A 144,179-nucleotide genomic window follows, 5' to 3' on the forward strand; every position below is an offset into this window, starting at 1 on the left:
CATTATGTAATCACGGGTCCAGAGAGCTTTGTGGAAAGGGAGTGGAGGAGCACTTAACTCATTTTATATGTGTTAATGAAATATGTATTCTTTTCATAGATGCTGGAACTAGAGTGCACTTGTTAGATGCTAAAGGTTTGAGCTTTACACATATTAATGTTTTCATCTGTATTTGTTATTGTCTACACTATATTTGAATTTGGGGACAGCATATTAAGATATAATGGCCTGTTATGTCTTGAAAATACTTGGTTTTGCCTCTTTCAGGAATACCACATTCTGTGGGTCAGATTGAACAGCCTCTGTGTAGATAGTGATAAATTGAACCAAGAGTGTTGTAGATTTACAACTATAACCTTCAAAAGAGAAAGAAAATATTTTGAGTCTATAGAGAATAAACAATCGCACCAAAATAGATTATACTTTTGTTAAGCAAGGTCTTATGTTTTAATATTTTCTGTGTCCTGAATAATGTCCAGTAATCTATACTTACTAAAATGCAATAAAACTAGTCTGTTTTCACAGTGTAGATTATTTTTCAGAAATTCTGTCAGGAACATACTTAATGTTTTGCCATAATGTAATTTCAGTGTTCCTGTAGGATAAATCCAAATTAGGAATGTTTTACAGAAAATATGGGGCGTGTTTTCTGTTTTAAAGATGAGAAATTTGGAGGCACTCAATTCCTTGTTGTAAATCTCTTGAAGTACAGTTTACCATATTTGTGGTGATTATTTATGCTTTGAGAATTTAAAATAATGTTCATCAAGATTAATTTATGGTGTAATTTAAACTACAGTTATAGAAATAAATTGATTGCAATTTTAATAGTCCCAGAAGATAAGCAAAGAACATCTCCAAGAAATGTGTTTTTGTTTGTATTTTTATTTGATTTGGTAACAACCAGTAAAACATTTTTAGGGTTAGCACTTTTGAAACCTAAGGACATCATTAAATTTGGTAAAATGCACTTCTCAATATTGAAATTGTAATTTCAAAGCTCTTCTAAGATTCAGATTTTCAAAAATAACATTCAAATTTTAGAGTTCCACATTTTTACTATTTAAACTTACGGAATTAATTTCCATCATGATAAGAGGGTTGGGGGCCATGTCATATAAGGACAAAAGCCAATCTAGGCAAAGTAGTCTTTAATGATTCATTCAGAATATTCAGTACATACATTGCAGATAATTCATAGAACACCTTAAGCAAGTTTTTCTCCCCCAATCAAAAGCAGTATTTTAAGATGTTTGCTTTGCTCTTCTTTTTGGTTACATAAATTTTAAAAACTGGTATGTTGATGTGGTGTCTAAAATAGAGTATCTAGTCATTTTACTCACAGTACATTATATTGTGTAATGCACTGGACTATCTCTTGTTTACCATTCATATATCAAAACCCAGCACATTATCTGCACTAAGCTCTAAGAATGTCACATTTGCCTAGGCAGCTCTTTGATAAGGGTAATGGGAAACTGAATTTATACCATATGGACTGGTGGTAACAAGGGCTTTTACTGTTCTTTTCAGTGGAACCTATTTGGTCAAATTGTAACTAGCTAGTATTATATTTATATACAGGGTCTCTTTTCTTTACCGATGTATTTTCCTACTCATAGCCAACCAATAAATTCAATATCTGTTTCAAATATTTTAAAAGTGTAATTTGTATAGTTGTAGTACTTAGGTTTGAGAAAAATAACTGTTAATCAGCAGATCACATATTTAAAATTTTCAGTCATCTGGGACAGGGTTATAACTCACCCTTTCAAAGGGACGAGTAAATGGGGACAGGGCCACGATATGGGGGAATGGTGTAAACATATGTATTTCCTTATTGGCTGTCTTATTCTGTGTAACACTCATATATTTGCCAAAGTTCAATGTTATATTTAGGCACCTGATGATCTTTTTGAATTTAGGATTTTTGTTGTTGCCATATACCTCATAATATAAGAAATGGACTGATGTGTCTTACGTCTTTTGGAAGGAGGTTGACATATTTTAAATAAATGCGTTTAAATACAGTAGCAAACATTGTGTTGGGATTATACTAATTTATTAACTGTTTACATGGTACATGTTTATTTTGTTGTATGTGTAACCTTTAAAAATGTGTGACTTTCTAAGTCTTCAGATGTGGGGATAATTATAATTGAGAAAACATTGATTTGCTTTTTAGGAACTAGTTCTCTAACAGTAAATGTAAATTTCATGTAGGTGCTGGATAAAAAAAAAAATCATTTAGAATCGGGAGACAGTTTAGAGAAAATAAATGTTTGCTAAGATGTCCCATTCTTACTACTAGTTTTGCCATATAATTGTGCAAAAACAAGTATAAAAAAGATAATGAAAGTATGGGTGCCATGTTATTTTATAAATTCTAATCAGTGTTCTTTTTAGAGGAATAAGTACCTAAAGAAGCATGAATTGAAATATATTCAGAATAACATCAGGTTTTGGGTAACGGTGTGACATTGTATATACAAAGATTTCTTTTTGGCTAATATTTACTTATTTTAAATTTCGGTCAATTTTAAAATAAGTTTGCACAAATATTGCAAAGATAATTTTATCATAACAGGATACTTTGCAAATGACTTTTGGTAGAATTCAGGATGATTTGAAGAATATTTTATAAGTAAATTTGCCCTGAATAATAGCCATAAGTCAGAATATTATTAAGTTCTTTAAGTTTAGAGTCTAGCCAGTCTATAGCTAAGAATTCAGAAAAGTGCTGGATTATAGGGTAGATTAAAAACCAGTTTCTGTGGTTTCCTTAACATATGTAACATTTCCACATAAATAAGATATTTTGTTTTGTTTTGTTTTAGCTGCAAACTTCCAATCTCTCTAGTCCAAATTATTTTGGATCTAGCTCAAGAAACTTTTGCTTACTCTATGACCTGATATGGGCTTCAAGAATTCTTATTGTCTGGTACTTTCCAGCTTCATTAGCAAAGTGAATCTAAGCTGCTGGGTACAGATTCAGTGAGTGAAAGGACTACATATCATTGGTCCATTGGTGAATCATGATGGTTAATGTCAAACCACTTTTGTTGTTCATATACTCATGCAAGACTCAATTGTAATTGAGAATTACATAACATTTGGAATTGTAGATGTTATGCTTAGTTTGGAAGTAGATATTTACAGGTACAATCTTTGTGCCTCATTGATCATTATAATCTAATGCAATAAGTGCTACAGATACACCATTTATGTAGGGAGCAACAATCTACATAAGCCTGAAAAATCTCTCAGAGGTAATCTCTGAGCTGTATTTTGAAGGACCAAGAACTTCTTTCCAGGATGAATAATGGAAACTCCTAATAAAGGCCTTTTGGAATATCTTTAACTATAAATGGAATGGATTTTGAGCATAATGTGTGCCAATGAGTACAGAGTACACCAGTGAAGTGACTGGACTGGAACATGATGAGTAAAGTCGGAGGTGCCTTTAGAACATGACCAACATGTCAAAAGTTTGAACTTCATTCAGTAGGTGATGTAAAGAGCCACACAGGTTTTAAATGGGAGTAGCATTGCTAGATTTTTGTTTTAGGAAGATACCACCAAGCAATACTGTGTTGAATGGATGAAAAAAATAAGACTGATTGGTGTCAGACTAAGCTGGCTTCTGGTGTGGTTCAGTTGACATATTTTAAACTGATGAGGGCTTGCAGAGAAGAATAAAAAGAAGGGGAATTTGAAATAGAATTAATGAGAACCTCAATTTCTACCTTGCAGGTGAGTGAAGAGACAGTGAGTGAGTTTATCTAAGACTCATTGCTTTCATTAGAGTAAACCCTGATTCAGTGTGTGCTGTGTCTTGGCCCTCCACTTTCGTTTATTGATTTGACAAAGGTATTTAGTCAAAAGATTTTTTTCATTTGTTACACCATTTCATGTTACTTTTAATTCAGATTTTAGTCTGAATTAAATTCATATTTAGCCCTTACTAAATAACTAATTACAGAAAGTAAATTGTTTTTAAAAGCTTGTTTTTTAAGGCTTTTTATATTACTGAAAATGGTTTTAGGTATAAACTGCCTTCCAGGGAGGTTACTGGTAAGACTAAGCATTAGAAGGTATATAAATAGAGTAATACTTAACAGATCAAAGGGATCCAAGAATTCTAAACACATTTTTTTTCTTGTGTGAAGGATTAACTCTGTTCATTAGCAGACCTGAACCATGAGAGACTTTTGAACACTTGAACTATGAGTAGTGTGACTGGCACAGTAAAATATTTCTTTGTTAAATAAAACTTGATTATAGGACCATTTTTACCTGTTATATCGTATAAGATAATCGTTTCATTACTTGTTCATATTATACATAAACTAATAGCCAGTTGATGTCAAAGAATGGATTTGATTGTAACCAACATTTACTAATGATCAGTAACATTATATGGTATTTATTTATCTGAGTATTTTATGGAGACAGCTGGGTTTGCTATACTATATATATCCTAATTCAGACCTAAATTGAAGATTGAAATTATACAGAGTATATTCTCCAGTCATTGAGACAAAGTTAGATACAAAGTTGGGAACTTCAGAATTATAGGGAAGGTAAAGCATTCCTAAATAAACAGTGGGTCAAAGAAAAAGGAAATTGGAGCATTCTCTGAAATAAGTGAAAAGATAACATACTAAAACATGGTATGCATCAAAATGATGTTTAAAGGGAAAATTATAGTTGTAAAGACTTATGTTAAAGACAGAATTCAAAGAACATTTTATCATAAGACAAACAGCCAACCAAATCTAAACCAAGCAAGTGTTAAGAAGGAAATAACAAGGATTAAGGATTAGAGCAGAGATTCATAGAATAAAAAAGAATAACATGGAAAAATCAAAATCTAAAAATTAGGTTTTTTTGGAAAGATCAGCAAAATTTGTGAGCCTTTAAGCTGAACAGGAAAAATACCACAACTGCACACATGAAGGGGAGGACATTACTATTAACATTAGATATCAATTTTAAATTCTTAAAAATAGAGAAGGAAAACTTAACCCATCCTGAGTCCAGTATCACTACACTGATATCAAAACCAGACAGATCTAAGACTAACTGCTTCAAAGGTGTTATATACTTTTATTAGGTGTATGTTGTGTGTATTATCTTTCTGTGGTATTAGCAACCTTATCAATGTCCTTATCCATTGATTTACTACAGGTTGAAAAGTGGCTGCCTTTTTTTTATCATTCCTTTGTTTACATTTTGTGAAACAAAAAAAAAAATCAAATGTTGGTGACCTGTGGCACAGATTATCAGTTTTCAAAGGTTCTCCCCTCTATCAAATATGTGTGCATTTATAACACTGGATGAATTTTGTCTGGTGCAGCCATTACCATTACTAGTGTTCTAAATTAACTCATCTTCAGCTGATGGGAGCTTTATTCAGATTGGCTTCTTGTGTCTTTTGGGTAAATCCTGATAATCTTGGTAGCAGCCTCCTCTTATGAGAAATTCTTTTTTGTTTCCTGCTCCAGACCTGGAATCAGCCATTGATCCAACGATTCCTGGTTCCTAAAGTGGGAAGTAATATCTAGAGACCAAAATCTAGATGCAAGAATTCTGTCTTCTACTAATGAGTCAATTTCTAGTCTAGAGTCTTTTAGGGAATAGAGATGAGAACCTATCCCCCAAGATAAAATGGGTCAGTTCTGATCTTGAGCCCTACTTTTTTTTTTTAACACTAAATGTTTGTTGTATGTTGCTGCCAGTACATATAAAATAATTACCCTGTGAAGTAGAAATGCATGAAATTCAGAGGTAGATGTTAAGGGCTGACAAAAATAGAAGTTTATACCATGGTACATGTATCATAGGGAGCTTTTGTACAGGTTTCAGATTTAGCTCTCTTGATTGGCTGATAAACAGTGGTTTGGGAAACCTCTAAAAGATTCATTTGACTACAGAAAGAACAGACTCCCCCCCCCCCCCCCCGGGAATCTGAACGCATTTGTCCTTGAAGATACTCTAGTCTATGTGGGATCATATTGAGCTTTCTCCAGATAGCATTGTTTAAAAGTCTGCTGCTTTCTTGGAAACCATGCTGTTGAGCCTAGCCTCTTTTCTTCATATCTGTAACATCTCCAGACATGGAGCACTCGTCTCTTAACGTTTTTACTTAACCTTAATGATATTAAATTAGTATCTCCTTTTAGCTGTTCCAGAAATCTCAGGTATCAATGGCATTCACATAGTATATGATTCATAACAACACGTAAAGAATGGGGCTGGGATAGCATCCCCCATGATGTATAGTATTGTATTTTCACATTACTTGAAATAGATGCTCTATAGTGCTTCTGCCACTAAAAGAAACTTAAGTTTCTTGCTTTTATTTCAACTTTATAGAGGTTGCCTTTTAAAAGATTTTGGTCTTTTGTAGCAATGTAGAATATTAACATGGTTATAATGTCAATTTTGCAGAATGTTTAAAGAAAATTTCCCAGTTTCCACACCCAATTTAACTGAATTCCAGTCACCTTTAATTTCTGGCTGGCTTTCTTCCCCTTTCTTTCTCTCTCCCTCATCTTCTCCCCAGCTTCTCTTTCCCTCCCTCCTTCCTTCTCACAAACACCCTACCTACCTACCTAATCTGGAGTATTAGGTGTTCTTGGTCCCCTATGGGGATTGACTTTCAGAAGGAAAAAAAAAAACAACTGCGAAACTGCTCTTAGCCGGGTTTATTAAGGAAGATAAAGGATGTGGCTGTTTTCAGGACCAGCGGCTGGATTTCTAGCCCTTGCCAGTGGGCAGCTTCTTGTCCTCAGGTAGAGTTACTCCTGCCTTGGCTCAACCAAAGAATGTCAGTGCCCCCTGGAAAAGAGAAAACAAGTTTGAGTGTGCCCCTTCCACTTCACTGCTACCAGGGAAAGCTGACATGAGGCCCTGGGCACCTGAGGCTACTCAAGTCATGAAGGCATGCACAGCTGCTGGCCCCAGGGAGGGTTCTTAGATGGTAAATGGGGAATGAGCACCAGGACAAAGTGCCACAGCCCACTGGCAGCCTCCTTGTGAGATGTGTCCTTAGTGTGCCCCACTTGGGCCCTTTGCAGCCCCCATAGCTCACATATGGTCAACCTGGTTCACACCCAAGGTCACAGCACTCCAGGAGTATGGCTTGTTGGAGCAGGACAAGAAGCACGGTCTCCCTAACAGAACTGGATGCCTCTTAAACAATTTTGAGAAACCAGGGAGGGACAGCAACACAGGAAGGGGTTCCTAGGTTGCCTCTGTTACCAGCAGTGTCTTCACAGCCCCCACGGCCTCGGGGCCCAGCTCAGTGACACACTTCCTGGAACCCTCAATGAGGTGCTCCACTGGGATGCCCAGGCTGGCCAGCATGATCTTCAGGGGGTTGAAGTAGGTGAATGGGAGTTTGGGCACAGCCCCAGCCACAGTTTCCACAGCAGGAGCTACAGCAGCTACGGGTTGAGCTACAGGCTTAACCACAGAGTCCACGAAGAAACTGTCACCTGTCAACACATAGGAAGAACTCACACCTGTACACAGTGGATTCCGAGGAGCCTAGCTGAGGACCTTTCTTTTGAGAGGACACTTTCAAAGGGAAGTTTCAAAGTTTGCCCAGACCATCTCCCTATTTCCTCACAGATGATTGCCTTGTGCCAAGTCTGAGAGACAGGCGGAAATAGGGAGAAGTGGCCACGTAAATGGGAGATGGCTGCAAAGAGATCTATGGGAAGTGGTCTGGAGGTGGAGAAAGAAGTGATCTCTGCATAGGCTAGAGGGCAGGCTTTCCAGGGGGAGAGTACATTCATACTGTGCCTTGGAGGTTGAGGGGACATTCACCAGACAGAACAGATGGTTGTTCCTAAATCAGGGCTGACACTTGGACTAGTCCAAGACTGGAGAAAACCTGATGTTGGTGGGTGAAATGAGTAACCTAGGCAGGCAGTGTGGTGAGAGAAAGCCTAAGGTCTCTCTCAGGCATGGCTGACCCTGGAAGGCTTCTAAGGCCACAGGAAGGAAAAAGACAGGAAACCCTGGAAGGAACAGCCAGAGCACCAGAGGCAAAGCAGAAAGGACCAATATGAGTAGCCTTGTGCACTACAGAGGCAGCAGCGTCAGGACTGTCTGGTGAAGGGGCCCGGGAAGAGCAGACGTCTGTGGCAGGTCCATCCTATGCCAAGGCCCCAAGGCCACTCACCATAGTTGAGTAGGGACAGGTAGAATACCAGGAAGGTGATGATGAGCTTCATGGCAGAGTAGGACTTAGGGGATGCCTTCGAGACCTTAAACAAGAGCCAGGCCCTGAGGGCTTCATATACCCAGAGCTGGGGCCTCACCCCATCTTCTTGAGATGCGTTGTTTGCTCAGCTAATAGGCAGAGGTGCAGCCAACTTCCTGCTCTGGCTGATGGGTCCTGAGAATATCATGCCCCCTCAATGCCTGACTCCATTTTATGTCTTAGGAATTTCCTCTTGGCATGGTCTCCTAGGCCACAGTGTGTGTTTTATCTCCACAAGGCCCACCCAGGCTGGCACCCTTACTTTGTGGTCTGACCCCACCTTGCCCTCACCACAGTATAAGCACTAGGGAACAGGCCCAGGTGGAGAAGAGACTTCCCACACAGGCAGGAGGCTGGGTGATATGCGTAGGTTGGGAGCTTGCAGAGCACATTGTGAAACAGCTGATCTGTGACCCAAATCTTGCTTCAATTAAGTGACATGGTATGGGTCCCTGATCCCATACCATGGAAATGTTATGCACTGGGGCTCCTCATGTCCTGGGGAAGCCAGAATAGTTGAGTCAGGAAAGAGGAAAGTTCATGTAACCTCCCCAGATGATCAGGCCTTACTCCTGGCCACCTCTTTGGTTGGGCCATAGTCACTGATGCTTTGAAACCTGTAGATTTCTCTGAAATATTCCTTAATCATCTGTCACCTGCAGAAATGACAGATGGAGGGAAAACATTGATACCCCTGAAACAGGTTCATCAGTGGGAGGAGCTAACTTTGGGGGAGTATCTTAGAATACCCCTACCATGACACAGAAGCATGCCTTGACTTTTATGGCAGGGATAGCTTGCCAGCCACCCCTGTGCTGCCATGGCAATAAGTCTCACACTGGTCAAATCTCACCTGCAGACAGCCTGTGGTTTCTTAATAGCTGACTAGTGTGTGCACTCTCTGCTGTTTCTAACAATTTTAATCGACTATTTGGTCTGGGAAACTTTGCATTATAAGCTAGGACTTTGATGTTTATGTTTTGTTGGTCATTGGGGAAATAATTCCAATGGAAAATACATTTTTAAAGGTAGTGATTATTCATCAGCTTGCAAGGGGTTTTCTGGAATGAATATTGCTTATGAGATAAGAGAAAAGCCACCTTTTTTATTTTTTTTTTCTTATGAGAGAGGAGAGAGAGTGAGAGAGAGAGAGAGAGAGAGAATTTTTAATATTTATTTTTTAGTTCTCGGCGGACACAACATCTTTGTTGGTATGTAGTGCTGAGGATCGAACCCGGGCCGCACGCATACCAGGCGAGCGCGCTACCGCTTGAGCCACATCCCCAGCCCCGAAAAGCCACCTTTGTTACTATGAACATAGTGGTCTCTGTGGCCACACCCAGAGGGCCTGAGCCTTGTTTTCTCAAGGGGGCATTTCCTACTCATGGGCCACCTACCCTCCTGAAAAGCCAAGACCTACTGATCTAATTACCATAGTCCCACCTTATCCATGGCTTTGCTCTATGTGGTCAACTTTGATTTAAACAATAATAAATGGAAAATATCAGAAATAAATCATAATTTTTAAATTGCATGCCAGTCTCAGTAATGTGATAAAATGTGGTGCCTTTCCACTCCATCCCACCCAGGTTGTAAATCATCCATTTGTTTAGGGCATCCACATTGTATGAGCTACCCACCTGTCAGTAACCTAGCTGTGTGACTTGCAGTATTGCAGTGCTTGTATTCAAATAACATGTGTTTTACTTAAGATTGGTCCCAAACCACAAGACTGGTAATGAAAAGGAGGCATTGGGGCCTAAAACATGGAAGATAACTCTGGCACTCTGTGGCAACCAGTAGGACATATTGGGGGAAACAGTTTGGCATTATTTGAGGTTTCATGTATTCCCTGGAAATCTTGGAATGTATTCCTCAGATATGGGTAGACTGCTGTACCTCCTTCCACTGGTCAGGGTAAGTGCCTTGCCCACAGCAGAGGGCTCTGGAAAGAGAGCAATACCAAGGATGCTTCTCCATGACGACCATGTGGAAGCCTGTGGGCTTTCCAGAGTGGAGCCTGGTTTCCAAGTGAATGAACAACAAAAGGTGGAGAATAAAAAAAGCAGACATACCTGAGAGAGTTCTCCCAGTTTGAAACCAGTGAGATGTAGTGAAAGACAAATAACAGCCACCTACATCTGCAGGTTCTGTATTCATGGATTCAACCAACTACAAATCAAAAATATGGAGAAAACAGTGCATCTGCAGCAAATGTGTACTGATGTTTCATGGTATAACAATATATTATAACAACTGCTTCCATAGTATTTGCTTTGCATTAGGGATCATGTTGTCTAGAGGTGATTTAAAGTATATGGGAGGAAGTGTGGAGGTTATATGCAAATACTACAGTGTTTTATAGAGGAAACTTGAACATTCACAGATTTTGGTATCTGAAGAGGATCCCCCATGCATACTGAGGGATGACTGTTCTATATGAAGAATCTAAAAAAGGTGAACTCATAGAAATGGAGAGTTGAATAGTGGTTACCAGGGGCAGGTGGTGGGAATTGGAGATGTTGGATGGGGTATAATATTTCAATTACACTGGAAGAATGTAGTTTGTTGTTTGGTGCTAGGGATTGAACCCAGGGGTGCTTAACTACTGAGATACATCCCTATCCCATTTTATATTTTGAGATGGTCTAAGTTGCTTAGGCCTTGTTGAGGTTGGCTTTGAACTCACGATCCTCCTACCTCAGGCTCCCAAACTGCTGGGATTACAGGCATGCACCACCACACCCAGTTTATTTTTATTTTTAAATTGTATTTATTTATTTGGTACTGGGAATTGAACTCAGGGGTATTAATCACAGAGTTATATCCTCAGCCTTTTTATTTTTAGTTGCTTAGGGTCTCACTAAATTGCTGAGGCTGATTTTGAATTTATTATCCTCCTGCCTCAACCTCCCAAGCCACTGGGATTACAGGTGTGCACCACTTTGCCTGGCTTAAGGTTATTTTTTTTAATTAACAAAGAATATATATATATATATATATATATATATATATATATATATACACATACATACATCATGGTTACAGCATGATGTTTTAAAATTGTGTAATAGCCAAATTCAACCAATTAACATATTAAATCCACCATTTCCTTAAGTTTTTTTTTTTTTTTTTGGTGTGTGTGTGTGTTCAGAACACTTTTTTTTTTAAATATTTATTTTTTAGTTATAGGTGAACACAATATCTTTATTTTATTTTATTTTATTTTTAAAGAGAGAGTGAGAGAGGAGAGAGAGAGAGAATTTTTTAATATTTATTTTTTAGTTCTCGGTGGACACAACATCTTTGTTGGTATGTGGTGCTGAGGATCGAACCTGGGCCGCACGCATGCCAGGCGAGCGCGCTACCGCTGAGCCACATCCCCAGCCCCCGTGTTCAGAATACTTAAAATCTGCTCTTCATTTTCAAGTATATAATACATTAAATGTAGCCATCACATTGAACAGTATATCTCCTGAACTTATTTCTAACTTTGTGTCTGTTGATCACACCATCTCTCTGATCCTTTTTTGAAATCTATTGTGAAACTACAGTTAATAATTACATATTGAATATAGTATTTTAAAATTGCTGGTGCCAGGGTTATGGCTCAGTGGTAGAGCGCCTGCCTAGCATGCATGAGGCACTGAGTTTGATTCCCAGCACCACATTAAAAAAATTTAAAAACTGAATAAAATAAAGGTGTTGTGTCCATCTACAACTGGAAAAAAAAAGTTCTCACTACAAAAAAAAATGTGAGGTGATAGGTATGTTAATTAGCCTGATTTGATCGTTGTAAAATATATATATCAAAATATCACATTATGCCCCATAACTATATGTAATAATTATTTTTCAATAAAAAGGTAGATTTTGCTTTTCTTTATTCCCTCCCTCTGTGTACTCTACTTCCCCATGTTTGCAAGGGTGTAAAGTTTCTTTGAACAAGCATTCACCTATTGTTTTTTGTAGTGCTATGGATTAAACCAGAGCCTCACACACACTAGGCAAGCAGTCTACCAACTGAGCTACATCCTCAGTTAGGTTTGAAGTTTCTTCAGGTGAACCCAGTAGGTGGGTCTTGCCTGCACAGTTCCCTTCCTGGAGTATCACCTCTGCTTGAGATGATGGCAGGTGCTTTGGTAAGAAGCTGCTGTGCAACTGAGAATCCTCTAGGAAAGTTTTCTGTTCTTTCCCTCTCATATATGTGTGTGTATGTGTATGTTGGAGCTGGAATGTTCTTATATGCCCTTCTGTTTCTTTGTTGCTTAAAGACATGTGCTGCTATATAGTTTAGGTCTTGCATGTCCCTCAAATTCCCATGTGTTAAAGTCTTAGTCCCCAGCTTACAGTGTTATTTGGAGGTTGTGGAACATTTAGGAGGTGGGGCCCAGTGGGAGAAAATTAGGGATGTGACCTTGAAGAGAATATTTAGACCTCAGAGAGGGCTCCCTCCTTCCCTCCCCACCCACCTGTTCTCTCCCCTCTTTTCTCTTTTCTAGCCATCCTGAGGTGAATGGGCCTCCACCATGTGCTCCCTTCATGACATACCATGCCACCACAGGTCCACGGCAATAGAACCAATTGACCATGAGCTGAAAATTCTGAACCCATGAGCCAAAGTAAACCTTTCCTTCTTATAAGTTGATTCTATCAGGCATTTTTTCACAGTGATGGAAAGCTGACTAAGGTGCATCTCACAAGAGTACGGCTTGGTTCATCAAGGCTTAGCAGAGGGGAGAAGTTAGCCAGTACCAGGGCCAGCTGCTCAGACTTAGTGACAGCTGAAGGACCACAGACTACTCAATGCTTACGGGTACTGGGTAGGGAGGATTCTGTTTTTTTGTTTTGTTTTGTTTTGTTTTGTTTTTTTCTGGCTGAGGTGGAGCCAAATAAGAAGACAGGAGGATTGAAGGTTTAGATTACAATTCTCTGTGGGGACTTATTTTGTTGTTTAAAAATTGCAGAGATTTTTGATGAGACTGCATTTTTCATCCTACATTTCCATTGCTCAAATATGGTGTGTTGGATTCATCACAACCCAACTTGCAGAGCGTGGACAATATTACTAAGCCTATTTCCCAGTCAAAACTGGAACAGGGCAAGATTCCTGATGAGTGTTTCCTTAGAGTCAACTTTATCACTGACCTGTTTAATGGTTCTTAGAAGCATTCCTCAGGGGACTATATCTGGGTATGAAAGAAACATAGCCCTGCCATAACAACAGAGATCCGGAGCAGTGACATGGCCTGTACCTAGTTGACTACACCCTTAACAGTGCAATTATAGAAGGAAGGAAAAGATGGAAGCAAGTTACCCTATAGGGAAGGAATTCTGGGTCTTTGCTTGCTTCCCACCAACACACTGCTTCTCCCAGCTGGATAACTCTTGCCCACCAGTTTCAAGCCTTGGGCTGTTAAAGGGAGGGCCTTGCTCACTGACAGATCTACCTCATCTTCCTCTTTTGTCCAACTGTTGTGACCTGTTCAACTTGATCCAGTACGGGCCTTCTCTGTCCCTTTTATGTTTTTCTTTGTTTGTACCAAGGATTGAACCCAGGGGTGCTTGCTAACTGGGCTACTTCCCCATCTGTTTTAATTTTTTATTTTGAGACAGGATTCACTAAGTTGACCAGGCTGGCCTTGGACTTGCAATCCTCCTGCCTCAGCCTCCCAAGTTGATGGATTAAGATTGTACCACTAGTAGGACCACCTCTGCGGATCTGCATGGGAGCCCAGGCCCAGATTAGGCCGACCTACAGACCCATGCTGGAGATCAGGACCCAGCTCAGGACTGCCTCCCCCGACCTGCCTACCTGTGGGTCCAGGCCCAGGCCTAGGACCTACCCTGCCACCCATGTGGTAGCCCAGGCCCTGGCACAGGACCACCTCCACTGACCAGCAGGTCCACTCCAGAGCCCAGGCCTAGGTCTGCCCCCACCACCCATAGGGGAACTCAGACCCAATTTAGGTCCAGGACTGCCCCCACCAACTGGCTGATCCATGCAGGAGCTTAGGTCCAGGTCAGGCCCAGCACCACCCTCTGGGCCCACCTGGGAGCCCAGGCCTAGCCCACCTCCATCTTGGGACACAGCAACCATGGCCCTCCCCACACAGTACCCTTCACCTTACAACTGTCAGGGCCTAGAAGCAGCTGTATCTTGGAACAGGCAGCCCAAAGCCATTGTAAGGCCCACCCTTTCAACCCCATCTCTGAAAGTGGTTGCATCTATCTTGGGACACCCCCACTGCTATCTTGAGTTAACTCCGCTATTGCAACCACCGCCTTTAGTTGCAGTAGCATGCAGTACGGGACACTGGCAGGGTCTGGAAGGCCAACATCAAGGTGAGGTACAGATAATCTGCATGGACACTACAAGATTATAGGGTAGAAACTGTAGTACCTCAGATCCATAATATAAGAAAGGAAGACATATAGACAACATGAAAAAACAAGGGAGGAAACCCCCCCAAACAAACCAGGATACTATAATAACAGAATCCATGAACAGCACAGTTGATTAACTGTCAGAGAAGGAGTTCAGAATGTACATAATTAAGATGATCTGTGAATTAAAGAATGACCTAAATGAGCAAATACAGGTAACCATTGATGACACCAACCAAGAGCTAAGGGAGCAAATATAGGTAGCAAAAGAGTACTTCAAGAAAGAGATGGAGATTTGGGGGGCGGGGGTGAGGACTAGAAATACTTGAAATAAAGGAAACAATAAACCAAATAGAAAACATCACCAACAGACTAGATCACTTGGAAGACAAAATGTTACATAATGAAGACAAAGTATACAATCTTGAAAATAAAGTTGACCACACAGTGAAGATGGTAAGAAACCATGAGCAGAACATCCAAGAATTATGGGATAGCATCAAAAGACCAAATCTAAGAGCTATTGGGATAGAGGAAGGCACAGAAATTCCAAAGGAATGCACAATCTCTTCAATGAAATAGTATCAGACAATTTCTCCAAAATGAAGAATGAATTGGAAAATCAAATACAAGAGGCTTACAGGACACCAAATGTCAAAATTACAACAGATCTATACCAAGGCACATTACAATGAAAATGCCTAGCATGCAGAATAAGGATAGAATCTTAAAGGCTGCAAGAAAGAGGAATTAGATCACATATAAGGGAGACCAATTTGGATATCAGCAGATTTTTCAACCCAGACCTTCAAAGCCTGGAACAAAATATGTCAAGCTTTGAAAGAAAATGGATGCCAAATCCAAATCCAGCAAAATTAAGCTTCAGATTTGATGACAAAATAAACACATCATGGTAAAAAAAAATTACAGCAAGAAAGCCTGCACTATAGTGCATCCTCAGCAAAATATTCTAAGAGGAGAAAATGAAAAACAGCAATGAAAACCAGTAAAGGAAAGAACTACATTAAAGGAAAGGCTAGTTAAAGGAGAAACCAAATCAAGTTAAAAACCAAAAATAAACCAAAATGTCCAGGAATACAAATCATATTTCAATAATAATCCTGAATGTGCATGACCTAAACTCATCAATTAAAAGACATAGACTGACTAACAGATTGTACAAAAAAAAAAAGGCCCAACAATATGTAGCCTTAAAGAGACTCTTCTCACAGGAAAAGACATCCAGGTGAAAGGGTGGGAAAAAAGTACCACTCACATAGACCATGTAAATGAGAAGGGGCTTCCATCCTCATATCAAATAAAGTGGACTTCAAACCAAACCTCATGGAAAGGGATAAAGAAGGACATTTCATACTGCTTAAGGGATTCATACATCAACAAGACATAAATATCTAGGCCCTAAACAATGGGGCATCTACGTTGTCAAACAAACTCTTCTCAAACACAAGAACCAAAGAGACCACAACATAATAATACTGGGTGACTTTAATACACTTCTCTCATCACTAGATAGATTTTCCAAACAAAAACTAAACAAACTATGGAACTCAATAATACAATCAATAATTGGACTTAACAGACATATATAGAATATTCCATCCATCAATGAGGAATACACTCCTTTGCAGCACATGGATCCTTCTCCAAAATAGGCCATATGTCATGCTACAATGCAAGTCTTAGCAAATATTTTTTTTAAAAATAGAGATATTACCCTGCATTCTATCAGACCATAATGGAATGAAATTAGAAATCAATGATAAAATTAAAAAGAGAAGCTACTACAACACCTGGAGATAAACAATACACTATTGAATGACACACGAGTAACAGAAGACATAAAGGAGGTGGTAAAAAATAAAAATCTTAGAGGTAAATGAGAACTCCAACACAACTTATCAAAATCTCTGGGACACAATGAAAACAGTGCTAAGAGGAAAGTTAACTGCATTAAGCTCATTCATTAAAAGAAGAAAAAGGCAACAAATAAATGACCTGACATTATAACTCAAAGTCCTAGAAAAAGAAAAACCAACACCAAAAGTAGTAGAAAACAGGAAATAATTAAAATCAGGGCAGAGATCAATGAAATTGAGACAAAAGAAATAATTCCAAAAAAATTGACAAAAGCTGGTTCTTTAAAACAATAAATAAAATTGACAAGGAGGGAGAAAACTCAAATTTTTGATGAAGAGGAAATATCATGACAGATACTATTGAAATACAGAAGAAAATTAGAAACTATTTTGAAAACTTATGCTCCAGTAAAACAAAACCTCAAAGACATCAACAAATTTCTAGAGGCATATGATCAACCCAAACTGAGTCAAGAGGACATACACAATTTAAAAAGATCAATTTCAAACAGAGAAATAGAAGATGCCATCAAAAGCCTATACCAACCAAAAAAAGCCTGGGAACAGACTGATTCAGAGCTGACTGCTACAAGACCTACAAAGAAGAATTAATACCCATACCCCTCAAATTATTCCATGAAATAGAAAAGGAAGGAACCCTTCCAAACTCATTATATGAAGCTAGTATCATCCTGATACCAAAACCAGGCATAGACACATCAAGCAAAGAAAATTTCAGACCAATATCCCTGATGAACATTGATGCAAAAATTCTCAATAAAATTTTGGCAAAATGCATACAAAAATATATTTAAAAAATAGTGCACCATGATCAAGCAGGGTTCATTCCAGGGATGCAAAGTTGGTTCAACATATAGGAATCAATAAATATAATTTATCACCTCAATTGACTTAAGATGAGAATCATGATTACATCAATTGATGCAGAGAGAGCATTTGACAAAATACAGCAAACTTTCATGTTCAAAAACCAGAAAAATTAGGGATAGGAAGAACATATCTCAACATTGTAAAAATTATCTATGCTAAACCAAGGCCAACATCATTCTAAATGGAGAAAAATTGGAGGCATTCTCTCTAAAAACTGGAACAAGACAGGGATGCCCTCTTTCACTTCTTCTATTCAACATAGTCCTTGAAACTCTAGCTAGATCAATTAGACAAAAGAAATTAAAGGGATACAAATAGGAAAAGAAGAACTCAAACTATCATTATTTGCTGATGACATGATTCTATACTTAGAGGATCCAAGAAACTACCAGAAAACTTCTAGAATTAATTAATGAATTCAGCAAAGCAGCAGGATATAAAATCAATACCCATAAGTCAAATGCATTTCTATACATCAGTGATGAATACTCTGAAGGAGAAATTAGGAATACTACTGCATTCACAACAGCCTCAAAAACAAAAACAAAAACTTGAGAATCAACAAAAGAGGTGAAATAACTTTAAAATGAAAACTAAAGAAAAAAATTGAAGAAGACCTTAGAAGATAGGAAGATCCCTATGCTCTTGGATAGGCAAAATTAATACTGTCAAAATGACCATACTACCCAAAGCGCTAACAGATTCAATGTGATTCCAATTAAAATCCCATCATCATTCTTTATAGAAATAAAAAGCAATCATGAAATTCATTTGGAAAAATAAGAAACCCAGAATAACCAAAGCAATCCTTAATAAGAAGAGTGAAGCAGGAATACCAGACCTTAAACTATACTACAGAGCTATAGTAACAAAAATGGCATGGTATTGGCACCAAGATAAACATGTAGACCAATAGTACAGAATAGAAGACACAAAGAAAAAACCACATAAATACAGTTATCTCATACTAGACAAAGGTGCCAAAAACATACATTGGAGAAAAGATAGCCTCTTCAACAAATGATGCTGGGAGAATTGGAAATCCATATGCAGCAAAATGAAAATAAACCCCTATCTCTCACCATGCACAAAACTCAAAAGTGGATCAAGGACCTAGGAATTAGACCATTTTCCTAATAGAGGAAAAATTAGGCCCAAATCACATCAGATTAAGCCCAGAATTCCTTAAGAAGTCTCCTAAAGTGCAAGAAAAAAAGTCAAGAATTAAGGAATGGGGTGGACTCAAACTGAAAAGGTTCTTCTCAACAAAAGAAATAATTAATGAGGTGAAGAGAGAGCCTATGTTTTGGGAGCAAATTTTTACTTTGCAAACATTAGATAGAGTACTAGTCACTAATCTCTAGGATATAAATAACGCAAAAAACTTATCACAGAAAAACACCAATCAATAAATGGGCTAAGGTGCTGAACAGACACTTCTCAGAAGAAGATATACAACAAATATATGAAAAAATGTTCAACATCTCTAGTAATTAGAGAAATGCAAATCAAAACTAAGATTTCATCTCACACCAGTCAGAATGGCAGTTATCAAGAATAGAGACAACAATAAATGTTGGTGAGGATGTAGGTAAAAAGGCATCATTGCTGGGGGGACTGCAAATTGATGCCATTCAATCTAGAAAGCAGTATGGAGATTCCTTAGAAAACCTGGAATGGAAACACCATTTGGCCCAGCTATCCCACTCCTCAGTCTATACCCAAAGGACTCAAAATCAGCATACTACAGGGACACAGCCACATCAATGTTTATAGCAGTTAAATTCACAATCGCTAAACCGTGGAAGCAATGTAGATGCCCTTCAATGGATGAATGGATAAAGAAATTGTGGTATACATACACAATGGAATATTACTCAGCATTAAAAGAGAATAAAATTATGGCACTTACAGGTAAATAGATGGAGTTGGGGAATATCATCCTAAGTGAAGTAAGCCAGTCCCCCAAAATCAAAGGTTGAATGTTCTCTCTGATAAGTGGTTGCTGATTCTTAATGTGGGGCGGGGAGAGTGGGCTTGGGGAAAAGGAAGGAACTTCTATTGGGCAAAGGGGAGCGACATGGGAGCAGGAAATATGGTGGAATGAGATGGACATCATTACTCTAGGTATATGTATGAATGCATATATGGTGCAATGCTCCATTGTGTACAACTAGAGAAATAAAAAGTTGTGCTGCAATTGTGTACAATGAATCAAAATGCATTCTGCTATTATATATACCAATTAAAATAATTAATTACAAAAATAAATATAAAAAAAGATTGTACCACTGCACCTAGCCCTTTGACTCTTTTCTCTCTCCCTCAAGTACTGGGTCAGCAAAGTAGCCCCTCAGGGTAATAATCAAGGCTCTGAGCTTGGGTCCACTGTATTAACCCTCAGTGGGTTCAAGGCACAAAATACTCTCATAAGTTTGCTTTTTTGTCATTGCACCTTTGAAGGTCCCAAAGGGATGCCTGAAGTTAGGCAGGATTCCTTGGGTATCTCTGGACAAAATCTAAAGACAGGCATCTGAAACTCAACATCAACTTTAATGTGAAAAGATTGCTTTTCCTAGTTTATCTGACTTTCTTAGGACTCTTGTATTCATAAAATAAGGGTCAAAGACCAGCCAGAGGAGATGGTCAAAGAGTTGATCAGGAATTCCAGAGCCAGGCAGAACACATAGAGATTTGACTTCCTCACCGAAACAGCCAAACTACCATCACTGTGTCACCAGTTGACTTTCTCCTTGCCTCTGATGCTCAGGCCAGACACCCCTATACATATTGCATCCATTTGAGAAAAAAGAAGGACAAAAAGAAATATTTAATTAGGTTAAAGTTTCAAAATTATTTTCTTATTTGTAAACCAGTATTTTTTTCTGATGTTAAACATAAGTGCTTTGTCCTTGCATTTGCTAAGTTGTATCTGCAGCTTTTTGCTGATTCTTCCTGAACTGGACCAAAATGCTTCCCTAGGGCCCTCTACCAAGTATAGAATTTTAAGGAGACACCTCTATCAAGTCCCTGGTGAGGGGATCCTGGGCACTTCCCCCACCCAGGAATTCCCTTTGCTTCCTCCTGAGTTGTGTTTGTCCCCATTTTCTCAGGGTGTCAACCTCAGACTCCAGGCAAGCTGGGGGAGGTGACCACTTGTCTGTATAGGATGAGGAGGGGACCTGGGCCTTCAACTGCTCCTCCCTGTGGAACTGACAATGGATCAGATGTTTTCCTGCTCTCACCTTGCAAATGGCCTGCAATATATTTTTTTGGTTTTGCCTCTCAGCATTACCAAGCCTCCTATTCTTTCTCCCACCTCCCCAAAGTGATTGGGCTTTCTTGGTTGTTGCTCTTTGTTTATATAATGAAGTTTTAAAATTTATTGTTGATGCCAGGAACAGTGGTACACTCCTATAATCTTAGCTACTTGGGAGTCCCAGTCAGGAGGATGGCAAGGTTGAGGCTAGCCTTAGCAACTTAGTGAGAACCTGTCTCAAAATAAAAAATAAAAAGAGCTGAGGATGTGACTCAGGAATAAAATGACTTTAGGTTCAATCCTAAGTACTGCCTGTATGTGTGTATACACACACACACACACACACACACATACACAGACACACACACATATATATTATATATTTATTCATTTATGTATTTTTATATGCATGCTTTATATAAAGTATATATTATATAATATATATTTCACTTGGGGGCTGGGGTTTTAGCTCAGTGGTAGAGTGCTTGCCTACCATGTGCCAGGTACTGGGTTCGATCCTTGGCACCACATAAAAGTAAATAAATAAAATGAAGGTATTGAATCCATCTACAACTAAAATTATTTTTAAAAATGTATTTAGATAATATATATAAAATTTGAAATTAATACAACAGAAAATTAGCCATTTCAAAGTAAATACCCCAAAAGGAAACCTCATATATATTAGCCTCCCAATTCCTGCCTCCCCCTGCAGATCCTGGCAACCATTAATCTATGTTCTGTCTCATGTATTTGTCAATTCTGGATACTTCAGATAAATTGGATTACATGTTACTTTTGTGTCTGTTTTTTTTTTTTCACTTTATGAAATGTTGTAGCCAGCATCAGTATTTTCTTCTTATAGCTGAGTAATATTCAATTGCAAGTATATACCACGTTTTGTTTATCCATTCATCCACTGATGGACATTTACTCACTTCACTTTTTGGCTATTGTAACATGTGACTATATGTATGAACACCTGTTTTCACCTCTTTTTGAGTATAACCTGGAGTGTAATTGCTAGTTCATATGGTAATTCTGTGTTTTACTTACTGAGGAACCACAAAACTGTTTTCCACAGTATCTACACCATTTTTATATTCACACTAGCAATGTATAAGAGTTGAAGCTGGTTGGATGCAGTGGCGCATGCCTGAAATCCCAGTGGCTTTGGAGGCCAAGGCCGGAAAATCATGAGTTCAAAGCCAGCCTCAGCAAAGGCGAGGAGCTGTGCAACTCAGTGAGACCCTGTCTCTAAATAAAATAAAAATAGGACTGGAGATGTGGCTCAGTGATTGAGTTCCCCTGAGTTCAATCCCCAGTATCACTCCCCCACCAAAAAAAAAAAAAAGAGTTCCAACCAGGCACGGTGGTATACACCTGTGATCCCAGTAGTTCCAGAGTCTGAGGGAGGAGAATCACAAGTTCAAAGCCAACCTCAGCAACTTAGTAAGACCCTAAGCAACGTAGAGAGACTCTGTCTCTAAATTTAAAAAGAATAAAAAGGGCTGGTGATGTGGCTCAGTGGTTGAGTGCCACTGGGTTTTAATCACTGGTACCAAAACAAACAAACAAACAAACAAAAAAAAAAAACCTAATCAGCTTTTGTTATTTTGTTTTATTATTTTTCTTATTACTGCCATCCTAGAAGGTGTGAGGTAGTAATTATTGTGGTTTTTATTTGCACTTTTCTAATTACTAATGATATTCATCATCTTTTCATATGCTTTTTGCTTTTATTCTTTGGAGAAATATCTATGCAGTCCTTTTACCAATTTTTTTTAGCAGTCCTTTTACCAATTTTTTTTAGTCTTTTTTATTCTGTGTTGTAAGAGTTCTTGTTATATTCTGAATACAACATCCTTATAAAATATGCACCTCCTTTTTGGCAGTCTTTGTCTTTAAAACTTCCTTGGCTTGGAGTATAGCTCAGTGGGGAAGCATTTGCTTCTCATGACCTAGGAGGCTCTATGTTTGATCTTCAGCACTGCAACAAAAACCTCAACCCTTTACATTTCTGGCTCATAGTGGTTTGAGTGGATCTGTTCCTGGATTCCCATGAGCCTGTGGTGTGACCACAGACCTCTTTCTCATGCCTCCAAGATTTCCAGTTCCCCCAGCCACTCATCAAAGTATGCCATCTTGTCCCTGTTTCACCACTGAGGAAGCTGCTCCCATCTCCCAAGTTGTAAAGGTCAAGACCAAGACTTGTCCCAGGCTGGTACAACCCTTTACCCCACACTGGCTCCCTTGTGAAACCATCCATGGCAGTGGGCAGTGGGAACTGCTGGGGTCTGCCTCTATGGTGGGGCCAGGAGAGGCCTCCAAATTCATTTCCTAATTAACTGCTATAACCAATTGCTGCCTACCTGGTGTCTAAAAACAACACCACTTTTATTTGCTCACAGTTCTGGATACTAGAAATCCCATCTCACTGGGGCACAGCAAGGTATTGGCAGGGCTGCATTCTCTCCAGAATCTGTGGGCGAATGCATTTCTGGCCTCTTTCAGCTTCTTGTGGCTGCCAGCATTTTTTGACTTGTGGCCACATCACTTGAGTCTCTGACTCAGGGTCACACCACCTCTTTCTTGTATGAAAATGTGTGTGTGTGTGTGTGTGTGTGTGTGTGTGTGTGTGAGAGAGAGAGAGAGAGAGAGAGAGAGAGAGAGAGAATCTCTCTGCCTCCCCTCTAATAGGGTTACATGTGATTGCATTTGGCTGGCTTGGATAATCCAGAAGAATTTCCTTATCTCAGAATAATTAATCACAATTCCAAGACTCTTTTTCCCATATAAAGTAATATCAAAAGGCTCCATAAATTGAAGCCTGGATGGATTTTCGGGCATGACCCACCCTCTAATTTCTGCATTGTTTCCTTGGAGGCCAGGCCAGTTGAGGGTCTCCAGTATGGGTTCCAGAGTCTGCCTGAGAGGGTGCAGAGAGAGAGAGAGAGAAGGTGCAGGGATGGGCTATGGTTGTCAGCATCCAGGCTGGGCCTTCCCCACTGTTCCTGAATGCCTGTCTCCTGCTGGCAGAGGGCTGACTGGGACACAGAAAATACTTGGCACCTTCTCTTGATGACATGGTCAGCCTGTCCCAGGAAATGTTTGCAGGACATCCTTTGGGCCAAAATAAACATTTGCACCTCACCTTATCCTCTGGGAATCAGGAAGTGCTGGAGGTAAATGACTTCAGCAGCCCTGGATATGGGCCAAACATCAAATTTGGGACTATGGAAGGACCATGAAGGCCTCCAAGCCTGGTGCTCAACTAATGGGATGCTGTACCCTGGGGAGACACAAGTGTTGTAACTCAGGCAACAAAGCAAGCAAGTTCTCAGGACATATCCTTGGCCAACTGTAGTGGATTTGTTTGATCCCTTTCCTTGTGTCCAAAGACACCCCCATCCCTGCATGCCCAAGTACTCCATGCTTGGATTCCTATCCCAGCCTGGTCTAGGGCCAGCATGGCCCAGCCCAAGGTCCCTCCATCCCATGTATAACCACTTTGGGCCTAAAATGTGGCTGCCATGGGTGTGTGGAGATGAAGCTCAGACATGCAGAGTGGGCCATCTTGCAGAAGCTCCCTAACACCATAAGAGTCCCTGGAGGCTCTAGGCCTCTTACTCTTCTCTTTCCCTTTTTGTCAAACCAGCACCTCAATTTCTGAGACTTGCCACCTGGGAGCCTTCTCTGATACCTGGTCTACAGAAATGGTTAAGCAAACTGGAGCAGACTGTGGACTCCAATTCTATCTCTCAGTGAGGAATGCAGCAGTTCTGGGCAGCCTTCTGGCCCTTCAAACCATGTTTTTTTTTTTTTTTTGCACCAGGGATTGAATTCAGGGGCACTCAACCATGGAGCCACATCCCTGCCCTATTTTGTATTTACTTGGAGACAGGGTCTCACTGAGTTGCTTAGCACCTCACTGTTGCTGAGGCTGGCTTTGAATCCCTGATCCTCCTGCCTCAGCCACTGGGATTACAGGTGTGTGCCACTGTGCCCGGCTTAAACCATGCATCTTGGTTAATGTGCATGAGAGCTGTCTCAGGGCGTCCTTGATGCCGGTCTTCTGTCATAACTCACTGTTCTGTAGCCTTGCTGTGGCCAGTTAGCTTGAGGACTAGTTAGGTCAGCCCTTCATGGTGCAATAATTTCGTACTGTTGGAAGTATTTGCAATGCTGTTCATGTATGAAATGTGTGTTTTTTTTCCCCTCTCTCTCTAAATCCAATGCACACACAAGCACGGAAGGGGGCCTTCCTTTTTCTTTCTGAGTTCCTTTCTCAGTGGGAGGTTGAATGGATGGACAGCCCTGGGAGGGTTCTGCTAGTACCCTGCTCCCTCCCAAGATTCCAGGCCCTCCTCAGGGGACAATAGAGGCTCATGGCTATAGCCTGCTCTTGAAGGTGCCTGGCCAATATAGCCATCTTATCCTTTCCTAGGGAAATCCTCCAGAGCCAGGGCCATAGCACTGGCCAAGGAACAGATCCCTCTCTCTTTCCTGCCCTGAATAGTCACCACAAGGACAGGTGGGCACATATGGGGCTCTGCTGGAAGCTGAGATGAGCCATCCCCTCAGGCACTCAGTGGCTTGAAGAAGACAAGTTAGATCGGGTGAAACCATGATTCCCTAGGTCACCTACTAGGCTCACAAAGGTGTGGTGTCCTGCTCAGGGGTCACCCCATTAATTCCTAAGGGCCAGTACTCCCTTCTCAGCCTCCTTCCTTCTTCCTCATAGCATAGCCATCTGGGCTGTGGGACTCTGGGCAGTGTCACCAGTGCATACTGTTCTTACTTCTGTGGATGGCTCCATCTTGGTCAATATTGATTTGGTTCTCTCAAGTACTTCCTTTTGTCCCTTCCTTTTCCAGAGCTCTCCTCCCTGCAGGAAGGACCCTGTAGTAGAGAGGGTGAAAAGATAAGGTCAACATGGTTCTTGCTGTGCAGGCGCAGCATCAGTGAAAGTGGCAGAAAAACTGATGCACATGGCTAAAGCAAAGACTGAAATTCCAAGGACTGTCTTCAGGCAAAGCTTGATGGAGGCTCAAATGATATCAGCAGGACCTTGCTTTTCTCAGCTGCCTCTCGGCTCTTGTTTTTTAGTTAGCTGTCCTCTTGGGTGAAAAGCTGGAAGCTGGCAATGACAAACTTTAGATGCTGATTCAGGCTTAGGGAAATGAGCCATGCTGCTGTCCCAGGGCCTTCCCATAAGGTTTCAGTGGGTTCCCACGGCTCTAAAAGTCTATGCTGACCCCATATATGGTGGTGGCCAAAGAAACATTGTATATAATCAGGTCCAGCTTACCTGCTTCTGTCTGGGTTAGGGTGGAGCCCTATCAAGTTCATGACCAAAGGGACCCAGTAATGTTTCCCTAAATGGAAAGATACTTAGGGTGGGGAGGGGTGGATCATAGTAATCTATAAGCCATCTCAGAGGACATACAAGTTACATATGTTATGTATTGCCTCCTGAACAGGTCCTGAATAGGTGTTCAGCTCATTTCATGCCCACTTCCCTCATGGGACTGGCAGCTCCCCCACTGACCAGTGCTCTGTGATGCCTCTGTTCACCAGACCTGCAGGCCTGCCAGGTGAGGGGTGGGAATCAGTGGATTAGACCTGTAAGGTCCCATCCCAGCCTCTGGACCAGAGTCCCACTCAACTTGCTGCTCCCCAGAAGCACCCTGTTCATTCTGCTGTGAATGGATGGAAAAGAGGAAGGTGATTTATTTGGATTTGCTATTAACAAATGACTCTAGATTTGGTTTGAACAACACATTTATTTTTCACAGTTCTGGAAGCTGAGAAATACAAAATTAAGGCACCAGTAGATCGATCCAGTTTCTGATGTGGGCTCATTTCCTGATTTGTGGAAAGCTGACTTCTCACTCTTTAAGGTGGAACAGGGTGAAGGGGTTTACTGGCTTTTTCTGATAAGGGCACTAATTCCATTCATGAGGTCTCTATCATTATGACTTTATTATCTCCCCGATGCCCCACCTCCTAATACATCATCTGACATTAGGGGCTCAACAAATGAATGTTGGAGGTACACAAATATTCAGCCCTTTGCAGATGAGTGGGACATGGTGATATGATGACAGGGGGAGGTCAGGATATCACTATGGTTTTGACTTGGTGGGGGCAGGAGCTTCCTCTGTGGTGTAGTCACTCCCAGTGTCCCTGGGGGCTTTATAACTATTATCACCAAAACTCTGTTGTGAGATGCGTACCAGAGGAGAAACAGGTTCTGAGGGACAGTGCCATGCCCAGGATCACTGGCCTCGAGGTGCCTATCTGATCACCCATTCTTCATACTCAGCCCTGAGCTCTGTCCGGTGGCTGAGGAGACCAAGGACCCCTCTCAGTGAAGATGTGATCTGTTCTTCTTGTTCTTTGAATCTGTATATGAAGATTTGTAGGGGTGGTCCCAGTGACATGGGCATGGGCCATCACTTGGGGACACTTTGTGGTCAATTATCTGGGTTGAATGTCCAGTTTTACGAATGATGTGGGGATGCTGGGGAGTGGCCTGGGAGAGCAGGCACCAGAGGGAAGAGGATTGAGCCAGTGTTTATGTCAGAAGCTGCTTCCTGGGTTTGCTACCTCCTCCATACAATGAGCACTGAGGGCTAGAAACCTGTCTGAGGGTGCTAAGGGCCTTTATATCTTACTTTCTGCTTTTTGGGTGGAGGGCATTGCTCACAGTCTGGAGTCTGAGAGATGAAAGGGGCCAAGAGATCTTTGTGGTATGAAGGAGCACACTTTTGTCTAATGTGACTTCTTTCATGTTACCCCCACTCCTTGCTGGTTAAGTTCCTATACATGAATCTTAGAGTTGTGGTATTCCAGGGAGTGAAAGCAGGGGTGGGACTTGGGGGACACCAAAGTTTAGCACTAAGGGCCCAGTCCAGACAGGACCACAGGAGCCCAGAAATATGAGAGCAGCCCCACCTGGGAAAGCTGTAACAGCAGAGGGTGCCACTTCCTATGTGGGTGGACTTTGGGCTTGGTGACCTGGGGAGGAACGGTTGTCTCATCCTGTCCAAGTTCTATCAATTACAGTACAAAATCAAGCATTCCAAACACACACAAACGTTCAGTGTGGAATCTTTTCTACTTTCAGATTTATTCTATACAAGTGAAAGCAAATAACAAAGACAACAACAACAAAAAACCAACTCATCACTAATAGTTGCCTTTATGGGGAGGGCCTCTTCCCACCATGAAAACAAGGCTGGGGACATCAGGTATCACTGCTATGGACAGGAAGCAGACCACAGAGAGGAGGGAGAGACCAGGATTTCTACCTTTTGCCTGGGTCCTTTCTGCTCTCCTGAGTGAGGGGCCCCATTAGGGCCGTGCTGATAGTCCTGCTACGCTCATCTGCTGGGGACCAGCTAACAGGGCTGCTGCCGCCCAGTGGACATCACTGGTTTTTCCTCTAGAGCCTCTGGCCCAGTTGCCTGGCCATCTTCTCCTAGAAAACTTGCTGAGATTGTGTCCTGTGGCCTGTGTCATTCCCCAATCTCCTGCTGCCTCCTAAGATAGCCGCTTACTGCTGACAAAGTTCCACAGACATAGCACACAGGTTCCTGAAGGACCCAACGGCGCCGCAGCCTAAGCGCTCTGCGTTCTCCTGGCTGGGATCATCTACCTGAGCCAGTGCTCAGCCTCGGGTCCCAGCTCACATTTCCCTGACTTCAGAGTACAGGCAAGATTAAACCAGAGAGGTGATCTCAGGCTCGTACTGCAGCCTTCTGGAAATGTTTCTTTGAGTGTGTTGGGTAGTCCCTTGCGCAGGGGCGGCCATTCCGGATGCGGACGCTAAGAGCTGACGCAGAGGATTCACCCTAGGCTGAGCTCCCCAAGTCCACGGGTCACCGATGCTCAGGGGGAAGCATATGGCTGTAGCAGGAGGCGACAAACTGCTGTGTTAGTTTACAAATAAAGTAGGTTTTCGGGGAGCGCATTTGTAGCGGGCTGGGAGCTCACATCTCCTCTCTGCTGATGGGAGCCAGCATCCTGCTGCCTCCCTGCGCCATCTGCTGGCACATTGAGGGGATGGAAGTCGACTTGGGGACAGATGGAGACTGAGTTCAGCAGCTCATTCCTGGGAAACCACACCTCCTTGCTGTGTTTCCCAAGTGCCCTAAGAGGACCCGTTGGTCTGGAGGGAGAGTTAAGATCAAAATTTCAGACGGCTGGAATTTCACTTAGAATCCATTCATTGTAATTCAAAGACTGGCATCAACTTTATTATTATCATTTGTTAAATATTTTAGATCTTTTCAGAGAATCTACAAGGGCATAGCAGGTGTTCTTCCCCAGTACATTTTGTGTGGGCAGTTACATGACAGGAGAGGAGGTGACACAAACAGGTGGGACACACGGGGGGAGGGCTGCATCTACATTGCAGGCTTTGGTCCCCTGAGAAAGAACAGTATCTGAACTTCCACTGGGTAAGCTAGAGGGACCCAAGACCCACAGTCAGGTAACATGAAGAGGAAGGAGGTCCATGGGGGAACAATGAGGACTACAGTCATACATGCATTCAACAAACCTATCATAAAGTAAAAATACACTCTGTAGGGAGGGTCTGCTGAGCAAGCCCCTGCTCGCTGCATGGCCGCCTGTCCTGCAAGCGTCGTGTTGGGATGGTGCTCGGGGAGTAGCTGGGAGGGTTGATTTCCATGGTATTAACCAAGATGAGGGTCTTTCTCTTGGTGGGGGTGGAGTGGGCACTGTAAGCTGGAACAGGGGTCTGGGAAGAGTGGCTCCAGCCTTCAAGGGTCTCTCAGCTGCTCCCTTAGGGGCAAAGGTTTGACCTGCCCAGGTGTCAAAGGAAAGGCAGATGGCAGGGTCCTCCCAGGGCCACAACAACATCCACTGATTGTTGAGGGGCACAGGACAATGCTGTTCTCTGTGCCAGCCTCAAAGCTTTCCTTAGTGGAACCCATGGTGTTCATCTTTCATGAGGAGGTTCACATCTTGGGAGCACCTGGGGTAGGAATATCCAGGACACAGAGGGAAGAACCAAACAGCAGTTGAGTTTTCAGATTCTGAGCCAGATGGTAAGGGGCTGGGGCCTTCTCAAGAGAGACAGGTGGTGACTGCAGCATCTGCTATGATAGCCCCTGACTTGGTTGGAGTTCAAGCAAGAATTGGCTAGATTCAGTAAGACAATCCCTGGGCTCCCTGTGACTGAAGTTTTGCAAAGAAAATGCTTCACAGCAGTTATAATAGTCTCCAAAGTTCTAATGAAAAAAAAATATGTTTGGTTGAATGTTTCTTCTCAACACTCAGGGCTGGGCATCCTGCTTTTTACTCTTTATAATCGGGTCATCGTGTACAGATGGCTGTCCCATAATTAGTTAGTTGTTGGTCCATCTCAGGATAAAACCCACCCCCCATTCCTCCTTTGTCACTTTGTGATGAAAACATGGCGCTCTCTCCTCAATCTTTGAGAGACAGGTGAAGAAAGTTTTTCTTGATGGGAATGGAAGGCTGCACATGGATGTGACAGTGTTTGTGGGGGCTGGGAGATGCTGGCTCAAGGCTAACTCTACCTCTGTGTGACCCTCAGATATATTCATTCTTTATCAGAAAACGGTGTTACACTCCAACTTTAACAAAAGGAGGTAATCAAAAGCCCGTCTCCATGGGAGTGCCTAGCTTAAGCACCAGCACCTGTGGACATTGAGCTAAACTGTATTTGAATCTGAGGGAGACAAGGGTGCCTGACAGATGACCTGGGACAAATATTGGTGACAGAGTTCAGGGGAACCTTTGAGCCTGGAGTCTTGCTCTTCTGAGCTAGGTAGAGAAGGAAGAGGAGACTCGTCCAGGACTGGAACTACAGAAGATGGATCCTCAGTCTGGGTCTCCAGCCCTCTGCTTGCCCAGCCAGGGAAGCTCCCTGCCCCAGTTGTTGGAGCCCAGGGTCAGAGAGCCTTGCCCTGTGTTGCCTTAGTAGCCATCATCTGTGAAGAAGGGCCCACTGGCAGAAGGGGAGCAGTCACCCTCCTCGCATGGCTGCGAAAGCTCCCCGTACTCGCTGTTGTAAAACACCCGACTTCCTTGTGGCCCCCGGTTGGGCCGGCGCCGCCTCCCCTGGGGGTCAGAGTGTGCTCTGGACACATCCACATCCTGGCCTGGTCCTTTACAGCTGCCAAGACAGGGAGGATGTCGTTAGCAAAAAGACAGAAGAGATAGGATGTGGGTCAGGTTCTGATTGGAATCATCAAAGACGCAGTCTGAACACAGCACGTTCAGAGACTCTGGGAAACACACACCTTTGGCTTAAACAGCAAATAGGACTCATCTGATCTGACAAACACTCCTGGGAACTTTTTCTGTCCCAAACTTGGACACAGTTCCACCTGGAATGTCTGATTGCATTCCCCCAAACCTGCTTCTCTATGATACACCTGCCCAGTGCAGATGCCTCTGGTGCATCTGTCTTTTCAGGGTTCATCAGATGTATTTCCAGCCATGCAAAGAATAGCGCCCCCTGTTGCCACTTGTAGTGAGCAGCAATTGTCTCTAATGAACAAACCCCTTGCTTACCTGTCCTCTGAATTCTGGATTCTATCCTACTTCATTAGGACCCTATTTTCTAGGACTTTCTTTTCCCCTTACCACCTGCCATTTGAGGTCCAGCAGCCCCTCCTGCTCACTGCCCATTTGGAAATAGTGTCCTTCCAAGATGGCTGCCCCTGTGCTGCCCATCTCAGTAAATGGCAACAAGGTTCACTCAATGGCTCAAGCCAAGCATCTGGCTGCGGTCTTTGCTTTCCTTCAGCTGTCACACCCAATGCATCCAGGTGTCCTGTCCACTCTAACTCCATAATTCACCTATGCATAACTCTCTACCCCTCCATCCCTACACAAGAGTGGGTTTGCAGGCTCTGTAATACTCTCCTGGAAGATCTCTGTGCTTTCACTCCTGCCTCCCTGTACTCCAATCTTTAGAGAGACCCTTAAAGTTAGTCATGACATCAGAACACACCCTTCAGTGGCTTACCATTGCTCTTGGGATGAAATTCAAGTTTCTCATCACAGCCTAAGAAGCTCTGCAGGTTCCAGCCCATGAAGGCTTCTCTGACCACTCCCCTAAGCTTCATTCTTAGGTGTCACTTCCTTTGAGTTTTTGGAAAATGCTGATTTATTATTATTTTGCTCTGCATGGTGCTACTGAGAAAACCCTGATATACCAATTGTTTCCTTTAAAAGTCATTAGGGTTTCTTTTTTCCCCTAAATTCCCTAAACGTTTCTCTTTAAAGTCAAATCATTCTACTAGAATTTACTATTCATGTGTCAGTTTTTCCAGGTATCCTTCTAATACGTAAATTTATGACTTCATTTGTTTATTTAAGAGCATTATCTTTAAACTATAAGTTAAAAATATTAGTTTTACTCCTCTGTATTTTCTTCCTCAGGGACTCTGATTTTTATGTATATTGTATGTCTTCTATTCATCTTCTATATCTTTCTTTCTGATCCTTTTACTTCAGTTTCTTTTCTTGACCATTCTCTATATAACCTCCACTATAACTCTGTTCATATATATTGTCCCTCTGGCACCCTGATCTTCATTTTTGATGAGATTTATCTCAAATTGCTTTCAATTTCCTTCTTAAATTTAGTCATTTTTTAAATCTTCATTTTATTTGTGAAATAAGTTCCCATTTTACATCTTCATTCTCTCCATTTATATTCTGAATTTTTAAATGCCTGACTTATGGTGCAGCTTCTTGTTTCATTATATATTTAATTCATCTTGGAGTCTTGTGTTACAGTTTTCATCTTTTTAAGAAAACTCCACTATGAATTTTAATTCTAATTTCCTGTTTTAGTCTTACAATAGCTCTGAATGAATAGTGCTTAATTTTTCATTCATGATTATTCATGTTGGAATTTCCTACACCAAAAATAATAGATCATCTTGTGAAAGGGGCGGAGGATACACACGGTGCTATGGTCTGACTGTGTCCTCCAAAGTTTATCTGTTAGAAGCTCAGTCCCCAGTGCAAATGTAGAGAGGCAGGGCTTTTAAGAGTTGGTTATGTCACCAAGTGGATTAATGTTGTTATCACAAGAGTGGGTTTGTTATAAAAGCAGTTGGGTCCTCTCAATGTTTCTCTCACTTTCTGCCATGGGATAATCCGACAAGAAGGACCTTGCCGGATGGTGGTACCATACTCTTGGATTTCCCAAGTTTGGTAACCAGGAGCCAAATCAATTTCTGCTCATTTTAAGTTACCCATTCTCAAGTATTGTTATGGAAGCATAAGATGAACTACAATAGAGGGCTTCTTAGGTTTCTTCACTCAAAAGTGCCATATCAGACCCACATCTTTGGTATCACCTCAAATCCCTTTGACTAATTCTTTCTTGCCAAAGGCAGCTCTTCATGTCAGGTGTCATACTTCCACCAAGGGCCAACCAGTCCTTGCTGGCCAACCAGAAGCCCAGGTTTTTCTAGATCTTTCACCTACAGACTTGGACGAAACATTACACTGCAGGGGAAGGAATCTGGCATCCTGAAGGGTCACTGAAAAGATGATGGAACCTGGGAGTGAAGAAGAGTTGATTCCCCAGGGGTGAGTGTGGACCAAGGATTAAGAGAAGACAGGAAGGGGCTGGGCAGGTAAACCACTTCCTTCTTCTCCCCATAGATGTCTCCAAGATATTCTGTCTTTGCACCTGTTTGGAGAATGTTCTTTATTCCAAGTGAACACACCTGCCCAGTGATCTGTTGCACCTTTTCTTGGCTTATCATAATGTTTCCAAGGGAACCTGTGCAAAGAATGGTGCCCTCTGTTGCTGCCATAGTGAGGCGCAGTTTCTGTAATGAACAAATCGTTGTGTGTGTCTTCTTCTGAATTCTGGATTCTACCTTGCTTCTGTAGGACTATTATTTTCTGGAACTTTCTTTTTTTTGTCGTCACCAAGCAGTATTCCCTTCCAGCTTACTACCCTTTCAGAAGCAGTGCTTACCAAGACCACCAGCCCTGGGGCCACCTACTTGCACCAGGGGATCTGCTATCTCCTACCAGGCCCAGCCTCCTCCATTCTCAGCCTCCTCCATTCTTTCCCCAGTGGGATTGGTCACTGTTCCAAGGACATGTTTTTTTTTTTTGTACTGAGGATTGGATCCAGAGGCATTCTACCACTTGGCTACAACCCTAGGCTTTTTTATGTTTTATTTTGAGATAGAGTCTCTCTAAGTTACTAAGGCTGGGTTCAAAACTTGTGATCTTCCCTGCCTCAGCCTCCTGAATCCCTGGGATTACAGGTGCATGCCATTGCACCTGGCTTGTCCTAAGGACTTTGCCACATGCTTCTCTCATGGGATAGTCTTCTGCTATTATGCCATGGCTTAGGATTGGCTCTACTGGTTCTGGGTGTGGATGGACACACACACACACACATACACACACACACACACACACACACACACACACATACACACAGTTTCCTGGGTACATCATAGACATGGGCTTAGTGGCCTTACTTCTTCTCCTTGAAAAGCTGTGTTGTTTTTAGCAAGATGTGTGCAGACTTGAATTTAAATCGAAATTATACTCTGGTCTATTGTCTGCCTCCTCCCCTCCTTTTTTCTTTGGGTGGGGATCAAACCCAAGGCCCCATGAATGCTAGGCAAGCACTCTACCATTGATCTACATCCCCAGCCTACCCTTTTATTTAATTATGTTTTAAGTGATAAAATGCTGTTTAGTAAGGAAACATAAGCCAAAATCTACTCCAGGAAATATTACTATCATTAATTTTCTAAAACCAAGTTACTAGTTTAGGATTTTAATAATAAACAAGTGGCAAAATATCTGATTTCCTGACTAACTGTATGAAAAATTAAAGTATACTTGCAAAGTCCCTCTTATGCTTACAAAATACAAATTTCTCTGAAAACTGAAATTTTGAAGCATTTTCAAATTTTTGATTTTTGAATGCTCAACTGGTAAAGTCTATGCAAAATATTCTAAAATCCAAAACATTTTGAAATCTGAAATTCAAAAACTTCTGGTCCCAAGTATTTTGGATAGTGGATCCTCAACCTGTAACTGACAAGTTGTAAATCATTAACATACCTGCAACAAATGTGAAAATAAGATCAACTGTCTTCTTGTTATATAAATAAATAGGTGAGGTTTAGAGTAAAATATTTAGTGATAACGTCATATATTGATTCCAAACAGCATAGGCAGAAGCCAAGGATTTGTTCTGCAAAGTTATGACAGGTGACCCAAAAAGGGGCTCTTGACAAAGACACTAAGGTCAAGGGAGTGGTCTGGATAAATGACCATGGGCTATTTGGAGTTTGGAGATGAAAGTAGTCTCCCCTTGGCTGGTGTGTGTGTGTGTGTGTGTGTGTGTGTGTGTGTGTGTGCATGCGCATGCCCATGCACTGGGCACAGTGGATCACACATGGTTTCACAAAATTTGACATCTGGTCATCCATCAAATGAAAAGGAGGTATTTGGACCAGCACCCACGTACAGCCAGAAGGGGGACTCCTTTGGTGATGGGGGACAAAAGTCCTGCAGTATTAGAGCAGCTTCCCTTGAACATACAAAAAGGCAACAGGGAGCCACCGAGGGTTCTAGATAAGAGTGGCAGTGCACACCAAGCCCCAACCTCCCTCACCAGGCCTCTGCTCAGAGTCTCCTAGGGAGGGCAATGCCCACCTTTGCAGAGGAGGAGGCCTCCCAAGCCCTTACCTGAATCCACTGTCTTGTCTATGCCTGCTCTCTATCCGCTCAAATTCCTCTGAGGCCAGCACCATCCCACTGTCTGTCTGGTTATCCTGTGTGGAGAGAACCAGCAAGGCTGTGGGCCAGGCTGTGAGCACCAGCCAAGAAGGGACTTGTGTGCACCTTCATTCTGCTCATCTAACACCTGTCCCTGTGGGAACTGAGCCAGGCTGGGGGTGTCCATTCTATCACCTCCGAAGCATGCAGGTGAGTCACATGTCCCCACCATAGAGGGAGAAACAGGTCTGGGGGGAGCCATGGGGACACCATGCTGGAGAGCCTATAAGGTAGCCAAGCATGTCCTCAAAGTACGGGTAGAACAGGAGCAATAGGAGAAATGGGGAGAGTATGTGAAATAATTTTCTGGCAACTCATAGTTATCTGGAACTCAGGTCCTGCTGGAGACACACATCCTGGGTTTAGTGGGCCTTTGTTCCCTCTCAGTGTGGCTTGGTATGGTTTTCACTTTGAATTCCACTGGAGAGGACTGCAGTCTTCTCTAGGTCTTTGTTTGGCCCTAGAGATATGAGCCTGAGTCTGTGTGGACTGGTGGAGGGCTCCCTCTGTTGATCTGGCTGTCCAACCTCCTTGGGCCTGTGCTCATTGGCCAGGCTCAGAACTCACTGGTCCCATTTGGGTGAGGGCTGGCACTGAAAGTCCTGGCATGACTCCTGTCTGTGCATCACCAGAGCTTAGGTCTGAGGGTTCAGTCTCCTTTTCTACAAGTGGATATACTTGTCCACCTTCACAGAGCTGTTTAAGCTCAACTATGCTTGACTCACATCGGAGGACACAGGTGTCACTATATAAGTGGACACTAGAAGTTTTTTCTATTCCTCATATCTCATCTTCCTCTTGTAGTGCCACTGTCCTCTACTTGCCTGGTGGCACTAATTGCCAGTCAAGGAGGGAGGGAGTCTGTGACTTAAGCTGATGCAAGAAGAACTATCTGAGGGGCAGCTGTCCCCCCCCCCGCCCCGGGGAAGAAGAGGGCCTGGGGCTGCCAGGGAGGGGAGCCTTGTGTGGGAGTGACAAGAACACAGGGGAAAGCAATTGAAGGTGGTGGCTTTGTATGAGACCCAAAAGTACCTGAGGTGCTCCCTGGCCTTGACATTTCAAGTGACTTTGCCAAGGAGATACCTGTACCTCCATGCTATTTTGGCAGCATTGACAATAGGTGGGATATGTAATCATGCTAGGTACCAGATGGATAAAGAAAATGTGATGAATAGAGTATTATTCCATTTCTAAAAAAGGATGAAATATTGTCAATGCAGCAGAATCAATGGAAGTGGAAGATATTATGTCAAGTGAAACTACCCAGACATTGAAAGACAAAAACAATATAGTCTCTTTCATAGGTGGAAGCTAAAAAAAAAAACAAAGTAGAAAGTAGAATAGTGATTAATAGATGTTGAGAAGGTGGGGAAGGGTGGATAAAGGAGGCTGGATTTTATTAGTGCATGTTGTATGTATGTACCAAAATATCACACTGAACCCCATTAATATATATAATTTATACATATTAATTGATAATAAAATAGCATTTTAAAAAGCAATTGACTTCTGTCACTTGCTTCAGAAATCTCTGATGCTTACCTCCCATTGAGGTACCCCTGGCCCTGATCTGAGGTACACAGATCTCTCCCCCCACCCTTCCCTTACCACAGAGGCTTTGTACGTTGTTGGGGTCATAGGGAATTCTTCAAAGGTCTTCATCTTGGGGGCACCCTGGGTCTGAGTCCCTCTGGCCAGGTACCCAGGAAAGGACACACAATTATAATACCTGTGGGGAGAAAACAGAGGGTATTGGAGAGTCACAAGCCAACTACCCTACTAAAATCTCCCCCTCACCTCTCAATTTGCCTTCTTCTCCCTGATGAAGGACCTCCAGTGTGGGGTATGAGCATGGGTGGGGCCTGGGCCTGAGGTCTGGACATGTCCCTGGTCCTGCCTTGGATGTCCATCATGCAGCCCCATCTGAGGGATCCTGGGCACATCCCTTCCCTTCCCTGAGCTGCATTTCCTCACCTGCACAAGAAGGATAAAATCTCCAAAGTCCCCTAGTGGGGTGCACAGTAGTAGGAAAGTGGGGGACATCAAGCTGGTCCTGCTGCTATAGCCACTGGATGGCCTGGCCCTGCCCTAGGCTGAAGCAGACCTGGCAAGATTCTCAGTTCCATGTCTCTTAGCCAGGCTGGTGGGAATGTAGATGGTGCAACTTCCTAAGGCTAAAATTCTGGGAACTTAGGCTAAGTTCTCACTCCTGAATACCACTAGTGAGTGGCTGACTCTGCTTCCAAGGTCTCTGGCAGTGAGTGGCCACACCCTGGGAAGAGTCTGGGCCCCAAATCCAACCTACTGGACAGTCTTCCTGCAAGAAAATGTCACTGGGATGGGTACTGCTTGAACTGTGGTGAGGGGGCCTTTTCAGGGAGGGGGTTGGAAGTGCAGAGAATTAGAGAAGGCCAATTGCTTTATTGTTTGAATAAGGGCTTGAATGTGTCCTCAAAGGTACATGTGATGGAAGCTTGGTCCCTAGTGTGGCAGTGTTGAGGTGGTGGAACTTTTAATAGGTGGGGCCAAATACAAGGTCATTAGTGTGGGGGGACTACCCCTGGAAGGTATTAATGTAGTTCTCTCCAGACTGGCTAATTCCTAAGAAAACGAGTTGTTACAAAAAGAGCTGTGCTGACCCCAGAATCCCTCTAACCTCCTGTTCCACCATATGCTCTCTTCTGTATATGCTCCTTCTATCATAATGGGCTCTGTCATGTGACTCCCAGGGGTAAGGAGATACCAGTACCATGCTCTTGAACCTCCAGAGCTGTGAGCTAAATAAACCGCTTTTCTTTATAAAGTATCCAGTACTCAGTATTTTGTTATAACAATGGAAATGTCTTAATACTGATGGGCAGAAAACAGGACTGAGGAGGCTCAGAGGAAAGCACAGCTGTAAGGCCATAAGGCTTTGGAGGGGGGCCCTACAGCTGATGACCAAGCTCGCAAGGGCATTGATGACCCTACTGCTATTATTTAAATGATTCTAACATCCAAGTCATCTCTCAAGTCACTGTAAGTTGCTTTTCCTTGATGAGGTGTGAGGATAAAATATACTGTCTCCAAACGGCTTCTCCCACCTCCCCAGCATCATTCCCAGACCCAGGGAAGCAAGGACCTCGCAGCCAGGCTGTGGCGGTGCATGCTGGGCGGGCTGTCCTCCATGTCTTCAGTGGCCACATGCAGGGCTGTGGTGGATGCCTGCAGGAAGCTGCTGTCCTCTGAACTCTGAGAGCTGCATGGGGCTATGCAGTCCTCCTCTTCCTCCTGGCAAGAATGTGGAAGCTGATCAGGGTCAGAGACTGTACCTCAGGCCCTGCCCCTGCACTCAGGACTGCTGGGGTCCTGACCTCTCAGGTGGGGTCACAACGGGCTGTGTGTGTGAGCATGTGCTCTGAGGATTAAATAAGCTCCTGCCAGAACCCCAGCAGACTTAAGCAGTGCTCAAGGCAGTGCAGGGGTCAAGGTTGCTGAAGCCTTGCTGGGCCAGCCTCATTCAGTTCTCCCAACAGTCCTCCCAGGTCTCCCTTTGCAGAGGAAGCAGGCAGGGTGGGCTGGGCCTCAGCAGAGCATCCTCACTTCAGTCTCTTGAATGCTCTTGCAGCCTCCAGAACCAGTGTAAGCATTTTACCTTTTCTTGTTGGCAGAACCAGACCCAAACTACCCTTTTCCAGTCCCTGAGTCTCAGGCAGAAGCCTGCTGCCTGGTCACTCCTCCAGGTCCCAAAGCATGAGGTACTAGCCATGAGTACCACCAGGGAGGGAGGGATGCAAGACACACAAGTCCAGGACCTGGGTGCTCAGTGGGTACAAGGAGGTGAAAGAACGCATCACCATTATGTTGGGGAGTCAGAGGCTACCTTCAGGTCTGGGAAGGACTAGCCTGGAGCTCCTCATGGGCAAGAAGGATCTCTGACCATCTGCATGGCAGCTGGAGCAGGCATCAGGGGTTGTGTGCACAAAAGGAAGATGCCCGTGTCTTCCCTTTGAGTGACTGGGTGTGAGACAGAGATGTGGGTGGTGGGCACTGAAAGGGTAAGCTCAGGGTCCTAGGGCCTGGACATGCATGACCCTTGTCTGGTAGCTGAGAGGTGAGCAGAGCTTAGGGGGCAGTAAGAGCAAGTCCAAAGTCAGGGTCAGAGATTGTAGTAGGTCAGAGCACAGATGGGGCTCACCTTCCGGCCCCCACTCTGAAGCAAGTCCCCCAGGATTTCCACCAGCTCTGAGAAAGCAGGCCTTGCTTTGGGGTCTCCTGACCAACAGCTCAGCATGATGCGGCGTCTGCAAGGAAAAGCTGGTTGCTGGCCTGTGATCTGAGCATGCCCTGACCCTTCCACTAGCCCATCCTAGCCCTCCTTTCTCCCTTGGATCCCTGACATCGTTTGGATGAGGTTTGAATGTATTCCCCAAAGGTTCATGTGCTGGAAGCTTGGTCCCCAGTGTGTTAGTGCTGGAACTTTTAAGGTGGTGGAACCTTTGAGAGGTGGGGCCTAGTGGAAGGAGATTTCATGGGGGTGGTGGTGGGGGTTGGTGGGGTGAGGACATCCACCCTCAAGAATGGATTAAAGTTGGTTGTATGGAGTGGGTTGGGTCTCACAAGAGTAACTCATTTGGAAGAAAGGAGGTTGTTATAAAAGGAGCCTAACCCCTGCCTGGTCTCTTGCCAGGCCATCTCTCTCTCACATCCTTGCACCATAACATGATACAGCCAGAAGATGCCAAACAGACGCTGGTGCCAAACAGATGCTGGTGCCCTGCTCTTGAACTCCCCAAATCATGAGCTAAATACATCTCTTTTCCAGATAAAATACCCACTATTTTTTTTTTGTTGTTGTTATAGGAACAAAAACCAGACTAAACTTGTCTCTTGCACCCCCTCTGTCTCCCTACTCTAGGCACTGTTCCCCTTGTCTGGGGTACCCCTCCTCACCATTCTCCAGCTGCTTTTTCACTCCTTCTTCAAGTGTCACTTCAGTATCCCCACCCGGGGAAGCTTTCCATGATCACCCTGTCTCCTTCTGATTCCCACTGGCTGTTCTCAGAGCACCCAAACCTCTCCTGTCCATCATAGTTATGGTTACTTGACTACCTTTTTGCCTGCCAGGGCCAGGGCCAGTCCAGCTTTATTGGCTCTAGTCTCCTTGGAAATGGCACAGAGCAGGAGGGAGTTGTTGACTGGTCAGTGGTGGAGTGAGGGCCTGTTTATACAGGCCCCAGGCCCATCCTGGCCTGCCTATTTCCTGCTGCTGCCAGCCTGCTGTACTTCCTATGCCCATCCCCCCTGTCCCCAGCACCTGCACATCCAGCCAGAGACTCACATGGCAGGAGAGGCCAGCTCTGGAGCCCTCATCCGGGTGCCATCTTTCAGTCGCTGGCAGAACTCCTCGTTGATCTGCACCCCAGGGTATGGGGAGGCCCCTGAGAGCAGTAAAGGACTGAGGTGAGTGGGGAGCAGGCTGCCCACTGCTCAGCCCAGCCTCCCAATTGCCCCTGTCCTATTCCAGCCACCCTTTCTCTTCCTCCCTGTAGCAAGGTGAAGATGGGGTTCACTCTGTTGTGCCCAACCTGGGGCCTAGACTAGTTGTTGCCCTGTCCTCCCCCACTCTAGCTTTTTATCTAGTTAAAGGAGGATGAGGCCACTCATTTGTTAGGGGGCCATGAATGTCTACACATTCAACACGAATTAGTGAATTCACAGTTACCAGGACCTTTATGGGTGGTGGAATTCCACAGAACCAGTTTTGACAAAGCTACTTCTCCCTCTTGCTGCATTTCCCAATGCCCCACTGTGCCCACATCCTGGGATCTCCAACACATTAGAACCAAGCACAATGGGCTGGGCTGTCCTTGATTATTGTCTTTGTAGGCCTACCCATGCTACCCACTTTTAATTTATTATTATTATTATTATTATTATTATTATTGATACTTTGCAGAGGTGGGGTTTGAACTCAGGGCCAGTGCAAGCTAAACCTACCCTCTGCCACTGAACTACATGACTACCCTCTACTCCCCTTCATGTACCCTGGACCCTCCCGAGTGCCTCTTGTTCACACAACAGTACCCAAGCTGCTAGATTCTTCCTGTTCTTTTATTTTAAGTGACAGCATTTATCATCATTGCCATTGGTGATACTTTCTTGTTTGTTGCCTCCCTCTGCCCTAGAAGGGGACTTCATCATGTTCCTATGTGGGACTTGTATAAGTAGGTCTGTTCATTGAATGAGCACCAGCTCTCTCAGGGAGCCATGAGAGGTGGAGGCTGTCATGTGAACCAAGGCTTTATCCTGCAACAGGACCCAGGCGATGCCAGGATGGAGGCAAAGTTCTCTGGGAGCTGGGCCAGGATGGGTAGAGGCAGGAGGCTTTCATGGCACACGACAAACCACCTGCCCCAGAATGATCAGACAGCTTGCTCCAGGTGCACACCTCCATGCTCCGCCCCTGGCACCAGAAATGCTGATTGTACAATCTGGAGCTGGTCCCCTCTCTCCTCCCCAAGTTGGACACCTCACCCTGAACTCACCCAGGGAGAAGATCTCCCACAGCAGCACCCCGAAGGACCAGACATCACTCTGTGTGGTGTACACCTTGTCGAAGATGCTCTCAGGGGCCATCCACTTCAGGGGCAGCCGGGCCTAGGGGACATGCAGGGAAGTGTGTTCCACGGGGTGGCAAGGAAGAGAGGACTGAAGTCAGACACTGAGACATCCTCCTCCCAGAGGTCAGTTCCTAACCCTTCCTCCCGGGGTTCCTGATGTCTCTTCCCCATCATTTGTTTCTTTTCCTCTCATTACTTCTACCTGAGGGTCTCTGCTTCCAGCCCAGCATTCCCATCCCCTCTCTTCACAGCTTACAGAGAGTGCCTTCTGTAAACTACTTCCTTCACCTGCTGTCACCCACCTGTGAGTTGGAATGAAGGACAAAAGCCTTCTGTGGGGGACCATGCTAGACAGGGTAGCTGTCACAACACATTCTGGACTCATCATTCTCATTTCCTTCCTCCAGCCTTCTTCCCACCTCTCCCTTGAGCAAACCCCCAATCAGCCGTGGATGCTCATTCAGGCACCCTCTGAACTTCACCAGTAGGACACATGCTGCCCCCTGAGCATAGATGAACTTTTCTGGGATGGCCCCTGCACCAGGCCTGCCCGTCTCCAGACAGACATCACCTGGCTTCCTCTGCCCACACAGGGAGTTGGTGTCCACCAAATGGACCAAGACACTGGGTAAAACACAAGTTCTGACTGGAGCACTAAAGTCCCTGCTTGTCACTTCATGTCTTTACTTTCCCACCCCAGGCTGCCTTAGTGGACAGGGTCACTAGGGTCCTCTGTAGGCTCAGTGGAGGCATTGGAAGCAGTGAGTCCCCCAGCATCTGGGCAGGTGGCCTGGTAGACTAAGGAGTCCATGTCACCCTAAGCCAGCACGACCCCTCCTGCTCAAACAGGAGGTTTGTAGTCTCTTCCTCCCCATCTCCCAGGCCCCCAACTTTTCTCCTTTTGCACTCACGCTGCCTTTGCGGACATAGTCAGGGTCTTTGTAGATGTCCCGGGCAAGGCCAAAGTCACAGATCTTCACTATGTCACTTTCTGACAGCAAGATGTTTCGTGCAGCCAGGTCTCTGTGGATGCACTAGATTGAAAGGAGGTGGGGATTTACTCAGCTCAGATGGCCTGGGTGATGGCCATGCCTGGAGCTCCAGAGTGCTCCAGGGGTGTCCTTTTTGATTCCTGCTCCTTTGGGGAAAGATTTCTGTGCATCTCCAGGACTCATGGAATTGTGGGGATAGCAGAGAAAGTCAGAGAGTCAGCCAGACTAATTTCACATCCAGTTCTGTCACTGACTAGCCAGGGGACTTGGAAAGTGAATTCCTTATTTTGCTCTCAGTTTTTTCTTCTGTAAAATGGGAGAGACAGTAGCTAATCCTGGGGCCACTTTGGGATGAAGTTTGGACTGAGTACACATATGCATCCTGTTGGTTTTGCACCCTTCTCCTCTCACAGGGCCTGATAGGGATTTGGGAGATTCACCTTGCGGGAGGCCAGGAACTCCATTCCCCGAGCCACTTGGAAGCTGTAGCAGACAAGGTCTTCCATGGTCAGTGGGCTCAGCCACAGGTCTTCCACTGCACAAAGGACGGAGGTGGGCTCAGGAGCAACTCCTCCATAACTTTCATCTTCCAACCAGCCCAAAGGGAACATTTATTCACCCACCCTGACTACATCCCTCCTGGCCAGGTCCCTGAGGCCCTGGGTACTAGCTCTCAGCCCTCTCCTCTGACCTTTACCTCCACTCTCTAGGATCACTGCCAGAGCAGTAAATACTGTTGTACCACTGGGCCTCTGCACTTGCTACTCCACCCTCCACTGCTTCTCCACCTTGTCTTCATGCAAACTGCTATTCATACTGTGATGCTCAACTCAAATGTCAAAAAGCTCTGTGGAAACTATCGCTGGGGAGTCTGTCCTTCCTAAGTCAGAGTCCATTACATGCTTTTTAATGGAAGCCTCTCCACTAGGGCCCCAGGATGTTATTCTGGGCTGCCTGATCACGAGGTGCCAATCAGACTCTGGGCCAGGGGATGCCAGGCTCTTACCTTCTTGAACAGGATGAGCCCGCCCTGCCCCTCCCTTGCCCATCAGGAGCCGTGTGAGCAGGGCCCTATCGCTGCTCCCCGACCTTCTCCGGTCAGCCTTGGCGCCTTCAACCATCGCGTGGAAGCGCCTTCGCTGCTCGGGAGACTTCTCCTACAGATGCATAAAGCTGGTCTGAGGGGGCTCGCCTCCCATTAGGGAGGCGCATTCCAGTTCCACCCTCAGCCCTTGGCTCTCTGTTAGAACTCTGACTGCTGGCTGGGGTGCCTACTTACCGCGTAGGGGTTGAAGGCTTCTCGCTTGGCGCGCAAGAAGTTGGAGAGGTTTCCGTACTTGCAGAACTCTACGATCACCATGAGGGGCCCTGGGGAAAGGTGGGGCAGAGCCAGGCACTGGTGACTGACGGCAAGCTGGAGGGACAGATGTACAGCAACGCTCCGGCCCGACACCACCACTGCCTGATATCCCTCCTGCGCCCCACCCCACCCCACTCCAATCTTGCCAACCCAATCCCAGCGTGCTCCTCCCATCCTTAGCGCGAGTGAGCCCACCCCGCAATTGCCCAGTCCTTCCCCCAGGGCACCCCTGTTCGGTACCGTTGGGTTTGGTACACGCCCCCAGGAGGTTGACCACGTTGAGGTGGTTACCGATGTGGATTAGAATCTTGAGCTCCGACATCAGGGCGCGATGTTCGCTAGCTGTGGCGCCCTCTGGAGGGGATACATGGGATTTAGCATGGTGCGAGACCTGCCCGCCCCTCCTCCCTTGCCACTGACTTGACTAAGACACAGTCAGTACTAGGGAACAATGGGGTGGGGGCGCAGGGTACCCAGTACATCTTTCTGGTCCCATTGAGGCAGGAGGTTCAGGCGGAAGCCTTGCTCTGATTCCCACTGCCTCCCTGTAAATTCTTGGGTGATATTCTATCTTTGAACATCAATTTCCCTTCCTACACCACAGTCCCTCCAAGAGCTGCTGGTGCTCCTCACCCAGCTGGGAAGCCCCTTCGACCCAGTCGACACCACACCTTTCAGCATTTTCACAGCCACGGTGTCACAGCTGCTGCCTTTGTTAATGCCAAAAGCTGAGGCTTCCACCACCTTCCCAAAGGCTCCATGACCAAGGACTCTCCCTGTGGAGGCAAGGAGCAGGTTCCAGGTGAGGAACCTGGGGCTGAGGGAGGAGAAGGGTGGGTAGCAGGGTGACCTGTCCCAAGGCCAGGAAGTAAGGGGCAGAAGCAGGAGGAACATAGGGTACCTCTTCTGCCAAACAGGAAGAGTGTGTGGAGAGGGAGCTGGAGAGAGAAAGGGAGAGGAGAGGCAGACAGGAAGCCCTCAGTATCCTCTCCAGGCAGGTGTGATACATCCATTTTGCTCAGAGCAAGGAAATGACCTAGGGGCCTGGGAACTGGGGGTGCTGGCTAAGGGTTCTGGGGGATGAAGGCCCAGATGGAACAGGTCAGGTCAGGTGGGGACCAGGCAGGCCTTCCTGGCAGGAGTTCTGAGAAGGGAGGGATTTCTGGCACACCAGTGGGGCCCACCCTGGAGCAGCTGAGGCTGCCTCTGTCAGGCAGGGCATGGTGGCTGGGGCAGGCTGGATGTTGGCCTCACCAAGGTGCAGACGCTCCCGGGGAAACTCCCACTGGCTGGCGTCATAGGACAGGTATTCACATTGTTCCTCCAGAGGCACTTCCCCTGGGTCCATGATGATGGACAGGTAGCCAGTCTTGATGTCTGCATGTCCCGGCTGAGGGTAGGGGTGGGAACAGCTTATTGATTTGGTCGCGACCACTGTGGCTTGGGCAAAACTTTGCCTGCTACAGATGGCACTTGTTTGGGGGTTCAATGAGTAAAGGTCTGACCAACAGATAACCTTTTCTCTTATTGGAGCCCAGCATAGAAGGAAGGGCAAGTTTCCCAGGAGACTACCTGTCAAACCAGGCTGGGGAACTTGTTCTTATTCTTAAAGAAGGGCTGGCCGAAAGAAAGACCCCATTAGGAGTTGGGGAGAGGCTCAGCAGGGGAAGCTACCTCACCCTTCGCATGTTACAGAAGATGAGGAGGAGGAGGATCCAGAAAAAGACAGCAATGACCCCGGTGCCAACGAGGATCACGATCTCCATGCTGCCTTTGTCCTCCGAGCCTGAATGGGAAAAGAGGGAGGGAGGAAAGGCTATACCTTACCCCTTCTGATAGGCATGACTTGCATGAGATGGGACAAAAGAAGGCTACAGTTAGGGAAGAAAATGGGTCCACGGGAGCAAAGCAGAGCTCGGACCTTCCACCGCCACGCTGGCGGAAGAGTTGACGCAGCCCTTGGCGTTGCACACGCTGCACAAGTAGCGGCCAGCGTCTTCTTCGCGCACGCGCTGGATGCTCAGTTTCTGGTTCGAGTCCGCCAGGTCGATTCCTGCCGGGTGGCATGGAGATTCCAGCTCAGGCGGGCCTAGGGGCGTTGGATTTGAAGACCTCCCGACCCCCACGATCGCCACAGGCCACCCTCCTTACCAGACTCTTTCTCCAGCACCCTTTCATCTTTGTACCACACAATGCTGGGTATATGCGCTCCAGCCACCGGGCACCTCATTTCCAGGGAATCACTCACGTTCACCAGGAGGTCTGTCAAGTTCTGCGTGAGCCTAGGAGCTTCTAAGGCTGGGGGTGGGGGTGGAGAGGGAGCTAAGAGGAGGCGCAGAAAGTAAGACCCAGCACTCCGGGCAGGACTGGGAGCAGAGGGTGGGAGGTGGGCGTGCAAGGGTGAGATGGGTTGCACAATACTGAAGGAAGGGTCGGGGATTGTGCGTACAAGTGAGAGGCGGGGCTGAGCTGGGTAGTGGAATGCTCCTGCCGACCCAGACTTGCAAATAGACTACCCAAGCGCTTCTGGGCTGGGTGCAAAGGCAGAAGCCTCGGAGGCTAGATGAGAAGCGTGGCTCCGCCCTTGATCACCGGCCTGGCCCTCCTCACCCTGCACTGAGAGGTACTTCTTGTGGCAGTGTTTGTCGTGGCTGCGACGATCCTGCACCTCGCACACGTAGTCGCCCTCATGCTCGGGCGCCACTCGGGGGATGCTCAGGCTGAGAGTGGCGTGGCGCTCCCCTGGTTTCGCTTCCTCCAGATTGGCCTCCAGCGGCGTGGCGAATAGGTGCACGTTCTTGCAATCGAGCAGTAGCGGGTTCCCTTGCGCATCGTGCAGCGTGGACAGGTTGAGGCGGTACCAACGTAGATGCTCGTAAGTGTAGTTGTCGGCTCGGCAGCTGAGGCGCACGGACTGGCCCTCTAAAGGCTCCTCAGTGGGTTCTGATTCTATACTGAAGCCATCGGGGATGGCTGGGAAGTGGGGAGGAACCTCTGTGACTCTGCCCAGATATTCGCTCACCTGTCTGCCCTCTCCCCTTTCCCAGTTGGCCTTCGAATTCACTTAGTTCTCAATGAAGGGTGTGCACATATGTATCCAGGTGATCATACCACTCTAGAGCTCACTTCCTTCTTCTTTCTCCCCTTCATTGACCAATGGACCCAGCTCTCTGATGTCAGCCCTACCCCACTGGGTCTCCTCCTGACTTCCTACCTCTCTTTGTCTTGATCAAGCCCCAACCAGGTTGCTGCTCTCACCTCTCCTAGGAGGCCAGATTCCTTGAGTCTCCTAGACTCAGTGGGGCCCATTCTTCATTCTTTCTTGCAGCTGACCATACCCCACTACTCCTCCTCTTCTTGAAACAATTTCTTCATTAACTTTTGCCCGTACCACACTCTGGGTTTCCATCTCTCGATTCTAATCATTTCTTGTCAGGCTTTTATGGGCTCCTCCCTGCCCCCAAGTGTTCTCCCTGGTTCCATTTCTCTGGGGGTGCCCTCATTGACACCCCTGGGTCCAGTGACTACGCACTCCTAGGCTTCTTAGTTCTCCTGAGGTCATCAATACATTTGAAAATCTGAGTAAGCTGTAGACCTTTCCAGAGCAAAATGTGCACATGAACCACAGGGCTCCAGGGTTTTGGAAGGGTGGCAGGAGGCAAGTGTAGCTGCAGAGAGCCAGAGGACACCCTTGAGGGAGATGGCTCAGGGCTGAGGGAAGACAGTACTACTACCCCAGTGCACCAACACTTAGTCCATATGCTGATAATCTCTAAATATATCCCTCTCATCCAGCCCCAAGGCCGGATGGGCATTATATATCTCTCCTGGGTGCCTCATAATCACCATAATACAATGAGTCAAACCCGGCTCTTGACCTTGCACCCAGGGCTGACCAGGGGAAGAGGCCCTCTCTGAAAGGCAGTCTGGTCACTCACTGGTCACATAGAAGTAGATGAGTCGCTCGTCCTGGCCCACCTTGTTGAAGACCACACACTTGTACATGGCAGACACATTGGCATCCTGTATCACCAGCTTGCTCACAGTCTAGGTAGAGCACAGGTACAAAGATCCATTTCTAGCCTGAATTCCTCAACCCGGACTCTCCCCTTCTGCAAGGAGGCCACTATGCCCACCAGGAATGGGGAAACTGAAGCTTTAGGCTGTCAGTGAACAAAGTTTAGAGACAGGACCAGGAATGGTGAGGCAGGGAAGAGAAGGAACGGCCTTCACACAGCAGAGTTAGGAGGGTCCCTAGAAGAGTCAAGGGACAGTATTTGGACAGTTCCTCTTTCCTGTGGCTGAGGTCAGAGGGCAGTTTTTGGCAGGAACAGAGAGACTTCAATCTGTGACTGGGCTTAGTCTATGGCCATGTTGAAGGGTCAGAAGTCAACGTGACAATTGGTCAGTACAAGATAGATTTAAAATTCAGACTGTGGTCACATCAAGGCATCAGTTACTCCTGAACTGGGGTCAAGCTTGGCCTAAGGTCAATAGTGGTCATTGTGTGAGATCTTTGTGATGTGCCACATTGATTCCAGGGCACCTTTTTCTAGTGTCCAGGAGAGTCTTGGGAGGTAGGTAGCAGGTGTCCCAGGCTTTCAGAAAAAATCCTGGCTTCAGGGAGTAAGAAACTTGAGAAGTAGGGGAGGAGACAGGGCCATAGGCCCTGCCTACCATCCAAAGACCCCCACCCCCACCCCAAGCCGGGCACTTCCTGGCCAGCCCTGGAACAGGAAGAGGCTCTGGAGGTGTGTAGGAAAACAGGAAGTGACTGTAGGAAGTGGGTGCCTTTGTTCATTCCCCCTCCCCCTCCTGGCCTCTTCTTAGCATTGCCCCCAGGCTGGTCCAGCAGCTCAGCAGACTTCGGTGGAGACCTGGTCAGCCTCCAGCCTCATCTTCTCCAAGCCTTGGTGTTTGTGAGCACAGGGGACTGTGGCCTGGCCAGGAGATCTTGGATATCTGCTTCGTTGTCTGGGAAGAAGCAGGAAGCCTGACTCCTATGTGCATGTAGGAAGGGAAGCTGAGGCCCAGAAATTGAGGAAGGGTCACCTGGTTCTCAGCTGCTTTCCCCAAGCTCTTCTGGACAGGTGGAAACAGAGAAGGCAGAAGAGAGCCCTCCTAACCACCCTTCTTTTCCCTTCTCTTCTGGCCCCTTGGTGGCTGGACTGTACCTTATTCTTCCCCTCCACAAACTCGGTCCAGGTGTCCAGGCTCTCGATGGGGTTCACAGGGTCCTGTGTGGTCACCTCCCTCCAGTCGCGGCACTGAGGCATGCGATCCCGCTGCTGCCGACGACGGCTGTTACAAACCAGGAGGCACATCAGAGACACAGCCAGGGAGAGCTCACACTGGGGGATAGGGGTCTTTGTCATCTTCAGAGTCATCTTACACCTTAGTGGGTAGGGCCAGTTCTCAGGCCAAGTGAGTAATAGGGCCGGTGAGTTTGTTTCTGCAGTGTTGCTCAGGGCCTTGCACTCCATCCTGTGCACTATATCCCACTTTTGCTGTGTTGCTTCCTTCAGAGTTTACCTGGGATCTGCTTACCTCGCTTGCCTCCGGGCAGCATGTCATCACTCTGCCTCAGGAGGACCACTCCACTAATCTTTCCTTTACTCCTCCGGGGTTAGATGTGCATCCCCAGCATATTTGGGCCCCTGGCTCTTTCAGTTGGTATGAAGTATAATGGTGGATCATCAGAGGGAAGTAAATTTGAGGTACCAGTGTGAGATGTAGGCTATGTGATCCTGAAGAATCCCTCATGATCCTTGGATACTTCAGGCTGTTTCAGATTCACACCACTTCTACTGAGCCTCCCCCATTGACCGTGCTGGAGCCATAGCCTTTTGGTTGCTGGTGGGGCTTCCCTTATCTCCTGTCTAGGTTCCTGGCATCCATCCCTCCCTAGCTTGTGACACAGGATCTCTGGCTAAATGGCAAATCTGATCTATCACTTCCATGCTTAATGTCCTTTACTGTCCCACCCTAGTGCCTTAAAGACCTCTGCTCACCTCAGCATCCTCCTCTCCTGTCCTCTGCATTGTCTAAGTTGTCTCTGCCATAAATATTCTCCCTGGCCCATCTGTCTTATTGATATCCAGCTTAGTTTAAGGGGGCATTGCTCAGCAGTTGGGTAGGCTGTTTTCTTTGTTGAGAAAGTTGCCCTTCTTCTTTAAACCTGCTGTTGCTTTATCTATATGGGGGTGATTGTGAGCTGCATAGATGAGCAAAGGCACATAAACATGCTTAGTGTGTTCTGAGGCCCAGAACAGAGTTTTATAGCAATATTCCAAGTCTGCCCACTTCGTGGGAGGGGCCATCATTGGTACCCAGATGCACTTCCTTTTGTCCTTCCTAAATGATGCAATTATGCACCCAGGGGCTTGCTCTTGAGAGAACTGGGTGGGGGCTAGCCCCATCCCCATAGTCCAACCTGGCCTGCTGGCATAGGACTGAATCAGTGATTCAATATTGTTAAAATGCTCATACTGTCCGATGTGATCTACAGATTCAATGCAATTGCTTTTATCAAAATGCCAATGACATTATCCACAGAAATAGAAAAACAATCTTAAATTCAGATAGAACCACAAAAGACCCTGGATAGTGAAAGCAATCTTGAATGAAAAGAACAAAGCTGGAGGCATCACATTACTCAATTTCAAAATATACTATAAAGGTACAGTACCAAAGTAGCATGGTACTGGCATAAAAACAGGGACTTGGACCAATGGAACAGACTAGAGAGCCCAGAAATAAATACATGCACTTAGAGATGATTTACAATAAAGGTGCCAAAAACACACACTGGGAAAACAAAAGTCTCTTCAGTGATGAGAAAACTGTCTATCCACATGCAGAAGAATGAAACTAGACTCTTGTCTCTCACCAGTTATAAAAATCAGTTTGAAATTGATTAAAATTATAAAACTTAAAGCTATAATGTTACTAGAAGAAAAAATAGAGAAGCTGTTTCATGACGTTGGTCTGGGAAAGCGTTTTTATGAATAATACCTCAAAAGCATAGGCAACAAAAGCAAAGATAGGGTTTGAGTTCAGAATAGGGATCTCGGAGGGGTACAAGTAAGGTCTGGGTGGCAAGAGGGGCTGAAAACTGAGTTCACCATGGTTGAGGTTGGGGAAATGGAGGTTAAATAGAGGAGAATGGGGTTGGGGCATACTTACAGGCTGCGCTGGGCAAATGTCTTGCAGGGTGTCCAGGGCCGCCAGTGCCACTGGATGCTGAGAGGTGGGGGCACCCCATAGGCTGTGCAGGTGAGGGCCTGGCGACTGTGGCGGGAGTAGATGCTGGGGGAGGAGGCTTCCTTCTCATGGATGTGTGGGGGTACTAGGGGAACAGGCATCAGCCAATCAGGTGACCCCATCACCACACCTACCCAACCACCTGTCCCCTCTCCCATCCTCCCTGCCTGTACCATTCACCACCAGCTCCAGGCTGATGTTGCACCTCAGGCCGGCTGCTGAGTTCCACAGGGCAAGTGTGTAGATGCCTGCACTTGCTTCGGTCACTTCTTTGAGCACCAGAGCATGTGGACTGTGGCGCCCAGTCACTGCCTTTTTGTCCTTGTACCTGGCCCAGGAAGGGAGTTCAGGGGCTGTGTGGACCCTGCCTCATGCTGACACTTCCACCCCATCTAGCCAGAATGGTTCCAGGACCCCCCCCCCCAAACTGTATACCCAACTTCCTGAATGCTCTAGTCTCTTCTATTTGCATATAACCCATGCACATCCCTCCATCTCTACATTACTTACAATGCTTAATACAATATAAATACTATGTAAATGCAATGTAAATGCTGCGTTATACCAAAGCATTTAGGAAATGATGACAAGAACAAAGCCTGCACATGTTTGGTCAGTAGAGACACAATTTTTTTTCCAAATATTTTCAATCCACAGTTGTTTGAATCCACAGATGCAGAACACAGAGATATGGAGGGCCCATGTATACTGCTGGAAATGGGAAGAGAAGACCAAGTGGCTTTTCCTGATGGGCCAGGTCAGGGCAAGCAGTCCCTCCTGGATCAGACCAGAAAGGGCCAGCAGCAGTGTGGGTGGGATGGGTGGGGCAGCAGTCTCTGGTCTGGGGAACAGATGGTCAAAGGCTTTAGGCTTTATCAGCTGGGTCTCATAACTCCATCAGGTGGTCAGCTCAGGAACATCCCTGAGACCTTGCAGCAGCAACTCCTGCCTTTGTTCCTAAAGCCTTTGAGATCTTTCCCCACGTGATGGGGAGACTGTGTTTCTGCTCAGTGCAGTCCCCTTAACTCTGTGGCCTTGGTTTGCCTTCAATTACCAGGCTTATCAAGTTCAGTCTAGGAAGGTTCTGCCCAACTCCCCAGTCTCCTCTGGTTGGCTCTTCCATACTAGTTGGGCTGCAGCATCAGGTACCAACTACAGGGCTCTCAATGGGCTCTGTCCTCTTTCTCACAGTCCAAATCCAGAAGTGAAGCTTTAGTCCCCAAGGAGCACAACTGGACTTCTTACCATGCAAGGAGATCTCTGCTTGGCTTTCTGATCCCCAATTCTGCCCTTTCCTGAGCTCTCCAGACACATGGTCTACCCAGGATCTTGGCATTTACTGCTGCTCTTGCTTGGATTCTCTTTCCTATAGATGACAGTCTGCAGGGCTCTTTACTTTCTGTTTTTGGGTTAGAGTATTCATTAAAGAATACTAGCTCATCCTCTCCTGTCTCATTATGTGGGTGGTACTTGGCTGGACCCTGTCCCTGTCTTACTGATCATTAGCCCATTGGTTTTCTTTCTTTTCGTTTTGTTTCAGTGCTGGGGATTAAACCCAGGGCCTCACGCCCTGGTATTTGCTCTACCACAAGCTACATCTCCAGATAGCCTATTGATTTTTAGATATGTGTCTATTGATTGTCTATACCCTCTGAGCTATGAACCCCATGAGGACTGTCTCCTTCCTGTTGTACATCTTACATGTAGAGCTCTGCCTGACATTTGTAGATGCTCCATAGATACTTGCTGCACATGTGAGGAAATAGATGCCTCCCACCCCACAGTGGCTCCTCCCTAAGTCATGAGCTGGAATTTCTGTAGGCAGTTGCCTCTGCCACCTGAGTTCTGGACTCAGAGAGTCCTTCCTCTTCAGATGCTTCCCCTCTGGGTACCAACTGTGCTAAGTCAGAGAGATGCAGTAGTGTGGCCTGGGAGAGGCACAACTCTTGGGCAGAGAACTATGGTGATGGGGACACAGAGATCTCTCACCTCTGACAGCAGTCTGACTCAGAGAATGACATGACTTGCACAGGGTCACAGAGCAGGACAAGGCAGGAAAGCACAAGCCTGTGCTATCTGTCTGGCACTGGTGCAGAGGACTGTTAGAATCCAACTCTGCCACTTGCTGGGACTGTTGCCCTTGGGCAGATCCCCTTTCCATCACAAGTCTCAGGGTCCTCGTCTGAAAACTGGGGAAATGTACCTTGCAGGGGTTGTGAGGGCCAAGACAACATCAGCACCTTGCTGGGCACACTGGGAACTTCGGGAACTGAGGACCAGCTTGTCTGTTTATGCTCACTATACCTTTCTTCAGTCACTGTCTCAGAGTTATCACAAGATAATGCCAACTGAATAGTGGGCACCTGTGGGGCTCTGGTGACTACCTAGTAGTGCTCTGGGCCAGTTGAGAACTTCTTGGAAGTAGATGCTGGCAAAGCAGGAGAAGGTCCAGATGTGGTGGGAATGTTCCAGTGGAAAAACAGCTGCCTAGGGATCAGGCTGGACCCCAGATGCAGCAGAGTTGGTCACTCACCCTGAGCAGGCTCAGTCCTTCTGGCCTTGGAAGGCAGGGGACAGGCTCTGGGTGTCTCTAGGAACTCCTTTTTTGTAAGTGAAGTTCCTGGCTACACCATTGCCCTCAAGACTCTGCCTCAAAAGCTCTGGTACTGTGCCGGGTGGACTCCCAAGGCTGTGGCCTCACTAAGGCTCAGGGCCAGGACATTCCAGGCTCTTCCAAGAGAAGCCTGCTTTTAGTCTACAGTAGTGTAAGTAGCTCCTGGCTGAGGACATCTGGGGGCATCTGCATGCCCAACACCAGAAAAACTATCCTTCCAGGTGGGAGAGGTACTCAGGCTGGGAGGACAGAATGCTGGAGCCCAGGCGACGAATGGCCTTTCCATCTTCTGACTTGTTTTCTCACCTGTATAATAGCAGCTTGGGTCAGCATGATCTACCGTGGATGAGCCATGTGGATGCTCAGAGGGCTGAGGAAGCATTGGGGAGAGGTTCTGTGCTCCCTTGAGTTCTGTTGGGAGCATCCAGCAAGGGCAGAGCTACTACTGAGGGGTCCCCTCACTGCCCTGAACACACCCCACAGGAAGCCTTGGTTTCTCAGCTCACAGACTGAAGCCTGGGCTCTTGCATTTGGTAAACCTCCTGGAAACTCTCCAGCTTTATTGCCCAGGGCCAGGCTCCATAACATTTTGTTCAATCCCTATGGTATCTCCAGATTTCTGGAGAAGAGGGTCCTGGGAGAGGCAACCTAGTTGAAAGGACTAAGGGACTGAGGTCGTTGATGTGTGACTGGCCTTATATTTACTCAGCATGTAAATGAGTCCAGCTTTCAGGGCTTTAGAGATGCTGAGGAGTTGCAGGAAATAGTTAAAGTCCTCCTCTCTGCCACCACACCATATGTACTAAGCAGGCTGGTACTTAATCTTTTCATGGTTTTATAGTATCCTGGGCCAACCTTCCTTCTAGTTGAACTATTGTATGATATAGTTGCTTTTTAGGGGGTATCCTCATGGAAGGTCCCCACCTGGGTCTCAGAATGCAGGCCCTGATGGGGAAGGACACTGCCCTTCTCATCCCTCAGTCCTTTCTTGTGCTGGGCCTGGTAGGATAGGAAAGGGAAGGGGGCCCAGGGTTGTTACCATTGGAACTCCGGCGGGGGATATGCTGCCAGCTTCACAGGCAGCTTCACCAACTCGTCACCTGCAGTGGCCTCCAGGACAGGTCCTTTGAGCCACTCGACACTGATGAAGGGCTTTTCTGCCAGACAGGAGGCATGGGTGTAAATCTGGGGCTGACCCATCGAGGACCAGGGATTTCCAGCCCCTGCAGCCCCAGTAGCCTGAAGATGGAGGCTTGCCGTGCTATCCAGCATGTGGGAGCCAGGCAGGGTTTCTGCTCATGGCCTTCCCTTTCCTCTGGCTAGACTCCCCGCTGCTTAGGTGCACCATGGCCTTTGACCCCAAGCCTACACTGCACAAGGACCCTTGTTCCTCAGGCTTTATGATGCTGGACCCACCCGGGGGGCCAAGCTGGGCATAATGATCCAACTCCAGGCCATACCGTGCACAATGACTTCAGTGCTCTCCCGGAATTTCTGGATGCCATTGTTGACCTCGCAAACATATGTACCCAGGTCGTGCTGGCTGACGTTGTAGATGGTCAGGATGCTGGAGAGTTCTGTGTGAGTCTGCTGGGAGCGCCGCTCAGGTACCCACTTACCCCGCTCTGCCTGCCCACACCCAGGGGAAGCCCAGGGTCAGCAGGTGGGCTCTGGCAGAGTGGACCTACCAAAGGCACACACCCCTGCCCAGCCAGTGCTGGCTCTGGAAGCCTTGACCCAGTTTTCCTTGGGGTGGAAAACTTTCCTATCAGACTGGATTTCATGGGGCTGGCCGGGCCTGTACCTCCTCCACACAGAGGCCCAGTGTGTGCCAGGTATAGGTGGGCTTGGGCAGTGATGGGAACAGGACAGATGTGGGCAGGAGGAAGGCGCCCTGCAGGGCTGCCAACCTCACCTGCTTCCCTGGATAGTCCCAGTCGAAGGTGACCCCTGAGTTGAACTCAGCCCACACTGTGCAGTTCAGGACCAGCTTCTCCCCGACCAGCAGCTCCAGTGACTTCTTGGGGAACAGCTGGATGTCATAGAGTTCATTGCCTGGTGAAACATGCACAGTGACTCCCATACCCCTCACAGGACATACACAGGACACCCACCACACAGACTGCAGAGCACTGGATGCTCCTCAAGATCAGCTGTGTCACTAATAGCCCTCTTACTGGGAATGGGGGTTCCTGCCATATTCCTCTTGGGGGCACAGGGAGTGGTGAGTGGGTGAGGTGCCAGGAGCAGGCCCTACCTGTGATGTGCACAAGGAAGAGATTGGAAAGGAAGTTCTGGCCGCCCCAGGTGGTCTCACACTGCAGGTACAGAGCATCGCGCAGCAGTGACGTGGGCACCCGCATGCCCCGGCGGTCGTCCCACACCACTTCTTGCCCATCAGGCTGCAGCACGGAGCTTTGCTGGAGGGATACACTGACTGTAAGTGCCTGGCTACTCCTTTCCTCCTGACCAGACCAGCAGCCAGCCACCTTTCCCAGGGACGGGGTAGTAGGGTTGAATCCTGGCATGGGGATTAGGATTGTACCGATCGCAATGTGACGTTGAGGCCAGGGATGGACACCAAGCAGGGCACCCACATGGAGTCCTTCCTGTTGACCAGGAGTGTGTCGGGTTGGTTGATGAACGGCTGCTCAAAGTCTAAGGAGAGGGAGTAGGAGTTGAGGAAGGACGGGGCTCAGGGAGTCTCTGGCCAGGGGCTGGTCAGGGGTGGCAGGGCAGCCCCGTGGGGGCTGGGTGGTGATGATTCAGCTGCCTGCTGCCATCTGGAGTAGGGGGAGATCTCCTTCTCCCCTCTTGCCAGCCTGGGGTCAGCATGGGCACTAACCATCCCTTCCGGGACCCTGCCCACACCTGGTCTGCTCACTTGTCTTAGTGACCTCACCTCTTACGAACACGTAGGTGCTGGCAGCTGTGGTGCCCTCGATGCGGGCCTTGATGTACTTATAGTAGCAGAGGTAGCTGCCTGTGTTGTTGGCGTGGGCCTCGCCCAGCAGCAGCACCTTGCAGTAGGGCTTGGCGTCTGTGCCCTCACAGTCTCGCACAACCCCTGTGTCCTCGCTGTCCTTCTCCCCTGTGGCTGGTGTCTCCTGAGCTCCTGGCCAGGCCCACTCAAGGGGGTGTTGCCCCCTGGCAGAAGATAGGAGAGGTCAGGAAGCCCCCTGCACTCAGTGGCAACCCAGGGGGACAATTCCTGAGGAGCCTCCCTGAAGGGCCAATAGCCTCACCCACAGCTTGTCTCACAGAGATGGGACAGCCTGGGGTTTAGGCACATATCATAAACCCAGCCTGGGACAGGGAACTCTCTGAGACCCCAGAGCTCAGTGGCAGGCTGGCCTGCAGAGAAGCTGGGGCTACAGGGAGGTCCTGAGAGCAGAGTGGGAGAGCTTGGGGCCAGTGAAGGGAGGCTGGGTGTCAGTGCAGGTGATCTAGGGCCCGTATAGGGTGACCTGAGGGGTAGGTATGGGTAAGGTTTGGAAGTACATGGTGCCTTTGTCTGAAGGGCCTCTAGGTACCCAGATCCTGGGAACCCTACTCAGCCTCAAGGCCTCTATGGCCTGAGGAGGAGCTGTCTTCTGTGTCCTCAGCCATCACCTCCCACCTTGGCCTTCTGTAGCCTCTTTGGACTGCCAGGTGGGAAGGGCTCAGTACCTGCAGGAGATGGATAGGCTCTCACTGGTGTCGATGATGTATGCCTCCTCCGTAATGTTCAGGGTTGGGGGGGTCATGGAGTAACCACTTGCCAGGCCTGGCATGGGAGACAGGGTTAGTGTAGCACTGGGTCATGAGTTCATGCAGGTCCAGCCAGCCCTAAGTGATCACTGACTGCCCTGGATTCCGGCCTCTGGCCATAAAGAGCTGAGTGGCCATTATGAAGGAGAAGGAGGAGACTGCAGGGCTCATTCTACATGGGGGAGGCTTAAAGCATGTGACCCCCACAGCTTCATTTAAACCGCATATCTACGCTCACTGCTTATGAGGGGGTCCTGCACATCCCAGACTTTCCCCCAAACACACCCAGGCCTCGGCCTCCCCACCCAGCCTCTTATGTCCTCACCCACTTCAAGATCCCAGGGAATCCATCTCATGACTGTTCTTTGGCTCAACCAGCTTTCTTTTTTCCTCATCTGCATAGGCCCTGTCTAATTGCCCCAGCCTCAGGGGGCTCTCCCTGCCCAGGCCTCCACCCAACACCCTCAGATCTTCCTGTAGAACTGTTCCTTAGATGCACAAGTAAATCTGCTTGACCTAGTTAAGTAACCATCCTCAGCCCTCAATGACTGCAGGCTGATTGGGTTCAGGCCCCTCTGCCCACCAGAATGCCAGCCCTCCTCCCCTCCAGCTCTGCATGTATCATTTTCCTCCTGGTGGGGTAGTGGGGTGTTGTGGGGTGCGTGTGTGTGTGTGTGTGTGTGTGTGTGTGTGTGTGTGTGTTGCATGCATGTGTTGCCAGGTGTGGGTCTTTGGCACATGCATGTCTGTATCTGTGGGCCTGGGCATGTGAATCTGTCTTTGGGTGGTATATGTAGCTTTGTGTGTGTGTGCAAGAGTGCATCTTTGTGTGTCTTCAGTATGTTTTGAAATGAGATTTTGGTATGTGGAGTGTGCTGTCCTGATCATTTGGTTGTGTGGCTTGGGGTCAGGGTGTGTAAAAACATCTGTGGTTCATGTTCTTGCATATACACATATGTATGTGTGTGGAAGAGTGGGATCCTGGTGGGGGTGGGAGCAAACTCTGGGGGAGGTCTGGGCCTGGAACTCTGGCAGATGCATCCTGCCAGGACCATCCTGAGACAACAGGAAGGGAGGACTGTATGGCTAGAGGCCCAGGGCTGTGTCCTGTCCCGCCCCCAAGTCCCTGTCCTCCTGGGGGGAGCAGAGCCCATTCTCCTATCCCCAAGCCCTTCTAGTCCCACAGATTCCCCAGTATTGGAGCCAAAGTCCAATTCCTTTGCTCCTCAGCTTCTGAAGCCCTAGGGTCCTGCCATGCTAATGGGGTGGGGTGGAACCTGGGAAGCCCCACCATAGATGGTTTTACACACCTTAACCCCAAGCCACACAACCAAGTGGTACCAGGATATCACACTCCACACACCAAGGTCTCATTTAAGCATCATGTAGAAAATAGCCCCCAGTCAGCACTCACTGACCTCTCCCTTCTTCCATTCCTCCCCATCCCCCCTCCTGGTCAAACCCTTCTAGGCACCACTGCACCACGGGTCAGAGCAGAAAAGCCCTCATCAAGCATCGAGTTTTACTGTCCGTTTGGGAATATGAGGCTCTCCAGGTGAACTGAGCTGCCATTCTAAGAAGGCATCTCCTTGCCTGGCCAGCTGCTGGGACTGTACCTCCTCACACTCAGGTCAATATCCCTGTCCTTGGAGCCCACTCTGTCCTGGGGTCCTGAGGTGAGAGATGGCCCTGGGCCCTGCAGCCTCCTTCCCATGCGGAGCCCTTTCAGGCATGTGAGCAGGGCCTAGGCACTCAGCAGCCCTTACTTGTACTCCCTGGGGCTGCTGGGGAGAGAGCTGTCACTAGGGGAGGGGGACTCCCAGGCAGGAGTAACCTTCTCAGAGCAGTGAGGAGCCAGGACGGAATCCCCAGGGGAGCGCTTTGGACTGGGCTTCCAAGGCAAAGTAGAATTTCCCAGTCAGTGAAAAGTAAAACAAGGCTATGCCAGACAGACAGCTGGGCAAATATGTGGGCAACCAAGTGAATGGTGGTCTGTCCCCTGAGCTACATAAAAAGGGAGTAGGTGTGAAAGAACTGTTGCCCTACCAGTTGGACTTAGTTGGAAGTCAGGCCTGAGGCCAGCATGTGAGCACAAGAGGAGTACCGCCTCAGCCAGCAGCCACTGCCTCAGCTCATGTGTCTCCTCCCCGGGGCGAGAGGACATCCCCACACTGAGGTCTGGGGCACTGTGCTAGGGCCCTGGGGAGACCATAGCTCCCCCTACCCCGAAGTGCGCATCTGAGCAAGCCCCAGGTAATTGCCAGCTGTAGGGCTGTAGAAGTTGTCAACGTCGTTTTCTTTGGTGGCTCTCTTTAGCTTCTAAGATAAAGCAGATAAATAGTGACATTTTGGCCTCTCCTTTTTCCCCAGCTTCAAATCCCAAGAGGTTCAGGACTTCTCACTACACTTTCAAAGTACCAGGTTTTTCATATCTTGAAGACTTTGCTTTGCTCATCCGTTCATTTGCTTGGGACATTCCCATTTCTTTTCCTCCTGTGGCTCTCCCTCTTTAGGGTTCAGGTCACATGTCCCTTCCCTATGGGAGCAGGCATCATCATTTGGGCAGCTTCTGCCTCACCCTCCTTGGGGCTCCCAAACACTAATCAGACTGAATTATGGTTTTCATCTTCCTAAGCCTCTAAACAGGAGATGTGCAACAAAGACTCAGGGGATGGATAACAAGGATGATTTGATGGATGATGGATGAGAAAGGGATAGATGAATGATGGATCATCAGATGAATCAATGGATGGGTGGGCAAATGAATGGGAGCGAGTGGTGGGAGAGGGTGAGTGGGTGGATGGGGGAAGAACTTCCTCCCAGCAGCACCATCCCACCAGTGGAAGCAACCACATCATTGTGCTAAACAGTACCATCTTTCCTGTTCCCTCCTGTCTCACTGTGAACCCTGGTTTTCTGAGGATACCATTGCCACAGGGGAGATTCCTACCCCACATGCCTCGTAGAGAATTCCTTGTGGCCAGTTCTCCTCCCCACAGCAACCCCTATGAGGCATATGCTTTTGATGGCACCACCCTGTGCCCACTAAAGCTGTCATCAACTTCTCTCCTGGTCACTTCCCCTCATTCTCTGCTGACTGTAGCTCCTGGCTCACCATCCCCCTTCCCACCCCAACTCCTGCCATTCTCCATTACTTCAACATCCACGTGGTGACTCACCAGCATCCTTGCCTTTTGAGTCCTCCCGTCCTCTCCCCTTCAGCCACTGGCTTCCAGGGACACGCCCTGAACATGGTCATCACCAGAAATCGTGCCATCATTGAATGCCTGACTTCCTTCATTTTGCTCTCTTCCCCCTCCTCTTCTTCTAGCCCAGGTGTCCTGTTCTACGGCTGCTAAACCCTTCAGATGTAGCAAAGGCCCCACTGCTTCCTCCTCACCCCTCAGCACCCTCCTGGTGTCATCTCTGTCCTGGCCCATCAATCTGATAGTCTGCTTGTCCTCTATTTCAACCCTGTGACACTACTATATTCCCAAGTGGCTCAACACTGCAGCACAAAGCTCCTCATGCTGGCTGCTTCCCCTTGATTTTCCTGTTTTCAGACTTCAAACAGACCCTCGCTAATGGAGTTCAGGGTGTTCCCTCTGCCACTCTCCATCATGTTCAGGATTCCAACCCCCTGGACCTGATTCCCACAAACAATTTATTTCTCTTCTGATCACCATTCTTTCTCTAAGGAATCATCTCCCATCTTCAGAACAAAACAATACAATTCCTTGGTCTGAGACTCCCTCCTAGCCATTACCCCTTTTCTTATTTCCCTTCAGTGCCAAAGCTCTAAAATAACATCAACCCCCCAGCCACATTCACTTGTGCATCCACGTGGTGAACACCCTCTCTTTAGAGGGGGAAGGGGAGTTGCTGATCAAAGCCTCCAGTGACCCCACAGATCCAATAAGCACTCAAGGGCAGGGAGCAGACCTGTCTCCTGTGACCTCACTCTCCTTTCATCTTTCTCCTTCCCTCTGCCCAATACTAATTCCTGTTGCTTCTCATTTTTTCTTCCCAACTACCATCTCCTAAGGGTCCTTCAAATCCTCTATCTCCAGCCCAGATCACTTATCTCAATTCAGCCTTAGGTGTTCAGTTGCTCTGTCAACGTGGATACCCTGTAGGCACCCTGAGTTCCATGATTCTGAGGCTAAACTTTAGATTTATACTTCCTCCACTCTGCTGAGAGTTCCTTCCCTGATAGCTCCAATCTCTCCAAATGGGAATCACTATGGATCAGTGCCTGTCCCTCCCCATCCTATCCATCTACAACAGATGCAGGCCAGATGCATTCCAGAGCTGGCCCTTGCTCTCTCAATGGGTGCCTGCACAGTGGCATTTGCCCCAAAGCCACCTCCTGGTCCTGTGAATGTCCTCCTACAGTTCTTCTCCATACAGTCATTGTGATATTTAAAAGAAAAAACAAAGGGACTACATCATACTTATGCTTAAATCCTGCATGTGACTTCCCACTACAGTTCCAGGAAAATCCAAACTCCTGACTAAGTCCTGGCCTCTACCGGCTCTTCAAGTCCTTGTGGTCCTCTCTCACTTCATGTTCACATTCTCCAGCCACCATGATCTCCACATTTTTCTGCAACATCCTATGTTCCTTCATACTCTAGGGCCTTTGCACACACTGGTCCTGATGGGCTTCCTCACCTATTCTTTGTATGGCTGGACTCTTCTCACTTTCAGGCTTCAGCTTAGACAGAACCTGCACATCCTTACAAAAACATAAGTTCCCTCTTTAGGCTTCATTTCAGCCTCATGGATTCTTGCTCTATTCTTCTCATCATAAGTTGTAATTATCTTATTTAGTTATTTGTCTATGTCTCCTGCTGGCATTAAGTTTCGGTGGGGTAAGTACCAAGGTATTATTTTCTACCCAACCTGTGCCTAGCTCAGCACCTGGCACAGGGTAAAGGTTCAATAAATACTTGTTGAATGACTAAATGGATGGATGATTGGAAGGAAGGGTCAATGGGCAGACAGAGGGCAGAAAAATGGATTGATAAATGGATTAGTAGATGGAAGGACAAATAGTTGGATGGGTGAGTAGATAGATGGGTTAATGGAGAAACAGGTAAATGAAAGAATGGATAAATGAACAGACAATGGATGGGTGGAAGAATAGATGGGTAGGGAATTGGATGGATAGACAGATGGATAGGTGGACAGAGGGAAAGAGGGATGGATGGGGTTGACAGATGGATGAGTGGACAGATGGTTAGATTGATGAATGGATGAATGGATTGCTAAACAGACCTCTGAGGCCTGAGGCCAGGATCTGATACAGTTTCTTCAGGCTGAAACTGTATCAGATCCTGTTGTACCTTTGAAAAAGATGCTTGCAATTTTAGAGGACAGTCACCGGTGTCTGATGACAATGTGAACCTCAAGCAGCTCAGCAGCCAGGAGAGATTCAGGCCTGAGCTGCCATGTCCAGAGGCTACATGGCTGCCCAGCCCCCACCTGCAGCCCTAAAGAAGGTGCATCCTTCCTGCCTGGCTGTTGTCTGTCTCCACTGTCCTTCCCTTCCCGCAGCAGGAAGCACTGTCATCCTGGCCTCTGTCGCACTCCCCCTGCCTTCCTGTTTCTGGCCCAGGAACTGACTTCTTCCTTCCCCTGGCCAGCAGGGCCCTGGCCTCCAAGCCTGCAGTAGAGCAGTCAGGGCAGGCGCCAGACTGAGGTCAGTGAGGCCAGAGTGCACACCTCCTTTTCTCTGTGCTGTCAGCAGCTCTGGGACGCCCTACGGCCTTGGGCCACAGAGTCCCAGGCATCGGCCACAGGCACAAAAGTCTGCGTAAGCAGCATTCAGGGATCCTGCAGCCTCTCCTGGGGCACACCAGTATCCCTTGATGAGTGGCAGGCAGGGTGTGGAGGGAAGTCCCATGGTGGGTTAGGTGCTGGACAGGAGCCAGGCAGTGGGAAGCTGGCCTAGTCATTGCTGTCTCTTTTGGTCCTCACAACAGCTTGGAAGGGAGGAAGAGATCATAATCAGAGTAGTCAATGAATGAAAAAATCAAGGGTTTAGGCCTTACAGCTGTAGGTGGCTTAGCAGCCGTATAGAAGCCCAGGTCCTGCTGAATTCAGGGCCATCCCTGCTCCAGGACAATGCTGCTTTCCAAAGGCAAAGAGCAGAGAAGTCCTTCAAATGAAAGCCTCAGAGACCCCTCATACCTAATAAGCAGGAAAGTCCACACAGGAAGTCAATGGGTACCTGGGCCTCTGATCCCCCAGCTGCCCCCATCACACTCCCTTTATGGGTCCTGATCCTCTGTGTAGATCCATGGCCAGGTTGGCTGTAAGTAAAGTCCTTTAAACAACCAATACGATATTTCAAAGGAACCTTCCTGAGAAACTGAGAGAAAACCCACTGAAATGCATGAAGACTGCTAAGAGAGAGCAAGACTTTACTTTTATCCCATGGATGTCCCAGCTTGGCTCTGGGAGGTGCCATAAAGGAGGTTCCTATCCCTTCTCTCAGTTCCAAACTTGTTAGTCCCATGTCCCTTGCTATGTATAGAATTTACATTTCACCAGGAAATTCTTTCCGGGGCCACCTGGACAGAATTTGAAGACACGCTCCAATGTATCAGGGTCTTGGTCCTGTTTCCAGTGCAAGAGGATAAGGCCTGGGCTCTGAGTCATTTCTAGAGAGCTCCCTTGATCACTAAGACAACAAAGAAAGGCCAGGTCCAGGTCCCAGAATAGTGGGGGAAGGAGGGCTGGCAGGAGAAGGCAAAGGGTCAACAGGTGCATCTTTGCAGCTGCTCCCACCCTGACCCTAATATCTCTCTGTCCCCTATATCCTGCTATAAGGTTGAGCATTGGCTCCATGCCTCCCTGACCCCCAGAAACCTCCTTCCTGGCCTCCAACCCAGAGGCAGCATGGCTTCAGGACCCTTTCCTGGCTTCTCCTGGCCACTTGGATCTGCATACTCTCAGCCTGATTTTCAGGAGGATAAGGGTCCCAAGAATCCTCCACCCCCTTCCTGGCTGGTTTTTCAAAGCTTCTGCCACTCCTAGAGTCCACCTGCTGAGCATATCAGGGCTCGTCCACCTTCATCTCAGGGCTCAGGCTGTGTCCTCTGTCTTCCCCTGCTGTCTGTGCCTGGTGGACTGTTGCTACTGCCCTCAGACCCAGGCACACTGCCCTGACACCTGAAGCTGAGACCAATGACCTCCCACACTGACCCTGATTTGTAGCACAGGGAGGATTTGTGTCATCTGGGGGCTCCTTGGGGCTAGGATGTCAACAGCACATGGATTATTCTCCAGGGCCATTATGGGTGACACAGGATGACATCAAGACCAATTGAGAACAGGGAGCATGACCCTGTTGTGGCTACCCTGGGCCTGGCTCCTCTTCTCCTTCTCTCTTGAGTGACTTGGAGATAGGGTGCCTATGCCAGTCCTGCCAGTATGACAAACTCTCCTGGGCAGCTGTGACAGGGCAGGAAGACAAAGGCAGCCAGGGGCCAGGCAGCAGCTGCACACTAAAGGCAAGTTATGATATGGGTGATGGGCAACAGCTGGCTGGGAGGGGGTCAGGGTCACTGTGTATTGGTCTTGGGGCTGGGAAGAATGGAAGAGACCTGAACCAAAATCCTTTTTCTTCACTCCTGGGGACAGACCTATGTAGATATCTGGCAAGGAGGAAGTGTTCTGTCCTAAAGTTCTCCAGACCTGGTGTCAGCTCTGCGCCTCTAGAGCTCAAAGGTGAGCGTCAAGGGGCCATCAGTTCCTCACCTCCCACCCTGTAGGACAGAGTCAGCAGGGACAGGAGGGGCTGTTTCAAGTGTGTGCTTAGAGCTCTGTGAACGCAGCTGGGCACCCTACAATTTCACTCTCTAGTTATATGGCCTTGAGCAGTTCATTTCCTCTCTCCAAGCCCCTAATTTTCCCCACGTGTGAAATGTAGATTGTTCCTAAGATTACTAGGAACCACACAGATCATAAACAGCAAAATAACACATTAACAGCCACTGTAAAAGTCAGGTGCAGTGGCTTACGCCTGTAATCCCAATGACTTGGGGAGCTGAGGCAGGAGGATCACAAGTTCAAGGCCAGCCTGGGGAAGTTAATGAGGCCCTGTCTCTGGGGATGCGGCTCACTGGTAAAATATCCCTAGGTTCAAGCCCCAGTACTGCAAAACAACAAAACACCACAAGAGTAAATTGTCTTTGGTTCATGTACACTGAATATTTACTATCACCTGTCTGCTAAATTCTTGGCTTATCATAGCTGCCACATCTCATTGTGACTCTAGCATGCTGTGGCCATAGCATGGAGGTAGGGCATCTGGGAAAACCTTGCTGATTGTGGGGCAGGGAGGGTTTTCATGTGAGCTGATTTGGGCTTCACATACTGAAGCTTGCTGGCCCAGGAGGCGAGTACATAAATTAGAAGGTTGTATGCAAAGGCAGATCTTACCGGTCCATCTCTCTAGGGCCTTCCTTGGGGCGTGGGGACAACTACCTGCTGTTTTCTCCTTTGGCCCATTGGTCCCCGTGCCATCTGGGGCCAGACATCCATCACCTCCTTCAAATAAGCCAATTCACCATTATCACCTAGCATCTAGTGAGCCACTTCACTCCTCTGTCCTGAATTTGCCCTTGACAATCAGCTGGAAAGGATGGAATGTAGTGTGGGGTAATGAGGCCACATAGCAAATCCCAGGATCACAGGCTTAGCCTCGGGCCCCTGTCCTGTTCACTAGCTCATTCTCTCCTTTTGACAGTGGCTCTCCCTGGGATTTCAACTCCACTCTGTGCTCTCCCCAGCCTCCCTGATAGCAGCTCTTCTGTATTCCATTCCTGGTGGACCATTAGGGACCCCAGACTTTAAACCCAGATCACTGTGAGGACATCTGGACCCATGGAGCACACAACTGTTCAATCACCAGATGAGCAAGTATTAAAAAGAATGATACTTCCCAATGTTGGCAAGGATGTGGAGAAATAGGCACTCACACAGTAATGATAAAAAATGTTTATACACTTTGACCCCCAGATTCTGCTTAGACTAATACATCCTGTATCACAAGAACAACTGCAAATTTAGCACTTTCTATGTGCCAAAACAATCCTACACACTTGTACATCCTACACCGTTTTAAAACCCGCTCTGAGTTGGGTGCTGTTATTGCCATTGTACAAATGAGAAAACTAAGCCACACAGAGGTCAACTTGTCCAAAAGTACATTATATCATGGATTATCTTTGGGAGACAGATTTCAGAAAGCTATTATTTACTTTTATGGATGTCAGCATTGTTTGCATTTCTGTAGTTTATGAAATAGAAAGGACTTTAGCAGATCAAATCATCTTTCTTCCACAACCCCTGGAAATACTGCTCTCCAATCCCCTAGGAAGGCCATCTGAGTGATGGCCATCCCACCAGGCATTCTTAACCTTCCTCCTCCCCCAGAACCAACTGGTCACATATCACATCCATTCTCAGAGCTGAAATGGGTTTTTCAGTTGGAGGTTGCTGGCTCAGGAGGAGGGTACCAAGGGCAGAGTGGCTCGAAGTGCCAAGACACTGTACTCTCCTCTCCTTGCCTTGCTGGCAGAGAACTTTGTACTTATAGTGTTCAGAGACCTTGCAATGGACACCTTCTGGACAGACAGCCTCCACTAGACATTCTGGAGCTGACCTCTCTCTATTTACCCTCCTTTTTACCCTACTGTCTGTCCAGCTTCAGTACATCTTTCCTGGATCACCACACTAATGTATCTGCACTGGTCCAGTCCCAACCAGGCAATGAAATGATCTTTTTATGACACAAGTCCCTCTCCTGCCTAAAACCATTCCCTGCTTCCCTGTTGCCTGGGTAAAATCTGAGTGCACTGGTGGCTTCCCCATCACTCACCCCCTGCCCTCTTCAGCCTCAGAGACTTTGCCCTCCATGGGCCATATATTTGGGACAGTCCCTTCCTCTACTCTGATATCTCAGCCCCAATGCCACACCTCCAGGGTCACACACTGAGGTCCCTCCACAGGATTCCTGAACTGTTCTGCAGGTCCTGGTAGAGGCTGGCTTATTACATTTGACAACTCCTTTGTTCAAGGTCAGGACTTTTGTTTGTCTTTTCATTGTAGCATTCCCAGCATGGGCTTGGCTGGTGATTGACCTGTGACTGACTCTGGGAATCCAAGGAACAAAAAAGACTGTATATAATGTAGAAGAGGTGTGGAGGTGAGGCCAGCACTACCCAGAAAGGCGGAGATGCCATGCACTGAAGTAACCACACCAGGCAAGAAGCAGACCCTGGGGCAAGATGTTACTGTTTGGGGGCGTGCCAGGACATCAAGGTAACAATGTCTGAGAAGTGGTCATAAATTTAGGATCCCACTTGCCCATCTCTCTAGGGCCTTCCTTGGGGCATAGGGACAACTACCTGCTGTTTTCTCCTTTTGCCCATTGGTCCCCATGCCATCTGGGGCCAGACATCCATCATCTCCTTCAAATAAGCCAATTCACCATTATCACCTAGCATCTAGTGAGCCACTTCACTCCTCTGTCCTGAATTTCCTAATCTTCAAAATGGGCAAAATGGGAGCTCAGGATGAAGCTCAGCTGTACAGTACTTGACTACCAAGCAGGAGATCCTGGGTTTGATTCCTCAGGACTGCAAAACAACAGCAGCAACAAAAAAGCGGGATGCATAATGAAGTTTTTCTCACAAGGCTAAAACCTGCACATACTCTAGTGTGAAGCAATTTGATGAACTATTACTGAGGTGTGGCTCACACTGACTGTGAGGGTGTGTCTCACACTGACACCCCCCTTCTCCCTCTGAGTGAGGGCTGCCTGAGTACCTAGTGGAGGGGTTTAAGGAATAGAGGTGACCCTAGCAGATGCTAGCACCTGGTGCAGGGCTGCTGTGATGCAGCCAGCTGTGTCAGGCCATTACCCTGGCCTCTCTGGGGTCAGGACTCCGTTCACCAGTCGACAGGACGAGCTGTGTTATCAGACAGTCCAGCTGGTTTCGAGGTGGCCCCCCAGTGCTGCTAAATCGGGGCCACCAGCTCCTGCTGCAGGAAGAGGGAAACGCAGGCAGGATGTCCTCTTCTATGACCGACAAGTCCTTTCCCATGAACCCCTGCTGACCTTGCCGGCCACGTGGCGGGGGCTCCCCCACTTGCCACCCAAACCTGCAACTGCCTAAGCCCAGCTGGGTTGGAGGTGGCGTGGGCAGAGGAGAAGCTGCGGGACTTGGGGGGGCGTGTCTGCTGTCTGCTCCGCCCAGCAGGGGCAGGGCAGGCGCCCTGATCCTCCTCCAGCATGGAATGCCCGCACCTTCCTGCTCCCAGACTTGTCCCCTCCGCATAACCGGAAAACCCAGATCCCAGAGGAAGCCAGTGTCTGAAAAGGAACGAAAGTCAGGAATCCCTGGCTCCAGCTGGGATATGTCGGCTGCTTCTCTAATGATGGTCCGCCTAGAGTGTGAGAAGTTCCTTGAACTCTTCTTTTTGCCCACGGGTCCAGTCCTCCTACTCAGCCTCATCCCCACTCTTGCTTCCAACATCTTTCTGAAATTTGCCTTCCTGCTTGCCCCCAAGAGACTGCTCTAAAACACAGGTGTGAACCTTCCTTGCCCTCATCCCTCTCCCCAGATAGGGACTAGTTTCTTGGGCTAGTGGAGCAAGCCCTTCCTTCTGGAATCCAAGGTTGGCCCCGTAGGTGGCCGGTGCGTCTCAGAGAGCTGATTAGCATAGGGTAAGCCCTTGGGGAGAAAGACCTATCCTGTAGAGGAAAACACCCAAAGGGCAGCAGGAGAGATGTAAGATAGACACAGAGAGGAAGTTCTCTGTCATGCTAAAACTTCATTTCTTTGCCCCATCCTACTCCCCATTTCCTTCTGCCGCATGTCACTCAAGTGCTCCCAAATTTCCTCCTTCCTTATCCTACTTGTGACACCTGGGGTCTCCTGGGAAGTCCCGCACTGGATACCTCCACCTGAAGGCCATGCTTCTCCACATTTGCTCCTCTCCATCTGATAAATTGTCTCAGGATCCACCCTGTTTGCTTAAGCCAGGGACCTGCTCCTCTTCCTGTTCTTTCCACTATCCTATTACTAACAGTATTTCCTGGATTCATCCACTTGCAATTCCCTGCCTCCTGCCTCACCTGGACAGCAATCTCCTAGTTTCTGTCACCCTCTGTTGCCTGGTCTCTCCCCACTCCCATCTCAGGCTCTGGCCTCATTTTGACCACTCACTTGTCCCCATGTACCGTCTGGACTTTCCTGTCTTTGAGGTATTCTTTGCCCTGCTTGGAATTCCCTTTCTTGGAGTTCTACAGACCTCTCCAGGAAGTCCCTAACTGGAAGTGACACTGCCTTCCTGTGCAGTTCACAACCCACCAGCTGGGCTTCGCTTGGGCCACTGAACACTTTCATCCCTGGATTACAGACATCTGATGCCATGTTGGTGTCCTGGCCAGTCTGGCACATAGGTAACCCCTGCAGTTCAGTGCCATGTCCAAACCTTTGCAGGACCACCCTGAGCAGGCACAATGGCTTGTGTCTTGTACAGAACTGCAGCCTCCTTCCCTGGCAACTGGGGAGTTCAACAGACAGTACACTTGCAATACCCTGTCTGGGGCCTGTTGGACACTGTGCTCTGGACAGGGAGCAGGACTCCTTTAGCCAAACTGGCTCGGTTGCCTCAGGCATGGTAGGCAAGTAGGCAGCACCTGCATTTGAGTCCCCAGAGCACTGAACTAGGGCCAGAAGATGGGCCCAGTAAGGTGGGCCCAGACCCCCATGACCTGCTTGCACTGACTTTCATCCCCGCCCTACTCCCCCACCCTGGGTCTGGGTTAGGACTGAGGAGCAGGTATAACAGAAAGTGGGATAGCCATGTGTGACTCAGACCATGGCAAGGGGTAGCACTCTCAGGCCAGACCCATCTAGCTGCCCAGCAGTCTCCTTATTCCCCTGCATGTCCCAGAGCTAGCTGCCCACTGTTCAAAGGTGTAAACAGCCTCTCTTCTAGACTAAACTGAAAAAGACAAAGCATCTTGGGGTTTCTGTCTGCCATCTGCTCTTCCCATGGAGACACTGCTGTGGCCAGACTGTGAAACTAGACCAGGATCCTAATTCTTAAAATCCAGCCTATGCACATACAGCCCCTGATTGTTTGCCAGCCTATCCCACAGCTGTGCATGGGGAAACTCAGGTACAGGGAGGGAAAAGGAGGGGCTCAGGCCACACAGCAAGAACTTCGGGGCAGGGTTAGGCAAAAGTCTGGTTCAACCATCTTTGGGGGAATCAAAAAGCTTCTCTGACTGCATCTGGCTTTCCTGATGCCTGACTCTACTTAGGGACTTTCCCCTCTCTAGGGATGATGGGGATCCAACTGAGGACCTCCTGCATGCTAGGCAAACACTCTATCACTGAGCTCCACCCCCAGCCCATGCACTTGGGGGTTCATATTCCTGCTATAGCACCTCCAGCAGTCGGAGGTCCTCCTCAGCCCAACAAGACGGATGAAACAAGGTTCAGGGCTCAGGAGGAATGGTCTTTGTCTCTATTAGCATCTCCTCACCAGTCACACCCAGTTCTAGCCTGGGATATACCCCTTCAGCTAATACCCTCTCTTTCCCTTCACAACATGATTTGCTGAGAGTCACTGTCACTACAGGTAATGACATCACCTCCCTCTACTCCTCTACCTCCCACTCATGCTGGCCTCTCCTGGTTCTCCTTTACTTGCAGAATATCCTTATCTCCCTGGAAGACGCCCCCTCCTTCCAGGTTCCCTTCCTCAAGAGTTCCCTACTGGACTCCTTGCCCTATTTCCACTTCAGCTACCCAACCCATCCTCCCTCCTGTACTCAGTCACTCAACAAACACATACTGAGCATCTGTGAGATTCTGGCCCTGGGCTGGATACAGGGTAGCAAGAAATGGTCCAAGGTTATTCCCCTGATCAGGAGGACAAAAGCTCAGACAGATGTCCATCTCCCCCTTTCTTCAAGTTCAACCATACCACCTTCACCTCTGCTCTTCTCAGTCCCTCAGCCTATGAAGATAGAGATGGTGAGCAGAGAACAGAGCCCTGGTATCCCAAAGATGGAGATGAACTACTTGTCTTCCTTCAGGTCTCCTGAGGACATTGAGAATTTACATTATTGTCCTTAAGTTTTTTCCATGTGTAAAATGGGTCTGACATTGACTGTGATAATTAAGAGATGAAGTATGTAAAGTCAGTATTAAATTTTATGACATGCAAACACAGTGCTGTTTCCATCTCTCCCTTCAGGCCTCCCAGCACTCCTCTCTCAAACCAAGACCCTCCTCAATCTCTTGATTTCCAGAGACACCAGCTCATTCTCTCCTCACCCCTGATGCTTTCTTCCAAGCATCTCCATTCAACTCCTCCGCTCTTTTCCTTGTCCCCCACACTTCTCTCCAACCTCAGCCCTGGTCTGGGTCTCTACCCATATTTTCAAAAGACCCTTTGGTGGCGACCTTTGCCTTAATATTCAGTTGGCCTTCAAGACTTCTATCTTCTCAAATCCGGGGAACCTCGGCCTCGTACCACTTCTGCAAGCTGACCGCTCACAGACTCGAGATTAATCTTAATTTTGCACCTGGGTCCTCATCCCCGACTGCTGGTTCCCGTGCAGTTGCCCCTGCTGCTGCTGTCCCTGCCCTGGGGAAGGTGGACGCCCGTCCGGTGCGCCCTCTGGGGGACCTCCCGGGATGGACTTCCAGCGCTGACCCCGAGGCGTCGGGAAGTGCGCACCCAAGAAGTCTGGGGTCAGGCGGGGATTGTCACCTCTGAGGACTCCCAGGGAATAATCCCCAGTGCATGAGAACTGATTGGGACCGAGTAGCGCTGCGCCAGAGCTCCGCGCGGGGTGGGGGAGTGAATAAAGAAATGAAGGATCCAGGTTAAGGATGCAGCCCAAAGGGGCCAGCCTACAAGGAAGCTGAGCCACTGAAGGTACAGCGAAGTCTGGGATCCCAAGGATTATCCCAGCGCTGACGCGCAGACTGGTCGCCTCGTCCCTGACCCGGCTGCAGTCCCCGCCCGCTCTTTCCTCATCCCGGCGGTCCCTAGTCCCAACCCGCCGTGCTCCATCCGGTGTCTGCACCCCCGTGCTCCTGGACAGTCCTGTCCCCCGCCCGAACCCCACTGGTGCCATCTAACCACTTGCCCCCCTCGGCGCGCGGCTCCCCTCAGCAGTCAGCCCAACCCTGGCGCGAGCAGACGGCTCGCGGCGCTCACCGTCGAGGAGTCCGAGGCAGAGCCACAGGCGCAGGCACAGCGCGGCGCCCGGCTGCATCTCCGGCCGCTGCGACGCGGGTAGGACCTGCGCGGCCACCGCAGCTCTGGGCTGGGAGTGTGAGCGCGCAGCGGGAGCGCGGGCGGGGCCCCGACTGGGCTGCGGGCCGGGGGCGGGGTCGGGGCGGGGCTCTGGGGGAGGGCGGGTCACCGTCGCCTTAGACCGTCCATGGCACCTAAATCCTTTGCAGACCGTCAAGGGTGCATCCTTTGCACAGTCCAAGTCCAGGGTAATAGTCCCTTCAAGTCAACTACCGCCCTCTTCAGGGCCAATCACGGCGGGCGAGGAATGCAGGTTACTGTAAAAGTCGGTGGTGGGCTGACGAAGGAACCAGAGCGTGGCAGACAAGGACCAACAAAATGTGTCACTACGTATTTTTCTGTAATCTCCTTCCATCAATAAACACTAGAGTAAGGAAAAAGGTAATAAATTTAACTTGAAAATAGTAGTGTTAAATCTTTGAAAACTTTCAGCAGATGCCTTACTACCTCCTTGGTGTCCATGGAAGCTGCACCCTTGAGCCCAGGACCAATATAGTTGACCACTCCTCCTGATCCTGAAGGTCTGGCCTCAGCTTCAGATCTCACCCAAATATTTTTGCTCTGAGCTCATTCATAAGTCCTTTTATCAGGTGACACTTTACTTTCTGACTTGGCAAACCCTACCACAGACTTCCTTTCTCTTTTTGGTTCCGTCGCTAGAATTTTCCTGTTTTAAAATAAATCCCATGACGATGACTATTGCCACCTCTCTCTTGCTTTTATTTATTCCATTCACACTTTTTCCATGCCCTCCTCCCAGTCCTTAGGTCCTTGCCAGAAACCAAGACCAAATTGGTTGATAACGACTGTTACCAACTCTCTCTAGTGCAGCTAAGAATTGAATATGATATTAAGTTGGAATCACAAAGTAGTGGGGAAGGTTTTGATAATAAAATAAACAGTGTTGGGGGAAATTAGAAAACTGAATAACAAATGAAGCTAGATTCCCTTTTTCAACCTTTAATAATATCCAAAAGTTATTGTAAGGTGTAGTGTATTTACCTAAAATATTTAAGATACCAATGTATTATAAATATGAGATAAATATGCTTCCAACAAGGGATTTGAATGCTACTGGCAATCCAGAAACCGCTCTCATTTTCCATCACAAGCCCCTTACCATCCCTAAGCCTCCAATTTTCTAGTATCCTGGCCTTATCATTTCCCTGTTTTCTCTATATTTTATCACCCAAATATATATTTTGTTAGTATTTTAATCTTATTTAAATGGATTCATACCATATATATTCTTTTACTCATAATCAATTATGAGATTTATCTGTATATTACTATGTTAAGCTATACCTTGCTCATTTTCATAGCTGCATAGTATTCCACTGTTTGATACATCGAATTTATCAATTTATTTGTCCATATACTATTGATGAAAGTTTGAGTTGTTACTGGTTTCCAAGTTTTGCTGCTATGAATATATATATATATATATATATATACACATATATATATATATATATATATATATATCTCCTGGTGAACATGTGCCTTGCTTTCTCTCTTTCATTTGCTAGGTATGGGTCTTCAACTTTGATAAGACAGTGCCAAGTATTTTTTTTCAAGTTATCTGTACTGTTTAGCGTGCCTATGGTGGTGGGTGGTGTAAAAGGTTTGGAGGGCTCCATATCTTCACTCACATAATAGTGTTAGTTTTGATTTTTAAAATTTACCCATTTTAGTTGTTCTGTAGTGGCATCTCATTATGGTTTTGATTCGCTTTTCCCTAATGAACACTGAGGTGGAGCATGTTTTTATAATTGGTCATTTGGACTTCAAGCCTTTTGCTCCTATTATTGCCCATTGTCAGTCTTTTTTCTGTTGATTTGTAGGAGTTCTTAATATATTCTGTCAGTTCTGGTTGTTATTGCCGTGGAACAGATTACTCCAAAATGTTGTGGTGCAAAGCAATGCCTATTTTATTTTGCTCATGTTTTTGAGGGTCAGAATTTGAGAAGAGGGCTTGACTGTGGAAATTCTTGGTTGGGGTCTTGCATGTTTGGTTGCTGTCAGCTATCTGAAGGCTTCTCTGGGTTGGATGTCTGGCAGTTGGTGCTGGCTGTCATCTGGGGGCTCAGCTGTGGCTGTGGCCTGGTGCACCCATTCATGGGCTTTCCAGCACAACACTCTAGTTGAACTTTGTATGCAGCACATGGCTTCTTCAGGTGAGGGACCCAAGAAAACCGGGTGGAAGCTACATGCTCTCAAAGTAGTCAAAACCTTGCCCAGTGACAGTCCTCACTCACTCTTGACAAGCAGAAAGGTCCTGCTGAAGAGAAGCATGTGGAAGGGGAGATGCTATCAAGGCCATCTTTGGAAAACCCACAGGAGACAATGTGCTACAAACCCCCCTCTCACTCACTGTCTTAATTTTTATTCTTTTAATAGTATCTTTTTTAGGGGGAGTGGGAGAACAGAAGATCTTATTTCTAGTTATTTTCCTTCTGGTTGGTGCTATTTGTATTCTTCCAAGGAATCTTTTTTTCTATCTCCATGTCATGAAGATATTTACCATTTTAAAAATCATTTACAAATTATAATTTTTCTTTCACATTTAGAGCTATGGTCCCTTGTAATGGCTTTAAAAAATTTTTTTAAGTTGTAGATGGACACAATACCTTGACTTTATTTATTTAGTTTTATGTGGAGCTAAGGATGGAACCCAGTGCCTCACACGTGCTAGGTAACCACCCTACCACTGAGCCACAACCCCAGCCCCCTGTAATGGCTTTTTCTGTATAGTGTGAAGTGGAGGAAGGTCAAGTTTATTCATACCTCCCCACTAAAGATCTAGTTGTTCTATGGTTGGTTATGAGATTGTTCTTTTTACACTGTTCCCTAGTTCTACCTTGGTCCTAAGTGAATGGTCTCCTTCAAGTGGGTCATTTTCTATGCTTTATCTTCACCACCATGTCTTTACCTTAGCTTTATAAAAGCCTTCCTGTCTGGTAGTGTAAATCCTTGTACCTTGTTCTGCAAAAGTGTCTTTGCAGTGGATCAAGGACTTAGGAATTAAACCAGAGACCTTGAGCCTAATGGAAGAAAAGTAGGCCCAAACCTCCATCATGTAGGATTATGCCCCAACTTCCTTAATAAGACTCCTATAGAGCAAGAATTAAAACCAAGAATCAGTCAATGGGAGGGATTCAAACTAAAAAGCTTCTTCTCAGCAAAATAAATACTCAGTGAGGTAAATAGAGAGCCTACAGAATGGGAGCAAATCTTTAACACAAGCACATCAGATAGAACACTAATCTCTAGGATATATAAAGCACTCAAAAACCTTAACACCAAAAAAAAACCCCACAAATAATCCAATCAATAAATGGGCCAAGGAACTGAACAGACACTTCTCAGAAGATGATGTACAATCAATCAACAAATATATGAAAAAATGTTCCAACATCTCTAGCAATCAGATAAATGCAAATCAAAATTACTTTAAGATTTCATCTCCCTCCAGTCTGTATGGCAGCTATCAAGAATACAAACAACAATAAGTGTTGGTGAGGATGTGGGGGAAAAGGCACACTCATACATTACTGGTGGGACTGCAAGTTGGTGCAGCCAATCTGGAAAGCAGTATGGAGATTGTTTGGAAAACTGGGAATGGAATCATTGTTTTACCAAGCTCTCCCACTCCTCGGTCTATACACAGAGAACTTAGCCACACAGGGTTAGGGACACAGCCACATTAATGTTTATAGTAGCACAATTCACAGAAGCTAAATTGTGGAACCAACCTTCAGTGGATGAATGGATAAAGAAACTGTGGTACATATACACAATGGAATATTATTCAGCAATAAAAGAGAATAAAATCATGGCATTTGCAGGTAAATGGATGGAGTTGGAGAATAATGTTAAGTTAGCCAATCGCAAAAAACCAAATGCCGAATGTTTTCTCTGATATAAGATTCATAGTGGGGTTGGGATGGGGAGCATGGGAGGATTAGATGAACTCTAGATAGGGCAAATGGGTGGGAGGGCAAGGGAGGAGAATGGGGGTAGAAAAGAAGGTGGAATGAGATGGATATCATTACCCCAAATACTTGTATGGAGATGGGAATGGTGTGAATATACTTTGTATACAACCAGAGATATGAAAAATTGTGCTCTTTACATGTAATATGAATTGTAAGGCATTCTGCTGTCATATATAACAAATTGGAATAAGAATAAATAAATTTAGTAAAAGTGACTTTGCAATTCTTCAACAGTTATATTTCCATTTAAATTTTAGAATCATTTTGTCAGATTCTAGACACATGTGATATGTTGGGACTTTGATGACAATTACTGTGACCAGTTTGGGGAACACTGACTTTCTTTCAATCCGTAAACATGGAATATCTTTCAATTTTTAGATACTATTTAATTCTGTAAAAAGTTTTGCTGTTTGTACAGGGCTCTTGAGCATTATTTGTTAGATTTATACTTATATTATTTAATAATATTTAATATTCTTATGCTGCTGTAAAGAAAACCATGCTAGTATTTCATTTTCGAATTGATTGCTTTTTTATAAAAATGCAAATGACTTTTTAAAAATTTTCTTATTAGTGATTTTTAAGGACTCTTTATATATATTCTAAACACAATTCCTGTACCAGAAATAAAATTTGCAAGTATTTTCTTTTTATCTGTGGCTTATCTTTCCATTCTTTTAATATCTTTTTAATAGCAGAGGTTTTTAATTTTGATGATGTCCAACTTGTTAATTTTTCCTGTTGTGGATCATACTTTGTCTGGCATGACCCTACTGTGAGCATGGCATATCTTTTTATAACCTTTTACTTTTAAATGTGTTTTCAAATGTGTTTCTTATAGTCTGTATATGGTTGAGTTTTTTATTCTGCTTTTTAATCAGGTGATTAGACCTTTTGCATTTAAAGTTATTATTTCAACATGCTTAGCTTTAAATTTGTCATCGTGATAACTGTTTCCTATTTGTCTAATCTGTTCTTTGTTCCCGTTTTCCTCTCTCCCTTCCTATTTTTTTTTTGTGTGTGGATTGAATATTTTTTATGATTCACTTTCTTTTCTTTTTCGGCTTATTAACTATTCTCTGTTTTCTAACTTAAAAGATTGCGTTAATGTTCACAGTGTACATTTTAAATTCATCACAGTCTATCTTCAAGTGATAACAAATTCACATGTAAGTCTTACAAGAGTTCACCTTTGTTTTTCTTCTCCCAGCTCTTATGCTATTATCATTCATTTTACTTATGTATATCATAAGTAAATGATGCAATGCATTGCTATTATTTTTGTTTAAATAGTAACTTCTTCTATAGGCATTTGAATTTAAAATCTTGTTTATTTATCATTTTTTAAAACTCTTTTTTATTTTTTTATTTTTTAGGTGTAGATGGACACAATACAATGCCTTTATTTTTAGGTGGTGCTGAGGATCAAACCCAGGTCCCGGCCATGCTAGGCAAGCACTCTACCGCTGAGCCACAATCCCAGCCCTATCATTTTTATACTATATTTTCATAAGGTATAATTTTCCTCCTGCCAAACTTTAACATTCCTAATAGTGTTGATGGATTCTTTCAACTTTTGTATGCATGTCTGTAAGTCTTTATTCTTCTCCTTTCTGGCACTCCAGTTAAAAATATGTTAGGTCCTTATAGTTTCCTGAGACTCTCGTCATTGTTTTCTACCCTCTTAATTTTTTATTTTGAAAATTATGATAAAATACATACAACATAAAATTTACCATCTTAACCATTTTTTAAGTGGACAGTCAGTGGCATTGAGTACAACCACATTGCTGGGCTACCTACCATCACCACCATCCATATCCAGAACTCTTTTCATTTTGCAAAATTGAAACTATAACCACTGAACAATAACTTCTCATTGCACCCTACCCTTAGCTCCTAGTAACCACCATTTTACCTTCTGTCTCTGAATTTGATTACTCTAAGTAACTCATATAAGTGGAATCATATGGTATTTGTGTTTTTGACTTATTTTAATACTTATTGCATTTAATGTAATGATCTCAGTTTATCTGTTATAGCACGCGTCAGAATTTCTGTCATTTTAAAGGCTGAATAAGAGTCCTTTCTTCTCTCTCTCTCTCTCTCTCTCTCTCTCTCTCTCTCTCTCTCTCACACACACACACACACATACACACACACAAAGACACATACACAAAATGCATTTTCATCTGTCAATGGCACTTGGGTTGCTTCTACTTTTTGGCTATTGCAAATAATGCTACTATAAACATGGGTGTATAAATATTTCCAAGTCTTTGATGTCATTCCTTTTGCATATGTACCCAGAAGTGGAATTCTTGGATCTTATATTTTTAATTTTCTAAGGAACTGCCATTTTGTTTTCCATAGTGTCGACATCATTTTACATCCTTAGTGACAATGTACAAGGATTCTGTTTTCTCCACATCTTTAGCAACACTTATCATTTTTGATTGTTTTGATAGTGGCTATCCTAATAGATGTGAGATGGTATCTTGTTTTGATCTTCATTTTCCTTATAATTAGTGATGCTGAGCATTTTTTCATGTGGTTCTCTGGAAAAATATTTGTTAAAGATTTTAATCATTTAAAAAAATGTGGTTTTTTTTTTCTTGTATCAGGGATTGAACTCAGAGGCACTTGACCATTGAGCCACATTCCCAGGCTATATTGAATTTTATTTAGAGACAGGGTTCTCACTGAGTTGCTTAGTGCTTCACTGTTGCTGAGATTGCCTTTGAACTCTCGATCCTCCTGCCTAAGCCTCTCAAGCTTCTGGAATTACCAGGCCTGGCTTGTGTTTTTGTTTTAGCTTTTTTTTCCTAGAGGTTTCAATGGATAGCTTTTATTGCTGTGTCTTCCAGTTCCCTGATTTATTTCTTTTGCAGTGTCTAATCTGTTAAGCCTTTCACTAAAATTTTAGTTTCAGCTATTATTATTTTAGCTCTAAGATTTTATTTGACTCTTTTATACATCTTCCATTTCTTGGCTCCTTATGTTTATTTGTTTTCCTTTTAAGTTCTTCAACATATTCATAATCTTTTAAAAGCCATCATCCACTAACCCATCATCTCTCTCATTAGAGGTTTTGTTTCCCTTGCATATTTGTTGTATGGTTTGAGGTCACATTTCCCTTCCTCTTTGAATATCTTATAACTTTTTGTTTGAATGCTAGATATTTTGAATATTATAATGTTGAATGTCTGGATTTCCTATTTTTTTTTGTAAAAGGGTTATATGATTCATTATGACAGATAAATTACCTGTAAATCAGCTTGATTCTTTTGACAGTTATTTTTAAACTTTGCTGTTGGGGGTGTGATACCCTCTTACAAAGGCTTTATGCTCTTGGAGTTTCTACTGAGTGTTTTGGGTGTTCATCAAAATCCATCCATAATGGCTGTTGTTTCTGGTCTTTCTGAGTTATGGGAATCTCGCATAATTGTAGTCCTCTGCCCACTTTTGGAGTTTTGTCTTGTGCAAAGGCAAATGCAATTTACTAGTCAGCAAAAAACTTAAGGTGAGCTATTTGCAGATTTCTGGAGCACTGTTTCTGCTTAATTTGCTTCTGTCCCATAACCTGTAACATAAATTCCAGTTGTTTCCTCTTCCCTAATTCTAAGCTCTGTTTACTCAGTAGATCAGATCTGCCACACGTTAATTTGGTTTTCTTCCCAATACCATGATTCAAGTATCCCTAACCAGAAAGTTGAGATATTTGCAGGGTTACCTTGATTTATTATCTAATGTATGAAAAGAATTGTTTCATACATTTTGTCTAGTTTTTGAGTTGTTTATGGTAGAAGGGAAAATATATCATGATAAATGTGGTAAGTCTTCTCATTTTGGTTTAATTTGCATTTAATGTTTAGTGGTTATTTGGATAAACTCTGTTTTGAAGTGCCTGATCAATTCTTTTTGTCTATTTCCTACTGTATTATCTTTTCATTATTAATCTTTGAAAGTTTTTTTAATCCATTCATGCGTCACTTATAATGGGGACACATTCTGAGAAGTGCACTGTTAAGTGATTTCTCATTGTGTGAATATCCAGTGTGTACTTATACAAACCTAGATAGTATAGCTTACTTCAGGTTTCCTAGAATAGATATGACAGCCCTTTGCTCTGGAGGCTGTGGTGAACAATACAATACAAGACTAAACCAACTGCAGGAAAACTATGCAATCCAAGAGTTGCAGTAAACATAAGGTGGATGAGGAGTTGCTGGTGTAATGTGGCATACTGTTTTGCAGTAAATTTTGTTTCATAAGTAGAAGGAATACACTGGAAAATAATGATGAAGGTATAGTGTAGTAAGTAAATACACTAGTATCACAGTTCTTTATTATCATTATCAGGTATTAGCTATTGTACACAATTGCATGCGCTCTGCTTTTATATAACTGACAGCCTAGTAGGTTTGTTTCCCCTGGGCATTCATGGTGACTTTCTAATTTTCCCTGTATATGCAATTGCTTTTGAGTGTTCTGGCTCCCAAATTGGAAAAAATAGAAAAAAAAATAGAAAAAAAAAACAAAGGGAAGAAAAAAGGCACTGACCTTTAAATTCCCTAGAAACAATTTCAGCCTGAGAGGGAGGGGCTTCAAACAATGGGAGGAGGTGCCATGATGACTACCACCTCTTTGCCTGCACCTTTCTGATAAGATGTGGCAATCAGCAATCAGAGCACAGATCCCCAATACTTGGAGGACAAGGTCCTTCATGCCCACCCTGGCTCTTGCACACTATTTGTGCAAATAAAGCATAACATGGATGAACCTTGGAAACAAAAAGTGAAAGAGGGTCAGGACCTTGTGCACAGATTCTTGCCAGTGGCTGAGAGATGGGGGACTGGTTATAGCTACAGTGCTAAGAACTGAAATTGACCAGAATTTCTGATCCTAGCCTTTCTTGGAAGTTGCAATCGTCTTCAGAATTCTAAAATAGTTATATCAGACAGATTTTATAGTGCAGTTGTCTAGGTGGGGAGACAGATTTCTGGGGGCTTCCTACTCCTCCATCTTCCTAGAACCTTCTTTATTTTTGATAAATCTCCTGGGGAAGAAGTAGCCTCTTCAGCAAATGGAACTGATACTGGTGGATAACTACATGTGATTAAGTAGGACTTTTATTTCACACTATATAAAAATTAACTCAAAATGGTTTAAGGCCTAAGTATAAAAGCGAAACTATAAACTTCTTTGAAGAAGTCAAAGTGGGTAAATCTTCATGATCTTGTATTTGGCCATGAATTCTTAGATATGACATTAAAAGCACAAACAAGATAAAACAAAATGGATAAAATGGACATTAGTAAAATTAAGACATTTCTATGCATCAGAGAACATTATATGTGAAAAGACAACCTATGGAAGAGGAGAAATATTTGCAAATCATATGGTTGATAAGGGGCTTTATCTAGAGTCTATGCTGTAACACAGAACTGTTAAAATTTAATATAAGGAGGCTGATTCATAATGGGGTTGTGGGGGGAGCATGGGAAGATTAGATGAACTCTAGATAGGGCAAAGGGGTGGGAGGGGAAAGGAGGGGCATGGGGTAAAAAAGATGGTGGAATTAGATGGATATCATTATCCTAAGTACATGTACGAAGACATGAATGGTCTGAATATACTTTGTATACAACCAGATATATGAAAAATTGTGCTCTATATGTGTAATATGAATTGTAATGCATTCTGCTGTCATTTAGAACAAATTAGAATAAAAAATAATAAACTAAAAAAATTAATAATAAAAAATCACTAAGAAAATGTACAAATAGCCAATAAGTACATGAAAAGTACTTATTGGAGTGGTGGTGCATGCCACTAATCCCAGGGGCTCAGGAGGCTGAGACAGGAGGATCTCAAGTTCAAAGCCAGCCTCAGCAATGGTGAGGCGCTAAGCAACTCAGTGAGACCCTGTCTTTAATGAAATACAAAATTGAGTTGGGGAGGTGGCTCAGTGGTTGAGTGCCCCCGAGTTCAATCCCTGGTATTCTCCCTGCACCCTCCCTCCAAAAAAGAAAAGATGCTCACTCAATGTCATAATCCATTAGTGATATGCAAATCTAAACCACAATCAGATATCACTTTGCTCCTACTAAGATCCATAATGAAAATGATGGAAAAGAAAAATTGTTGGATGTGGAGAAATGAGAATCTTCCCACTGTTGGTGGGAATGTTTAAGATACAGCCACTTTGGAAACATTCTATCAGTCCCTCAAAAAGCTAAACCAAGAGTTATTTTATGATCTAGCAATTTCACGCCTAAGTATATATCCATGAAAGGTGGAAAATATATGATCAAATATGTACACAAATGTTCCTGACAACGTCATTCAGAATAGCCCCAAGATAGAAACACCTCAAATGACCACCAATTAACAAATGGATAAATAAAACGTTATATGTCTATGCAAAGGGATATTATTATGGCATAAAAAGAGATAAAGTATAACATGGATGAACCTTGAAAACATAAAAAGTGAAAGAGGGTCAGTCACAAAAAAGACATGATTCATTTATATTCAATATATACAGAAGGAAAATATATAGAAACAGTATAGATTAGTGATTGCCTAGGGCAGGGGGTGGTAAATGGGAGAATAAGGTGTGATACCTGAGTTCTTTCTATAGAAGTAGAAATGTTCTAAAATTGTGGGTGATGGTTGTAAAATCTTGAATATATTAAAATCCCCTTTAACTGGGTGAATTATTTGGTATATAACTTATATCCCAACAAAACTTTCATCAAAAAGTTGGCTGCATAATTTTATGCAGATTAAATAGTTAAGAAGTTCATAACCACTGAAATAAATATGGCATTTTACCCTCAACAAAATTGCAAGGTTTCTTGTCAAAGTGGTTGTTGGAGGGATTGTAGCTTATGGGTCATTGTGAAGTGGTGGAGGGGAGGTTTTATGAAATTAGATGGCATGGAAAGTCATCACATCAAATGTGGATGGATATGGCTCATCACACATCCTGTGAAGCCGTAGGTGTTGGCAGTGTGTGCACCTGTGCTCTCTGGGCACTTCTGCAAGGTACAAAACAGGCATTAGACTGAGTGTAATTTTCTGTATTTTCACTTCGTGTTTCTTTCAAATGAAATCAGGAATGAGCATGAGCACATAATGCTCAAATTTTCTCTTTTGTATAAATTGCATCGGATAAAATTCTAAATATTCAAAACAAACATTATAGTAGAATGACTGTGGCTCTATCCTTGTATTGAAAATGTGTCTCTCAAAAACAGTTGGCTTAATAAAAAAGACTAGCAATTTTTAACATTATCCCATGGGCAAGTATGCTAGCTAGGGCCTCTCTTTTTCTTTGTATAAAGTCACCAATGTCATCATGGGACCCAACCCTTCTGACCTTATCTAATTCTAATTATGTCCCAAAGGTCTCTCCTCCAAATTCCGTCAACAAATGGCAACATATGAATTGGGGGATTAAGTTCACAACATATCAACTTTGGGGACCGCATTCAAATCATAGCTGAGGGAATGGAGGAGGGGAGACGGGCAGGTGGGCTGGAATTTAGACACCTGGCAGTGTGCTATCTGCTTCATGGTCAGGGTGGCTGCTGTCCCAGGCCTCAAGGAACCCATCTGGAGGAGCTTCCTCACTCACAGCAGCCCTGACCCACCCTCACTAGGCCACTTTTTCAGCTCATCTGTATTCCCTCCTCACAGCACAGGGCATACCTACTGAAGTGGCACCCCCTTTTCTTCACCCTCTTCACCATGGCTGATTTTAAGACTGTCAGCAAGAGAGTCTCTGCAAAAGAGTCCATTGTAGATAAACTTCCTATTTTTGTGTCTCCCTGTTTACTTGGCCACTGGCCGAGAAGATACCAGCACTCCAGGTGCTGGACACCCCCTTACTAGTTTTCACAAACGTATCCAGTATAGTACTTTGAAGAAATGTGCAATCAAGGCCTCTGGCCTTGAGCTGGGCTTCACAGAGATGTCTACATTTTTAAGTTACAATTGGGCTCCATGGTAACAGCTGGCAGAGGGAGGAAAGAAAGGGGAGAAGAAGCTCTCCCCTTCTCAGGTGTTGTCCTTGAAGAGTTAACTTGCCCAGAACAGTGAAAGAAAAAGCTGCTGTTATGTGAACTTCTGCAGACTGTGAACTTCTGAAACCTCCTATTACATGCTGGGTATAAAACTCTGAAACTCCCTGAACTTGGGGGTTCAGGGGATTGATTGATTACAGCAAAAGCTGTGCCCTCTGAACCTGGCTGCAGCCAAATAAAACTGTTTTCTGCTATCTTTGGTGCCTTGCCTCATTTGTCCCTACAACACCTATGACTTCATTTGCCCTGAAACTGACCCACATGGGGACAGTACCTCATCCTCGAATATCTAATGGTCTGTTAAGGAACAGGATTTTATTCCTTTCTCTGGCTCTAAGAGATAGATTTGGCAATAATGCCTCAAATTTTCAAAGTGGTTCCATTTTATTGGAAATAATATGCTTTTGACGATCACATATAATCAAAACATACATCATCTGTCAAGACTAATTTTCCTTCTTGAATTTACAAGAATACAAGAACACATGTGTCCATCTATTTACAGCCTTTGTTGAATACTAGTATTGTCTTATGACTCCATGACCTTTTGTCTTCTCTTACAGACTAAAACACTGATTCTTGTTGGTGCTTCTCAGCTCTGGCACTAACACTGCACCTAATGGATACTTATCTTTCATCATGATAAGAACTTTTAAACAGCATATTCCCAGAATTAACTGCAGAGGTTGAGATGCTAGGATATAGATGCCTGGGTTGCAAGACAGACTCATGATGGTGATAATTGAGAGATTGCCTAAATGGCGCCACCACGTGGCCATATTGTGTTATGTGGCCACATGCCCAAGACCGATCACCTTTAAAATCTCTCCTACAGTTCACTTTTGAAAGAATTTTGAGTGAGGGGTTAAGGGTGTAGTTCAGTGACAGAATGCTTGATTAGCATGCATGAAGCCCTAGGGTCTATGTGCCACATAGGTATGGGCCCGTGTGCACACATACACACAGTTCTGAAATTGGAGCAATTCCCATTATTTTAAAAATTTGTGTACCAAGTAATACCTTCTGAATGGTTTTCAGCATGTGATTTCAAATTCACATAATTTAGGCCTATATAGAATAAGAGTGCTCCAGGAGAGAATAGAACTAATTACTTAGAAGAAAAGTTGGGCAGACTTCTGGGAGGCTAGAGGATGAGTCTTTTCCAGTTTCCCCACTGTGCAGAGATGCTTGTACCCAGAGAAGAAAACTCCTCTTTGGAGTAGGTGACAGGCTCAGTAAGGGTGGTTACACTTATCAGATGCTTCCAGAGTGCCAGCCTCTGGGCTAACACTCTGTGCATATACTTATTTAATTGTATGTTAAATTACTATTTAAGTTATTATAGTAAATTACCAAACTGCTAACATGTAGCAGGCATTTCTCATTAGGTACTTTGGATGGCTTTCTTTTTCTGGCTAGACTTCTAGTATTATCTCAAAATCTTCAACTCTTATTTTAGAACTGTCTATTTCTTCAATTCTGTCATTTTTTTCTTCCAGAATTTTTGGGTTCTGTTTGTAGGGGCATATTTTTGTAATTGTTATATTTTATTGATTGGTTTACTCTTTTATCAACATCTAATATCCTTCTTTGACTCTTTGTAAAATTTTTAACTTAATATTTATTTTTTTCTGGCCTAAGTATAACTACACCAGCTTTCGTTTTTGAATATTGTTTGCATAGAATATTTTTTTTAAAAAACTCATACTTTCAAAACGTTTGTGTATTTGGATTTAAAGTTAGTTTCTTTTAGATAGCACGTATTATAACATTTTTCCTTTAAATGCATGCTGCCAGTCTCTGGCTTTTAACTGGAGAGTTTAATCAATTTATTGCAATTTAAAGTAATTATTCAAAAGGAAGAGCTAACCTCTGTTATTTATGTGTTTTTTTCCCCCATAGGTCTTCCATATTTTTGTTCTTTAATTCTTGCATTATTTCCTTTTACAATTTATTTATTTTTTTCTAGTGTACCTTTGATTCTCTTGTCATTTCCTTTTCTGGTTACACTGAGGATTAGCATCAACCTTCGATTTATCACAACCTAGTTTGAATTAATGCCAACTTATTTTCTTTTTCTTAAATTTATTTTTTATTTTTTTAGTCATACATTACAGTAGAATGCATTTTGATATATAATACATACATGGAATGTACATCATCAATCATATTGTCTTATTCTATTCTGCTGCCCTTCCTATCCTCCCTACTCCTCCCCTCCTCTCCCATCCTTTCCCTCTATCCAATCTAATGTGACACACTTTTTTTTTCTTTTTCTCATTACAACATCATATATGTATTCTGTATAACAATGAGGTTCTCCTTCCATCTTCGGTGTAACTCCTCTTCTCCCTTTTTTTCCCTCCCACCTCTCTTCCCTATTTAGTGGTAGTCTTCTTCTCATGCTCTTCCTCCCTATCCCATTTTGAGTCACCCCCCCTTATATCAGAGAAGACATTCGGCATTTGATTTTTAGGGATTGGCTAACTTCACTTAGCATAATCTGCTCTAATGCCATCCATTTGCCTGCAAATGCCATGATTTTATTATTTTTTAGTGCTGAGTAGTATTCCATTGTGTATAAATGCCACATTTTTTAATCCATTCATCTATTGAAGGGCATCTAGGTTGGTTCCACATTCTAGCTATTGTGAATTGTGCTGCTATAAACATTGATGTGGCTGTGTTCCTGTAGTATGCTCTTCTTAGGTCTTTTGGGTATAGTCCGAGAAGGGGAATAGCTGGGTCAAATGGTAGTTCCATTCCCAGCTTTCCAAGGAATCTCCATACTGCTTTCCAAATTGGCTGCACCAATTTGCAGTCCCACCAGCAATGTATGAGTGTACCTTTTTTCCTGCATCCTCATCAGCACTTATTGTTGTTTGACTTCATAATGGCTGCCATTCTTATTGGAGTGAGATGGTATCTTAGAGTAGTTTTAATTTGCATTTCTCTGATTGCTAGAGATGGTGAGCATTTTTTCATTTATTTGTTAATTGATTGTATATCCTCTTCTGAGAAGTTTCTGTTCAAGTCCTTGGCCCATTTGTTGATTGGGTTATTTGCTTTTTTGATGTTTAACTTTTTGAGTTCTTTGTATATTCTAGAGATTAGAGCTCTATCTGATGTGTGAGGGGAAAAATTTGTTCCCAGGATGTAGGCTCCCTATTCACCTTGCATATTGTTTCTCTTGTTGAGAAAAAACTTTTTAGTTTGAATTTGTCCCATTTGTTGATTCTTGGTAACTCTTGTGCTATATGTGTCTTATTAAGAAATTTGGGGCCTGCCCCCACGTGATGAAAATTAGGGCCAACTTTATCTTCTATTAGATGCAGAGTCTCTGGTCTGATTCCTAGCTCCTTGATCCATTTTGAGTTGACTTTTGTGCATGGTGAGAGAAAGGGATTCAATTTCATTTTGTTGTATATGGATTTCCAGTTCTCCCAGCACCATTTTTTGAAGATGCTATCCTTTCTCCATTGCATGGTTTTAGCACCTTTGTCTAATATAAGGTAGTTGTAATTTTGTGGATTTGTCTCTGTGTCCTCTATTTTGTACCATTGGTCTACCAGCCTGTTTTGGTGCCAGTACCATGCTGTTTTTGTTACTATTGCTCTATAGAATAGTTTAAAATCTGGAATCGCGATACCACCAATTTCACTCTTCCTGCTTATAATTACTTTAGCTATTCTGGGTCTCTTGTTTTTCCAGATGAATTTCATGATTGCTTTTTCTATTTCTGCAAGGAATGTTATTGGGATTTTGATGGGAATTGCATTGAATCTGTAAAGTGCTTTTGGTAGTATGGCCATCTTAATAATATTAATTCTACCAATCCATGAGCAAGGTAAATCCTTCCATTTTCTAAGGTCTTCTTCTATTTCTTTCTTCAGGGTTCTGTAGTTTTCATTGTATAGATCTTTGACCTCTTTTGCTAGGTTGATTCCCAGGTTTTTTTTTTTTGAGGATATTGTGAATGGAGTAGTTGTCCTCATTTCCATTTCAGAGAATTTGTCACTGATATACAGGAATGCCTTTGATTTATTAGTTTTGATTTTATATCCTTCCACTTTGCTGAATTCATTTACTAGTTCTAGAAGTTTCTTGGTTGAATTTTTTGGGTCTGCTAGGTATAGGATCATGTCATCAGCAAATAGTGCTAGTTTAAATTCTTCTTTTCCTATATTTATGCCTTTAATTTATTTCGTCTAATTGCTCTGGCTAGTGTTTCAAGAACTATGTTGAATAGAAGTGGTGAGAGAGGGCATCCCTGTCTTGTTCCAGATTTTAAAGGGAATGCCTTCAATTTTTCTCCATTTAGAATGATGCTGGCCTGAGGCTTAGCGTATATAGCTTTTACCATTTTGAGGTAATTTCCTGTTATCCCTAATTTTTCTAGAGTTTTGAACATAAAGGGATGCTGTATTTTGTCGAATGCTTTTTCAGCATCTATCGAGATGATCATATAGTTCTTTTCTTTAAGTCTATTGATGTGGTGAATTACATTTATTGATTTTCATATATTGAACCAGCCTTGCATCCCAGGGATGAATCCCACTTGGTCATGGTGCACGATCTTTTTGATATGTTTTTGTATCAGATTTGCCAGAATTTTATTGAGGATTTTTGCATGTAAATTCACTAGGGATATTGGTCTGTAGTTTTCTTTCTTTGAGGTGTCTTTATCTGATTTGGGAATCAGGGTGATATTGGCCTCATAGAATGAATTTGGAAGTTCTCCCTCTTTTTCTATCTCCTGAATAGACTGCAGAGTATTGGTATTAGTTCTTCTTTAAAGTTCTTGTAAAACTCTGCTGTATATCCATCCGGTCCTTGGCTTTTCTTGGTTGGTAGTCTTTTGATGTCTTCTTCTATTTCCTCACTTGATATTGGTCTGTTTAGGTTGTTTATATTATCCTGACTCAATCTGGGTAGCTCATATGTCTTAAGGAATTTATCGATGCCTTCACTATCTTCTATTTTATTAGAGTATAGGGTTTCAAAATAATTTCTAATTATCTTCTGTATTTCTGAATTGTCTGTTGTGATGTTGCCCTTTTCATCCCGTAAGCTAATAATTTGGGTTCTCTCTCTTCTTCTCTTTGTTAGTGTGGCTAGTGGTCTATCAATCTTATTTATTTTTTCAAAGAACCAAATTTTAGTTTTGTCAATTTTTTCGATTGTTTCTTTTGTTTTGATTTCATTGATTTCAGCTCTGATTTTAATTATTTCTTGTCTTGTACTGCATTTGCTGCTGATTTGTTCTTTTTCTAAGGCTTCGAGGTGTAGTGTGAGGTCATTTATTTGTTGGCTTTTCCTTCTTTTAAGGAATGAACTCCATGAAATTAATTTTCCTCTTAGTACTGCTTTCAAAGTGTCCCAGAGATTTCAATATGTTGTGTCTGAGTTTTCATTTACCTCTAAGAATTTTTTAATTTCCTCTTTGATGTCTTCTGTAACCCTTTGTTCATTCAGTAGCATATTATTTAATCTCCATGTGATGTAGGATTTTTTCTTTCTTATTTTATTATTGATTTCCAATTTAATTCCATTATGATCAGATAAAATGCATGGTAGTATCTCTATTCCTTTGTAATTGCTAAGATTTGCCCTGTGACATGATATATGGTCTATTTTTGAGAAGGATCCATGTGCTGCTGAGAAGAAAGTGTATCCGCTTGAAGTTGGGTGGTATATTCTGTATATATCAATTAAGTCTAAGTTATTAATTGTATTATTGAGCTCTATGGTTTCTTTATTCAACTTTTGTTTGGAAGATCTGTCCAGTGGTGAGAGAGGTGTGTTAAAATCTCTCATGATTATTGTGTTGTGATCTATTTGACTCTTGAACTTGAGAAGAGTTTGTTTGATGAACGTAGCTGCACCATTGTTTGGGGCATATATATTAATGATCATCAAGTCTTGTTGGTGTATGGTTCCCTTGAGCAGTATGTAGTGTCCTTGTTCATCCCTTTTGATTAACTTTGGCTTGAAGTCTATTTTATTTGATACAAGTATGGACACCCCTGCTTGCTTCTGGGGTCCATATGAGTGGTATGATTTTTTCCAACCTTTCACCTTCAGTCTGTGTATGTCTTTTCCTATCAGATGAGTCTCCTGTAGGCAGCATATTGTTGGATCTTTTTTAAAATCCATTCTACTAGCCTATGTCTTTTGATTGGTGCATTTAAGCCATTAACATTTAGGGTTACTATTGAGATATGGTTTGTACTTCCAGCCATATTTGATTATGTATGTTACTTAACATGATTTGTTTTTCCTCTATGATTAGTTTTTCTTTTACTGTACTACCTCTCACTGTTGGTTTTCATTGTTATTTTTCATTTCCTCTTCCTATAATATTTTTCCAAGGATGTTTTGAAAAGATGGTTTTCTAGCTGCAAATTCTTTTAACTTTTATTTATCGTGGAAAATTTTTATTTCATCTTCAATCTTGAAGCTTAATTTCACTGGATACATGATTCTTGGTTGGAACCCTTTTTCTTTCAGCGTTTGAAATATGTTGTTCCAGGATCTTCTAGCTTTTAGATTCTGTGTTGAAAGATCATCAGTTATCCTGATTGGTTTACCCCTAAATGTAATCTGCTTCCTCTCTCTTGTGGCTTTTAAGATTCTCTCCTTATTCTGTATGTTGGGCATCTTCATTATTATGTGTCTTGGTGTGGATCTCTTATGATTTTGTACATTTGGTGTTCTGTAGGCTTCTAGTATTTGGATTTATTTTTCATTCTTTAAGTCTGGGAAGTTTTCTAGTATTATTTCATTGAATAGATTGCTCATTCCCTTGGTTTGGACCTCTATACCCTCTTGTATCCCAATAACTCTTAAGTTTGGTTTCTTTGTTATCCCATAATTCTTGGATGTCCTGCTCATGATTTCTTACCATTCTTGCTGAGCTGTCTATGTTCTTTTCAACTTGAAAAACTTTGTCTTTGTTGTCTGAAGTTCTATCTTTTAAGTGCTCTACTCTGCTGGTAATACTCTAATTTGAGTTTTTCATTTCGTTTATTGTTTCCTGCATTTCCAGGATTTCTGTTTGTTTGTTTTTTATATCCTCTATCTCCCTATAGAGTTGATCTTTTCTTCTTGAATTTGTTTATGTAATTCATTGTGAAAGTGATCTTTCATTGTCTGAATTTGCTGTATAATGTCTTCCTTGAGACTCCAGATCATTGGAAGCATGTATATCCTGAACTCTCTATCTGACATTCCATCAGCTGCAGATATTACCACATCTAATGTTGAATTGACCTGCATTGTTTGTGGTCCTTTCTTTCCTTGTCTTTTCATACTGCTCATGTTTCTTTCTAGCTTTGTGAAACTGTTGTGTTAATGGTTTTCCCCTTATATACTTATATTGTTCTTATATAGCTCCAAAATCCCTCTTTTGAGGAGAAAGACAATATTAACAGTTCCCAATATCAAGAGTACATCATCTAAGCACAAGTTTTCATTATTAATACATTTATAGTTAGATTCTAAGTCTATAGATATTGGTTTTAATTATTATTTAAGAATATAGTCATTAGTTTCATAAAAGGCATACCATATCTGGTGGCATATGGAAAACTTAATTTTAGATGAAGGATGTTATACATAGAGGGAAAGGAGTGAGGGTATGAGGTTAAACTAGCTTAGCAACTTTGAAGAACTCTAACCAATAGACTGGTAATTTATGGAAGAATGTATAGACTCAACCTCCTATCTGTGTTTAGATAGTTACCCTATGTATAGATAGCAGAAGTTAGGAGGTTGAAAGTGGGATAGAGGGAATACGAATGAATAAAAGAAAAAAATAACAAGCAAGAAAAGAGAAATAAGAGAGAAGGAAAAGGAAAGTAAGATAGAAAGAGAGAAAAAAATGGGGGGAAGGTGGGGTATATGCAATTTCTCTATATTACTTTGGTAATTCAGTTGTTCATGCACAGTTCTTGGTTTCACATATGTTGTAGTTGTGAAAGAGAGAGAAGAAAAGAGAGAAAGAGAAAAAAAAGTCTCTCAGAACACTGTTTTCCTTGCTTCCAGTAGGCAGCGTTGTCTATTCCTAGCTTAAGCCTCTGTGTTCAGGGTGGTGGGTATAGCCAGTGTGAAAAGACATGAGCTTCCACCTGTATCTTCCCTACTCTAGTCTCTGAGGTGGAAACCAGGTGCCTGAACAGTTGTTGTTCTGAGTTGATAGCTACAACCCCCAAAAGCTTGTGGGAAATATTTTGAGTTATGGCAGCTAAGGGTGGGGGAGTTGGAAACCGGGTACCTGGATCAGCCCCAGAACCGTGCTGGTAGCCACACCCCCTTTGATGGGTTTTAAGGGTTGATGGGCTTCCTGCGGACTAGCACGCGGGGCGGGGCTGGGCTTCCTCCTCCGGTCTGAGCCCAACTTATTTTCAATAGCTTACCAAACTTTGTTTCTAAACATCACTCCTTTTTTGTTGTTATTACAACAAATTATATCTTTATATGTCTGTTATTAACATAGATTTATAATTATTGCTCTATAAATCATATAGAAAAAGAATTACAAACTAAAATATAATAATAATGACTTTTATATTTACTTGTGCCATTATATTTATTGATGTTCTTTATTTCTTCAAATCATATAGATCTGATTTACTGTCTAGAATATTTTATTTCATCCTGAAGGGTTCCTTGTAGTATTTCTTTTAGGGAGACTCTAATAGCAACAAACTCCTTCAGCTTTTATCTGAGAATGTCTTAATCTACTTCATTTTTGAAGGATAGTTTTGAGGGACATAGGTTAGTTGATTGACAGTTTAAAGTGGATTAAAGACTTAGGCACTAGAATAGAGATCTTACACCTAACAGAAGAAAAAGTAGGCCAAAATCTACATCATGTGGGCTTAGGAACTGACTTCCTTTAACAATATTTATAAAGCACAAGAAGTAAAGTCAATAATCAATAAATGAGATGGAATCAAACTAAAACGTTTTTTATGCAATTGTTTTTTAAATAAGGTAAGAGAACAAATAAAAATATAATTATACTGCATTATAATTACCCACACAATTGCATTTATCATTGTTCTTTCTCCAACTCAAATGAAATGTCATGGTTTTGAAGACTGAAAAAATACTTTGGTGTTTATTGTGATATAAGTTTGCTTTCGACAAATTATCTCAGCCTTTATTTACCTGGAAATGACTTTATTTTACTTTCACTTTTGTAAGGTAGTTTGGCTGAATACAAAACTCTAGGATGAGAGATTTTATTGTTTTTTTCTTTCAGTTCACTAAATGAGTGAATACGCATAGTATCCTTCAGTGCTTCTGATAAGAAGTAGCTGTTGTTCATATTGTTGTTGCCCTGTACATGATCAGCTGATTTTATCTCAGTGATTTAAAAACATTCTCATGGTTTCACTTGACCTTGAATAGTTTTACTGTGATGGATGTATGGATGATGGAATATATTTTAAAGTTTATTGACCTTCCTGGATATGCGGATTAATGTTTTATATCATATTCAGGAAGTGTTTAACCAATATTCCTTCGAAAAAATTTTCTGCCCTTTTTTTGTTCTTCTTCTAATATGTTGATATGCTTACTTGTGCCTTCCAGGACTCAGATAGCCTATTCATTTTTCTTCATTACTTTTCTGCTTTTCAGATTGGATAGTCTTCATTTATTTATCTTGAAGTGCAATTCTTTTTTGTGCCAGTTCATTTCTAATGTTGATCTTCTCTATACATTTTTCATATTTGTTATTTCTATTTGGTTCCTTTTAAAGTAATTTCTACTTATTTATTGATACTATTTAGTGAGTCATTTTCATTTTAATTTTTCTTTAATTATTTAAATATGGTTTTCTTTACTTCTTTGAACTTAATTATACCAGCTGCTTTGAAGTGAGTTTGTTAAATCCAACTTCTTGGCCCTCTAAAGTCATTTTCTATTGACTACTCCCTTCTTCCCTTTTTTTCCCCAATGTATAAGTCACATGTTCCTACTTCTCTGCATTTCTCATAGTTTTTGTTGAATAATGATTATTCTGGATAATATATTTTAGCAACTCTGAGTTTTGATTCCCCTGGGCTTGTTGATTTTGCTCTTTTCTGTTTGTTTTGTGATAGTCTATGAAGTTTGTTTCCACTGTAATGTGTAGCCTCTGAAATCACTGTTCATCACACTTAATGATGAAAGAAGCCAGGTACAAGGGCACAAGCCTGAAATCCTAGCAATTTGGGAGGCTGAGGCCAGAGGATGGAAAGCTCAAGGCCAGCCTCAGCCTAGTGAGACCCCATCTCAAAATAAAAAATGGATGGGGATATAGCTCAGTGGTAAATTGTTCTTGGATTCAACCCCCAATACTGCAAAAAAAAATTATTATTATGACGAAAGACAACATGATACACCTTGGGATCAGAAACAAAGCAAGAATGTGTGCTTATACAATTTATATTCAGCATTATACTAGACATTGTGACCTGTGTGACAGGTCAAGAAAAATAAATAAAATAAATCTATTTTATAAAAGAAGCAAAACTCTTTATTCACAAGCTACATGATTGTCTATATAGAAATTTCAATGGAATCTAAAAAACTACTAGCATACTGAGTTCAGCAAGGTTTCAGTACACAAAATCATTAAGCAAAAATAAGTTGTAACCCTAAAGGCTTGCAAAGGACTATTAGAATTGGCATAAGCAAATAAAATAAACAAACAAATAAAATAAAGGTATAACTAAGAATACATTTTAAAAGAAACCAATAGAAATGATGTATCTTATTTTTTTTTTTTGACAATTTATTTTATTTTATTGGTACCGGGGATTGAACTCTGGGGCACTCAGCTATATCCCCAGCCCTATTTTGTGTTCTATTTATAGACACGGTGTCAATGAGTTGCTCGGTGTCTTACTTTTGCTGAGGCTGGCTTTGAACTCACCAATCCTCATTCCTCAGCCTCCCAAGCTGCTGGGATTATAGGTGTGGGCCACTGTGCCCAGTCTGACAATTTATTTTTGATGAGTTAGTTGGCTCGGAGACATCATTGTGTATGATAAATTCACAAATGTGGAGAAAGAAAATTCTGGAGAATGGCACAAGGGGGTGGAATCTTTCCTTTTTTGCAGTTCTACCAAGCTTATGTAGGCTAGAGGGAGGAGGACAGAGGTTTCCCTGGGCCTTGGCACCTTGGGGGCTCCTTCCCTCATTTTCTGAAGACATCTTCTACACCAAGCTGAAGAGGTGGGGGAGGGAGAGAGACCTTGCCCATCTCAGAGGGTGAGAGGGAGATGACAACTTTAACACTCGGCCACTAGTCTTGAAGAGCTGGAAGACTCCTTCCTGAGGCCATGGAATGTTCTGGAACCAGAGGTCCACCCGGCCCTCCGTGGAAACACGGGGATAGGCCTTGCTGAGGCTTCTCTGCCCAGACTCTGGGCCAGGCCCCACACACTGTCAGGTCTGTGGGCGGAGGCAGCTTGCCAGCCAGGTGCTCTCATGTGGAATCGCGGTCTGCCGCCCTTGGGTGCCTGTCCTTGAGCTGGGGACGGCGCCCACAGATTGGTCAGTGGGCAGGCGCAGCGGCTGCGCTCTTTGCTGGTGAAAATGGCAACGCCTCGCTGGCTTTCTTTGCCTTTTTCTTCCTTTTCTTCTTTTTGGTCCCCAGTGATACCGGGTCCCCGTTGGCCCTCCCTGACTCCCTTTCCTGGGTCTGGACCGAGGTCCCGCAGGCGGGGCTGGTGGCTGCAGCTGAGCCAGAGCCGGCCCCCTCCTGGGCTTTCCTCCTCAGCCTCCTTTTCTTCTTCTTGGCCTCCGTCTCCACCTTGACAGGAACATGGATGGCTGACTCCTGCAGAATGTCCGAGGCTGACACGGCTGCCTCCCGGCACCGCTGCCACTCCTCATCACTGTCCTCACTGCTGGAGCTGGAGGGCTGGCGCTTTGGGCGGGGGCGGGGAGAAGCTTCCTCTTCGCCGCCTCCAGGGATGGATGTGAAGAAAAGCCGAAAGCCGTCATCCTCCGGGGCCACCTTGTGTTTCTTAGCTGTCCTTGGCGCCTTCACTACCTCTGAGATGGTAATGGAGCTGTCCAGCAGGGCTCCCAGCTTCTTGGCTACGTGGGCTCGGAACTCGGGGGTGGTCTGAAGTTCATTGCCATCTTGTTCGTGCTCATCCACTTTATGCCTGAGGCTCAGTCGGGGGGCTGGCAACTTGTTATTTGCAGCATGGGCTCGTGGTTTCTCTGCTCCCCGCGGGCGCTGCTCCTGGTCCCAGGCCGGCATCGCAGCCTCACGGCACCGCGCCAGCTCCTCCTCCTCGCTGCTGTTACTGCTTTCTGAATCGCTCACGGCGCCACCTGGGGCCGCCATCTTGGGCTACCGCCGAAATGATGTATCTTAAAAGTACAAAACTTAAATAAAAATCTACTCACTTCCAACAGTAGAATATAATGAACAAAAGAAAGAATTGCAGATCACCTAAGATTAACTAATCTGAGAAACAGAAAGAAAAAAAGAAATGAGGAAAAAATAAGCAGATCATTACAGACTGTGGGACACCATCAGCATATCAATATATGCCACACAGGAATCCCAGAAACGGAAGAAGACAAAGAAAGAGATAAAAAGAATATTTGAAGAAATAACACCCCCAAAACTTCCCAAATTAAGTGGATGGAACTTGAGATCATTATGTTTAGTGAAATAAACCAGACTCAGAAGGTCAAAGGTCTTAAGTTTTATCCTATATGTGTAACTTTAAAGAGGAAAAAGGAAAAGAAAGTGGGGGGTGTCTCATGAAAGTCAAAGGAATATCAGTAAAGAAAAAGGATTTAGATGTGGATGGTAAGGAGGGAGGGGAAGTGCTAGGGAGGGATATTGGCCAAATCATATTGTTATATTGTATGTATGTATGAATATGTAACAAAACATCCTATCATTACCTATACCTATAATGCACCAATAAAAAACATGGAAAATAAAAAATAAGATGGAGGTACAACTAGAGAGTCATGGTAAAAGGATAAATATAGGCCTTTCCCTCACATAATACACAAAAATTAGCTCAAAAATTGGGTATTAAAAAGTTGGAATAAATCTTCAAGATTTTAAGTTAGGCAAAGTTTTCTTGAATATAACTGCAAAAGCACATAAAGTTTAAAAACTGAAAAACAGTACTTCATTAAAATTAAAAGTCTTTTGCGTGGGCTCTCTCTCGTCCAGTGAAGAGGTCCATGGAACAGGGTAGAAGAGAGTGTGGCTGCGCAGTCGCTAATCAAGACCTCCAGAGACCAAGCAGGAAGCAGGTCTGATTTTTTAAAAAAACTATTTCATTTGTAGATGGACACAAAACCCTTATTTTATTTAGTTTTTCTTTTTAATGTGGTGTTGGGGATCAAACCTAGTGCCTCAGGTGCACCCGGCAAGCACTCTACCACTGAGCCAAAACCCCAGATCAGCAAGTCTGATTTTATTGTGCAGTTACCATGTATGTATACTCAGGCAGTAGCTAAGCAGATTATAGGCAGCCACCAATACAATTTCTGGCCAACTGTCCTTGCAGCGACCAATAGAGGAGCCCAATAGAGGAGCGGGCTGTGGAGCAAGCAGGACTACAACACCAGGCCTCATGCTCGGGGCTGTGCCTACAGGGTAAGCGGTTTGTTGCTCACAGGCCTAGCACAAGGGAGTGGTTTGCCACTCAGCTCCTAACCTATGCTGAATATGCAGTACTCCATGCACTTGTCCCCACAGTCTTTGTGCTTCAACAGTTACCACCAATAAAATTAAAAGTCAAGCCTTAAATTGGGAGAAAATATTGACGATTTATCTGATAAGAGATCCATATCCAGGATTCACAAAGAACTTCAACTCAGTAATAAGAAGACAAATGACCTTATTTTGAAAAAAGCAAATCTGAATATATATTTTACTAAAAGAAGAAATTCAAATGGTCAATTATCTTATGAAAAGATGCTTAATGCCATTAATCCTTAGAGAAATGCAAATTAAAACCACAATGAAATACCACTTCTCACTCCCTGGGACTGCTACAGTTGTAGACAGACAATATCATCTGTTGGTGAAGATGTGGAGAAATGAAAACCCTCATAATTGGTGGTGGCAATTTAAAATGCAGCAGTTAATTTGAAAAAAAACACAGCTTGGAAGTTTTTTTCAAATATTTAACATAGATTTACTCTGTTACCCAGCCATCTCACCATTTGATATCTATTTGTAAAAAGGAAAATGTATCCATAAAAGATAAAACATTTACTTGTATGTAAATGTTAGCAGCAGCATTGTTTACAATAGTTAAAAGTGGAAGCAACTCTAATGTCCATCAGCTAATGGATTAACAAATATGGGACATCTATACAATGTTTTTTCAGTTATTAAAAATATTTTTTCAGTTATTAAAAAATGAAGACAAAGATCATGTAAAGACACAGGAAGAAGATGGTCATTTATAAACCATGAAGAGAGGCTTCAGAAAAAAAAAAATCAACCCTGCCAACACTTGTTCTTAGACTTATATCTTCCAGAATTGTGAGAAAATAAATTTCTACTGTTTGCATTACACAATATGTGGCACTTTGTCATGACAGTCCCAGCATACTAGAACAGTTTGTGGCACTTGGAATTGGAGTACTATGTGGCAAATACCTGAAAAATCCACCTATAAATGTGGAAGTGGCTTTGGACCTGAGTAATGGGGTGCAGGCTAGAAGAATTTTGAGGTAGAATGTCAGAAAAACCTAAATTGCCTTGAAGAGACTCTTGATAGAAATATGGAAGTTAAAGGAAATTCTGGTGAGGGCTCAAAGGAAGAGGAAAGCTATAAGACAAAGCTACTACCCTAATGTTATATTATGTTCAGAATATCTGAGGAAATATGAAAATATGAAAGAAAAGGTGCTTCTGGGAGTTCTCAGATGGATATAAGCAATGTATTGGAAATTGAAAGACAATCCTTACCATAAAGTGGCAAAGAATTTGCCATTATTGTGTTTTAGTGGTTTGTGAAAAGTAGAGCTTTTAAGTGGTAAACTGGAAAGTTTAGCTGAGAATGTTTCTAATCAAAGTGTTGAAGGTGTAGCCTGTTTTCTCCTTGCTGTTTATAGTAAAATGTGAGAGGAGATCGACAGGAATTATAAGGAGTTATTAAGTGAAAAATAATCAGAATTTGAAGATTTGAAAAATTTTCAGGTTAGCCATCCGTATTGCAAAAACTGAGAACATGTGTTTGAAAAGAACAGTAACAGTATAGTCAGATAATTTTGCAAGAGAGATTATGGGTATGTGATTTCTGGATTCAGCCAACCATTTCAGTAGAAGCACTGCTTGCTTCACTGAAGCAGACAGAGGCAGGATAAAATGAAGGAAGGCTGTTGGATTTCTGGAATTCTGCAGGCAGGAACCAGGGTGATAGAGCAATCTGGATGTGAAGGTGCATTATCAATGTTTGAGAGCAAGGAAGAATTGGGCCAAAGGTGATTCAAAGGTCAGTGAGGCTGCCATTGCCACCATGGGCTCAGAGAACATGGATGGGCCCAGGGGATAGAAAAGTCTCCTCCTTGCTTCCAGAGGAATGCCAGCTGCTGGCTGCTGGCCTGAGCCAAGGGAACAGAGCACTGAGCCAAAGAGCATTCTTCCTCCTTTTCTTTAATATTTTTAGTTGTAGGTGGGCACAATACCTTTATTTTTTTTATTTATTTTTATGTGGTGCTGAGAATTGAACCCAGTGCCTCACATATACCAGGCAAGTGCTCTACCACTGAGCTACAACCCCAGCTCCAAGAGGATTATTCTTGAGCCTTAAAATCTAGTTGAAGGGTCTGGGGTTGTGGCTCAGTGGCAAAGCGCTTGCCTCGCATGTGTGAAGCACTGGGTTCAATCCTCAGCACCACATAAAAATAAATAAACAAAATAAATATACTGTGTCCATGTATAACTAAAAAAAAATTAAAAATCTAAGTTTCCTTCAATATTGCTTAAAATTAACTGTATATATTGATGTGTGCTGTAGAAATGTGGGTCAAGATATGAACAATAGGGGCTGGGGATGTGGCTCATGCGGTAGCGCGCTCGCCTGGCATGCGTGCTGTCAGGGTTTGACCCTCAGCACCACATGCAAATAAAGATGTTGTATCTGCTGAAAAAAAAAATAAAATTCTCTCTCTCTCTCTCTAAAAAAAAGATATGAGCAATAGTACTGATTTTTATTATAATAAGCCAAATCTTTGAATAAAATAAAAAATTAAGTTAAAACATATAAAAATTAAACTATATTAATTTTAAAGGTATTTTCCTTGCTACATTTGGGACTTGCTTAGGACTCTTACTCCTTTCTTCTTCCCAATTTCTCCCTTTTGGAATGGGAATACTTGCCATAAGCCAGCACCATCATTATACTTTGGAAGTAGATAATTTATTGTCTGAATTCATGGCTCACTGTTGGAGAAGAATTTTGCCTGTAGATGAAACATATCTTGTTTTAGATGTTACCGATAAGAATTTTTGGATTCAGAGTTGATGCTGGAACTAGTTGAGACATTGGGAGCTATTGGATGGTGTGAATATATTTTGCATGGAAGGGCATGAATTTTGGGGGGGGGACAGTGGGTGAAGTGTTATGGGTACATGGTGTCCCTCCAAATTTATGACAAAATCCTGACCCTTAGAACCTCAGAATGTGATTGTGTTTGGAGATAGGGTCTCTATTTAGAGGTCTTTATTTAGGCCTGCCCCAATACAACCAATATCCTAATGAGAAGAGGTGACTAGAACACAGACACAAAAGAAATACCATATGAAAACATGAGGAAGAAGCAGCCATCTACAAGCCAAGGAGAGAGGTCTCAGAAGAAAACAAACCTGCCAACACCTTGATCTTAAAACTTTTAACTTCAGAATTGTGAGAAAATAAATTAAGTGAAAAGGAAGAAAGAAATGAAGTTCCAATACATGCTACAACACATATGAACCTCAAAAATGTTACGCTAAGTGAAAGAAAGAAGACCATATATTTTAAGAGTCCATTTATATGAAATCTCCAGAAGAGAAAAATTTATAGACAGAAACTACATTAATTATTGCCAGGGCCTGTGAGTGAGAATGGGGAGTGATTGTAAAGAGGCATGACTTTTCTTTTTGGGACAATAGCAATGTTATCAAATTAGATTTTGGTGAAAGTTACACACTTTGTAAAATTACTGGAAAGTCTTGATGTGTAAGCTTAAAAATGAATGACTTTTATAGTATGTGAATTATGCCTCATAACGCTGTTTAAAAGTTAATAATTGAAAAAGATTACTTGAGGCGATATTAGTAGAACAAAATGTGTCCATAATATTTAAGTTTAATTGACTACTATTTGTTCAATTAATAAATTTTTAACATTTTAATTAAACAATTAAATTTTAACAAAATTTCATATGACTATTTTTAAAAATTTTTTCTTTAAACACCTAGGATAACTCCACTCCATATTATGGTTGTATATCGACTTCCAGTATATCCATTTTTTTAAAAAAAATTCATTTTTTTAAAAAGCTTTGAAGTACAGCAGGCTGATTAAAATTTGGGAGATCTAGAAGTCAATATCATTAAAATCATTTAAAGTTAAACTCCTGAAAATTGTACGAGCCTTTCGAATATTTCATAAATGTTTAACTTTTTAGATGTTGGGTACATGAAGTCCCTGGAAGGGTAGAGGATGCGGGGCAACCCCCTTAAACTTCTTACAGTCCTCCCACTCTGCCTAGATGCTCCTAGCTGCGCAGGGGGTGCCCCCCACCGGCCGGGGTCTTTATTGTCTGGCCTGGCGTGGGCCGCGGAGATGAGATTCTGAGCGGTTCCTCCATTTAGTGATGCCAGGAAAGGACAGTCAGGTGAAAAGGCGCAGACCGCGAGTGGGCGCTGCTGAGCTTGATGCCTGGCACCCCTTGGGTTCCCGTTCTCCGGCTCCAGGACCACAGTCCTGCAGAACCCCCAGGACGGAGCTGGGACTTGACAGCAGGAAGGATGGTTACGCCTTGGGATGAGCAGATCTCCCTGGTGCCAGCCACCTTGACCAGCAGCAGGGGGTCCCGAAGCTCCCTGGGTGCGTGCACTTCGCACGCGCCCTTTCTTCGCTCACGCGTTCCAACGCGGCGTCACAGGCGACACACCCCACAGTGCGCGCTTTGCTTTGGGCTCCTTCGGCAGCTAACGGAAACTTCTCTGAGCCATTGACTTTATTTGAAGGACCCGACCTTGCAGAAGTGCCCCTTATGGGCAGTTACCTGAGCCGGGCTAGCCGTGGCCAGCCGTCCCCCACTCTGAGCGACCAGGACTGTCCTACGAGACCCAGTCGCCGTGGAGCCTCGCTGTTCCCTCGCCGTGTTCCCTCAGCTTTCCGGGTTCACTCAGTGGCTCCGTCCCTGAACCTGACTCACAAGCTATCCTATGAGGATCTTGTGGCTTCACCCCGTCGTCAGCACCGCCGGCAGCTTGTCATTCACCATAGGCAGGGATACCCAATCCAGCAGGCTCGGTGTCTGTTTTTGAGGATTTTTTCTTCTGCATCTTCTGAAAAGAAGAAACCATTGCTGTCTGTTTCCAGCTCCGGAATGTCTTGCCCTTCAGTGATAATGAAGTTGGTGTCTGCTAAGGGTAAACTCACGCTTCGTTTGGCTCTAGAGCAGTCAGTCTTGACTATATGGTCCTCACTGACTGGCCATTTCTCAATCCCATATGCAAAGAAGACCCCTATGGGACCTCCAGAAGAAAGCAGTCAAGTAAAAGCCAAGGAAGAGAAAGACCTGACCACCCTGGGAGAGGAAGGACTTGGAAAGGAGGAGGACCACCACACAGTCCAGGAAAAGCAGGATAATCAGAAAAGGGGATCTGAAGCCAGTGAGACTGGACAGTCAGCATTTAGGTGCCTGCGGGTCAACGGAGTGCTCTCTTCCTTTGTGCCCAGGCCTGGGCCTCTGAAGAGAGATATTTGTTACAAGAGCTCAGTAAACAGCCTGATTAGGAAATCCCAGACCTCCATAATGTCGTGCAAGAAGCGCAATGCTATCACCAGTTCCTACAGTTCCACCCAGGGTTTCCAACTACCACAGAAGAGGAAGGGTGCAAGCACAACTGGATTCCCCAGCTCAGCCTCATCGAATTTCCAAGCACCTGCAAATAAAGCTGGTGATGAAGGCCGTGAGGCTAGATCTTCAGCCTCAGTGGTACCACAGAAGCAAATCAAGAATGAAAAGTCTGTAGAGGTTCCTTTGAACAAGCAGCAAAATCTGAAGATTCGCTCACCATCATTTGATTTTTCTGGGCCTAAGAAACGCAAAATACCTCTTCTGCTGCCCTACAGGAAAAATGACCCACTGATCCTGCCCCCACCCCTGGAGCTAGGTTATCCAGTTACAGCTGAAGTCCTTGACTTAGAGAAGAGAGCTGCAATGCAGTGGATCAACAAGGTCTTGAAGGGTAAGCCGAGGCCATCTAGGTTGCAGTATTGTTCAGCCTTCCTGTCCTTCTATTCTTCCTGCTGCAGGATTTTTTTTTTCACTTTCACTAGCTCTCCCTCCAGCTCCCACCACAGTGGAAAAGCTTCTGGAAGACACAGAACCCCAGGGCTGCTGGCATTCTCATAATCTGCTGGAGTAGTGCTTCTGTGGGATGTTTGCTTTGGTTCTTCTTAAATCTTGCCTTGCTTGGTCCGGTTGTGAAGAAATCAGTTCCATTTCTTTAGTACACCAAGGGTCTGTTGCTGTGTGGCCCTTGTTGGTCACTTGGAGGGACTGTGTAGAAGGCAATTATGAGTCCTTGCTCTTGAGGAAACCCAGGGGACTCACTTATCCCAGGAGAATCCTCAGGACTCATCATGATGTTAATTCTCCTTAGGGAGATAATATTCTCATTCACCTTTCTGCCAGAAGTGTTCCAAAAAGTTGGGTAATTGGAGGTTGTTAGGCTGAATGACCCCAGTAGTCAGGATCCTTGCAACAGGCTGGACCAGTTTTCCTCTATGTGAGAACTGGCAGGAACCCAGTACTACTGTAGTTGCCTTTGCTTGCCTCTCACATTGCATAATTGGGCCCTTGTCCACCTTTCTTAGACAAAAGAAAACACATACACAGAGTCCTATTTTGAACAATAACAAAGATGTTCTGAGAATGCATCGTGTGGTGATCTCATTGTTCTCACCCGGTGCACTAACACAAATCATAGATGTTCCAGGTCAGTTACTCCATGTGGCCTCTGCATGTTGTCAAGTGTCTCCGTAGACACCAGATAAATGTTAAGCTACCAGCACAACAGCATATTGTTTTAAAATAAACTTTTTAAATAGGTTAGATATACACACTCTAAAATAATAATAATATACAGTATAAATACATAAACCAAGAACAGTTGTTTACTACTATCAAGAATATGTACTGTATATTTTGTAGGTGCTATATTTTATATGACAAGCAGTGCAGTAGGTTTGTTTATATCAGCATCACTATATTTGTGCTACAACATTAGAACAGCTAAGATGTCACTAGGTTAAAGGAATTTTTCAGCTCCATTATAATCTTATGGGACCATCGTCATATGTGCAGGCTGCTGTTGGCCAAAATGTCATTATGTGCAGTATTTTTCTATGACTTTTTATTTACAAGTCTTTGACTTTTGAATCAACAGTGGAGAAGGAATTGACTTAACATGGGTGGTGATACATTGAGCCGGACTGAACTGTGTCATTTTCTGTGGCCCAGCTAATGGGAAAGAAGCAGCACTATATGGCTCAGTGCTGACTACTGACTTTTGTGTTTTCAGTGGATAGGATGCAACTCATTTACTGATTGTCTTCTTTCTTCTACTTCTTACCACCTACTTGATGCTGTGCATTAGGAAATAATGTGTCAATTTTAAAGTCTTTTTAAAAATGTTGAAATTTTTGATATAATTTTAGACTCACTGAAGAAATCAAAGTGTGAAATATGATATGTCAAGAACTATGTAATGTTTTGAACAACCAACAATAAAAATTAAAAAAAAGATAGTGTGGAGGATTTCTATATAGTTTTCATTGTGTTTCTCCTTCTGTTATCATCTTATAGAACAATTATTGAAACCAGGAAATTAACATCAATTAGTGCTATTATCTCCTTAGTATCTTCCAATCTGTGGCAGTTTCTCTATCTTAATATCTTATGTGTTTGTCTGTAGTTCCAGCTACTCATGCTATATGGCAGGAGGTTCACTTTGGCCCAGGAATTTGAGTCCATTTGCATTTATTACCCTCTTTATTCCTCTTTACATAATCATATTATTATTGTATTTTACAGATGATGAAGCTAAGACCCAGAGGAATTAAATGACTTGAGGTCAGCCACACGACTCATCTGCATAAGAGCTGACCTGTGAACCTGAGTACCCAACCTGTACATGTAATGCAATATCACTTTCAATGTAGGGTCATTTTGATACTTAAATAAACACAATCATCTAAAGTATTATCTGTAGTGTCTGATTAATGTTTGTGTGTTTCAATATTATCTCTTCTTATATCTATATCTTCCCTCTGTTGGACACAACTGTAGCCCACTTAGCCCTCTAGAGGATCTTCCTCTCTCCCTTGCCCAGCAAGAGAACATCTGTGTCCCTGGGGATGCTGACTCAGGATGCTCTTCAATCCTTAATTCTTCAGAACAATGCACTGATACCCGTTTGCATTTAGAGCTGGGGGGATGTTGCCTCCCTGCTAAAAATTCTCTTTGTGTTGTGCTACTGAAGCATCTGCATTTGTGTCCAGAGCATCATAAAATCCATTTTCAGTGTCAACATGACCTTCCATCTCTGATCCTTAACATAGGTACTCAAGTCCATATGTAGGACCAGATAGAAGACAAGTGCCACTCCAATTTCCTGTACACACACTTCTCTCTTGCTTCTGTGCTCCTGCATTTTGCTGGTTTTCTTATTCTATCGCCTTATTTCCAGCTAACCCCTTCTTGCCTATACTTCTCCCCTATTGTTAGCTTCACTAAATTCAATCTAGATTCCTGCTCTTGGACAATGTACCACTGGGTACCACAGGGTAAGAGAGCTTCAAAAGCTACAGAAGAAAGAGTATAAAGGGACCTCAGTGAGACCTGTATCTGAGATAGATCCTGAAAGAGGAGGGGGATGAGACAAGGGCTGCCACCAACACAGGGAACAGAGAGCCCTGTAAGGACAGTGGTAGAAAATGGCTGGATTAGTCTAGCTGGGGCAGGAATAGAGATGATGAATGCAGAACTTGGTGTTAGGTAGAGAGAAAAATCATCCCAATGTAAGTCACCCTAGAAGCCTTTTTGAGGGTGTGAAGAAGAAAGGGGGTCCCACAGCAGCATGTCTTGGGCTAGTCACTCACTGCTTAGGACTGAAGTTTTGCATTTTTTTTTCCTGCACCTGGTCCTAGGCCATGAGCACCAGAGGAGAGCAGCTTGGAGAAAATCTGGAAAGTTACTATGGCCAGGACTTCTTCCTTCATTGGTGCTCAGAAAGATACCCAGCAGGCTGGACCAGTCTCCAAATGCTGCAGTTTACTCAGGGGACACAAACTGTGCTAGTTTGGATCCTGAATGTCCCCCAAAGATCCATGTGCTAAAGACTTGGTCCCCAAGGTGACATTATTGGGAATGGCATGGATTTTAGGAGGTGGGGCCTATGTCCTCATATCATTGGGAAACATGCCTTCCAAGGGATGACAGACCAGGCCCCTACCTCTTGCCTTTTTTTTTTTTTTTTTTTTTTTTTTTTGCTATCTGGTCATGAGTTGAGCAGTTTTCTCTCCTACATGCTCCTGGCGCTTGTCATCCAGCTCCCCTACTGAAGCTGGATCATGCCATTCTGTGCTGCCCCCTGACTTCTGTAAGCCACTTCAGCCAGAGGGGAGAGGTTTAAAACAATGGGAAGAGGTGCAATGGGAGGACTGACACCTCTTGGAGCCTTTCTGATTAGATGCAGCAATCAGCAATCAGAGCACAGATCCCTAATACAAAAGACAGGTCCTTCATGCCATTAGAGGACAGTGTCTTTCATGCTCATCTGGGCTCCTACACACTGTTTGCAAGCTGCCCCAGGAACTTGTGCACAGCTTTCTGCCAGTGGTTGAGAGACTGCAGTGGGGAGCTTTTCTGGCCATATACCCCAGGTTTAGGCCCAAAGCGTGTCACAGGGTGCAGGGGTCGGAGGGAGCTCCTGGCGGTGACCTAGAGATTTCCATCCTCAAAAACCCTGGCCTGGGTTTCACCGAGAGGAACCAGGTGTCTACAGCGAGGCGTGTCCTCTGAAGGGAAGAAGATGGCACTTGTGGGTTTTGGGGACCAGGAGAGTCGTTTCTGGCGCGTAGTGAAGGCAGAGCGGAGAAGTATTTCTCTCCTGGGTCTGGTGGGGAGTCTGTGGCTGCGTGACAGGGAGGAGGAGGCAAGCTGCAATCAGCCAATATCAAGAAATACTTCTGAATGAAAGAAGTAATGAAGATTTATCACCAACGTCCCGAGAGCGGATGATGGAGTCAGGGTCACTCCGCGTGAATTGGGCTGGCGATGAGAAGACCACACAGACGCGGAAATGCCTTTTTCTGGGGTCAGGGATGTCTCTGCGGCTTCAGGCATCAGCTCCCACGCTGGAGGGCAAGGGGAGCGACGGAGGCAAGAGAGCGAGGGCACCTTGAACCCCTGTTTTTATTAGGGGAAGACATTTGATAGAATCTTCTACCCCCAAAAGGCAAGGGATTGTGTTACAACAAACAGTGGGGTGTAGCCCAGACTTTTTGGGTGACGCCCAATCCGGGAGCTGCACTCCCTTGCCCAGCGAAGTCCTGTGTGGGATGCCAGTTCCACACTCCCGATACTCAAGGCTAAGGGCGCCTACTCAGCTCCTGTTCAGGGAAGCCCCCCACAAAGATTAGATTGAATGTTTATTCAAAGTGACAGATGAGGAAAGTCTCCTGTTCCCCACACACATGGGAATTCAAGAAATAATTCTTAAAGATAGTGCCCAAAAAGTGCACACGCACGGACGCATGCACTCACGTTCTCATTCTGTACATTGCTAGAATTACCATGATGAAAAGATGCAGTAGCACTTTGCCATGGCTTGAGTGACTTCTGGCCAGTTTCAGATATGCACATTATTCAAGGGAGAAGTTGAAATGTGATTTTTTGTTTTTTGGTAATGTAGTTTTATCTTTTATCACAATGAAGTTAGTTTTTACTGTCTATTTGGTTGTAAAATTAGCGTATACTTCGAAAAATGTGAACGTTGAAAAAAATTATATATATATATATATATATATATATATATAAAATCCAAGCTCTTAAAAGTGGCCCCATAAACATTTTGGTCACCTCTACACACAGACATCCACGTTGCCGTATATACACATGTACTATATTTTGACATGCACAGAGTTTGAGTGTTTAGGTCGGATCCTTCATTTATTCCTTCTTTCTTTCCCTTTCTTCCTCTTTCTTTCCTTCTCTATTAATGATCTCCCCATATTTTGGTGGGACACTTATTTGCTCTCTTTTCCTGCTATGTTTCTTCTTCTCCCACTCAGCATTTATATGTATCTAAACATTATTGTTCATGTTTTTTAAAAAGGTGTGTTATATTTTTTCTATATCTTCTTTTTCTTATGCAACAGCATGCAATCTTTCCTGAGTGCTGTGAGAATGGTAATATATTCTTTTATTTATTTTTAAATATTATTTTTAATTGGCAAGTCATAGTTGTATTACATTTATGAAATACAATGTGATGTTTTGATATATGTATATGAAGTGGAGTGATTAAATCAAGTCATTCAACATATCCATCACTTCATCTTTTTTGTGGTGATACAATTGAAATTTACTATTATTTTGAAATTGAAAATTCATTTTTGTTGACTTCTGCTTCTGTTCCGTATTATTCCACTGTGTAAATAAGTAAGTTATTTGGCCATTTCCTTACTGATGAGGACTCCCAGGTTTGTTGGCCAATCTTTTGTCTATTAGTGGTAAAATGTTGAAGAAATGATTTGGAACATATACCCTCATTTATAATGGCTATGGATTAGATTCTTAGGCGTGAGATGCCAGAGTCCATGTTTATCTATATTTCAAATGTTAATTGTCATGTGTATATTGCTTTTCTTTAAAGCTGTAATACTTTGTATTTGTGCCTTCATTGCAGGAGGAAAACTTCCCTCCATCTCCTCACTGGGCTATGGGGCTTCACTTTTTCATTGTATATCATCAGTCTGATAGGTCTCAGTAGGTAATGTCTCTTCATTTTATCATAATTTCAACTTGCATTTCCCAACTACTAGGAAAGTTCTTTTCAAGTATGTTTACTATTTGGTTTAGTTCTTCTGTGAACTTGTGAACTAAATGAATATTAATACTCATATGCGTTGTCTATTTAAAAAATTCACTTTTAATCTGGAAGATATATTGCATATTATTGATTTTACCCATTTATTTGATATATGTATGTATATATATATATATATGTACATATAGATAGTGTTTCTTCACAGTCTACCTTGCCTTTCTATATTGTTTATTGTATCTTTTGTATTTTATGTTTTCATAAGTTTAAATTTTAAATGATTTTATAGTTAATAAATGGCTTTTGGGTTTCATGTCTTGGTTTAGAATTCTCAATTCCTAGGTGTCAACTTAGATAAAAACAGATTTTTTTCAAAGCTTAATAAGTTTATTTGGGAATAAACTTTGCAATGAGAATGTATGTGCATAATAAATGGTGTGCTTATTCAAGGGGGTTGGCGCAAGGGGAAGTTTCTAAAGGCAAAATGCGGAGGATGACATAATTTGTATTGAAATGATAATCCTTGACTACAAGGCTAGTATCAGTCCAGGGCTGCACAGGCCATTGTTTGACAGACATCCTTGCAGAAGTGTTTTCTGTAGAAGGTTGCTATGGTCTTTGTGCAAGATTTTGATTCTGGCAGAGTCTTTTGTGAAAGTTCTTGTTACCAGGCATATATACATGAGATCCCTTACCTCATAAAACTTCCAATTTTGATTCATTAATTAAATTGGGCCTGACACAACTGGCTCCATTTTGATTCTGAGAACTTTCACACAGTTTATTCATGAATCCTTGGTAGTAGGAAGAATAATTGCCCCCTAACTATGTCATGTTCTATTTCCCTTGCTGTGTTACATGGTGAGAGGGAACTGAGATTGCTTATCAGCTGACTTTGAGATTGGACAATGATTCTAGATTATCTGGGCGGGCTCAATGTAAGAGTTCTGTTTAGTGAATGAGGGAAGCAGGAGAGTAAACATCAAAGTCAGAGATGGAGCTGTGCTGATGGAAGCAGATGAATAGGATGCAATTTCTGGCTTTGAAGATGCAAAGAGCCATGAGTTGAGTAATGCAGAAAGTCTTTAGACACTGGAATTCCCCTCTGGATACTCTGGAAGGGACCCAGCCTTTCTGATCCTTGATTTTAGTCCACTGAGACCCATGGTAGACTTCAGACCTATAGAACTCTATGATAATAAATTCATAAAGCTGCTAAGTTTTTGATAACTTGTTCAGCAGCAATAGAAAACTAATGTGGTCCCACACACATTCTGCTAAGGTCTTTCCTTTCCATTATTTAATCCTAAAGTCATGTTTTCTATTCACTGAGGTTATAAGTTCAGCTATATTTTCCTTCAGATAGGTACTACAGCTTCATTTAGTAGTTGATCTAGCCTTCTGACACTGAAATAAAAAGTATTTATAAATTATATAATAACTATTTATAAACTTATTTATAAACAGTACATGTTTGAATCTTGCTTCTGGCTCTATATTGTATTATTTCCATTTGTTTATCTTTTCTCTCATTAATGTCAAATGGTTTATTATAGTGGCTTTGTAGTGTTTTCTAATAAACAATAACCAACAACTAAAATTGTCATCATTGATTTTCTTATTTTAAAATTTGTCTGCAATTACCCGCCATATGATCTCTCATGTAAATATTTAAGGTGATTTTATTCTATCTTCACCTAAGCCCTAGTGAGATTTTAATTGGAATTCTAGCATCTAGAGGCCAGAGCTGAGTCTGTGTGAGACCACCAGGCAATGTAGTCTTGAGGTCATGGGTCAGTTGGAATGTTGGCTTGAAAGAGGTTAAAACAAAAGAGACTTCCTCATAGTTGACCTTTGGTATTAAACAATACTTTAAACAATCGACATGAAGATCTTCTATCTTCCCAAATCTGTTGTGGAGAGTCTATTGGGATAAAGAGTTGGATTTAAGTAGTTTTTTCACTAGGATTTTTTTTTTTTTTTGGTACTGGGGATTGAACCCAGGGACGCTTTACCACTGAGCTACATCCCCAGCACTTTTTATTTTGAGACAGGAGTCTCACTAAGTTACTTAGGGCCTTGCTAAGTTGCTGAGGCTGGCCTCAAGCTTGCAATCCTCCTGTCTCAATGGGGATTGCAGGCTTGTGACAGTGTGCCTGACATCCTTTTTACTTTTTGATAGTTGTCATACTAGGGTCCCTGTTTTATTTTTCTTCCAGATAGGTGATGCTTTTTCTGAAAATATATCCAAGTATGGTTATATTAGTACATTTCTTGTTGTTATAACAAAACACCTGAGGCTGGGAAACATAAAGAAAAGAGGTTTATTTAACTCACAGTTTTAGAGGCTGAAAGTCCAAACAGCATGGCACTAGCTCTGGTGAGGACCTGTTGGCTGTGTCACATCATGAAGGATGGCATCATGGTGGTGGCATGTATGAGAGTGAGGGATAACATGGTAACATAGAAGCCAGAGAAAGTGGGGTGGGGTTGGTCTTTCTCTTTTATTACAACTCTCTTGACAGAAGCAGAGCTACCTTACTCCTTTGGATGACAGGGTCCTCAGTGACCTAATGACTCTCACTAGACCCACCTCTTAAAAAAGGTCCCACCACTTCTTAATATCATCACATTGAGTACCATGCTTCCGTCTCAAGAACCCTGGGAGGATACACTCAAATCATATCCAAACTGTAACAGTAATGGATGCAGATATGCATGCCCTGGATTCCCCCAAACTTTTTTTGTTTTGTTTTGTTTTTGGTACCAGGGATTGAACCCAGGGACACTTAACCACTAAGCCACATTCCCAGCCCTTTTAATTTTTTTAAATTGAGACAGAGTCTTGTTAAGTGGTTTACGGCCTTGCTAAGTTGCTGGGGCTGGCTTTGAACTCCCAATCTTCCTGCCTCAGCCTCCCAAGCAGCTGGGATTATAGGTGTGTGAGCCACCACACCCTGCCTAAGATCCTCTTCAAGAGAAAACTTGTCATTCAGCTACAGGAAATTTGCTCATCATACTGTTAGTTTCAGGGTTTGCCACAGCTCTAGAGACATCTCCCGATGTTAGGCCCTTCCTTAGGTAGCCCCTTGACGTGTCTGAGAAATATGGATCAAAGGTCTTGACCCAGCCACGGTGGGTGATGCTTGTTTGTTCTGGAGTCCTGTCAATTTGGTGGAGGTTTTGTTGAGCCTGAATCATAGCTTGACTTCTTCCTCTGCCCAATCTTGTTTCTACTTGCTTATTTCATAAATGTTTATCCTCGCCTCACCTGCAAGATTTTTCTTTTTTGAAAGTTACTTTGAAATACGCCGTCTTAAATTGTTGTAGACTATAGTTTCTCTACTATGTTACTGTGAACAATATAATTAATTCTTCCTATTTTGGTGCCTGTTATTGTGATTATTATTTTACTCTCTTCATTTCTGCAATAATTTTTTTAGCTTCCAAAAATGAATAAGAACATGCAGTATTAGCCTTTTTGTACTTGGCTTATTTCAATAAATATGATGTCTTTTTTTCCATCCACATTGCTGCAAATGATGGAATTTTTACTTTTTATGGCTGGATAATATTCCATCGTGTACACAGATCACATTTTCTTTATCCATTCATCTATTAATGGATACCTTGGTTGATTACATATCTTGGCTATTGTGAATAGTGCTGCAATAAACATGGAAATGCAAGTATCTCTTTGATACGATGACTTCATTTGCTTTCTTTGCATATATACCCAGAAGTGGATTGCTGTGTAATATGATAGTTCTATTTTTAATTTTTTTCTGAGAACCTCCATTCCTTTTCATAATGGCTATACTAATTTGTATTCCCACTAACAAGGTAGGAGAGTTCCCTTTTCTCCACTTCATTTCCAGTGTTTGTTATTTTTTTCTTTTTGATAATAACTAATCTAAATGGGTTGAGATGATATCTCATTGTGGTTTTGATTTGAATTTTCTGATGATTAGTGATATTGAGCATTTTTCCATATACTTACTGGCTGCTTGTATGTATTTTTTTCAGAAATACCTATTCAGATTATTTGCCTATTAAAAATGTATCATTGCTATCTTTTTTTGCTCTTGCATTCCTTATATATTTTTGTTGGATGAATACTTTCCACATAATTGTCCAGTTTCACAGATTGTCTCTTCTTCATTGTGTGCAAGATTTTTAGTCTGATATAATCCCACCTGTTTATTTTTGCATGTGGTGCTTGTGCTTTTGGTGTCTTAATAAAAAACTTTGCATACACCAATGTCTTGTAGTGTTTCTCCTGTGTTTGTGATACTGTAGTCACACTATCATTTACTAGTCATTTATTTGGAGAGTGTACCATTTTTCCCCTCTCTCAGGCTATGAAAGTGCCAGTTTTTGTGCAACACTAGTTTTTTTTTTAAAATAACATTTCCCTGAGCAATATTCCATTGTTCTGATTTTCCTGTAAGCTCTTCACACCCCCAGCAGCCCCTGATTGTTCTTCTCTATCCCTGTCACCAGCCTTTGTTTTTTCTTCATGGGAGCTACCATACATTGTCCACAAGGGAGCGCTGTTGCCCTGTCAATATCTTGAGGTCTGGTTTGGACTTCAGTCTGCAAAGTTCCACAAACCTCCACAGAGATTCAATGAAAGGCATCCCTGGAGCAGGAATTCAGGTTTCTAAGCCGTTTTTCTTGCCTCCACCTGGTTTTCAACTTGGGTCATCAGAGCGCGGATGGCGACCTGCAGGCAGCTACATGGAGGCTCTTACCTAAGGAGGTTGGGGGTTCGCATCTCCAGAACGTCTAAGACAAGACTTGGGGAAAGATCCTCGCCTCACTTGCCTGATCTTGGGGAGACCCTGGCATTCCTGGCAGGGCAGCGCTTCAGGAGCCTCGGCCGCGGTGGGAAGTGGTCATCCCACCCAGAAGATAGTGCTCATTCCTTCCCTGCTCCCCGGGGCCGCCCCACAAGGCTCTGCTGCCTGGAGTCCTGCGTCCTGAGCCCAGATGGCCCCAGCTTTCCTGCCCGAGAGGAGCATCGCAGCGAGGCACCTGGACGTGCGTGGGTGAGAGCCCCGAAACTTCTGCTCTAGAGTCCCTCCTGCGACAGGAGCCCAAGGTTACAAGAAGCTTCAGTCGGGTGGGGCCGCCCCCACAGCTGGGAGACCCTGCGGAGGAGATGGGTTGGTGTGTGTGTCGGGGTGGGGGTGGGGTGTCCTGAGGGGTTCACCAGGTGGACCCCGCGTTGGTAGCTAGCAGGCTGGTGCAGCCTGGGGTCTGACCCCTGGTCTTGTTTCCACGCCGGTCTTCATTCTTCCCACCAGGCCCAGGCTTTCTTCATCCACAAGTTTCGGCGCCACCCTTTCTGTGGTCTTGGTCCTAGAGGCCCAAGGTCACTCCAGCCTCTTTCCTTCCCAGCCCTGTGGGATTCCAATCTTGAGCAGAACTGTCAGGAGGAAGGGGACAGCCAAGACCAGGTGATGTCCTGACCCACCATCTCCTGCTCTACGCACATCTTTACTCCTGAGAAAACTGAGGTTCTGGAGCTCATTAACCTGCTTGGGTTGATAAAGATTCTCCCGCTGATCCAACTCTGAACCCTGTACTCACGGCCTCAACTTTGACTTACAGCACTAACAGCATTAACAGCTTTCCAAGGCTGAGTTCCCACCAGACTTTCACCTCCTTTAAAATGCATGAAGCTGAAGAATATAATGCTAAAAGTGAAATTAGCCACTCAAAAAATAAAAAATAAAAAGCCAAATGAGTTCTCTGATTTAAGGATGCGGATCCACAATATGCTGTGAGGGCGGAGGATGGGAGGATTAAATGAACTCTAGATAAGGCAGAGGGGAAAAGGGAAGGGAGGGACGTAGGGGTAGGAAAGATGGTGGAATGTACATGTAAGAAGACATATACAACCAGAGATATGAAAAATTGTCCTCGGGTTGGGGTTGTGGCTCAGAGGTGGAGCGCTCACCTACCATGCGTTAGGAACTGAGTTCGATCTTCAGCACCACATAAAAATAAAATAAAGATGTTGTGTACACCTATAACTAAAAATTAAATATTTTTTTAAAAATTGTTCTCTATATGTGTAATATGAATTGTAATGCATTCTTTTGTCATATATAACAACAATAAATAAATAAATAAATTTAAAAAATGCCTGTCTGAGAAAATGGTAGGCTGCTAGAAGAAGTGACCATTGTGGCCAGTACTTGAGGATAGGGCTTCTGTCTCCCAGCGTCTGTGGGAACATAGAGCTTTGCTTCCTAAATTGCCAGCCAGCTGGACCAATGACATTTACAATAACCTTTGTTATTTTTCATTTCTTTGAGCCCCTTTCAACCTCCTCCCTCTTTCTTCATTCTCCCTTCAAAACTGGAAGTCTTTGCTGTACAAATTAAAGTTCAGTTCAGTTCACTCTGGACTCTTTATTAATTTAACCATAGTTGGACTTAGTTTTTCTATGATGGGTTCACAGAGCAACTGTAAAGTCAGTTCAGGCCTACTTCTGTCTGACCAACTGCCCACGGTACCCCTACCCCCCACCCCCCTTTTTTTCAGAACATCATTCAGACCTTCCTCTAAATAAGCCTTTAGTGGCCAATTGGTATTCCTGTACTATTTGATCAAGTTAGGAAAAGTTTATTTTGGAAAAAAATTCTTTTTATGGTTGTATTGTGTTCTTTGTGTCTTTGTTTGTTTGTTTGTTTTTTGTTTTTAGTTTGGGGGATTGAACTCAGGAGTGCTGTATCACTGTTCCACATCCTCAGTCCTTTGTATTTTGAGGCAGGGTCTTGTTACTTCCCTGAGATTGGCCTAGAACTTATGATTCTCCTGCTTCAGCCTTCTTAGTAGCTGGGATTGCAGGCATTTGGCACCATGCTTGGATCCTGCTGTGTTTTGCCAAGGCTGTTTGCTTATCCTGTGATCCTCTGTTGGAAACTCTCTCTCTCTCTCTCTCTCTCTCTTTCTCTCTCTCTCTCACACACACACACACACACACACACACACACACACACACACACACTCCATACTGCTTTCCATAGCATTTGCTAATGCACTTTATTTTTTTGAGCAGTTTTAAGTTTATGGAAAAATTGAGCAGAAGGGAGAGTTTCACATACCATTCTTCCTCTCACAGTTTCTCCTATTAACATCTCACATAAGTGTGGAACATATTATAATTAATGAGTCAATAGTGAAGTATTATTAGTAACTAAAGTCCATTATTTACATTGGGGTTCACCTTTTGAGTTGTATCTTCTATGAGTTTTGACAAAAGAATAATGAGATGTATCCAATAGTACAGAATCCTACAGAATATTTCATTGCCCTCAAACATTCCTTGTGCTACCTACCTGTATTCATTAATTTCTTTAGTTTTCCTGTACCCCAACTCTGGCAACCACTGATCTTTTTATTAGAATGTCATATTTAGAATCATACAGTATGTAGACTTTTGTGATTAGCTTCTTAATAAGGTGCAATTAAGGTTCTTGTATGCCTTTTAAATTTTTTTGTTCTTTTTTGTTATACATGACAGTAGAATGTATCTTGATATATATAAATGGAGTATAACTTCCCATTCTTGTGGTTGTCCAATTAATTCTACTGTCTTTCCTATTCATATTTCCCATGCCTTCCCTTTATTCTCCTTTGTTTAATCCAATGAACTTGTATTTTCTCCCCTCCTCCTTTACTGTGTGTTAGCACCTGCATATCAGACAGAACATTTGATCTTTGATTTTTTTGGGATGGATTTATTTCATTTAGCATGATAGTCTCCAGCTCTATCCATTTACTGGCAAATGCCATAATTTCATTTTTCTTTAAGGCTGAATAATATTCCCTTGTGTATATATACCATATTTCCTTTATCCATTCATCCATTGAAGGACACCTAGTTTGGTTCCATAGCTTACCTATTGTGAATTGAGCTGCTATAAACATTGATGTAGCCAAGTCACTGCAATAGGCTGCTTTTAAGTCTTTTAGGTATATGTCAAGGAGTGGGATAATTGGGTCAAATGGTGGTTCCATTCCAAGTTTTCTGAGGAATCTCTATACTGCTTTCCACAGTAGTTGCACCAATGTATGAGTGTACATTTTCCCCCACATCCTTGCCCACATTTACTGTTACTTGTATTCTTGATAATTACCATTCTGACTGGAATTAGATGAAATCTCAGTGTAGTTTTAATTTGCATTTCTCTAATTGCTAGAGATGTTGTACATTTTTTAATATATTTGTTGATGGATTGTATTTCTTCTACTGTGGAATGCCTGTTTAGTTCCTTTGCCCATTTATTGGTTGGGTTATTTGTTTTGTTTGGTGTTAAGTTTTTTGAGTTCTTTATATATCTTGGCGATTAATGCTCTGTCTGGGGTGCAGGTGGCAAAGATTTTCTCTCATTCTGTAGGCTCTCTGTTCACATTCTTGATTGTTTCCTTTACTATGAAGAAGCTTCTTAATTTGATACCATCCCATTGATTTATTCTTGGTTTTGTTTCTTATACTTTAGGAGTCTTGTTGAGGACTTCAGTTCCTAAGCTGACATGATGGAGAATTGGGCCTACTTTTTGTTCTACCAGGTGCAGGGGCCTTGATCCACTTTGAGTTGAGTTTTGTGCAGGGTGAGAGATAGGGGTCTAATTTCATTCTGGTACATATGGATTTATAGTTTTTCTAGCACCATTTGTTTAAAAGTCTATCTTTTCTCCAACATGTTTATGGTGCGTTTATGTAGTAGGAGATGAATGTAGTATGAGATAACTGTATTTATGTGGGTTTGTGTCTGTGTCTTCTATTCCATACCATTGGTCATCATGTCTGCTTTGGTGCCAATACTGTCCCATTTTTGTTACTATAGCTCTGTAGTATAATTTAAGGTCTGGTATTGTGAGGCCTCCTGCTTCTTTTTTTTTTTCCTGAGGATTCCTTTGGCTATTCTAGGTTTCTTATTTTTCCAAATGAATTTCATGACTGCTTTCTCTATTTCTATAAAGAAAGTCATTGGAATTTTGATAGGAATTGCATTAAATCTGTATAGTGCTTTTAGTAGTATGGTCATTTTGACAATGTTAATTCTGCCTGTCCAAGAGCAAGGTAGATCTTTCCATCTTCTAAGGTCTTCTTCAATTTCTTTCTTTAGCATTCTGTAGTTTTCACTGTACAGGTAGGTCTTTTACCCTTTTGTTACATTGACTTTTTTTGAGACTATTGTGAATATAGTTTTCCTAATTTCTCTTTCAGTTGGTTTATCACTGATATATAGGTATGCAATTGATTTATGGATGTTAATTTTATAACCTACTACTTTGCTGAATTCATTTATGAGTTCTAGAAATTTTCTGGATCTTCTAAGTATAGAATCATGTCTCTGCAAATAGGGATTTTTGGGCTCTTCTTTTCTGTTCATATCCCTGTAATTTATTTCTTCTGCCTAATTGCTCTGGGTAGAGTTTTAAGGACAGTGTTGAATAGAAGTGGTGAAAGAGGGCATCATTGTCTTCTTCCAGTTTTTAGAGGGAACAGTTTCAATTTTTCTCTATTTAGAATGATGTTGGCCTTGGGCTTAGCATAGATAGCTCTTACAATGTGGGGTATGTTCCTACTATCCCTACTTTTTCTAGTGTTTTGAGCATGAATGGATGATGAATTTTGTCAAATGCTCTTTCTGCATCTATTGAGTTAATCATATGATTCTTGTCTTTAAGTCCATTGATGTGAGGAATTATGTTTATTGATTTCTGAATGTTGAACCATCCTAGTATGAACCCCACTTGGTCATGGTGCACTATCTTTTTAATGTGTTTTTGTATGTGATTTGCCAGTTTTTTATTAAGAATTTTTAAATCTATTTTCATCAGGGATTTGGATCTGAAATTTTCTTTCCTTAATGTGTGTTTGTCTGGTTTTGGTATCAGAGTTTTATAAGCTTCATAGAATGAGTTAGGAAGGGTTTCTTTTCAATTTCATGGAATAATTTGAGGTGTACCTCTTCTTTTTTTGGTATTTTGACATATTATACACAAGGGAATATTACCCAGTCATAAAGTATAATAATATTATGGCATTTTCCAGTAAGTTCTTCTTTGAAGCTCTGGTAGAACTTGACTGAGAATTTGTCTGGTCTTGGGCTTCTCTTTGTTGGTAGGCTTTTGATGGTCTCTTCAATTTCATTGCTTGAAAATGATTTGTTTAAATTTTCTATGCCCTCTTGATTCAATTTGGGTAGGTCTCATTTCTCTAGAAATTTGTCAATGTCTTCAAGATTTTCTATTTTATTACAGTATAAATTTTCAAAATAGTTTCTGATTATCTTCTGTGTTACAGTAGTGTCTATTGTGATATTTCCTTTTTCATCACAAATTTTAGTAATTTGAATTTTCTCTCTTATTATCTTTGTTAGCTTGGCTAAGGGTTTATCAATTTTATTTATTTTTTTCCAAGAATCTACTTTTTGTTTTGTTGATTTTTGGATCTTTTTAGTTATAATTTCATTGATTTCAGCTCCGATCTTAATTATTTCTGTATTCTGCTTTGGGAATTGATTTGTTCTCCTTTTTCTAGGGCTTTCAGATGTAATGTTAGGTTATTTATTTGGTGACTTTTCAGTGAATGAGTTCAATGCAATGAACTTTCCTCTTAGAACCAACTTCATAGTGTCCCAGAGATTTTAATACATTGTATCATTATTCTCATTTATGTTCAAGTATTTTTTAAAATTTCATCCCTGATTTCTTCTGCTATCCATTGTTCATTCAATAACTTATTATTATTTAATATCCAGGTATTAGAGTAGTTTCTATTTTTTATTTTATTATTGATTTCTAATTTCATTCCATTATGATATGATAGAATACAAGGTATTATCTCTATTTTTTTTTTTGTATTTGCTAAGAGTTGCTTTGTGGCATAAGATATGGTCTATTTTAGAGAAGGATCTCTGTGTTTCTGAGAAGAAAGTATATGAACTCATTTATTGATGGATGAAATAGTCTATTAAGTCTAAATTATTAATTGTACTTTTTAGTTCTATATTTTTTTGTCTAGTTTTTGTTTGGAGGATCTAGCAAGATAGGTGTGTTAAAGTTACCCACTGTTATTGTGTTGTAGTCTATTTGATTCTTGATTGAGAAGAGTTTGTTTGATGTATGAAGTTGATCCATTGTTTAGGGCATAAATATTGAAGATTGTTATGTCTTGTTGATATATGATTCCCTTAAGTAGTGTAAAATGTCCTTCTTTGTCCCTTCTGATTAACTTTGGCTTGAAGTCCACTTTATTTGATATGAGGAAACCCCTGCTTGTTTACAAGATCCATGTGAATGATATATTTTTTCCCCCTATCTTTTTACCTTCATACTGTGGACATCTTTGCCTATGAGGTAAATTTGTCAGAGACACTATATCGTTGGGTCTTGTTTTTAGGTACAATCTCCAATCTATGCCTTTTGATTGATAAGTTCAGGCCATTTACATTCAATGTTATTATTCAAAAATCATTTTTATTCCTCCTGCCTCAGTCACCCATTAGCTGCTGAGATTACAGTCATGTGCCACTGTGCCCAGATGGAAAACATCCTTATTTGTTATCTCTATAGTTCTGTCATTTTGCAAGTGCTATGCAAATAGAATCATAATCTTTTCAGTTTGACTTCTTTCACTAAGCATACTATCCTTGAGGCCTATTTAGATTGTTGTATGATACTAAGAAAAAATGTAATGGCCAGTTAGAGACATAATTTTATTCAAGCTATTGAAATAGGTATACGATTCTTTATTAAGGAATATTTCATAGAAAAGGATGATGGTTAGGGACTGGGTTTTATAGAAACAGGTAAATAAAGGTATTGTTTGTGAGTTTTGTGGGACCTACTGAGTAAGGATAAAAACAGCTCTAATTTGAGAATATGCAGGAGTCTGGGGATCCTGGGTTTTGAAACTCAGGAAAAGTTCAGCACTCTCAAACTCATTTCATTTAAATAGTGATGTTATCTACTATGAGGCCTTTTCCAGATACCAATTCTGGTGCCATGCTCTTGGGTTTACAGAACTGTGAGTCAAATAAGCCTCTTATATTTATAAAGTATGCAGCTCAAGAATCTTGTAATAACAACATAAAATAGATTAAGACATTTGCCAATAGTTTTGCTTTTTTTTTTCCAGAATGTCTTATAAATGGATTCATGTAGTTTGTGGCCTTTTGAGTCTGTCTTCTTTCACTTGATGTAATGATACTTTTGAAATACATCTATTTTGTTTAATGTTTCAGTAATTCTGTCCTTCTAGTTGTGGAGTAGTATTTTACTCTAAGAACTTTATCACAATTTGTTACCCTTCCACAACTTATGCACTAGTTGATGAATATTTGGGTTGTTTTCATTTTTTAGCACTTATGAATAAGCATTCACAAAAGGATTTTTGTATACATGTATTTTCATTTTTCTTGGGTCAATACCTAGGGGTGAAATTACAGGGCCACACAGCAAGTATATGTATAACTTTGTAAGTGTGCAAATAAATGAAGACCACCCAAGTGAAGAAAATCAAAAGCTATGTAGTCAGACTTAGGTATAGCAAAAATTAGCCACTGACACTTACACTGAGCAGAAACCCAAAGGCATTCACAAGAGTGGGAAAGATTTATAAGGGGAAAAATGGGAAGGCTTTTTCATTTTCACATTAAAAAAATTAGTGTAGGGGTCATAAGAGTTAAAATTCCTGATAAGGATTTCAGAGGAGGTAAAAATATATGGATTCTGAATGACATGTTTGAGTCTGACATAAAAGTATCAGGATAGAAGAAAAAATTCACAGGAAACACTTTTCTTTTTTTAATATTTATTTTTTAGCTTTAGGTGGACACAATATCTTTATTTTATTTTTATGTGGTGCTGAGGATTGAACCCAGTGCCTCACACATGCCAGGCGAGCGTGCTACTACTTGAGCCACATCCCCAGCCCCCAGGAAACACTTTTCAATGGCCAAGGGATAGTTTTCTTTAAGGTAAGTCTAATTATTCAAATAAATTAGTTTTTATTGTTAGAAATAAGAAATATTTGGATATGCCATATTTAAAATCCTAACTCTGGATGGATGTGGTGTAATCCTAGCCACTTGAGAGGCTGAGGTAGGAGGATTGCTAATTCCAGGCCAGCCTGGGCAACAGAGTGGGACCCCATCAAAAAATAAAAAAGTAATTCAAAATAAAACCCAGGCTCTGTAAAAACAAAATAATTGTCATTAAAAATTATACAATTTTGGGGCTGCGGTTGTAGCTCAGTGGTTGAGCGCTTGCCTCACATGTGTGAGACACTGGGTTTGATCCTCAACACCACATAAAATAAATAAATAATTAAAGATATTGTGTCCATCTACAACTAAAAAGAGTTTTAAAAAATTATACACCATTTATTTAGTTTTAAGGAAATTTGGAATAAGCAAAAATTCCAAATGTTTCCAATGGAAAAACTTCACTACACAGCTGGTATGTGGTTTTTTTTAAGTAAATATGATTTTAATAGAACACAGCTATGCTTATTTTTTTAAACATACTGTTTCCTTCTGCTTCCCTAAAACTGCAGAGCTGAGTGGTTTCAAGGCAGATAGTGCACATAAAACCTAAATATTTACTCTATGATCCTTTAAGAAAATGTTAACCTTGGTCTTTCTAGCATCTTTCCAGGTTATCTGGTTCTAGCCTTTCATTACATTTGAACTACCTTATAACTTTGTAAAATTGTAGCTGACAGTATTGAAAAGTAATTCTTGTTTGTAGACATGTAAATAAATTCTGTCCCTGTGAAGGGACAACTCTGTCCTGCAGTTTTGTGCTCTTTCACAACTTAAACATTTCTGGATCAATTACTCTGCCCTTTGGATTCTCCTTTGAAGTTTAACATTTTACTTTTCCTCATTAACTCTGAGTCAAATACAATCTTTAACCTGAGTTCATTTTATATTTCATCCTTTAATGTAGTTTACTTGGAATTTATTTTATTTTATTTTGCAGTACTGGGGATTGAACCCCCAGCCTCACACATGCAGGGCAAGTGCTCTGCCTCTGGGCTACACTCCCAATCCCTCATGCAATTTTATTTTGGGATGGAGTGTAAGTTTCCAAGTCTGGCCTCAAATTTGCCGTCCTCTTGCCTCAGCCTCCCATCTAGCTGGGATTACATGCCCAGTTACTTGGAATTTATTTATATTTACTTTACAAATGATTTTAACAAGCTTGGTTGCTTGTGATTTAAGTTCCAACATAGGTTATGTGCAGAAATGAGAAATTTAACTACACTAAGTGTTCAAAGAAGGAACTTTGAGACCAGTAAAAATATCAAGAATGTTTGTAAATAAGATAAATGATAAATTATGCAAAACTTAAAGAGATCAGCAAAATTATACCAACCTGACTTCATGCAGGGGGAAGGTTAAGAATAATGAGGCTTCACTTAGGACTCCCTGTGACAGGGTCCATTTCATGCTTCATATATGACCCTTGTTGCTCTGTGACTGCAGCTTATTTTTAACACGACGATTTCCCCTCTTTCCTCTTCTCCTTCTTCCCTCCCTAACCATGAAGGAAGCAAGATTAATCTTCCCCTCCTATGCAGGTTTTTCTATCGTTTGGCTCACAGACTGCAAGAGTGAAGGACTCAAGGACAACACAATGAAAGAATCCAGACTTTGTCCCTGGCACCTGCAAATCTAAGAAACTGGCTATCTCCTCTCTCTCTCTCTCTCTCTCTCTCTCTCTCTCAGAAACTGGCTATCTCCTCTCTCTCTCTCTCTCTCTCTCTCTCTCTCTCTCTCTCTCTCTCTCTCTTTCAAGGATACAAATGAATTATGACTACTGCTACGGGTAGACCTGGAATGTAGCCCTCTTTAAAAGCCCACTATTCCCTTGACAGTTAGGATCACAGCCTCTGAGAAGGGAGTCCACTGTTTTCTCCTTGGTTAGCAAAGCAATAAAACTTTTCAACCCCATTTTCTCATAACATTGTCCTCTTTTGGATGGGCACCAGGGAAAAGGACAGAGCTTTCAAATATCACTCCTACCTAGCATGACCTATCCACCCCTGTGCATGTTTTGAGTAGAGACCAGCACCGGAAAATCAGCAGTTCCTGTTCACCCGACTTGGTCTTGTGCTCTGATGAGCATCCCTCACTCTCTGCCAAGCTGCAAGCAATGACACTCTTGTGGGGGCTGGAATGATTCTGGGGACTGTAGTCATGGTGTCCCTATGTGCATGTCCAAGGCTGGAGCCTGCACCCACCCACCTTCCTTTAACAGTGCTCAATAAGTGAGATTTGTGGGTAGCAGAGTCCAGAGAAGCTGGCTTAAGGGGTGGCTCTCAGGGCATAGGGTAGCCATCTCAATTGCTCTCTTTTTTTGCTGGTGTGTGTGTGTGTGTGTGTGTGTGTGTGTGTGTGTGTACGTGTAGGAATGAATTACCTGTGTGAGGTCCAGGAAGGATTACTAGTTGGAGCAAGACTTGAATTCTGGATTTGCAGGGCGCTCCTTGGCTTTGCCTCCTGGGCTGGGTAGGGCAGGAACCTCAGGACTGGTCTGAACCTGACTTTTTCGTTTTAGAGGTGGCGCTGGACTGTTTTGGATCATGGTGTTGAAAGTGGTCATGTCCCTCAGTTCTCTCTACCTGTGGTATGTGGAGCTTAATTGGAAGGAAGCCCTCAGTTCTTTTAAAGGGGTTGGTGCAGTTTTTGTTTAGGGACAAACGCCCCTGGTGGTAGTGGGGGTTGCTGTTTGGCTTCAAAATCTTCAGAGATTTTATGAGAGGGAGGAACATGAGGCCTGGGGTGGATGGTGGTGCACCAGCTCTGATCTGACCTTAGGCAGCGGGGGCTCCCTGGACTTGGGGCAAACATCTCTTAGTGGTGGGGAAAGGATGTTTCTTGGGCCTTGCATCCTCAAATTTTGGAGGTGGGACAAGGCTTGGCTTGGAGGAAACAGCTGAATATCCCCAGGTTGGGAAGTAGGATTGGAGGGGAAGGAGAGTGGGGTGGTCCATAAGTTCCTAGGGCTTTAGTTAGGAAGGTCATATGTCTTCAGACCTTACTGTTCTGTTGTTTGTTTCAGGTGGGGTATCTTGGCTGGGTTCAGACATCTTTGAGTTTGGTTGGGAACCTTGGTAGTCATTTGGGCTTGTGTGGTTTTCCTTCAGGTGGTGGGCCCAGGCTGGCTGCCTTCAAAGTTAGGAGATGGGGTGGAGATACAAGATGGGAGCCACTAGAACCAGTCTCCTTGTCCAAACCTCTAGTGGCTGTGAGCTGACACCTGATTCACAAATTTAGACATTGGTGGTAATACTCAGGCACTGGGACTTCTATTTTTAATCTTTTATTGTCGAGAAAGTTTCATACATTCCATGAAGTGGAGAAACAAGTTCAGGATACCCTCAAAAACCCATCTATCAGGTCCCACACTTACCAACTCATAGTCTTATCTTGCAGCATCTAAACTTCCAAATGCACTGGAGGATACCCTTTGAGAATCATTGCATAACTTCCAGTCAGACTGACTGGTTAAATACCTGGCCTTTCACAACCAGAATTCAAAGTTAGCCTAAGGCACTTTCTAGCTAAATTAACTTGGGCAAAACCAAGGAACAAAACCTTGCCTTCATCTTTGACTCTTCCCATGCTCTCACATTCCACCTCCAATAAGGTTATGCAGAACCTGTACGGTTTCCAACTTGGTCCAAGTCACCATCACCTCTCATCTGGATTATTGCACTATACTACCTCACTCCTCAAAAGTCTTTTGTCAGTACATGCATAAGTAGGTAGAAAAAAATTACAAAACAATACAATTTATGGGAATGAACATTGTCTATATATATTGAAATACAAATATGAAAATGAAAGTGGATAAAGGCCTTAATTTGAGTAAACTCATTGACAGACAGAAGAATAATGGATAAGACTAGGGCAGGGTTCCAAAGGAGAAATCTACTTTAATCTTCTGCATTTTTATGATGCTTTCCAACATTAAAATGTTATTTGTGTGATTAAAATAAAGAAATCTGATAACCTAAATAAATTCCTTTAAAAAAAAAAAGCCCTTCACTCTTGTGTAGAAAAGAGTTAACCAAGTAGACCCAATTGCTGTCATTTGAAAGCTCTTGCTGATATGTGGGAATTTGGATTTGGTGAGGATTCCCTCTATTTCTTGATAATAGTGAACTCGTTGTGCCTTGTTTGTACAAATAATGTGGTTTATGCAGAATACCTGTTTTCCTTCTGGTAGCATGGAATTTTGGTACAGACATGTACTTGTGTTTTGAAGTGCAGCCCCCCAAAATACCCTGGACACTGAGTTTTAAATGTGCTTGTCTGGTTGGCATTGCTGGGAGGATAAGTGCACCCTCCATGACTCCACAGGCCAGAGACTCTTGGAAAGTGAAGGTTGGTTCCCCCTGAGTTTTACCCCATGCCCCTTTCTCCTTTGTCGATATTGCTTTGTATCATTTTTCTGGAATAAATCATGACTGTGAGTACCACTAAATGCGAAGTCTTAGCAGATCATGGAAACAGATCTCTGGCCATTATTGTGGAACACTGGCAATTTTATTCTTTTTTTCTTTTTCTTTTTTTGGTACTGGGGATTGAGTTCAGGGGCACCAAACCACTGAGCCACATCCTCAACTCTATTTTGTATTTTATTTAGAGACAGTGTCTCATTGAGTTGCTTAGCTGGCTTTGAACTTGAAATCCTCCTGCTCATCCTCCCGAGCCGGCTGGGATTTAAGGCGTGTGCCACTGCACCCAGCTTTTCCTTTTTTCTGACATCCACTTCACAGTATTTGTGAGTTTAACCTTAGAGTAACCTTACTAGTTCAGAATAAATCATTAATACTTCTGGCTATTTTTTTCTTCTAATTTAATGATCATAGCCACATGGTAATTTCATACTTATGTTAGGTTTCCTTGGTTCTTGTTCTCACTATAGTTTACTATGTCCTTGTTAGTCCATTAAAAATTTGTATCTTTATGCAAATATTTCAAATAGGAAATTAGAAAGAATAGTAGGAATACTCCTTTATTACTCTTGCCTTGACTCGTTATTATTTTGCCTATTGTCTCTAAGTTTTGCTGTTGCTGAAAGCATAGACTAACGAGCCCAACTTAAAAAGTATCAATTCTGACTAGAATTGTTTCATTTTTTTATCCAGATATACTTTTTTTCTCCCCTAGGGTGTTTAGGAGCAAATCTTGGTTATCACTTTTGCAAAATTTAGGAGTCCCCAAGATGGCTGTCAGGATCAGGAAATCATTAGAACAACTCACAGTGCAAACATTTATGCACAGCTGGTTTATTTTAGCAAAAGGATACAGATAAAAAACTACCTAAGGGAAGAAACTCATAGTGCAGGGACCAGGAGACATTAGATATACCGACTCCAATTGTCTCCTCCTGGTTGAATTGTGAGGGCGGTGCCTGTTTCTGCCAGCAGTGATTTGTGGCAACATGAAGCAGTATTGCCAACTGGGAAAACATATTCCAATTCCAGCCTTGCTGTCCAGAGTTTCTTATTTTTTTGGTGTGGTACTAGGGGTTGCACCCAGAACCTCATGCATGCTAGACAAGCATGGAGCTACATTCCCAGCCCTTTTTAAAACTTTTATTTTGAGACAGGGACTTTCTGAGTTGGTAAGGCCAGCCTCAGCACCTCAAGTAGCTGGGATTACTGGCATGTACCACCAAATCCAGCAGTGTCTACTAGTTTTTGTTGGTGTTTGTTTCTGTAGATATGTCTGACTCTCCCCAGGTGGCTGACCTTAGTTTTCACCCCTCCACAGGTCTATGGGGTCCTCCACTGAAAATCACATTAGTAGCAGAGAGTCTTTGATGTGTCCCAAGGCCCCCAGGTAAATAAAGACACTCTCATCAGGCCGGTGGTTCCAAGGGCTAAAGGAGTTACCTCCCAGGATCCAGGGGCAAAGGGTTAAACCATTCTTTGGGAAAAGTTAATCCTTTACTGCACACATTTTCATCGGCACAGATAAGGACTCTTAGTAAAAGGAAAAACTTAACCACACTACTAGTTTTAACCTCTCAAGAATAATAATGATTCTTTAAAATCATCTAATATCCAATCACTGTTCACATTTCCTTAAATGCCCTAAAAATGTTATTTATTTTTTATTTGGCTGATAAGCCATGTAAAGCTCTTGATTTCATAACAATTTCCCTTCAAGTATTGTGAAAGAAGTTATAGACATAATATTAATTAGCCCTAAATGTTTCAGTGTACTTAAAAATAATGAGGATTTTTTTCTAAAATATCATGTTCATGTTTAAAATACTTAACACTAAATTAATAATCTGACACTCTGCCCACAATTGATGCTTCTGTTTCAAAATATCTTCTGTAGCTCTTTCCCTCCCTCCCTCCCTCCCTTCCTTCCTTCCTTCCTTCCTTCCTTTTTCTCTTCCTTCCTTCTCTCCCTCCCTCCTTCTCCTTCCCTCTCTCTTTCTTTCTTTCAGACCCATTCAGTGCCCACTCATAAAGTTTGGGGAAATCTCTTTAAGGCTTTGGATTTAGAACAGTAAGTATTCGTTTACCTTCTCAAAAATTTCTTCATGAAATTAAAGAGCTGAATGTATGGGGCCATTATTAATTGCTATATCTTAAGTTCCAAGGGAACTTGAAATTTTGGGTATATAAGAGGTAAGACACCTGGGACCTTTCTGAAGAGAGGTGTCCTTACATAAAAGCTCCCTTCTCCCTCCCTTTAATTGCACGTCTTCTCTTCACATACGACATTGACTAGGATAAGTCCTATTCTTGGCACATGGACCTACCTTGCAGAAGGACATCTGATAGAGGTGTTCAGCCCACATGTTAATGCTGGCTGGAGGATATGGCTTTCAAACTGGGCCTTCCCCAGTTCCCTCCAGGCTTCAGCCTCAGATTCAGTTTCATACTCCTTACTCCATCAGCAGGATCTAGGTCAGTTGAACTGTCTTTCTGGCCAATTCCACTGAACATACAAAGAAACAACCTGGGAGAGGTAAAGCAGATACTATAAGGTCTCAAAAATAGACCAGGGATTCTAAGGTTGCCTCTGATTTGGGCCTTTTCTGAGACATCCTGAGGCTTTTACCCTCAGAATATTCAGAGTTAATGACAAATTCTCACAATTCTTTGCAGATGGGTTTCTTATTCCCTGGCCGGGTAGAACTCATGAATGTCCTAGTTCTTTGGATCTTTTTCCTAGGGCCTCAAGAGAGCCTGTAAAATGACTCCTGCTTCAGTTATTAGGGAGAGGATTTCTACACAGGTATTTCTTGTTTTTCTTTTTTGATCCCAGATCTGCCTTTAGGGACTTTACCCTTCTCCAAGGAAAACAACAACAAAATAATAAGATGGCCATGGGGCTTTTGAGTCTTAGAAGTAGGTGAGTATTTCCTGAAATTTTATCCATCTCTTGCTTGAAGGCTGCTTTGTTCATACTGGGAAGTCTTTGAGGAGTGACCTGTTTTACTATACAGGGGTCATCTTAGGATGGTGGAGAACACTGAACTGTATTCCTAGTATGTATGTAGCACATTTGTCTGCTGATGGACATTGGGTTGTTTACACATTTTGGCTATGGTGAAAAATGTTGTTATGAATGTCCTTGTACAAATATCTGTTTGAGTCCCTGCTTTCAGTTATTTTGGGTATACACCCAGAAATGGAATTGCTGGGTCACATGGTAATTATGTTTAAGTTTTGAGGAGACACATACTGTTTTCTATAGAGTTTTAAGGAGCTCTCTGCTTTCCCAGTGGTCAGATCTGACCTGTTGCTTATCTCTCTTTGAGTTCTAGGAGTTGTTTGGCTGACAGCCAGCTCTTAATCATTACTTGACTGATTTCATGGAGAATCCTTCCACATGAATGTAGTTCAGTGTTCTCCACCATCCTCAGATGACCCCTGTATTGATTTCTGGAGTTCTCTTTCTTTGTGTAGCCTTCTCCCTTTTAGTACTCTGTCTGTGAGATCTGTTTTCCCTGTGATAGGTGACCGCTGTTATGTCCCTTCATTTTTTTTCCTTATTCTTGTTTTTATTTTTAAGCCTGGCTTCCTTGAGATCACTGCCATGTCTGTATCACTTAATGGTTAGATGCTGATTGGTGAGAAGTTGTGCTTAAGTACCATGATCCAGTAAAGGTACCAGTCTCAGTGATGTGTTAAAAGTTCATGCAGTTGTTAAATTGCCTTTGCATTTACTTTCTTGCTTCTTTTCTGTATGTGCATGCCAGTTCATGTTCAGCCAGGAATACGTGGATGGCATGGGAAATCTGGTTTCTCCTCTATGGATGTGTAGAAAGCTTATCAAGGCCCATTAGAGCTCTCTCATTTCATGACTCTGTCTGTGATAGGTGACCACCTATCTAGTCTGCAATTTATTACTTCCCTCAACCAGGATTACAACATCCATGTAACTGTTGGCCTTTCCTGTTTATTTTCCATCCATTACTAAAGAAGCTGCTGTTAACTGAAGAGAGTTCTGTATATGGAATGTTTCATGCTTCATATAAACTCAGCCCTCTCTCCATTGTTGATTTTCAAAGCTTTCTGCACTGTAATTGAATAACGCTGCTGACTATGCCTGAGAGTTTAGCAGCCATTGGCAAAATTTTCCATTGTTGTTGCCCACAGTTCAGTATCTTTCTCCTGAATAACCACTTTTCTGTTTGCCATGTGCCTTTAGATGATCTCCAGAGCTTGGAGTGATTGATTGTTTTTGATAAAGGTAAGTGACTTTATCATGGCCTTTCAGGTTGAGGATTTTTGAACTCTTTAACCTTCCATGGTAGAGGTTTTGATGCCATGAAAGTATTTTGAATCTTTTGGTCCCTCTGAGAGATTTGGGGCTGATCTGTAGTTAATACTTTAAGAACTTCATTCATCTTTTTCAAAATCATTTTGGATATTCTAGGGCCTTTTTATTTTTCTTTCATATAAAGGAAAATTGAATATCCACAGAAGAGCCCATAGGGATTTTGATTGGGATTGTACTGAATCTATAAATTTATTTGGAAAGAATATATTAATGAATCTTCCAAATTCATAAGCATGGTATATCACTATGTTTACATAGGTTTTTAACAGGATTTTGTGGGTCTAACAGGACCTGAACACTAAAAATTCTCCACAAAATCCTGTTGGAAGAAACTAAAGACTTAATATATCCATATATATGTATGTATTTGTGTATATATATATTTGAGAAAAACTGTTAGAACCAGTAAGTGAGCTTAGCCAGTTTATAGGATCAATATTCAGAAGTCAATTCCATTCCAATATACTAACAATGAATAATTAAACATTAAAACAAAAAAATATTTATAACATCACCAAAAACTAAAATATATAGAGTGTGTGTATGTGTGTGTTGGGGGGTGCTGGGAAACTGAACCCAGAGCCTCAAGCATGCTAAGTGAGAACTCTACCACTGAGCTACATCCCCAGCCCCAAGATGCATAAAAACATTTGGTAATGTTTTCTCAATGAATTCTACCTAAAATTACAGGCAACATAGTGTTTGTATGTGAAATTTATAGTGTAGCAATATAATTTCTATGATAGCTAACATTGTTTAAATTATAAGTAACGTCCAGCAGATTTGTGTACTTGCTGGGCATGTTAAAGGTAAAATAAGCAGGATCTCCTAGTAGTAGAATTCTGGGTTATCTTAAATTTTAGGTGGATTTTGTTGAAAAGTTGTCCAAAGTGATTCTATCAGTTTACCTTCCCATCTGAGACTTCTGTTCTGCCACATTCTTGCTAATGTTTGGTGTTTTCTGTGTTTTATATTTTAGCTATTCTGGTGGGTGTGCAATGACTTCTCACTGTGGTTTTAGTTAACATTTATCTGATGACTGTTGAGGTTGAGCAGTTTTTCATGTGCCCGTTGGCCAACCAGAAATCTTTGGTGCCTATTGTCCTATTAGATTTTTTTCTTAGCAACTTAAGGAGTTATTGGTATATTTTGTATTTGAGTCTTTTTGTTATTTAAAATCAAGAGTAAAGCAGAGCAGAATAATAATTGTGTGTGTGGAGGAAACTTTAGAATGACTCAGTGATCACCCTCTCTGAACGTTTACCATGACTGATAGGTGGATAGTCTTAAGTTACCTTATTTAATTCTCAGTACAGCCACATGAAGTAAGTATTGTTATTATTCCCATTTCACAGAAGAAAATCGGAGACACTGAAAGGTTAAGTACCTCTCAGTGCTTGTCTTACCAAACATTGGTTAGAGGCAGAGGTGGCCTTGAAACCTGTGTCTTAGTCTATTTTCTGTTGCTATAACAAAATATCCAAGACAAGGTATTACTAACCCATCATTTAAGAAAACCATTGACCCCTGTTAACTACCTAATCTCCTTTTAAAAGCCCCACTTCCCAATACTACCCCAATGGAAATCAGATTCCATTTTGGAGGGGACAAACCATTTCAAACCATAGCACAATGGCTCTGTAGTTCAAGTCCATGCTCTTCATCATTCTCCACTTTTGCCTGTGAGGCCTGAGGGAAAGGGGTGTGACCTGATTCAGGGGAAGGATTGGAGGACGGATAGTGCTTAACCTTTGTCATCACTGGGAGATATAAACTGAGCATGCTGTTTAGCCCACTTGGACAGGGCTCAGACTGATTAACTATAACATGGAGGGTTAAATTAAGTAATCTTTGAAAGTCTTGAAACTTAGGAAGTCTCACTGTTTTCTCTTGTTACGGTTTTATTGACATTTTCCTCTTCTTCCTGAGTGGGGTGACAGTTCCCCTAGGTTGGGACCTTTGTCTGTAAATCTCATTTTAGCCAGCCTAAGATAGGACTGTAGTCAAAGCACAAATGTTCCTGGCTGGGTAGAAGTGGCAGGTTAATGATCTTGGAATACTTGTCACCAGAGTCACTTTCAAAAGTTGAGTCTAGAAATTATAATCCCTGCTCCCCCATTCAATTCAGTTTCAGTACACACCTTTTTAATCTTCTTCCCAGGTTATGGGCAGTACTGGTTCCTAGCTGAGCAGAGATGTTTTGTGTTTCAGGCATCTGTGGAATTCAGGTACATGGATGTAGATTTCACTCTGAATGAGTGGCAGCTATTGAGCCCTGCTCAGAGGACTCTGTACAAGGAGGTGATGCTGAAAACTATAGCATCTTGGTAGAAATGGCTCTTCTAGGATGTTAACTCTGTTTTGGGGCATCCTAGGGTGTCCTAGATCACCTGCCTTGCTCTGCTGAATTTTAGCTTAGAATATGGGATGCAAAAACAATGACATTCATTTTTTTGCTACCTCAAGGAGGATATGGATTTTGTAGAATTGAAGAAATTTTGTGTTGTACCTTATACTCTGCATTTCCTGTCTTACCTTTCCAGGTTGGATCTTTCTGTGTTCTCATGAGTGATGACAATACTAGCTTTCTAAATCTCCAACCATATTTCTTTATTTAGCTTGTAAAAATCTGGGTAACAGGAACCCTGTAAGTATACAGTCCTTGGACTATGTCTGCCTTGTCCTTTGCTGTTTTCACTTGTCCCCTGTAATGTATATGGGGGCAGTAGTGTGTCCCCAGTAGTGTGAATATTTGTGAATGGGGAAACTTCAATTCAGTTTCAGTACACAGCTTTCTTGAACGACTCTCCTTTACTGCCTGCTACATTTACGGGGCTCCAGACAAGGGACTTCTATGTAAGCCACTTTTTTAATAGGAAAGTTCTCTTAAGCAGAATCAAAGCCAGAAATCTGTCTCTGTGTCTACTTAGCTCATAGATTGTTCGTAGGATGAAGAAATTGTGGTGAGTTATTTGTATCAGAAAACAAGTGAAGTGTGTGATTTAGTATTAATGAGATAAACTCCTTTACCTAATTGAGGAATATATTTTATTGTAGTGAAAGTAAAATCTTGGAAACAAACAAACAAGAAGATAAGTGAAGCAGGGCAAGGACTATAATTGCAGCCATTTATAGAACTGTAGTTGCCTCTGCTACTTGCTTATAAGATTCCTAGTCTGAATGTTATGTGGAAATTTCATTGATGTGGATTTTACAATTTGGTTTGAAAATGACTAAACAAGAAATGAAAAATAATTCCTTCAAAGGATGTATAGATGGGAGACAAGCCTTTGTTGGGAGCTTTCATGTTTAACCTTAGGTAAAGTCTTATCCTCAGACAAGAAGAGTGGTCCAGGTTACCTTGTTTTGACCACTCTGATGAAAACTTTTCTCTTAAGCAAAATCAAAGCCAGAAATCTGTCTCTGTGTTGACTGTCCTCTTGACCTTCTCTAGTCAACTCTTCCTCATTCAACAGGTTCTTTGCAGCCATCTGCTTAGGATCATCTCCATCTCGGTTGCTGAAAATCACCTCCCACCAGGGACTTCTGTACAGAAGTTCAGAAACCACAAAAGCAACAGCTTTGAGTGACAAAGCAGAAGGGCAAAAGAGGGAAGGCTGCAAGCTCTTTTTTGTGAAAGGTGGATAAACTTTTCCAGTTTATCCCTTGGTCATCCTCTAAACTTTGGTTAAGGAAATAGGGTAGCTAAAATAGAGACCAGCATGGTAAAAAGGTCAAACCTCAAGGAAGCATACAAAATATTGAAGGGAGTAGAATTTTCAGGCTCTGAAACAGGTAGTTGGGCAGGGTGTAAAAGAGGCTTTAGCTAGAAGTCAAATGTTCTCATGGGGATATACAGTAGAGAGGTCTCCTATGTGTGGAGAATATGGGCAGGGCTTTGTCACTAGGTCTTTCATCTTTAATTCCCTGAGGATACATTCTGGGGAGAAGCCAGTTGTGTGCTGGGAGTGTGGGTGGGGTTTCTGGTAGAAATAAAATCCCCACAGAAACCAGAAGTCACTCTTAGGGGAGAAGCATGTTCTGTGCCACGAGTGTGGATACACTTTGACTGAAAAGTTGACTCTTTCTGGGAGTGGTGGGGGCATGCCTGTAAATCTGTGTGAGGCAGCAGGATTGTAAGTTTGAGGCCAGCCTCAGCAACTTAGCAAAATCCTCAGCAACTTTAAACTAAAACACACAAAAAATCTGGGGATGTAGATTAGTGGTCAAGTGTCCCTGGGTTCAATCTTCAATACTGAAAAAAAAAAGGTGATGTTAATGCTCACCAAAAAACACACCTGGGAAAAAGCCTTACAGGTGCAGGAAGTGTGCGTGAAACTTTTCGAGAAAGTCAGTCCTTGTCTTGCACCAGAGGATGCACTTGGGTAAGAAGCTGTATGTGTATAGGGATTGTGGGAGGGGCTACAGCTATAAGTCACTTTTCATCAAACAGCAGAGGACACATTTGGATGAGAAGCCCTTTGTGTGCAAGGAGTGTGGTTGAGTCTTCAGCTTGAAGTTCAATCTTGTCACCAGTCAGAAGATTCACGTGGGGAGAAAACTTATGTGTGCAGTGAGTGTGGGGAAAAATTTTGTCACATGTCACTTGTAGACACTCACCCTCATAGGGTTTAGAGAATTAGGGGAATCATCCCTAAGGGAATTTATTCCATCTGTTATTCCAGAAGTAATAAAGGGGTTTGTCTGTGATCCATGGGTCTTGTGTCTTCTGCTAGAATGCATAAATCTGAATTGCTAGAATAGGGTAAAATCGCAGACATTTCAGTGTTTTTATTTTATTTATTCATGCAAACTGACAGATAAAATTACATGCATTCATCATGTACAACAGGATGTTTTGAAGCATATTTACATTATGGAATGGTTAAATCTAGCTGATTGATGTATGTGTTACCTCACATAGTGATAATTTTTTTTTGGGTGAGAACATTTAACATACACCCTCTTAGTATTTTTCAAGAATACAATGTATTGTCTTTAATTATAGTCTTGTGTTGTATGATAGATCTCTTGAACTTATTCCTCATATCTAACTGTAATTTAGTATTCATTGACTAACATCTCTTTAACCACCCCTCCAATTGTCTATCTTATGGTAATTACTCACAATTTTTTTTAGTGATTTTTAAAAGTATTATTATTTTTAAAAATAAATCATTGAAATATAAAATTGACTTTTGGCATAGTCACAGAGTTATACATCCATTACTACAATCAATTTTACATTTTCATGAAAATGAAAACCTGTGCCCTTTAACCATCATTCCCAGTCTCCACAATCTATCTCTGTTCCCAGCTGCAGTAAACCACTACTTTCTGTTTCTATAGATTTACTGATCTTGGACATTTCATATAAATGGAATCATATTAACATGTGGTCCTTTGTGATCATCTCCTTTCACTTAACATAATGTTGTCAAGATTCATCCATGTTGCAGCATGCATCAGTACAAACTGCTGAATAATATATCATTTTATAGATATATTGCATTTTATCTATCAATTCATCTGCTGCTGGACATTTGGGTCTTTGCTTTTTGGCTGTTACAAATAATGCTACTATAAGTATTCATGTATAAGTTTTGTACGGACAAAAACTAATTTCTCGTTGTTATCTGTCTAGGACTGAAATTTCTGGATCATTTGGTCAAATTTAAAAGTAAACATAAAATCAATGAAATAGAAAATAGGAAAACATTACAGCAAATCAATGAAACCAAAAGCTGGTCCTTGAGAAAATCAATAGCACTGATAAACCTCAACCTAGAGCATGCACAGGTGTGTGTGTGTGTGTGTGTGTGTGTGTGTGTGTGTGTGAGAGAGAGAGAGAGAGAGAGAGAGAGAGAGAGAGAGAGAGAGAGAGCGCGAGAGAGAGCGCACGTATGCAGGCAAGCTTGAGAGTGAGAACAGGTGCAAGCAAATTATCAACATTGTGAATGAGAAAGGTAATATCACTATGTATTATGCAGCTACTATGCAGATAAGGAAGCATTATGAAAAATTTTAGCAAACAAATCAACTACACTGCTGAAATAAAAAATTCCCTAAAAATAATACTACCTCCTACAATAAATACCATGAATATTCCTATATTATTAAATTGGAGTCTCAAAACATAAACTCCAGATCTGATGGCTTCATTTGTCAAATTTTGTCAACCATCTGAGGAAGAAAATTTGCAATATAAAAACTCTTCCAAAAAAGTTGCAGAAGAGGGAATAGTTTACAACTTATTTTACATGGTTAGCATTATCCTGCTATCAAAATCAAAGGCACTAAAGAAAACTCACCAAGACATATTATAATCAAACTATCAGAAGTTAAAGACAAAGAGAGAATCTTGTAAGCAGCTAGAGAAAAAAGAAGTTTGTCATATGCAATAGAACTTCTACAGGATTGCATTGGATTTCTCAGGAGAAATCTTACAGGCCAGAAGGCAGTGGAATAAAATATTCAAAATGCTTAAAGAATAACTCAACTAAGAATATTATATTCAGCAAAGCTGACCTTCCAAGTTGTAGAGGAAATAAATGCTCTCCCAGATAAACAAAAACTGATGGAATTAATTACCACCAGACAAGCTCTACATGAGAACTATTGGGATTCCTTCAAGTTGAAACTAAAAAATCCTAGATAGTATTAAAGCTGAAAAATAGCAATCATAGCCATAGGAAAAATGTTTCCAGATTTAAAGAATTTATTCTGGAATGAGAAAAAGGATTATCATCCAGGATGCATACTACAGCAAGCTGCTAGTATATCTAAAGAAGAAAGGATAAGGAGAGATTTTATTAGCAAAAGGGAGAAATTCAGGTAAGCTGCTTGGATACAAAGACCACTGGTCTTGGAGACTTGAGACTGTAGTTTTTTTTTTTTTAAATCTCATTGGTGGAGGTGCCCTTGTTTCAGTCTTAAAGAATGTTGAAGCTAACCTATATTATAGAAATTAGTGCATGTGTGAGGTTTGAAAAGCATGGGGAATGTAGAAGACTTTCTGATGAAGGTTTTTTTTTCTTTTAGAAAGTTCTTGAGACGGTTCTTATCTTAGGCAGAGCATGAACAACCTTCCTTCATGCTTTTTTAAAATTTTTTTTATTTGTTTTAATTAGTTACACATGACAGTACAATGATCTTGACATATCATACATTTGAATCAGATGGGATATAATTTCTCATTTTTCTGAGTGTACAGGTTGCAGAATCACATTGGTCATGCAATAATAATGTTTATTTTATTCTGCTGTCCTTCCATTCCCCACTTCCCCTCCCCTCCCCTCCCATCACTTCTCTCTACCCAATCTAATGTGACCCATTTCTTCTTCTTTTTTTTTTCCCTCACATCGTCATACCTGTATTCTGTGTAACGAATGGGGTCTCCTTCCCTCTCCCATGCAATTCCCATTCTCCCTCCCTTTCCTTCCCACCTCTCTTCCCTATCTAGAGGTAATTTTCTTCTCATGCTCTTCCTCCCTACCCTATTTTGAGTCACCTCCCTTATATCAGAGAAGACATTCGGTATTTGTTTTGGGGGGATTGGCTAACTTCACTTAGCATAATCTACTCTAATGCCATCCATTTCCCTGAAAATGCCTTGATCTTGCTATTTTTTAGTGCTGAGTAATACTCCATTGTGTATAAATGCCACATTTTTTAATCTATTTATCCATTGAAGGGCATCTAGGTTGGCTCCACAGTCTAGCTATTGTGAATTGTGCTGCTATAACCATTGATGTGGCTGTGTCCCTGTAGTATGCCGTTTTTAGGTCTTTTGAGTATAGTCCGAGAAGAGGAATAGCTGGGTCAAATGGTGGTTCCATTCCCGGTTTTCCAAAGAATCTCCACACTGCTTTCCAAATTGACTGCACCAATTTGCAGTCCCACCAGCAATGTATGAGTGTACCTTTTTCCCCACATCCTCGCCAGCACTTGTTGTTGTTGTTTGACTTCATAATGGCTGCCATTCTTACTGGAGTGAGATGGTATCTTAGAGTAGTTTTAATTTGCATTTCTCTGATTGCTAGCGATGGTGAGCATTTTTTCGTGTATTTGTTGATTGATTGTATATCCTCTTCTGAGAAGTGTCTGTTCAGGTCCTTGGCCCATTTGTTGATTGTGTTATTTTTTTTTGTTGTTGTTGTTGTTTAACTTTTTGAGTTCTTTGTATATCCTAGAGATTAGAGCTCTATCTGATGTGTAAGGAGTAAAAATTTGTTCCCAGGATGTAAGTTCCCTATTCACTTCACATATTATTTCTCTTGCTGAGAAAAAACTTTTTAGTTTGAATTCATCCCATTTGTTGATTCTTGGTTTTAATTCTTGTGCTATCAGCATTTTATTAAGGAACTTGGAGCCTAATCTCACGTGATTGAGATTAGGGCCTACTTCATGCTTTCCCAGCTATAAATTTCATCAGAGTAGCTTCATCTTGGCATCTATAATTTTCTCATTTCCTACTTTTGATCACAGTCTTTCTCCAAATCGTCAGGTTTTAAGTGTCTCTCAGTGCCAGGATGAACCTGTCCCAGTTGGCAGGTCTTTTCTCATGCCAGGATGAAAGAGATTAACAGGCTGAATTCAGTGTGAAGACCCCTTTAACTACATGTGAACAGAAGGACAAGCTCTTAGGCTAAGTCAGTCTGGATTTCTTTGCAAAGTTTAGTCTTGTCTGACCATAGGCATCCGCTGTCAACATCTCTTCAAGAAACTGCAGGGTCTTCCTGTAATTTTGGAAGGCATCAAACAGAAATAAGAGAAAAATCTCTGTCTCACTATCTGTCCTTGTCTATTTGTGTATGCACATACATTGTGTACATACATATGCATGTATGTAAAATATACATACATCTCTTTACAGGAATCAGTGAGACCTCTAGCTCAGAATTTGCTGACAGGGGACAATAATATGATACACAACTGCAACTTCTAGGAGCACCTCAGGTATATGCCAGACAAGGCCAATGATTTCTCTTATAAGCACAATGCAAGTGTGAATATGTGGCTATGAGGGAGCTGGCCTCTTTACCTCAAAATCTCCCTCATATAGAGTTCTTTTCTCTGTAACACTTTGTGGGGTGCACATGAATGAGTCATCCCAGGTGGGAAGAAGAGGGACTTTTTGCAGAAAGGAAGAAGGGCTGTGTGGGACAGCTGGGTTATGCTGGAATAAATAGAAGTGTGGGCTGAGCAACTGGAGCCATAATGCTGGGTCAAGCACAGCACAGGCTAGGAAAAACTGATGATCACAAGGGGCTACTAAGGGCTCAGGACTTGTCCCAAGATGCTGAATGCTACAAGCCAGATATGGTCAGAATTTTTTTTTGGCTCTCAGTCTTCTTTGTGGGTGAACATGATTAAGTCTTAGTTTGGAGACATCTAGGATGGGACTGCAATAGTCCAGGCATTTGGCTCCATTCTGCACACCCATGAGCCTCTTGGCTATGAAAGCTGTGGGATGTCTGCTGAGGAAATCTGTAGGAATTCAGCAGAAACAAGATGAAAGAGAGGCCATGTGGGCTGTAACCAGCAATGGCACAGAGGTGGAGCTACATGAGCCCTTGGGAGAATACATCAGGATGCCATGTGTCCCTGGGCATGGAGCTGTAGGACTTGTTTGCCCAGCTGGACTTCAGTCTTGGTTTGATCTGATTGCTTCTTTCTATGCCCCTATTTCTTCCTTGTGGAATGGAAATGTTTATTCTGTACTATTATATATTGTATATATGTAACTTGCTTTTGATCTTTACTCTCATAGCTAAGAGTTTGCCTTGATTCTCAGATGAGATTTTTGGTCTTAGACTTTTGGACAATACTGGAGCTGTTAAGACTATGGGGACTCTTGGAAATGTACTTAATGTATTTTGCATTCTGAGATAGGCATAAACTTTTGGGGGCCAGGGGAAGAATGTTATGGTTGGGATATGAGGTGCCACCCCCAAAAGATCATGCATGAGACAATACAAGCATTTTCAGAGGAAAATTGATGAAAGGTGTAACCTAATCAGTGGATTAATCCACTGATATGGATTAATTGGGTGGTAACTGCAGGCAGGTGGGGTATGGCTGGAGGAAGTAAGTCACTGGGGGTATGTATATCTTTGGGTTTATATTTTGTCCCTGGTGAGCAGAGCTCTCTCTCTGCTTCCTGGTTCCCATGTCCTGAGCTGCTTTCCTCTACCATGCCCTTCTGCCACAATGATCAGCCTCACCTCAGGCCCAGAGCTATGGAATCAGCTAACCATGGACTGAACCTTTGAAACTGTGAGCCAAAATTGACTTCCTCCTCTACATTGTTCTTTTCAGGTATTTTGGTCACAATGATGAAAAAGTTAACTAAAATACCTCAAAACTTGAAAGCTACATGTTCCTGAGCAATCCAGTTTTGGCTAGATCTGATCCTTACTGGGATGGCCCAAATAAGACTTGAAAATTAGAAACAGGTAGGGAGCCAGGTGGTCCCTCCACTTGTTTGAGGAACACTCAAAGCAGATGCCTGGCTTAATAATCTCTTCTGACCACCAAAGCAGGTAGCAGATGAAAAGAAGCAGGACAGAAACAGATCTATGGGCATTGTCACCCCAGAATGTTGGATGATAAGTGGTGAAACTAAGGACCTGCTTATGAGGTGAGATTGGTTTGACAAAGCTAATGTATGCTGGATTTGAAATGCACATATCTAAGGCAGGAGAAAATAATAAACCCAGAGGCTAGCTGGGTTGCTTGAATAAGCAGCAGTGTGAGTTTTTGAGATGCCTCTGGGATATTCATGCTAGGTTAAGTTGACATTGGCTGCCCTCGTATTAATATTCATTTTTGATAGACACACTCACACATACACATACAAGAAAACATTTGTTAATGGAGAGGAATATGTAACATCTAATCATGTATATGTATAAACTAATATATAATGAATAGAAATTTATTCATATAAATATAGAACCATGTCTAATAATTTGGGGTGCTTCACCAGTTAGAAGAAAAGACATGAACAGCCTTACATATACACAGGCACACACAGAAATACAAACATATATTATGTATAAGTAGTGATAATTAGCTTTGTATTGCTGTGACCAAAACACCTGACAGGAAAAACTTAGAGGAGGAAATGTTTATTTTGAGCTCACAGTTTCAAAGGTTCAGTCCATGGTTGACTGACTGCATTGCTCTGGGTCCACAGAGAGGTGGAGCATCATGGTGGGAGAAAGCTGATCAGGGAAGGGGGATAGGGGAGAGGGAGAAGGAGAAAAGAAGAAGAAGGAGGAGGAGGGGGAGGAGGAGGAGAAAGAGAAAAGAGAAGGAAACTGAAGTGGGGACAGAAGGGGAAAGTAAAGAGCTAGAGACAAAATATATAATCCCCAAGGCACACCCCCCACTTCCTGTAGCCACACCCTATCTGCCTACAAT

At 43.0% G+C, this 144,179-nt stretch overlaps 2 protein-coding genes and 1 pseudogene across 2 annotated transcripts; all 3 read right to left on the reverse strand.

Moving 5' to 3' along the window:
* Positions 1 to 7,248: 7,248 nt before the first annotated feature.
* Scgb3a1 (secretoglobin family 3A member 1) lies at positions 7,249 to 8,246 on the reverse strand. Its single transcript, XM_026412288.1, has 2 exons — positions 8,195 to 8,246; positions 7,249 to 7,502 (listed from the first exon to the last, which is right to left on the reverse strand). Exons 1-2 carry the CDS (start codon positions 8,244 to 8,246, stop codon positions 7,249 to 7,251), a joined length of 306 nt encoding a protein of 101 aa, XP_026268073.1.
* Positions 8,247 to 28,945: 20,699 nt separating this feature from the next.
* Positions 28,946 to 73,471, reverse strand: Flt4 (fms related receptor tyrosine kinase 4). Its single transcript, XM_026412313.2, has 30 exons — positions 73,376 to 73,471; positions 58,031 to 58,127; positions 57,264 to 57,508; positions 56,907 to 57,019; positions 56,619 to 56,781; positions 56,277 to 56,416; positions 55,822 to 55,990; positions 55,401 to 55,518; positions 51,921 to 52,075; positions 51,670 to 51,832; positions 49,659 to 49,785; positions 48,423 to 48,531; positions 47,095 to 47,457; positions 46,636 to 46,782; positions 46,406 to 46,537; positions 46,164 to 46,270; positions 45,739 to 45,874; positions 45,156 to 45,260; positions 44,725 to 44,838; positions 44,404 to 44,492; positions 44,131 to 44,281; positions 43,565 to 43,659; positions 43,044 to 43,166; positions 42,058 to 42,169; positions 40,851 to 40,950; positions 39,708 to 39,813; positions 38,652 to 38,800; positions 37,139 to 37,259; positions 35,441 to 35,526; positions 28,946 to 30,863 (listed from the first exon to the last, which is right to left on the reverse strand). The coding sequence occupies exons 1-30, from the start codon at positions 73,431 to 73,433 to the stop codon at positions 30,665 to 30,667; spliced, it is 4,092 nt and encodes a 1,363-aa protein (XP_026268098.2). The 5' UTR covers positions 73,434 to 73,471; the 3' UTR covers positions 28,946 to 30,664.
* A 23,249-nt stretch (positions 73,472 to 96,720) lies between these two features.
* Positions 96,721 to 97,923, reverse strand: LOC144254174 (protein CUSTOS pseudogene; annotated as a pseudogene).
* Positions 97,924 to 144,179: the final 46,256 nt, after the last annotated feature.

The sequence above is a fragment of the Urocitellus parryii genome, chromosome 1, assembly GCF_045843805.1.
Source record: "Urocitellus parryii isolate mUroPar1 chromosome 1, mUroPar1.hap1, whole genome shotgun sequence".
Lineage (NCBI taxonomy): Eukaryota > Metazoa > Chordata > Mammalia > Rodentia > Sciuridae > Urocitellus > Urocitellus parryii.

What these genes read in the sequence shown, in the direction of transcription:
- Scgb3a1 (XM_026412288.1), bottom strand. Translation starts at nt 8,246, where the DNA reads ATGAAGCTCATCATCACCTTCCTGGTATTCTACCTGTCCCTACTCAAC. An exon ending in CCTGTCCCTACTCAACTATG is followed by an intron (nt 7,503 to 8,194) that starts GTGAGTGGCCTT and finishes ATGTGTTGACAG; the next exon opens with GTGACAGTTTCTTCGTGGAC.
- Flt4 (XM_026412313.2), bottom strand. Translation starts at nt 73,433, where the DNA reads ATGCAGCCGGGCGCCGCGCTGTGCCTGCGCCTGTGGCTCTGCCTCGGA. An exon ending in CATCTACTTCTATGTGACCA is followed by an intron (nt 47,458 to 48,422) that starts GTGAGTGACCAG and finishes CCCACTTCCCAG; the next exon opens with CCATCCCCGATGGCTTCAGT. An exon ending in CGCCAGCGTGGCGGTGGAAG is followed by an intron (nt 46,271 to 46,405) that starts GTCCGAGCTCTG and finishes TTTCCCATTCAG; the next exon opens with GCTCGGAGGACAAAGGCAGC.